Here is a 137,230-nt window from a genome sequence, read left to right on the forward strand (position 1 = left end):
TTGAACTCCTAAAGGAAATATGGGAATTAACTGGGGGAAATGAAGAGGGTAGTTACAGGAATAAAAAGAGTGAATGTGAGGAGAACAATTCAGAACTAATTACAGTAATTAAGAATTAGAAATAGCATGTCCAGTGTAGTAGCCATGGAGATTCAGAGAAATGGACAGATTCAAGAGATGATCAGGAAATAAAGGCAGTAAGACTTTGGTAATGTTCTCCAACACCTCCACCCCCCCAACACACACCGAAGGTGACACCATCCTGATTTCTGACAATATATCTTAGTTTTGCCTTGCACAGATATATTTAAGGAAATCAATTTCCAGCTCCTCAACTTCCACAGGTACCCTTTCCCAAAATTGATATGCTTAAGAATAGTCCATTTTATAAAAGAAAGGCTTACCTTTCACCCAAGTAAAACCTTACTACCATCCATTACCCAGGGGTAAACTTCTCCTGAGTACCAAAGAAGTAAATTGGATTATTGTTTGGGGTAAGTCCCCTATGGTGGTTAGTAAAGACACCTCAAATCCATCTTTCTTCATTTTATACTTATTTTTGCTAAGGCTGAAGTCCAGAGAAACAGGACATGTTGGCCTATGTTGGGATATTCTGAATTCCAAACAGAAGATGCCATATAAATTAGTGACCTTGATTCTTTTAAAAGCCACTTGAGTATTGGGGCACCTGGGTGCCTCAGTCAGTTAAGTGTCCGACTCTTGGTTTTGGCTCAGGTCTTGATCTCAGGGTCGAGAGATAGAGCTCTGCATTGTGCTCAGCATGGAGTTTGCTTTAGATTCTTTTCTCCTCCCTCTCCCAGCTCCTCGCCACACCCCCCCGCCCGAAGAGCCCCACTCTTGAGCGTGTGCACTCACTCTCTCTCTCAAATAAATAAATAAAATCTTTACAAAAGCAACTTGAGGGCGCCTGAGTGGCTAGTTGGTTAAGCATCTGCTTTCGGCTCAAGTCATGATCCCAGGGTCCTGGGATCGAGCCCTGCATTGGGCTCCCTGCTCAGCGGGGAGCCTGCTTCTCCCTCTCCCTCTGCCTGCCGCTCCCCCTGTTTGTGCTCTCTGTCAAATAAATAAGTAAAATCTTTAAAAATAAATAAAAAATTTAAAAAGTTAAAAAGCAACCTGAGTATTTTGCAGGACTACTAAAATTTTCAAGATATCGGATAAAACTGAAATGGAGAAAATTTACAAGATTTATTCAGTAAAATAGCTTAACTTAGTTATATCAAATCTTAAGAGATGTTTTTCACTTGTAGTCTTCATTTTATACAATGTTTAATACTTTTTGTTTTTTTTAAGAGTTTATTTATTTGACAGAGACACAGCGAGAGAGGGAACACAAGCAGGGGGGAGTGGGAGAGGGAGAAGCAGGCTTCCCGCTGAGCAGAGAACCGGATGTGGGGCTCGATTGCAGGACCCCAGGACCATGACCTGAGCCGAAGGCAGACGCCTAGTGACTGAATCACCCAGGCGCCCCTGTTTAATACTTTTTATTAACAAAATTAAACTCACTTATACCTAGGACCATATTAAATGTCAACTTAAAATGTGTGAGGCATTGACTGAAGTCAGAGCCACTCTCCAACATTTCCAAGCTGTTTAATCACATGGATTCTGGCACTCTGGACAGCAGCTGGGGTTGTGATTGTTTTAATGCTTTGGAGCTATCCAATTTTGTGTAATGTCTTGCAAATTCTCTTGTAGTTTCTGCATTGTGCGCTTGCTGTCACTAGGTGTCTTTACCCAAAAATTGTATTAAAACAAATGGAGGTAATTTTGAATGTGGAGTAGAGATTCCACTTGGTTTGCTCACTGATGGAGCCAAGTGAATTTAGGTGAAAAGATACAAATCAAGGCTTAGATCCCCTTCTGCCTCCTTGTATATTTTGGCCAAATAGAGTGAAAAGAATTAAATGACACCAACGGTATTGTTAGTTGCGCAAGTGACTGAAGTGGGAGGAATATATATGAACTTTTATTAGGGGAGAGTGTCAAGATTGCTTTGCATTGCACTTTTTTTTTTTTTTTTTGGAATTGTACATCTAAAAGGAAAAAAATGTGCAGGACCATACATAGTTTTTCACAATTCTTTTAGGAATATACAAGCAGCAAAGTTAGAAATTACAGGTCTAGAATATACCAGTGGGAGTGGGTGGCTGCAGTTGTGTGGAAAACAAGATGGCTGGAGGAGTGGTTAGGGGACTGAGTATTGAATTGTCTACTTGGATATTGATATCCCCAAGAGTCACAACAGGAAAAGCGCTGAAAAGGCAGGCAGAAAGTCCAGTGCTAAACTGAGGAGTGATCCAGGGGTCTATGACTTTGGAAGAGGGAATGCTTTGCCAGTAGGAGCTTTCAAAGAGTTGGAAAGTTTTAAGGAGAGAGGGATAGCCTGGCAGCCAAAATGAGAAGCTGGGAAGAAGCTCACTCTACCTCAACATTCTTTGGTTACAGGGTCTGGAAAAGACAACTGCTCCCATTTGAGAGGGCAATGGGAGAGACAGTGTGCATAAGGAGATGCCAAGTTTGGTGAAGGGTATGTTCAGAGAAAAAGGGTGAAGGTATGGGGCTTTTGCTGATGATGGCCTTTGAGTTTAGGATGTTTGAGGCATAAGGAAGGGTATAAGATTGAAGCAGCTACGGGGGATGGCTGAGTGATGACCTGGGAGTCTTGGACTTCTAGTGAACACCAATACAAACAGGGGATTGGATTAATCATGATAATCCTAAGGCCAATTATAGTGAGGCCATGAGTGTCGGGAGAGTATAGGAAGGCAGGGTTGAGGGAGCCTTGGCAAAAACATGTAGATCTCAATGGGTCTTCCTTTCAGACATGAGGATAGTGGTGCTGAGGCCAACAAAGAGGTGACACCATTGTGGGGAAGCATGTGGGCATCTTTTAACAAGTCTGTAGATAATCTTTTCTTCCATCTCAATAAAACAATAAGAACATCTCCCTCTCACCCCAGACTCAAAACCCACTCAAGTAACTGCCCCTTTACTCTGCCCCCATTCATTGTAAAACTCCTCCAAAGAACTGCTTGTACTTCTCACCCTCTGTACCCCCGGTTCTTTCCTTAACTGCTCCAGATGGGCTTTCACCCCCATCACTCCACCAAAACATCTTTTATCAAGTTCACCAGTGAATCCTTTCTGCTAAAATGTTCAATTCTCTGTCCCCATGATTTGACTTATCAGACATGGTTTTCTTTCACTGGATGCTCCTTCTCAGTGTGTTGGTTCCTCTTTCTAAACCAGAGCTCTAAATATTGCAGTACCCTACCCTGAGTCCCAGTCCTGGGATTTCTTCTTTTCTGTGCCTTACTGTCTCTTTAAGTAACTTTATCCAGTCCCAAAGATTATTCAAATATTATCTGTATTCTGTCGGCTTTTTTCTCTCTCTTCATGATGGAACCTTACTTAGCTCTATATGTCTCTATCCAACTACCTACTCAAGAGCTCCATTTCGATGTGTCGTATGCACCTTAAAATCATCATAGCCAACACATAAGTATTGTTTTTCCTCTGTGGCAGCGACTACCAGCTGACTCCAACAGCCACACTTCACTTATTTGGTAAAATTCCCGAATTTTAACTGGGCAGGTATTTTCCAGGATGAACACCGACTACATCTAGCCTCTTTCGGGTATGGTCATGTTACCAAGTTCTGGCTCATGGAACGTGAATGGAAGGGAGATGTACAACTTCCAGGACAAACCCTTAAATGAACAGGTAGCCCTCCATGTTTCCTTCCCCACCTCCCCAGCACTGACCCAGTATTGTGGTGAACTATCTTTGACAATGCAGAGAAGGACATCAGGTGGACAACAGCCATTTGAGAAACACTGCTCTAGGGGTCAGTGGAGCAACAAGATAGAGTTTGAGTTCTGAATACCTAAAGCAAGCTGTAGTCTATTATGTGAAGAATGAATATTTATCCTATTAACAATTGTGATCCGGGGCGCCTGGGTGGCTCAGTTGTTAAGCGTCTGCCTTCGGCTCAGGCCATGGTCCCAGGATCCTGGGATCGAATCCCATATCGGGCTCCCTGCTCGGCGGGAAGCCTGCTTCTCCCTCTCCCACTCCCCCTGTTTATGTTCCCTCTCTCGCTGTGTTTCTCTCTGTCAAATAAATAAATAAAATCTTTAAAACAAAAAACAAACAACAACAAAAAAAACAATTGTGATCCAAGCCCTTACAAAGTAATAATCCCACCTTTATTCCTTAACAGTGGTGTTTGTTTCCTTGGCATGTTTTGTTTTTCTTTCTCTCTTCCTTCCTTTCTCTTTTTCTTTCTTTCCCTCCTTTTCTTTCTTTCCTTCCTTCTTCCTTTTATTTATTTTTTTTTATTTTTTAAAGATTTTATTTATTTATTCATGAGAGACAGAGAGAGAGAGAGAGAGGCAGAGGGAGAAGCAGGCTCCCAAGGAGCAGGGAGCCCGATGTGGGACTCAATCCCAGGACCCTGAGATCATGACCTGATCCGAAGGCAGACGCTTAACCATCTGAGCCACCCAGGCGCCCCCCTTCTTTTTTTTTTTTTTTTTAAACATAGAGCCTTCTCATGAACTGAACAGGCTTCTTTTATGGCCATCCATGAAGAAGGATGACATCTCCCTTCCTCATCCCCACAAGAAAAAATTGAGAAAATAAAAAAGCATTATTTTTAAGCATCAGGAAAAACTGTGAAATACCATTATTAAAAGTAACTCTACTGCAGGAGAATTTAAGATTTCACTTAATTCCCTGCCCATATATAGAAATCACCTAATATAAAAGAAATTATTTTTGCTTTTGTTTTGTTTTTCATCTCTAGAACTAAACACAAGCTTTAGCATTCTTTTTTTAAAGATTTTTTTATTTTAGAAAGTGGGGGGCAAAGGGAGAGAGAGAATCTTGAGCAGACTCCCCACTGACCCCAGAGCCTGAGGGGGGGCTTGACGGGGCTCGCCAGGGGCTGGACCACGGGGCTCGATCTCACCACCCAGAGATCATGACCTGAGCAGAAATCAAGAGTCAGACGCTTAACCAACTGAGCCACCCAGGTGCCGCAAGGTTTAGCATTCTTAACGCCAGCAGTTCTTACCCTTAGCTGCTACTGGAGTCACCGGTAGATGCTTAAGCCAAACCCCATACCAGAATCTCTGAGGTGTGGGGCCAAAGCACCAGGTTTTTAAAGCTCTCAAAGTGCAGCCAAAATAGAGAACTATTACTCTAATTAGTTTGCTCTTTAGCTTTTATGACAATGGATTTAGTCACCTATTAGTCAAAATGTATTTGCTTTCCAGTTTACTTTTCAAGGATTTTAAAATCTTGACTGGAAACTGTGACAATTTAGTTAATTTTTCTTTTTTTAAGATTTTATTTATTTGATAGAGAGAGACACAGCAAGAGAGGGAACACAAGCAGAGGGAGTGGGAGAGGGAGAAGCAGGCTCCCCACTGAGCAGGGAGCCCAACGCGGGGCTCGATCCCAGGACCCCGGGATCATGACCTGAGCCGAAGGCAGACGCTTAACGACTGAGCCACTCAGGTGCCCACCCTCTATTTAATGTTTTAATCTTTAATGTTTTTCTTATGCCAGACTCTGACCTAAAAGTGCCATTGTCCATTCTTAGTAGAGTGAATTCTTTCCAATAGAAGTTCAATGGAAGTACCTCCCAAATAAATACCCAGTTTTTGTACAACTTAAGGTTTTGAAAAGGGAGAGTGTGTATGTGTATGTATGTGTGTATGTGTGTGTGTTGGGATGGTGAGGGCCTTTACATAACAGTATTTAGGACTTTACATTTTTACAAACATTTCATTTGCTTTTTACTTCAGCGTTCTGTAAAGTACCATATTTGATAAGTAAATGAGGAAACTAATGCTCCAAATTAAGTGGGCTGCCCAAGGGTCACATAACTTGTTTTCCTTAGTATAGGCTGCTCAAAATACCATTAGTCATTTAGTTACCAAACACCGGCATTCACACAATTTCACAAGAAGGGAACATGTTGTAACATATTGAATGCAGAAGTAGAAATATAACCCGGGTCGCCTGGGTGGCTCAGTCTGTTAAGTGTCTGGCTCTTGGTCATGATCTTGGGGTCTTGAGATCAAGCCCCGCATGGGACTCCCCACTCAGTGTGGGGTCGGCTGGAGATTTTCTCTCCCGCTGCCCCTCCCCACTCTCTCTCTCAAATAAATAAATAAAATCTTAAAAAAGATAACCCAGCCTTCTTTTAAGCCAGCTATTAAAGAGATTTGCAAAAATGTAAAACAGTGCCACGCTTCTCACTAAATTTTCATTTTGGAAAATGGCTATTTTTTCATAAAAACCTTTATATTAACATGTATTGGGTTTATTGTTATTTTAAAATACGTAATGCTTTTAAATGTTCTGTTTTAATTTTGGATACAGTATATATTGATAGATATAACAACACATATAAACAAAAATTCTTTGGAGTCTCCAAACCAGAAAGTTTGAGAATCACTATAAGCTATATGCTATAAACTATATGCTATCTTTTAGATCTAAGAAAAGCTAAAGATCTGAATGAATTCTTTACCTTAACATTAAGCCCAGCTCACACAAAGCTACTTGAGCACTTTTTCCCCAAGGTTAAACACTATTGGCAATACTACGTATTTTTATTACACATGAGACAATCACTACAATTAAGATAGTACCTTGAGAATTGGACAAAAATTACAGAATAAGTGATAAAGAACACCAATTGTCAACTATCTTTCTTACACAAAAACACCCTTTCAATATCACTGATACTTTTGTAGATTAGCACTGGAATTTATGACAAGATTATTTTTTAAATGTTAATAACCAATTCTTTTTTTTTTTTTTTTAAGATTTTATTTATTTGATAGACAGCGAGAGCGGGAACACAAGCAGGGGGAGTGAGAGAGGGAGAAGCAGGTTCCCTGCCGAGCAGGGAGCCTGACATGGGGCTCGATCCTAGAACCCTGGGATCATGACCTGAGCCGAAGGCAGACGCTTAATGACTGAGCCACCCAGGCGCCCCTGACAAGATTATTTTTATTACAAGACTATTGCTACAATTATTCAACCTTAACTGTTGCCAGTTTATACCTATTTATGTGATTTTCGAGTTCTTAAAATATTGTGACACAATGAAAAGAATTCCTTGGATGTTGTGGAGGGAGAAAATTACTCCCCATTCTTCAACGGAGAAATTATAATTTTTAATTATACTTTATTTAAGCTTTCTTTAAGGCTTGTATTTTCTGACTTAGCTTTGGCTAATGGAATCATGCTTGAAGCTTGAGAACACCAGGTTTCAGTAGGCTGCTGTTAGTGAAACCCTCTGGGAAAGAGGATGTTGATAGAGGTACGATGTGAGACAGGACAGAATAAAATGTAGTTTTTAAGAAAAGGTTGTTAGATTAAAATTGAAGGCTAAGCATATTTGCAAGGATATAAATCTTAATCCATTTGTTGGGAGTTCTGGTGTCAGATTTGTATCTGTTCTGTATGTTGTCACCACAAAATTCTACTTGCTGGATTAATTGCAAGGAATCCCCTTTAAGACACCCAGACTTCGAAAGTTTAATGTTTATATACTAATTAGTTATCAGGGAAAGCTGCATTCAGGCTTTCCCTGAATTACATTCAGACTGTAATGCCTTTTGTATATACAGTACTTCTTCCTTTGGCACTGAATTAATGACTGACTATAACAGATTATTTTTTTTAAAAAGGAAGATTATGTTTATTTATTTATTTAGTTCAAGAGAGAGCAGGGGGTGGGGTGCTGTATCTCACAATCCCAAGATCATGACCTCAGCCAGACACTCAACTGAGCCACCCAGGGATCCCAACAGATGCATTTCTTTAAAAACGACATAGGAAGGTTTCCTGGGTGGTTCAGTCGGTTAAGCATCTGCCTTTGGCTCAGATCATGATCTCAGGGTCCTGGGATCGAGTCCCGCATTAGGCTCTCTGCTCAGCGGGGAGTCTGCTTCTCCCTCTGTGCTCTCCCTCTCTCTCTCTCAAACACATAAAATCTTATAAAAAACAACACAGTAGACTTATTCCATAATGCTGAATCTGCTTTGTAGTACATGTGCTCTTTGATTCTGCTCAGTTCTTCAAAATGAATAAAAATAATGCAATTCAAATCCATTAATCATCAAAACATAGCCTGAGTGTCTGAGGTTATGAGCGGTACGGGAACCAAATATTTAAGAGGTAAGGCCTCTAGTGTTGCAGGGATTGTAAATATTTTTTTCTCATTCCTAAATTTCCTGGAAATAAGCAGAGTGTTATACAAGGGAATATGATTTTTTTTTTTAAGATTTACTTATTTTAGAGGGGGTGGGGCAGAGGGAGAGGGAGAGAGAGAATCCCAAGCAGACTCCCCACTGAGTGCAGAGCCCAAAGCATGGCTCTGTCCCACAACCCTGAGATCATGACCTGAACAGAAATCAAGAGCTAGATACTCAACAAACTGAGCCACCCAGGCGCCCCAGGAATATTCTTTTTTGATATGAAAGTTGCTTTATTCTTAAAACCACACATATTATTCTTCATCCCTATCTATTCCCTGCTTCCCAAACATCTCCTTCCACCTCCCTTTCAAAAGACATCTTAATTTGGCATCTGACGGTTTAAAATGTTTTCTGTAACATAATTCTGAATAACACCCATTTTAAAGCAGAAAGTTAATAAACAAATATAAACACTGTTGAAATGTTTATTGAACCAACATAGTCCATTTGTTTGAGAAAAGATAGTAAAAGTTAAGTTGCCCAGGGGAAAAGATCACTTTGATAACTCCAGTTTTTAAAAATGTGAGCATGATAATCGTAGTTGGTGTTTATGGAATTTCTGGGTGGGGAGAAAAATTGACTCTTATAAACTGAGATCTGGAACTGAGACAACTATCAGATGAAATGGCAAGAAGCAAAAAAACCTTATTTTATGAGAATTCTACTTTCTGGGAGGAAAACTGATATTGCAGAACCATTTAATGAAAACTTAGTTTTACAGGGGTTCAGGTATCTACTGACATATATGACAAACTTTAGATTGAAATCATTAACTATCTCCAGGAAATTATATATTTCACAAATTTTGCTATTTTAAAGAACACTTAAGTATCAGACAGACACCATGCCAGAGCAATTTTACCATTTTTACATGTATATGGGGATTAATGATCTTTCGTATCTGGGTGCATTCCAGGTCATAAGACAAAAGCAAATCTTTACTTTTGTGTGTGTTCAGTATAGTTACACGTCTAGCTCCTTTGGAGTAACACAGGTCTGCTCAAATATATAATTAACACTATTGCATATTATTCCCTCAAAGCAAATGTCTACTAACCCTGTATTCTAGGAAGAAATAAAAAAAAGAATAAGGAAAGGAATGTAATTGCAACCTAATTTCCTAGAGATTCTCAGAATCTCTACTTCTGAATATTGGCCCCGCTGCTATTACATCCATATTTTTCTTGTAACTTAAAGTTCTCTCTGTGGAAGGCCTTTAGTTAGGGGTAAAAAGTCTTACAAAGAAACTGTTTAATAAAGGATGTAAACATTTTACTAAGCAAAAGATGCTTGCTTCATTTCCCACAAATGCGAAACAGAAAACAATACATTACTAACGTTTTCTATTTATTCATTAATAAAAAGTGCATAGTACAAGCCCTTTATCCCAGTCCAAGTACTCAGTAAAAGATTACAATAAACCCTGGATGGCACAGACATGATTTGTTTGGCATGATTTAAACATTTAAAAACAGCAATTAATATTTAGTACAATCACATGACCACTTTCGCTTTTAACAAAGTAATCATCAGACATGGTAACAAATACATATGCTTTTTCATTTAGAAATATTATGTTAAGACTAAACCTACTATTGCAACAACAAAAATTTAACCCCTTATGTGTAAACTCTTCATTTCTCCTTCAAGTTGCTGTTTTGTGTCTTAAGCTGATGAGCTGGTCAAATTTTAGCACATTTATTTAGAGTGACAGGCTTTAATTCAGAGTGGTAAATTTCCAAGGTTCCTTTGAAAATAAAAGAATTCAGTAATTCTATAAACACTATCACATCACATACCACAATGACACTAAAAGTAACCATGGAATAGCTGAACCTAATATTTACTTCAGAAAATCTCTGCAAGTTATTTAAAATACGACTTGCTGGCCATGGGATAGTGCTTGGATAGATACATGATAAAATCTTTTACTATACACTGTTCCAATGTTAACTTTTTCCATATGGAAAGCAAGAAAACATTATTTTGCATAAGGGACATTACATGACTGTAAAACAAAATAAACTTAATGTTATTTGTGGAATATTTAAGAGCCAAAAGTGATTAAAATATGAAGCTTTATCTTTCTTTTTTCCAGATTATTTAAAAATGACTGTAGCCACAGTGCCGGTGAGTGTTTATAAGCCAAGTAATGAATAAGAGTGTGCTCAATAAAAAGGCCACATGTAGAAGCTTTAAGAATTAAATAGAATAATATAAATTACTAGTTAGGTTAACAGGAACACTTTATATGCAGTAGTATGTGGTCTTTCTCAGGAATGTAGAGAAATTTTACAAGCAAAAAAACCAAAACTAAATATTTCTCTAGAAACTTTTGTTGCTAATTAAATAGATGGTCCATATGGAAAAGGTTAATATACTAGATGTACTGTCAATTAAATGTATGTGACAGAAAGGAAGAACCAGGAATAAGAATCTAGATTTGTAAGTCTCTAACACTAGACATTCTGTTTCCATGTCAAGGCCAATTGGCTTCAACCAAAGCCAATTCTCAATTACTTGTGAGCCACAGATTCAGTGAATGCATCAGTATCTCTGCCAGAGGTTGGCTTTCTAGCAGCTTAGAGAACAGACTGGTAGGATGTATGTGCAAGCCTTCAAAGTCCAGGGACCAAGAGCAGGAAAAGGAATGCTTATAGAGATTTAACTCCATCCCCTGCCATCCCTGCCCTTTCTGCATTGAATACTCTAACAGCTATAAAGCTGGGAAGGCTTCCAGTAGGCCACAGCAAGAGGAAGAACCTTAAATCTATGGTGCTCACTTATCCAAGATTTGACTTACCTGTGTTATGATACCCCTCAATTAGCACAAGTAATTAAGAGTAGGTGATACTATGTCAAGAAGTTGAGTACAAAGCTAAGATGCACAGAAGGAATGCAAGCAGTCAATATTGCATTACATAATGAAATGAAGCCCTTAAAAAGTTTATGGCCTAAAATGTATATAATAATAAAGGGGAAAAGAATACCCTAGGAGCGTCACACAATTGTATCAGAGACTCTATTAACAGTACAATGATATAGAGAAGTTTATTAATTCATACAAGTAATTTCTCAGATCGATACAGTGAAAAGCTAGACTGATCTGGGGGGAAAATCCTTACATTGATAGCAAAATATCTTCTAGCCCCCATAAACCACCTGTAATCACTTGCTAAGAAAAAAATTCCATAACCACATAGGTGATGCAGACTTGTTTTTATCTCATTTGTATTCATTTTCTTTCAAACTGAGCAAAACAATGCAACCTTTTACTTTTTATACATTTCAAAATTTTACTTATATTAATGCTCCTCCCCACCCCAACCCATCTTATTACTAAACAAGAATGAGATAAGGGGTGAGAAAAAGATCCTTGATTGCTTTTTCATTTTCCTCCTTTTCCCTTGGAGTAAACCATCAAATATTTTCTGAAGTCAGAAGGATAACAAGAGACTCAATTTTTTCTTCACAGAAAAAAATAGACTAAATAAGTAAATAGCATTCAAATGTCAGTAACCCAATAGGCCCCCAATATAGCTTTAAGATAGTTCCATTTAACAGGGAAGTGTTAGAACAGAAAAGGTTCCTGAGAGGCACCCATTTAACAAATAAATTATAGCTTAAATTATTACTGTATAGAATATACCTGGCAAAGGCAGAAAGCATTAACTTTTTTCCTCCTTTCATGAACCTTATAAGGCTATAATGGACTATAAATCACCCACTATATTTAAATCATGTTTAAAGTTCTCCTAATATTAGACATTTTTGTGGGAATAAAAAACTTAGTAAACAACTATTTCATTTCTTCTCCCCTCTTTTTCTAGCCACACAAGCCAGTTGTAGTGGATGACACAGATTTGTAAAATATTCCAAAGGCTGCCACAGTCCCAAGAACTAGAAAAAACTGCCACCCACAAATAAACTATTACAGTGTGGTTCTAATTTTTTTTTCATACAATCTCAGACAACCCCAAGTAACTTTATAAATACCTTATGGAAAAAAAAGCAATTTTAAAACCTATCAAAACTATTTAAAATATTTAAAGGCAGAATCTCAAATTTCCTTCAATCAGGCTAGAAATCATCACAAAAAATTATGACCACAGTTACAAACAGAATGAGTGGAATGTTTAAGTTTAGGATAACCAAAAAAGCCCATGTAACTTTTTTAATATAATCACTTAATCAAATATACTGTAAAAAGGAATGGTGATAACACAGGAAGCAAAAATAAGCTTGCGAGTGAAATTTCTAGAAGCTCATGAAAACAATACCATCCCATATTGCAGATGCAAAAGGAAAAACAGTCTAATGGGGTTAAGAGTACTCTGGTCATCTTCGTTCATTTGGTCGTGCAAGGTGTTAACTATTTTCACTTCCCATATCACAAAGTTAGTCCACAGGAGGGGCTGGTGGATCTTGTCCCTGGCATTAGAAAGACAGAAATTATGGAACTGACTTCTTAAATCCCAGTGCAACCAATCTAACACATATACTAAGAACGGAGCAGCATGCCTCCCCCAACCCTCCAATCCCTAATCATATACTTATTTGAACTTTTCATAAGTTTTTGCACAAGGGAACACTAGCTTAACACTATAATTCACCAATGTTTGTCTTATTCCTCCCTGTGGCATGGAAGAAAGGAAAACTATGTAACACTAAAATGATATGGATGAAACTGCGCTCCCTGACAGCTCCAGAGATGACATTTAAACCAATAAAGGTAGTATCATCCCTCTTGCTTAAGGTGACTGGGCATATTACAAAGTGAAAGGAGGGACTTTTGCTTCTCACTACAGAATGTCAATGAGGAAGCATGTGGCTCCAGTTGCTACTGGCAGGCATCCTATGACCACAAAGGGAGCCCACTGTGGAAGGAAGCTCATGGAATGAAGAAAGAAAGTCCGTCTTCGATGATACTGTTAAACAATCTAAACACTGACCCTACCTCTCTGGATTTTCTAATGTGTAAACCAATACAGCCACTTGTTTAAACCAGGTGGAGCTGATCTTTGCTACTTGCAAGAGAAGGTATTTGAACTGGAAAGGAAAGATCAGAGCTTTTAGGAATCTTCAGGAAGATTCCATTTATTTACTCTGACACGTTATATGAGGCCCTGGTTGAGGGTGGTCAATTTTCTACTTGAAATTAGTATGTTTTCTTGCTTACTCCTAGGGCAATGGGCCTACTATCCAAGAACTGCTGGCCTACAATGAAGTAAGGTTTAGGGGCTGTCATCTTAAATTTCTGTCCCTTTTGATAGCTTCTAGGCCAGCTTATTAAGTTGGATTTCTTTAGCTGCAAATGTTGAGGAAGTTGCTCTTTGATATGAAAGCAATAAAACTGTACCTAGAAAGTAAGAAAAAACACTGAGGAGAAAGCATCTTATCAGGACAATATACAAGCTGTTTTATGGATAACTTCTTCTCCAAGAGAAAGAAAAAATAAATTTAAGGCAAATTTTTATATAGTGCTAATGATGCATTCTTTCTTAAAGTCAGCATGGCTACATATCTAAATGTTCTATTCCTAAACAAACCAAAGCACTGACCAATTATCATTCCACATTTGCTTTCTCCTACATAAGGAATTAGTTTAACTAAACTTCTAATACAAGACTGTGGAAAAAAAGAAATTATTTTAGGAATTCCACATGGTGAAGGTTGGAGAAGGGAATTAGTGGGATAATTTGGTGTTCAACAAGTGAATTCATCATGTAAATATCTTTAAAGAGGTAACACCCAAGTCAAATAGAAAAGAAAAAAATATAAATACCGGTTCTCAAAATAATTAAAAGGAATCCTTCAATGAAGTTTCTGTTAAAGACAGCACCAAAAACTCCCTGTTGGGTCACTTTATTTATCATATTTTTTATCTAGAAGGTTCTAAAAATGGTAGTAATCATGACTATCAAGATTTACCAACATGAATGAGCCTACCTCTCTTCTGTCAGTTCAGTTGACCTATTATGACACAGAACTGGAAGAGTTTAAGAGAAATTGGATGGGAAAACAAGAGGAAAATGGGATTTCACCAGATAGGCTCAGGGCCTCTATTGTATTTAATAGCTAGGACAGAAGGGGAGAAAATGAAGTAGAGGGAAAAACATTTGAACTGTAGCTAGTAAGAGAATTTAGGGAGCTGGAACCATGAGAAGCAAGGGATCAACTGTGAGGAACTGGGGAGTGGAAGACTGAGATTTGAGAAATACTGCTGTAGATTATTACGAACTGGATCATTTTTTTATTAAAGAAAGACTGAAATGTGAGTAAAGATTGGAATGTATTTTAAAATTCTTTTTGGGCTACTGGTCTGTGCTTTTCTCTCTATGTAACTCCATGAAGACTAAGCCATTTGGGGTTGCAAGATTTACAAGGACTGCACTGGAAGAACTTATTCCGTGAGCTGAATCTTCCTTTTGCTAATTCTATTATTTCAGTCCAAACAAACTCCTTCTATTCCCAGACCATACCCATCCCCTACCCAAATGAATTTCTAATCCACAACACTTACATTATGAGGACTGGTTGGCTTGCCAGTTAGGTTGGATCCTCTTAGATTAGGAGGTCTCAGTAGAAACAAGATCACCGCAATAACCATCCAGGCCATCAAGATCATGGTAATACTGATGCCATTATCACCAGAGGGCCCTGGTACTAAAGACAAACAAAAAATATATTTGCAACAAAAACCGTAGCATGGTTATAATATTGTTAGATAATGTAAAAAGAAATCCTAATGTTTAAATGCCAAATTCAAAAATTGTATCAATATTAAAACTGTATAAATGATTTTAAGAAGTGCAATTATGAAATATTACATCTTCAATTTCCCTTTCCTCTTGTGAGAAAATCTGAATAGTAAACAGTATAAAATAGTCATAGGACAAAACCTATTATATAAGGATTTTAATAGTATAGTGGTTCTTAATATTTTGGTGTGATAGAATTCTTTGAGAGTTTAAAAAAATTAAGGACTCTTTCTACTCTAAGAACCCATATGTACACACTCAGTTTTGCATATAATTTGGGAAGGTTCATGAACTCCCAAAACCACCAATCCTTTACACTGAGATCTACAAAACCCAGGTTAAGATCACCTGATGTACAGTAAAAACACTCTACTTCAGGAGGGGAAAATTCTGCATTTTAATTATAGAAGCAGCATGAAAAAATAACAGAGCATAAGGAAAAGGGACCATATGGGTTGTATAATACATAAATTAAAGATCCCTTTCATGATATTCTCAAACAAAGAGATAATAATTTGGCCTTCTTTTTTTGCAAAAAGAAGTTGGATTCAGATCTAGATATTCTGGAGTCTAGGCATTTATCAAGAGAAAAAAGTCAGGGCTGTGTGTGATGGTAGTAGTCTCTCCCAGCTCCTTAGGGCAGCCATATCTTATTTAATCCATTATAACAAGTACCTAGCATAGTGCCTGGCCCACAGTATGAGCTTAACAAATTTCTGATAAATAAAACAGACTTATAGTTGATGTACATTAGAGAACTCAGTTGTCAAAAATGAAAATTATAGATTAGATTTCTAAAGAAAAACATAGGTTACTAAAATAGTTCATCAGGACTGTAACTGTAGTTTTGGTCTCCCTCCCTGGAGAAAAAGTAAAAGAAATCCAGACAAGAAGTTGAAACTAAGCTGATGCACTGCATTGGGGTACGGGGGCCCAGGTCTCATTCCGAGGAAAGGGAAGGGATGGGTGGCCTTACGTGAGGCCAAAGGATTAGTGACCAAAGGGAACAAAAGTCAAGCACACTGCCGGGCTGGCCCAAGAGCAGGCTGGATAGGAATGTGGCCTCTTGTCCAAACCCCCATCACTTCCCCAGAAACAGGTAACATCGGACTCCAGGTCACCAAAACTGCATAATCACACAATGCATCAGTGTTTTTTTCCTCCATATCCATATCCACTCCTTTCTTTGTTCTCTCCTACTATACTAAACATGCCTGCCCTCATAACTAAGACAAATTTCTCCACTTAAGCTTTGGATCCCATCACTCTTGCAGAGATCTTATCCATTATCCTCTCTCTCATGTATTCAACACCCCACTCCGTTGCAGCCATCCTGCAAATCTCCTAAACACAATCAAGTTTCCACCCTCTTGGGGAAAAAAAAAATATCCCTCCCTCAAACCCTTTCCCTGTCCAGCTATCAAAGCTAACATCTTAAGAAATGACTATATTTCACTACCTCCCATTCACTCTTCAGGTAGGTACCCACCTCCATCCTGCAAACAGCTCTTCAAAAGGTCACCTATACACCTCCATGCTGGGAAGTCTCATGGATAATTATAGTGCTCATTTTCCATGACCACTTTCTCCTTTTAAAAACACTTTCTTCCTTTGTCTTCTTGCCTTACCACTGCGTAATTTTCTTTCTTACACTTCCCACTCCATACATGCTTGTTTTCCTCTTCCTGGCTTTTAAATTTTGGAATTCTCATGGTCAATTTTAGATTCCTTTCTCTTCTTGGCTCCACACACGGTCATCCTCACCTGTGGTTTCATTTACCTTCTATATGCAGACCACCTCTAAATTTATATATACCAACCCCAGCTCTTCTGAACTTCAGGCCAAATATCCAACTGTATGTCTACAACTATTTTTTTATCTTCATACCAACAGTTTTTTTAAAAAATTTTTATTTATTTATTTGACAGACAGAGAGAGCACAAGCAAGGTGAGCATCAGGCAGAGGCAGAGGGAGAAGCAGGCTCCCCGCTGAGCATGGAGCCTGATGTGGGGCTTGATTCCAGGACCCCAGGATCATGACCTGAACCGAAAGCAGACACCCAACCGAGTCACCCAGGCGCCCTTTCATACCAACAGTTCTTAGACTGTAGTATACGTTCCAGCCATTCAGCAGCTTCTTAAAAATGCAGATGGTTTAAATCTCACCTTGCACTTAAAATACTCAATATCCCAAACTAAAATCATGAAAATCTCTTCTAGCCCCATCCTCCATGCCCCACCAAGTTGGGTCTCCATTAGGCCAAAACTTAAGAAAACATCTATTGTTCTCCCTCAATGACCTTCTATTTACTCCATTATGAAGTTTTCTGTCAATTTTACTTCCTAAATATCACTCAAATCTGTCTTTTTCTTTTTTTGAGAGAGAGAGAGAGCATGTGTGCATGCACATATGAGCGGGGCAGGGGGAGGGGCAGAGGGAGAGGGAGAGAGAGAATCTTAAGCAGACTCCCCACTCAGTGCAAAGCCGATGCAGGACTCGATCTTATGACCCTGAGATCATGACCTGAGCTAAAATCAAGAGTTAGACGCTTAACCAACTGAGCCACCCAGGCACCCCCATCAAATTTACTTATAGTGGCATTCCATACCTGCTGAAGCTAGCATCACTTCTTGTCTGGTTTATTGTGACAGCCTCTTAACTGGTCTCCCCATACCTATTCTTGCCTTCTCTAATTCTATCCTCTGTGCTGCTCCAAGAGTGATGTTTTTAAAAAAGCAAATACTATTATTTTTATTACTAAATAATACCTAAATTTGAGTGGTTACTTTGAACCAGGCATCATCTCTGTTAATCCTTTAAAAAAAATTTTTAAGTAGGCTACACAAGGCTTGAACTCACAACCCTGAGATCAAGATCTGAGCTGAGATCAAGAGTCGGACGCTTAACCAACTGAGCCACCCAGGCACCCCAACTATTAATCCTAACAATCTTATTTTATGGTAATTACTATCATATTTTCATTTTATAGATGAGGAAACTGGGGAAAAAGGAGATTAAATCCCAATGTCATACAGTGGGTATGTGGCCAAACTGGGATTTTAATACAGCTGGTCTCATTCCAGAGCCTGTGTTCTTAATCTCTTTGCCACGTCAGAATCTCCGAAAATACCGCAGAGTGAGACAGAGCCCTGAAAGGTATTTGTCCTGTGAGTAGTAAAATTGGAAAATACAGATTTAAAAGGAATTTTTGATGAATAAATTTATAACTAGCAGTTAGGTAAAATTAGATTATTTAAAGTTAGTCAAAGAAAGATAACTGTGACTTCTACATATTATCACTTCTTATAGTGCCCCTCTCTCTCAGAAATAAAATGCTAGGTTAATTGTATAGAAGTACAACCCCAGGGGCACCCGGTGACTCAGTTGTTAAGCGTCTGCCTTCGGCTCAGGTCATGATCCCAGGGTCCTGGGATCGAGCCCCACATAGGGCTCCCTGCTCGGCGGGAAGCCTGCTTCTCCCTCTCCCACTCCCCCTGCTTGTGTTCCTGCTCTTGCTATCTCTCTCTCTGTCAAATAAATAAATAAAATCTTAAAAAAAAAAAAAGTACAATCCCAGTGTCAATTCTTATATATTATTCAATGTGGAAAGTGGGTCTCTTTTTTTGAAAGATTATTTTTTAAGTAATCTTTACACCCAACGTTGAGACTCAAACTCACAACCCCAAGGATCAAGAGTTGCATGCTCTACCAACTGAGCCAGCCAGGCACCCCAAGTCTCTTAATTTTTGATACTCTTTGCACATAAAATACTCTTTAGTTGAACCTCAGATTACAAATTTACTAATTCATGTCTTAGACAAAGCAGCCCTAGCAAAATGTCTACTCCTCTGTAAGACTCTCATAGTGAGGGGTGCCTGGGTGGCTCAGTCGTTAAGCTTAGGGTTTAAGTCTTTAGTTACAAGGAAATGTATTACAAACAGCTTGCCAAATGGAATATTAACAATAAAGCCATTAACTTAGCTGGACACCAGGAAGATGAAAGAGTAGAGAGGGATGCTCTAAGAGCTGGTAGATCCCAAAGGACTATTTCTTTAAACTGATACAGGTTTCCAGTGGAAAAGTAGAAACAGAACAACAGTGAACGTGATTCATTAGCACCAGGAGGCTTTAACTCCGCAATTCTGGGGTTGTAGAGAATAATTACATTATCTTCAGCACAGTTACTGGTTTTCAAGTTTATTTATTCCAGAATTAAGTTAGTGATAGAGCCGGTTTCCATACAACACTTTATCTGAAAGGCAGTCTTTCTGAAGAGTTAGCAGACTTACTCTACAGAGCAAAACTATGGGTGAACATGACAATGAAATGGAGGTTAGCTCAATATAAAGAATCATGCAGCAACTAAATCTGCTAATACATTGCAGCTAAATTCTGCTACCACACAAAGTAATAAGCTCCATATTCAATTAAATCATCTCAAATACATGCAACATGATACCATGGCAGGCACAATGGGTATTGTGATACAGTAAGAAATAAAGATTTGGTTTTCATTCCAGTTCCTGGCACAGAAATCCAAAAACCCTTGGAATTTCCCGAGAGATAGGAGAGAAATGTCATTTGTTGTTATCAGTAATAAACCCGAGTGTATGCTAATGAGGTCACCTGGGTAGGCCCCTAGAGAGCTTCAGAATGGGGTCTGGTTGCCAGAGTTGGACCATATAATTAGAGAGCTTGAACTTTCAGCTCCACTCCCTAACCTCCAGAAGGAGAGGGGCTGGAGATTTAGTTAATCACCAATGGCCAATGATTTAACCATTCATGTCTACAGAATGGAACCTCCATAAAAACTCTAAACAGTGGGGTTCAGCTTCCTAACTGGTGAATACCTCGAGGTGCTAGGAAAGTGGCACACCCAGAGAAAACGGAAACTCTGTACCCCTCCACCACATACCTTGCCCTGTGCAACCCTTCTATTTGACTGTTCTTGAGTTGTACCCTTTATGATACACTGGTAATGTATGTTTTCCTGAGTTCTGTGAGCCATTCTAGCAAATTACTGAACCTGAGGAGGGACTGTGGGAACTCCTGATTAATACATATTTTATGAAAACAGCATAAACTCACTGGAGAAAATTTGGAATACAAAGAAAATTCTATTGCCCACAGGAAACAACTGCATAAACCATTTAAAAACATGGCTTTCAAAAAGGATTTCCACCAAATGCTAAAAGAAGCAGGGAGAAAAACTGGCCAATATAACTAAATTAACATTTAAGCTCTAGAGTTTTGTCTTTATATTTAGATTAAGGAAATGAAATTTCACTCCAAGAAATAAAGAGCGTATTTGGTTTAAGGTGCGGCTGGCTCAAGCATCACAAATACCACAAATGTAATAAATACTTGTTTTTCCATAAGGAGTTCAATTAAGATTATTTTCAACTAGAAGAACAGGTTTTAGCTTTACCTGCTAGGGGAAAATTCTGAGCTGCTTATTAGGGGGCACACTGTAGATTAATGAATGCTACTGAAAAAGCAACATAAAGAAATCAGGAGTGGAGGAACCACCCATCATCCCAACAACTAACACAAAGTCGGCACATTACCATTACCTTCTTGTCCAGAGGCATATGATTACCACTCTGTTGCACCAATGGACAATGTTCTGACAAAATTTCTACTTTGGGCTAAGCACTGTACTAGCTCCTATTTCTCTAAGTTGTTATATTTAAAGAATTTAATGGGACATCCAGTTTACACAGTGGTAACAATAATTAATAGTGTAATAACAAGTCCCTTTATAATAGTACCTTACTGTGTTTTAGCTTCATATACAAAATAAAGTGGAGCTCAGCTTCAGGGATGATAAGTATAAGGAACTAGCCTATTAATAAATGCAATTTGGTAATATGCAAAAAGCCTAAAATGTACATAAAATGTAGCAGAGAGTTAAAATGTTGGGATTTAGAATGGGATCAAACTTGTTATCAACTTAAAATAGACTCTAATAAGTTGTTATATGTAAGCATAATGGTAACCATAAAACAAAAACCTACAGTAAATACACAAAAGATAAAGAAAAAGAAAAATAAGCATAACAATAAAGAACAGTCATCAAACCACAAAGGAAGAAAGCAAGAGAAGAAAGGAACAGAAAGGAACTACAAAAACAGCCAGAAAACAATGAACACAATGGCAATAAATATACACCTATCACTAATTACTTTAACTGTAAACAAACTAAATTCTAGAATCAAAAGACACAGAGTGGTTGGGTGCCTGGCTGGCTCAGTAGAGCTTGTGACTTTTGATCTCAGGGTCATGAGTTTGAGCCCCACGACGGGTGCAGAGCTTACATGAAAAAAAAAAAAAAAAGGCACAGAGTGCCTGAATGGATTAAAAAAAAAAACAGTGGCTCAGTCGTTAAGCGTCTGCCTTCAGCGCAGGTCCCAGGGTCCTGGGATCGAGCCCCGTATCGGGCTCCCTGCTTGGCGGGAAGCCTGCTTCTCCCTTTCCCATTCGCTCTGCTTGTGTTCCCTCTCTTGCTGTGTCTCTCTCTGTCAAATAAATAAAATCTTAAAAAAAAAAAAAAGACTCATTTTAAATGTAAATGACATACACAGACTGAAAGTGAAGGCACAGAAAAAGATGTTCCATGCAAATAGAAACCAAAAGAAAGCTGGAGTAGCTATACTTATATCAGATAAAATCAATTTTAACACAAAGACTATCAGAGACAAATAAGGGCATTACATAATGATGAAGGGCAAATCCAATAAGAGGATATAACATTTGTAAATATTTATAGGAGCACCTAATATATAAAACAAATATTACAGACCTAAATGAAGAAACAGACAGCAATACAGTAATACGGGACTTCAATACCTCACACCAATGGATAGATCATCCAGACAGAAAATCAACATGGAGGGGCACCTGGGTGGCTCAGTCATTAAGCCACTGCCTTTGGCTCAGGTCATGATCCCAGGGTCCTGGGATAGAGCCCCGCATCGGGCTCTCTACTTCTCCCTCTCCCAATCCCCCTGCTTGTGTTCCCTCTCTCACTGTGTCTGTCAAATAAATAAATAAAATCTTAAAAAAAAAAAGAAAATCAATATGGAAACACTGGCCTTAAATGACACGCCAGACCAGATGGACTTAACTGTACATACAGAACATTCCATCCAAAAGCAACAGAATACACATATTTCCCAAGTGCACATAGAACATTCTTTAGAACAGATCAGATGTTGACCACAAAACAAGTCTTAATAAATTTAAGTGGACTGAAATAATATCAAGCATCTTTTCTGACCACAGCAATATAAAACTAGAAATCAATTAGACAAAGAAAGCTGGAAAATTCACAAATATGTAGAGATTAAACATGCTACTGAACAACCAGTGGGTTAAAGAAAAACAAATTTTTTCAAAGACAGTATTCACCCACTTTTATTTTATGTATGTATTTATTTTTTATTTTTTTGATGTACTGTTCCATGATTCATTGTTTGCGTATAACACCCAGTGCTCCATTCAATATGTGCCCTCTTTAATACCCATCACCAGGCTAACCCATCCCCCCACTCCCCTCCTCTCTAGAACCCTCAGTTTGTTTCTCAAAAGTCCATAGTCTATCATGGTTCATCTACCCCTCTGATTTCCCCCCTTCATTTTTCCCCTTCCTACTTTTTTTTTTTTTAACATATAATGTATTATTTGTTTGAGAGGTACAGGTCTGTGGCTCATCAGTCTTACACAATTCACAGCACTCACCATAGCCTGTACCCTCCCCAATGTCTATCACCCAGCCACCCCATCCCTCCCACCCCCCACCATTCCAGCAACCTTCAGTTTCTGAGAATAAGAATTCCTCATATCAGTGAGATCATATGATACATGTCTTTCTCTGACTGACTTATTTCGCTTAGCATAATACCCTCTAGTTCCAACCATGTCATTGCAAATGGCAATATTTTTTTTTTTTATGACTGCATAACAGTCCATTGTATATATATACCACAACTTCTTTATCCATTCATCTGTTGATGGACATCCTGGCTCTTTCCATAATTTGGCTATTGTTGACATTGCTGCTATAAACATTTGACATTGCTGCTATGCACGTACCCCTTCCGATCACTGCATTTGTATCTTTGGGGTAAATACCCAGTAGTGCAATTGCTGGGTCGTAGGGTAGCTCTATTTTCAACTTTTTCAGGAACCACCAGACTGTTTTCCAGAGTGGCTGCACCAGCTTGCATTCCCACCAACACTTTAGGAGGGTTCCCCTTTCTCCGCATCCTTGCCAACATCTGTCGTTTCCTGACTTGTTAATTTTGTGAGGTAGTATCTCATTGAGGTTTTGATATGTATTTCCCTGATGCCGAGTGATGTTGAGCACTTTTTCATGTGTCTGTTGGCCGTTTGGATGTCTTCTTTGGAAAAATGTCTGTTCATGTCTTCTGCCCATTTCTTGATTGGATTAGTTGTTCTTTGGGTGTTGAGTTTGATAAGTTCATTACAGATTTTGGATACTAGCCCTTTATCTGATATGTCATTTGCAAATATCTTCTCCCATTCTGTCGGTTGTCTTTTGGTTTTGTTGACTGTTTCCTTTGCTGTGCAAAAGCTTTTTATCTTGATGAAGTCCCAATAGTTCATTTTTGCCCTTGCTTCCCTTGCCTTTGGCGATGTTTCTAGGAAGAAGTTGCTGCGGCTGAGGTCGAATAGGTTGCTGCCTGTGTTCTCCTCTAGGATTTTGATGGATTCCTGTCTCATATTTAGGTCTTTCATCCATTTTGAGTCTATTTTTGTGTCTGGTATAAGGAAATGGTCCAGTTTCATTCTTCTGCATGTGGCTGTCCAATTTTCCTGATACCATTTGTTGAAGAGACTGTCTTTTTTCCATTGGACATTCTTTCCTGTTTTGTCGAAGATTAGTTGACTATAGAGTTGAGGGTCCATTTCTGGGCTCTCTATTCTGTTCCACTGATGTATGTCTCTGTTTTTGTGCCAGTACCATACTGTCTTGATGATGACAGCTTTGTAATAGAGTTTGAAGTCCAGAATTGTGATGCCACTAGCTTTGCTTTTCTTTTTCAACATTCCTCTGGCTATTCAGGGTCTTTTCTGGTTCCATACAAATTTTAGGATTATTTGTCCCATTTCTTTGAAAAAAGTAGATGGTATTTTGATAGGCATTGCATTAAATGTGTAGATTGCTCTAGGTAGCATTGACATCTTCACAACGTTTGTTCTTCCAATCCATGAGCATGGAACGTTTTTCCATTTCTTTGTGTCTTCCTCAATTTCTTTCATGAGTATTTTATAGTTTTCTGAGTACAGATTCTTTGCCTCTTTGGTTAGATTTATTCCCAGGTATCTTATGGTTTTGGGTGCAATTGTAAATGGGATCAACTCCTTAATTTCTCTTTCTTCTGTCTTGCTGGTGTATAGAAATGCAACTGATTTCTGTGCATTGATTTTATAACCTGCCACTTTACTGAATTCCTGTATGAGTTCTAGCAGTTTTGGGGTGGAGTCTTTGGGGTTTTCCACATAAAGTATCATATCATCTGCAAAGAGTGAGAGTTTGACTTCTTCTTTGCCAATGCGGATGCCTTTTATTTCTTTTTGTTGTCTGACTGCTGTGGCTAGGACTTCTAGTACTATGTTGAATAGCAGTGGACATCCCTGCCGTGTTCCTGACCTTAGGGGGAAAGCCCTTAGTTTTTCCCCATTGAGAATGATATTCGCTGTGGGTTTTTCATAGATAGCTTTTATGATATTGAGGTATGTACCCTCTATCCCTACACTGTGAAGAGTTTTGATCAAGAAAGGATGCTGTACTTTGTCAAATGCTTTTTCTGCAACTACTGAGAGGATCATATGGTTCTTGTTCTTTCTTTTATTAATGTATTGTATCACATTGATTGATTTGCGGATGTTGAACCAATCTTGCAGCCCAGGAATAAATCCCACTTGGTCGTGGTGAATAATCCTTTTAATGTACTGTTGGATCCTATTGGCTAGTATTTTGGTGAGAATTTTTGCATCCATGTTCATCAGGGATATTGGTCTGTAATTCTCCCTTTTGATGGGGTCTTTGTCTGATTTTGGGATCAAGGTAATGCTGGCCTCATAAAATGAGTTTGGAAGTTTTCCTTCCATTTTTATTTTTTGGAACAGTTTCTGAAGAACAGGTATTAATTATTCTTTAAATGTCTGGTAGAATTCTCCTGGGAAGCCATCTGGCCCTGGGCTCTTGTTTGTTGGGAGATTTTTGATTACTGCTTCAATTTCCTTAGTGGTTATGGGTCTGTTCAGGTTTTCTATTTCTTCCTGGTTCAGTTTTGGTAGTTTATACATCTCTAGGAATGCATCCACTTCTTCCAGATTATCTAATTTGCTGGCATAGAGTTGCTCATAATATGCTCTTATAATTGTTTGTATTTCTTCGGTGTTGGTTGTGATCTCTCCTCTTTCATTCATGATTTTATTTATTTGGGTCATTTCTCTTTTCTTTTTGATAAGTCTGGCCAGGGGTTTATCAATCTTATTAATTCTTTCAAAGAATCAGCTCCTAGTTTCATTGATTTGTTCTACTGTTCTTTTGGTTTCTGTTTCATTGATTTCTGCTCTGATCTTTATTATTTCTCTTCCTCTGCTGGGTTTAGGCTTTATTTACTGTTCTTTCTCCAGCTCCTTTAGGACTAGGGTTAGGTTGTGTATTTGAGACCTTTCTTCTTTCTTGAGAAAGGCTTGTATTGCTATATACTTTCCTCTTAGGACCGCCTTTGCTGCATCCCAAAGGTTTTGAACAGTTGTGTTTTCATTTTCATTTGTTTCCATGAATTTTTTTAATTCTTCTTTAATTTCCTGGTTGACCCATTCATTCTTTAGTAGGATGCTCTTTAGCCTCCATGTATTTGAGTTCTTTCCCACTTTCCTCTTGTGATTGAGTTCTAGTTTCAAAGCATTGTGGTCCGAAAATATGCAGGGAATGATCCCAATCTTTTGGTACCAGTTGAGACCTGATTTGTGACCCAGTATGTGATCTATTCTGGAGAATGTTCCATGGGCACTTGAGAATAATGTGTATTCTGCTGCTTTGGGATGGAATGTTCTGAATATACCTGTGAAGTCCGTTTGGTCCAGTGTGTCATTTAAAGTCTATTTCCTTGTTGATCTTTTGCTTAGATGATTTGTCCATTTCAGTGAGGGAGGTGTTAAAGTCCCCTACTATTATTGTATTGTTGTCGATGTGTTTCTTTGATTTTGTTATTAATTGGCTTCTATAATTGGCTGCTCCCATGTTAGGGGCATAGATACTTACAATTGTTAGATCTTCTTGTTGGATAGACCCTTTAAGTATGATATAGTGTCCTTCCTCATCTCTTATTATAGTCTTTGGTTTAAAATCCAATTTGTCTGATATAAGGATTGCCACCCCAGCTTTCTTTTGATGTCCATTAGCATGGTAAATGGTTTTCCACCCCCTCACTTTCCATCTGGAGGGGTCTTTGCGTCTAAAATGAGTCTCTTGCAGACAGCATATCGATGGGTCTTATTTTTTTTATCCAATCTGATACCCTCTGTCTTTTGATTGGGGCATTTAGCCCATTTACATTCAGGGTAACTATTGAAAGATAGGAATTTAGTGCCATTGTATTGCCTGTAAGGTGACTGTTACTGTATATTGCCTGTGTTCCTTTCTGGTCTATATTACTTTTAGGCTCTCTCTTTGCTTCGAGGACCCCTTTCAATATTTCTTGTAGGGCTGGTTTCGTGTTTGCAAATTCTTTTAGTTTTTGTTTGTCCTCGAAGCTTTTTATCTCTCCTTTATTTTCAATGACAGCCTAGCTGGATATAGTATTCTTGGCTGCATATTCTTCTTGTTTAGTGCTCTAAATATATCATGCCAATCGTTTCTGGCCTGCCAGGTCTCTGTGGATAGGTCTGTTGCCAATCTAATGTTTATACCATTGTAGGTTACAGACGTCTTGTCCCGAGCTGCTTTCAGGATTTTCTCTTTGTCTCTGAGACTTGTGAGTTTTACTATTGATGTTGGGGTGTTGACCTATTTTTATTGATTTTGAGGGGGGTTCTCTGTGCCTCCTGGATTTTGATGCCTGTTTCCTTCCCCAAATTAGGGAAGTTCTCTGCTATAATTTGCTCCAATATACCTTCTGCCCCTCTCTCTCTTTCTTCTTCTTCCGGGATCCCAATTATTCTAATACTGTTTCATCTTATAGTATCACTTATCTCTCGAATTCTGCCCTCGTGATCCAGTAGTTATCTCTTCCTCGGCTTCTTCATTCTCCATCATTTGTCTTCTATATCACTAATTCTCTCTTCTGCCTCATTTATCCTAGCAGTTAGAGCCTCCATTTTTTATTGCACCTCATTAATAGCCTTTTTGATTTCGACTTGGTTAGATTTTTAGTTCTTTTATTTCTCCAGAAGGGGTTTCTCTAGTATCTTCCATGCTTTTTTCAAGCCAGCTAGTATCTTTATAATTGTCATTCTGAACTCTAGTTCCGACATCTTACTAATGTCTGTATTGATTAGGTCCCTGGCAGTCGGTACTGTTCTTTTTTTTGAAGTGAGTGTTTCCGTCTTGTCATTTTGTTCAGAGGAGAACAGCTGAATGAGAGAACAAAATGCTAACAGGATAACGACCCCAGAAAAATATACACTAAACAAATCAGAAGAGACCCAAAACCGGGGGAAAAGAAAGGGAAAGAAAGGAAAAGAAAAAGAAAAAAAGGATATGATCAAATATGATCAGGCTGGTGAATAGATCAGTGCCACACACTAGATTTTGGGCGTATTTTGGTCTGTTAGAAGAAAGTGCCTCCCAAAATTTTAAAGAAAGAAAAACTTATATATGTACAAAAATAAGGGTAAATATGATGAAGGGATGAAATATGACTGTAAAGATGAAAGTTATAAAAGATTTTATAAAAGAAATTGATAAGTTGGTTGAAAAAAGAAAGAAATTTTTTAAAAAAAGGGAGAGAATGTGATCAGGCAGGAGACTAGAACATAGCCATACACTAGAGATTTAGGGTATATTTTGTCTGTCAGAAGAAACTGTATCCCAAAATTTTAAAGAGATAACAACTTATATATATACCAAAAATAAGGTTCATTTAGGCATAGATGCCTTCATTCTATGCCTTCATTGTAGGCATAGAATATGACTCTTCCAGAAAGTGGTCACTTTTCTGTTCAGAGAGTTGCTGCTCTTCTTCGATCTCCTGTTGGGAGTTCATAGGTGTTCAAAATGGTTTGATAGCTATCTAGCTGAATTCCTGGGACCAGACGAAATTTAGGACTCCTACTCCTCTTCCATCTTGCTCATCCTCTCTATTTATTTTTATTTTTGAAAGTAGGCTCCATACCCAACATGGGGCTTGAACTCAGGACCCTGAGATCAAAAATTATATGCTCTACCAACTGAGCCAGCTAGGCACCCCAGAAAAAATTTTTATAAAATCAAAAAATATCCCCAAACAAACAAAAATGGAAATATAACATTTTATGGGATGCAGCAAAAGCAGTTCTAAGAGGGAAGTTCACAGTAATAAATGCCTACCTCAAGAAATAAGAGAAGTCTCAATCTAATTTTACACCTCAAAAGCTAGGAAAAAAAAGAACAAATGAAGCCCAGAGTCAGTAGATGTAAGGAAATAACAAAGACTAGAATAGAAATAAATGATACAGGGGTGCCTGGGTGGCTCAGTCGTTAAGCATCTGACTTCGGCTCAGGTCATGATCCCAGGTCCTGGGATCGAGCCCTGCATCAGGCTCCCTGCTCTGCAGGAAGCCTGCTTCTCCCTCTCCCACTCCCCTGCTTGTGTTCCCTCTCTCGCTGTGTCTCTCTCTGTCAAAAAATAAATAAAATCTTTAAAAAAATAATAATAATATCATTTATAATTGCATCAAAAAGAATAAAATACCTAGGAATACATTTAATCAAGGAAGTGAAAGACCTGTATGTTGAAACTGTAAGACACCCAGGGTTGCCTGGGTGGCTCAGTTGTTAAGTGTCTGCCTTCAGCTCAGGTCATGATCCCAGGGTTCTGGGATCGAGCCCCCTTCTGGCTCCCTGCTCAGTAGGGAGCCTTTTTCTCCCTTTACCCCCGACTCTTGCTCTCTCTCGCTCTCTATACACACACACACACACACACACACATATATATATATCTCAGTGGAATAGAATAGAGCCCAGAAATGAACATGCATATATGATCAATTAATTTACAACAAAGGAGTCAAAAATATACAATGGGGAAAGGACAATCTCTTCAATAAATGGTATTAGAAAACTGGACAGCCATATGCAAAAGAATGAAACTGGACCACTATCTTATACCTTACACAAAAATTATCTCAGAATGGTCAAAAGATTTGAAAGTAAGACCTGAAACCACAAAGCTCCTAGAAGAAAATACAGGCAAGTTATCTCCTTGACAAAGGTCCTGTCAATGACCTTATGAATCTGACACCAAAAGTGAAACCAACAAAAGCAAAAATAAACAAGTGGGACTAATAAAAATGAAAAAACTTTTTTTTTTTAAGATTTTATTTATTTATTTGACAGAGAGAGAGACACCACAAGCAGGGGGAGTGGCAGGCAGAGAGAGAGGGAGAGCGGGGAGCCCCATGTAGGGCTCGATCCCAGGACCCTGAGATTATGACCTGAGCCGAAGGCAGATGCTTCACTGACTGAGCCACCCAGGTGCCCCAAACTAAAAGACTTCTGCACAGCAAAGAAAACAATCAACAAAATAAAAAGGTAACCTACTGAATACAAGAAAATATTGCTCTTTAAAAAAAAGGGGGGGTGCCTGGGTGGTAGAGTCAGTTAAGCATGCAATTCTTGGTTTCAGCTCAGGTCGATCTCAGGGTCATGAGATTGAGCCCTGCGTCAGGTTCCATGCTCAGCACAGAGTCTGCTTAAGACTCTCTCTCCCTTTCTCTCTGCCCCTTCCCATTGAGCACATGCTCTCTCTAAAATAAATCTTTAAAAAAAAGAAAATATTTGCAAATCATATATAAGGTGTTAATATCCAAAATATATAAAGAACCCATACAACTCAATAGCAAAAACAAACCATCTGATTTAAAAATCATCAGAAGACTTGAATAGGCATTTTCCCAAAGAAGACACAGATGGCCAACAAGTCAAAATCACTAATCATCAGGAAATGCAAACAAAACCATAATGAGATATCATCTCATACCTGTTAGAAAGTCTATTACCCAAAAGAAATAAGTGTTGGTGAGGACACAGAGAAAAAGAACCCTTGTGCACTGTTGGTAGGAATGTAAATTGGTGCAGCCACTATGAAAGACAGTATGTACATTCCTCAAAAAATTTAAACAAGAACTACCATTATATGATCCAGCAATTCCACTTCTTGGTTTTTTCCAAAGAAAATGAAAACATTAATTCAAAAAGATATATGCACGCCCATGTTCATTGCAGCAGTATTTACAATAGCTAAGAAATGGAAACAATCTAAGTGTCCATCAATGAATGAATGGAAAAAGAACTTGCAGTATATATATATACACAATAGAATATTATTCAGCCATAAAAAACAATGAAATTTTGCCATTTGTGACAACTTGGATGGATGTGAAATAAGCAAGACAGAGAAAGACAAATACCACATTATCTCACTTACATGTGGAATCTAACAAAACAAAACAAGCTCATAGACAAAAAGAAACTACTGGTGGTTGCCAGAGGGAGGTGAAGGGTAGGAGAAGGGGAATTGGAAGGAAAAAGTAAAAAACAATTTAATTAATTCAAAAATGTGCATACAAAGGATGTTTGTTCAACTATTATTTGTAATAGCAAAAGATGTATCAGCAGCCTAAGATTCCAACAAAAGGAAATAATTTAAACACTGGTATATCCTGGGGCGCCTGGGTAGCTCAGTCGGCTAAGCATCCAACTCTTGATTTCAGTGTAGGTCATGATGTCACGGTCATGAGATCAAGCCCCAAGCCGGGCTCCACACTCAGCGGGGAGTCTGCTTGAGATTCTCTATCTGGCTCCCTATGCCCCACCCCCCGCTTGCTCGCAGGAGCTTGCACTCTAAAATAAATAAAATCAATCTTCTTTAAAAAAAATAAACAAACACTGGTATAGCCCCATAAAGTATTATTATTTAGTCATTTACTATTTTTTAAGATAAATATATACTGATATGTTTATAATACAGTAGTGAAAAACAACACATACAAAGTGATCCCATTTTCATAAGTGTATTTGAAATTAATTGTGCCAGGTTTCACCCGCCTATTAATGTCATATTTCTATTCTTAGTCAAATTATGGCCTAAGACAGAACTGGCTTAAATATTAGTTATTAATTCCCCCCAAGTCATTTGTATCCTAAAAAAAAGATGCCTCACCTAACAGCCACCAAATCTAGGGGCACCTGGGTGGCTCATTTGGTTGAGGCTTCAACTCTGGGTTTTGGCTCAGGTCATGATCCTATGGGTTGTGAGATCGAGCCCCAAATGGGCTCCATGCTCAGTGGGGAGTCTGCTTGAGATTCTCTCCCCTTTCCCTCTCCCCCTGCCCCTCCCCCTACTCATAGACATACATGCTCACTCGCTCCCTAAAATAAATCTTTAAAAAAAAAAATAGCCACCAAGTCTCTCAGCTATATTCACAATGCAGGATCCATCTTCCTGCTCTCATTCTCACTTTACCATCAACACTGCCCAAAAAGCCACATTAAGAAACCTCCCAATTGCCTATGCTCTCTAGAGAATGCCAATGTCAGAGCCAAAAGGCCCAAAGCTTCCAAACCATAGGAAAGAATGGCTTCCTTCCTTCATTCAGAAGTTCCCAAAGCTGCCAACAGATGCAAAGAGATGCTACAGAAAGGGTGAGGGGTTTGTGCTAGCAGCCTTGATGGTCCGGTTCAACCAGCCAAAAGTGCACTTTTACACATATGTTTGCAAAGAAAAAGGTCTGAAAGGTTTTGCACCAAGTTGTCAGTAACGGTTATCTTTTAATATTCTGGAAGTTTTTTCTTATCTATGATTTTAAAATTTTCTTCAGGGGTGCCTGGGTGGCTCAGTTGGTTAAGTGACTGCCTTCGGCTCAGGTCATGATCCCAGGGTCCTGGGATCGAGTCCCACATCGGGCTCCCGGCTCAGCGGGGAGCCTGCTTCTCCCTCTGACCCTCTCCTCTCTCATGCTGTTTCTCTCTCGCTCGCTCTCCAATAAATAAATAAATAAAATCTTTAAAAAAAAAAAAAAATTTTCTTCAATGACCACAGTTTGTTTTCGAGGCAAAAAAAAATTTTTTTAAGTTAAAAAATGAAATATTTAAGTAGGAAATACATTACTGAGAACCATTTCCTTAAACAGCAAACTGTAAGAAAAATTTCCAACAAATATTCACAGTCATCGGTCCTCTAATTCTGCCCCCAATGCCAAGGTTCCTCCTGTCTCACCATTACTTACATTCCTGAAGACATTCTGTGTCTGTGCAGTAGGACTGGGACTGCCTCAACTACAATGAATAAGAAGAAAGGAAAGTTAGCCATTGGACTTAACCAAAAATGGATAATCTTTATTAAAAAATCATGTTTTATTTTTTAATGAATGCTACCATAGTAGATATACCGTACCTTCAGAATCAAATACAAACACAGACTACACTGAAGAGCAGTCCAGCTTTGGGGGACTTTCTTCTACTCAAAATAATTTTCAAATATACTGTGATCTAGTGTAATTCACTCATCTAAATTAAGGAATTAAAAAAAAAAATCACCTGTGACAGAAAGTCCTGTTGCACGTTTTAGACTTCTCGAAGGAAAAGCACTAAACTGTAGAGAAAGACTACTAGAAAGAGAGTAAACTTTGTTAATGAGATTTTTTTTTCTCATTGACAATTAGAAGCAGATAGAGAAAAAACAGATTCTACTTGTAGAAAGTTCATCTTTGAAAGGGAGCAACATATTATTTCCCCTTTTTGCTTGTATCTGCGTAAACAGTAGCTGGATAAATAAGAAACTAATAAAAATGGATACCACAGGGGTTGAGAGAGAATGGAGGAGTAGACTCTGACAGAGATGAAAGCTAAAGTTTTCAATGTCTATCTTTTTACAAAATTTAATTTTGGAATGTGATTATCAATTTTAAAAAGAAAATTTAAAAAGAAAAAACCGATCGTAAACATACATCATCCTTTTATATTCACCCTATGCTGAGGTATTTTAGGATGTTTAGAAATGATAATATGATAAATCTTAAAATAGAGATGACTATACAGTAAAGAGAATGAGGAGCATGCAACTTTTCAAATCAGCCTTGTTACTATATAATAACACCCTCCCTCCATTACAGCAATAACTCATGACTTGCAGTTGCTTGGGAAAGCAACAACAGAGCCGTTGTGCCTAGCTGGTTAAGTATGAGCTCTGCAGAACGACCTCCACTTCAAGTCTAAATCTGCAACTTTCTAGAGTTTCAAGGCCTTGGGCAAGGTCTTTAACACTTCTAAGCTTTAGTTTCCTCACCTGGTAAATGGGGATAATGTTACCTATATTTGAGTATTAGGGAGGATTAAAATAGATAACGCATGTGAAATGTAATAACAACCCAAGGAATGTTAGCTATTATTACGACCCTGCCACACCAATTACAACCTTATCTAAACAATTACTGCAATTAACAACTACACAAATCATTTTGTAAATTGTTCTCTAAGATGACTGGACTTGCTTTGGTGTGTACCTCTAAAAGTCATCCTACTTGAATTAAAATGGGAAAACAGATCTTAATGTAAAAATATGCTGTATATCCTAGCCCTAAATATGAAAGGAATTAATCAAAAACCTCTTTAAAAATTATATATTCTATGGCCATTATCAAAAAGACAAAAAACAACAAGTGTTGGCGAGGATATGGAGAAAAGGGAGCCCTTGTGCACTGCTGGTGGGAGTGTAAATTGGTGCAGCCACTATGGAAAACAGTATGGAAGTTCCTCAAAAAATTAAAAATAGAATCACCATGATTCAGCAATTCCACTTCTGGGTATTTATCTGAAGAAAAGGAAAATACTAATTTGAAAATATATGCACCCCCCCACTTCACTGCAGCATTATTTATCAGAGTCAAGACATGGAAGCAATCTAAATGTCCATCAATGTACAAATGGATAAGGAAAATGTGGCAAATATATATACAATGGAATATTATTCAGCCATTTAAAAAAAATGAAATCTTGCCATTTGCAACAACATGGATGGACCTTGAAGACATCAGGCTAAGTGAAGGAAGTCACAAAGAAAAAGATAAATACTGTATGATCTCACTTATGTGTAGAATCTAAAAACAAAAAGCAAACAGAGCTTATGGATAAAGAGACCAGATTCAATTTACTTTGCCCAGATCCATCAGAGGAATCACTATGTGTGACAGCTCTAGCCTGATGAAATGTATTTCTTGAGTAATAAGCCTTGAATGTTAAAATGATTCCTTGATCCATGGGCTGCAGATTGGATGCTGTGTTAGCAGGCATGAAAACAACATTCATCTTGTTGTAGATCACCATCACAGCTCTTGAGTAACCAGGTGCACAGTCCATGAGCAGTAATGTTTTGAAAGGAATCTCTTTTTTCTGAGCAATAAGTCTCAGCAGTGGGTTTAAAATATTCAGTAAACCGTGTTGTGAACAGATGTGCTGTCATGCAGGCTTTGTTGTTCCATTTATAGAGCACCAGCAGAATAGAGTAATTCTTAAGAACCCTAGAATTTGGGGAACAGTAAATGAGCACTAGCTTCAACTTGAAGTCACCACCTACATTAGCCTCTAATAAGACAGTCAGCTTGTCCTTTGAAGCCAGGCGCTGACTTCTCCTCTCTGGCTAAGAAAAGCCCTAAATGGTGTCTTCTTCCAATAGAAGCTGTTTCATCTACATTGACAATCTACTGTTTAGTGTAGTTAACCTTCATTGACTATCTTAGCTAGATCTCCTGGGTAACTTGCTGCAGCTTCCAGGTCAACACTAGGGCCTTTACTTTACCTTGCACTTTTTGTTATAGAGATGACCTCTTTCCTTAAAACCCATGAACCAACCTCTGTTAGCTTCAAACTTTTCTTCTGTAGCTTCTCCACCTCTCTCAGGCTTCGTGGAATTGAACAGAGTTAGGATCTTGCTCTGGATTAGGCTTTTGCTTAAGGGAAGATCGTGGCTGGTCGGTCTTCTATCCAGACCACTCAAACTTTCCCCATTATCGGCAATAAGGCTGTTCTGCTTTTTTATCATTCATGTGGTCACTGGAATAGAACTTTTTAATTTTCTTTCAAGAACTTTTCTTTTGCATTCACAGCTTGGCTAACCAGCACAAGAGGCCTAGCCTTCAGTGTATCTTGGTTTTTGACATGCCTTTCTCACTAAGCTTAATCATTTTTAGTTTTTAAAGTGTGAGATGTGGGACTCTTCCTTTCACTTGAACACTTAGAGGTCATCACAGGGTTATTCACTGACCCAATGTCAATACAGCTGTGTCTCAGGGAATAATGAGGACTGAGGAGAGGGAGAGAGATGGGGGGGTTGGGTGGCGGATAGCTAGTTGGTGTAGCCGTCAGAACACACAACATTTATGTATTAAGTTTGCCATCTTATATGGGTGCAGTTCATGGTGCCCCCAAATCAATTATAATAGTAACATCAAAGACTACTGATCACAGATCATCATAATAAACATAACAATAATGAAATATCTTGAAATATTACAAGAATTACCCAAATGTGACATAGAGACACAAAGTGAGCAAATGCAGATAGAAAAATGGTACTGATAAGACCTGACTCAATGCAGGGTTGCTACAAACCTTCAATTTGTAAAAAATGCAGTTTGTGCAAAGTGCAATAAAGTGCAATAAAATGAGGTATGCCTGTAGTTTAACTAAAACGTAGCCACACTCATTCATTTACATATTGTCTATGGCTGCTTTCACTACAACAGCTGAGGTGAATATAGAGACATCAAGCCTAAAATATTTACTACCTTGCCCTTAAATCACTGAACCTAGAAAATAACACATGGGATAAGAGAAAAAAACAAATATTTCTGTGTAGCTATATAAAAATGTTCATTTAGAAATGTGAGATGCTCCTGAATTACATCTACATACTAATAATACCACAACAATCATTTGTTCACTTACTCATTCAAAATATTTATCGAATGCCTACTCTGTGCCAGGTATAGTTCTAGGTACTGAGGATATGGTATGAAAAAGACAAAGTTTCTATTGTTGCGGATCATACAGTCTTATGGGGGAAGTCAGACAATTAACAAATAAATACATCACAAAAATGTCAGAGAGCCTTGTAGAGAACAAAAACAGGATAGCATTATATCTAAATCAGGCAGCAGACAGAGGCAGTAACACTTAAGGGGCTATCTACATGATAGTGCAGCTCAAGGGGATGAGCATTCCGGGCATTCCAGGCAGAGTAAACAACTAGGAAAGGCGATGAGGAACCACAACGCTACTGCGGCTCGAGCAGAAGAGCCACATTACTTAGCTGTTGTATTGAACCCCAGAACGAAACGCTCTCTCTATATGCTCAAATCATCACAGTATGCTACTGATGTCATTTATCTGACTGCCTCCAACTCTTAGACATACCAATATGCAACAGATACCTATATGGTTCATCAATGTGGAACTGGAGTACTTTCTCATTATATAATATTTAAGATATATTTAAATAAAAATATTTTTAATATGTTAAAATTTACAAATTACTTTTAAAGTGATTTATTATAATTTAAATAACATTACATATATTACAATAAAAACATTATGAATACTTAGAAATTAATGTGGATTAACTCACTGCCCCAAGTATTCTTTTCTAGTCTTAAAATATGCACACTTTCACATAATTACACTTATGATAATAACAAATATTGAAAACTCGTATGTGGTAGGTACTATACTAAGAACTTTAACTTGTGTTCTTTAATCCTCAACCAAGGGCTGGAGGCAGTTTCTTTTTATTTATTTATGTATTTATTTATTTGAGAGTGTGCGTGCACAGGGGGAGGGGAGACAGAGAAAGAGAGAGAGAGAATAATTTGGGGGAGGAAGGGACAGAGGCAGGGGGAGAAGCAGGCTCCCTACTGGGAGCCCCATGTGGGGCTTGATCCCAGGACCCTGGAATCATGACCTGAGCCAAAGGCAGACCCTTAACTGACTGAGGCACCCAGGTGCCCCACGGGGGCAGGTTTTATTACTGCTATTTTACCAATGGATGAAACCTGAGTTTGGGGAAGGTCAGCTAGCTACCCAGTACAAACTCCAAATTATAAATTTTTTTTCTGAAGGCTAAATTCTTTTTTAAGATTTTATCTACCTATTTGAGAGAGCGAGTGAGCACTGGAGAGAGAGAGCAAGCATGAGTGGGTGGCAGAGGGAGAAGCAGGCTCCCCGCTCAGCAAGGAGCCTGATGTGGGGCTCAATTCCAGGACCCTGGGATCATGACCTGAGCTGAAGGCAGACGCTTAAATGAATGAGCCACCGAGACACCCTAAAGTCTAAATTCTTTTTTATTAACATATAATGTATTGTTTCAGGGGTACAGGTCTGTGATTCATCAGTCTTACACAATTCACAGTGCTCACCATAGTACATACTCTCCCCAATGTCCATCACCCAGCCACCGCAACCTCCCACACCCCTCCACTCCAGCAACCCTCAGTTTGTTTCCTGAGATTAAGAGTCTCTTATGGTTTGTCTCCCTCTCTGGTTTCGTCTTGTTTCATTTTTCCCTCCTTTCCCCTATGATCCTCTGTCTTGTTTCTCAAAATCCTCATATCAGTGAGATCATATGATACTTATCTTCCTCTGATTGACTTATTTTGCTTAGCATAATACCCTCTAGTTCCATCCACGTTGTTGCAAATGGCAAGATTTCATTTTTTTTTTGATGGCTACATAATATTCCATTGTATATATATATACCACATCTTCTTTATCCATTCATCTGTCGATGGACATCTTGGCTCTTTCCATATTTGGCTATTGTGGACATTGCTGCTATAAACATTGGGGTGTAGGTGCCCCTTAGGATCACTACATTTGTATCTTTGGGGTAAATTCCCAGTAGTGCAATTGCTGGGTCATAGAGTAGCTCTATTTTCAACTTTTTAAGGAACCTCCAGACCGTTTTCCAGAGTGGCTGCAACAGCTTGCATTCCCACCACTTTAGGAGGGTTCCCCTTTCTCCGCATCCTCGCCAACATCTGTCATTTCCTGACCTGTTAATTTTAGCCATTCTGACTGGTGTGAGGTGGTATCTCACTGAGGTTTTGATTTGTATTTCCCTGATGCCGAGTGATGTTGAGCACTTTTTCATGTGTCTGTTGGCCATTTGGATGTCTTCTTTGGAAAAATGTCTGTTCATGTCTTCTGCCCATTTCTTGATTGGATTAGTTTTCTTTGGGTGTTAAGTTTGATAAGTTCTTTATAGATTTTGGATACTAGCCCTTTATCTGATATGTCATTTGCAAATATCTTCTCCCATTCTGTCAGTTGTCTTTTGGTTTTGTTGACAGTTTCCTTTGCTGTGCAAAAGCTTTTTATCTCGATAAAGTCCCAACAGTTCATTTTTGCCCTTGCTTCCCTTGCCTTTATGTTTCTAGGAAGAAGCTGCTGTGGCTGAGGTCGAATAGGTTGCTGCCTGTGTTCTCCTCTAGGATTTTGATGGACTCCTGTCACAATTTAGGTCTTTCATCCATTTTGGGTCTATTTTTGTGTGTGGTATAAGGAAATGGTCCAGTTTCATTCTTCTGCATGTGGCTGTCCAATTTTCCCAACACTATTTGTTGAAGAGACTGTCTTTTTTCCATTGGACATTCTTTCCTGCTTTGTCAAAGATTAGTTGACCACAGAGTTGAGGGTCCATTTCTGGGCTCTCTATTCTGTCCCATTGATCTAGGTGTCTGTTTTTGTGCCAGTACCATACTGTCTTGAGTATTAGAGCTTTGTAATAGAGCTTGAAGTCCCGGAATGTGATGCCACCTAAAGTCTAAATTCTTTTTTTTTTAAGATTTTATTTGACAGAGAGAGACACAGCAAGAGAGGGAACACAAGCAGGGGGAGTGGGAGAGGGAGAAGCAGGCTTCCTGCGGAGCAGGGAGCCTGATGCGGGGCTCGATCCCAGGACTCTGGGACCTTGACCTGAGCTGAAGGCAGACGCTTAACAACTGAGCCACCCAGGCGCCCCAAGTCTAAATTCTTAACACAATTTCATTCTACTTTACAATGTACAAAATTCTATTATCATAACTTTAATTAACATATCATTACATTGTCTCAAGCATAATTCTGAATGGTTACTTGATGAACTGATGTACTGTATGATTGAACTGAAGCAAATTCAGACTAAAGTGAAAATAACCCTAGGTATAGTTATTAAATAGCCTCTAAGACCAACATAGCCAATGTTTTCCTTCTGCACTAAAAGAGAGGTCTCTTGAGGCGCCTGGCTGGCTCAGTCCATACAGCAAGTGATTCTTGATCACAGGATCGTGAGTTCGACTCCCACACTGGGTATAGAAATTACTCATAAAAAAAAAAAAAAAAAGAAAAAAGTGCCATGGGAAGAAAGAGTAGGCTTCCCTTTAGGACTATGATTAAAAATGGTAATGTACTATTTGTCCTGCTATATAAGTTTTTAGAAAATTAATTAATTCACATATAATTGTTAAAAAGAGAAATTATGTCAGTTTAATGTGGAAGCCGTGTCGGTTCATAATAAGTGATTTTTCCTAGGTAAAGGCAGCCAGAAGAGTGGAAGGGAAGTGATTTTCAGCAGGAAAGGATAAACCCTTTGGCTCATGCTGTGCAGGCAGGAGCGAGCTCCTTCAGCTTTAGGAAAATTAAAAATGAGTGCCTGCGGGCATGTCCATGTGCACTAGTGCGCGCGCACGCACACACACACACACACACACAACCAGGAATGAGAAGAATTTATTCATTGGGAGCCTGGCTGAGTGCAGCACTTCATCCCTAGTTCAAGCTGCAGCGCATCTTTGGGACATTCCACCAAGAGTTGTGGCTGGATCCTGCTTTTCTGGCTGGTCTTCTTTGAGTTCCTGGTGACACTCTTCATGTTCACAAGCAGGCAACGCTGCAGGCTCTGAATAATGAATGAGGTGCCAAAGTATCATGACCACGTTCCTAGTTCAACACTTAGTGTTTTTCCAAACCAGTGTTTTGGAATTCAGTGTTCAGATTCAAACAACTATGATGAATAAATTACAGTCTTTAAAAAATTAAAAAACCAAGGGCTCCTGGGTGGCTCAGTCGTTAAGCGTCTGCCTTCGGCTCAGGTCATGATCCCAGGGTTCTGAGATTGAGCCCTGCGTCGGGCTCCCTGCTCAGCGGGGAGCCTGCTTCTCCCTTTCCCTCTGCCTGCCGCTCCCCCTGCTCATGTTCTCTCTCTCTCTCTGTCAAATAAAAAATCTTTAAAAAATTCAAAAATCACATATTTATTACAAGAGAATTCCACTGTTTTGATGGAACACTTTAAACAAAGGCCCAATTTACAATACATCTCAGTTTTCTCTTGACTTATTTGGAGAATACAGTGGTACTATTGATGCTAATTTTGGCTACTCCAACAGGAAACTATTTGTGAAAACAAACAAAAGAAAACCAAGGATAATATGTGAAGGAAATAGAAATGTCAGTATCTATACGATGGTCATAGACTTCAAATATTTTCTGCATTACAATGGAGGGGACTATCTATGGCGAATAGTTGCTGTCCAGGTAAACTTTCATGTTAACACTGATACCAGGATCCCAGAAAAGAAATAAAAGTAGATTTAGATCTCTCCACCTAACTAGAATGGTCATGGGAAGTTCTTTTTTTTTTTTTTTTTTTAAAGATTTTATTTATTTATTTGACAGAGAGAGAGACAGCAAGAGAGGGAACACAAGCAGGGGGAGTGGGAGAGGGAGAAGCAGGCCTCCCGCCGAGCAGAGAGCCTGATACGGGGCTCAATCCCAGGACCCTGGGCTCATGACCTGGGCCGAAGGCAGACGCTTAACGACTGAGCCACCTTGGTGCCCCGGTCATGGAAAGTTCTTGAAGTGAGTTAGCTTCAAAATCACAGAGACAGCACAGTATGAGTAGAATAATTTCTTCATTGGGGAAAAAGGCAGAAAACAGCGATTAAAAGAGACTGAAAGAATAAAAGAGATCACCTGGCACAGAGATTTCGTGTTAGGGAACACTGAAGAATCTAAAATAGTTTGTTAGGATATCCCAGAAGCCTAAGAGAAAACCTTCGCTGTCAGAGGCCTGTGGGAAAAATGTACAACAAAGAGAAGATTCTAACGACAAAAAGAAGATAAATGGATCTTCTATGAGGACTCTTACTTTGGAAAAAATTATTGAAAAGAATTACAAATGTACCTGTTATGGAGACTGAACGTTTGTGCCCCAACTTCATATGCTGAAGCCCTAAATCCCCAGTGTGATGGTATTTCAAAACAGGGCCTTTGGGAAGTAATTAGGTTTAAAGGAGGTCATAAGGGTGAAGCCCCCATGATGGTACTAGTGCCCTAGAAGAAGAGACCAGAGCCCTCATTCTCTCTGTGCCATGTGAGGATACAGCAAGAAGGCAACTGTCTGCCAACCAAGTAGAGAGTTATCACCAGACACCAAATCTGCCTGCACTTGATCTTGGACTTTCAAGACTCCCAAATTGTGAGAAATAAATGTTTGCTGTTTAAGTCCCCTGTTTGTGGTATTTTGCTATAGTGGCCCGACCTAAGACAGTACGTAAACAAGAACTTATTTGCTATTTTTCTATGTCTGCTCAAGAACCTCACATATATTGGAAGTACCCTCCTTTTCCATGGACAGGAGCTGCCTATGCACTGGTAAATAGAACAGTGGTTAAAAGTGAAGCTTTAAAGTCAGAGGTATCTGGGTTCAAATTCTGTGTCTGTTACTTTCTATAAAGTTTCAAACTATAAAAGACATAAATATAACCTATTGATGTCACTGGGCTGCTTGGTTCCTGTCCCAGATACACGAAAGAATGAGAGACCCCAGACCAGAATGGGGAGATAGAGTTTACTGAGTAGATACCAAGTATATATAATACATTTTCAAGAGAGAAAGCAGGTCACTGCTGGAGCAAGAGTGGCAATGGCCCCAAGAAGCTCTAGCTGCATCCTTCTAAGCCTGCTTTTTGTATATGTAAATTTGGCTTTGATTGACATTTTTGATTGACAGCTGGTGGTTATAACATTTTGGCTTCTGCGTATCCGCATACCCATGATGCATTCTAACTGTATTTACTTATGTATTGTATATTTATGAGTTTCTAATGAGTTTTTGCCTGGACCTTAGGACAAGCTGCACCTTTTGTATGCCTGCTCAGCTCTTGGAAGTCCCCTTGTGGCTTCTGAGCCAGCTCTGTGGCTAGGCCTTTCCTGTTCTGTTAGCCCTTGGAGGTGGCTTTGAAGGTGTGGCTGTTAACCCTCAGGGATGGCTGCGAGGATGTGACCAGCATCTGCTTTATTCCTCCTTGTTCATGCCTAACTACCTACCTCACATCATGAACCTTAAGGCATTGTGAGGATTAAATGATATAATTAAACATATATAAAATTAAATATGTATATTAAAAACCCAGTTCATGGCCCACAGGATTTTCTTTTTTTTTTTTTTAAGATTTTATTTATTTGAGAGAGAGAATGAGAGAGAGAGAGAGAGCACAAGAGGGGGGAGGGTCAGAGGGAGAAGCAGACTCCCTGCTAAGCAGGGAGCCCGATGTGGGACTCAATCCCAGGACTCCAGGATCATGACCTGAGCCGAAGGCAGTCGCTTAACCAACTGAGCCAACCAGGCGCCCCAGGATGTTTTTAGATCATAGCATCATAGCAATAATATACAGACAAGAGAGAAAAAGTCCTTTTAATATTAAACAGGGCTGCCTGTGAAATAAGCACGATCAAATTTATCAGTACTTTTTTTTTAAAAATGAAATTCTAAAACCAACAACAAAAAAGTACTTTCAAAGCAATGACTAAACAGTTGGGTCAATGTCTTCTCTAGCCAGACCTCACACAGCTCACAGTTGTAAGGCTGGCTTGAAAATCTCTGAGCAGTGAGATTCCTGTGGCGTTCCTCAAAACATAAATACAGAACATTTCTTATATTCTAATGTGATTCAGTAATGTTCTAGTAGTTCTTAGGGATAGAGTAGTGACCAAAATGGACAAAATCCCACCACACAATAACTCTTTGTTAACATTCTGGTTAATATATTCCAGACATACATATTTGTAATACAGTTGATCTTTGAACAACACAGTGGTTAGGGATGTTGACCCCCTGTCAAAAATTCGTGTATAAGTTTTGACTCCCCCAAAACTTAACTTCTAATAGACGACTGCTGACTGAAAGCCTTACTGATAACAGTTGATTAACATATATTTTGTATGCTATATGTATCATATACTGTATTCTTATAATAAAGCAAGCCAGAGAAAAGAAAACGTTATTAAGATAATCATAAGAGAAAATACAGTACCGTACTGTTATCTATCCAAAAAAACCCTGTGTATATGTGGACCCACACAGTACAAACCCGTGTTGTTCAAGGGTCAACTACATAGATGTATGAATATATGTGTGTGTGTGCGTGTGTATATATATATATACATATATATATAATTTTACGAAACAGAACCCTCTCCATCTTATTTTGCTATCTTTTTGCCATACTCAACAACTAGTCACAAAATTTTTTTTTAAAAAGATTTTATTTATTTATTTGACACAGGGAGACACAGCAAGAGAGGGAACACAGCAGGGGGAGTGGGAGAGGGAGAAGCAGGCTTCCCGCCGAGCAGGGAGCCCAATGCAGGGCTTAATCCCAGAACCCTGGGATCATGACCTGAGCCGAAGGCAGACGCTTAACGACTGGGCCACCCAGGCACCCCACAAATCTTTTTTTTTTTTTTTAAGATTTATTTATTTATTTATTTGAGAGAGAGAGAGAGCACACGTGTGGGAGAGAGGGCGAGAGAGAGAGAAAAAGAGTAAGAGAGAGAAGCAGACTCCCTGCTGAGTGTGGGGATCCATCCCAGGATCCTGAGATCATGACCTGAGCTGAAACCAAGAGTTAGATACTTAACCAACTGAGCCACCAAGGCGCCCCTAGTCACAAATCTTTTAATGCCCAAAACCAGCTCTACATAACTTTAAATGTTGCATAGGAGTCCATTTAATTACATCATTTCCAAATTTGTACATGAAAAACAATGCTGCGGTGAACATTCCTATAAATACATTCTTACCCATTTAATTAATCTCTTTAGGATAAGGAGAGGAATTGTTAAAATAAAGGTATACACATTTTAAGTTTTCATACACATTGCCAAATTACAGGAGGGATATTTTAAGGAAATGACAAAATACAAACAAAGAACATTTAATTCAAATATTCCTACATAATCACACCACTGCAGAAGTCCACTGTTCCAACTGGAGATCAGCTAGAACCTAGTATTTGATCACACTTAGTTCTTTTTTTTTTTTTTTTAAGATTTTATTTATTTGAGAGAGCACAAGAAGAGGAAGGGGAAGGGTCAGAGGGAGAAGCAGACTCCCCACTGAGCAGGTAGCGCGATGCAGGGCTCGATCCCAGGACCCTGGTACCATGACCTGAGCCAAAGGCAGACGCTTAACCAACTGAGCCACCCAGGCGCTCCTGATCACAATTAGTTCTTAATGACTAAGTAGCATCTCTACATATTTTCCTATAACATTAACAAAAATAACTTGCAGCAACCACAATAATCCATGCACCTTTTAATCTCCAAGACTTCAAATAACTGGGTTAAAGGCAAGTCTGAATATTTTGAAAATATTTTTTAAACATCTAACACTAACAGGTTGGGTTACTTTGCCCAAATGATATACTTTCTCCAATCCTACAAAATATCTTCTGATTTTGAGTTTAATTAATTTATTGAACCAAAACTCAACACACAATTTAAGGCCACTGATAAGAGAACAGTATAATTCATATGCTACACCCTTATGGTACAAGCGATTTTGATTTTATACATATACAAGGATATATACATATATATACATAGATATATATATGTATATTTATCTGTAAAGATATATAAATGCATAGATATGTGACTGGAAGTCCACAAGCTAAATGCAACCTCTAGCCAAGCAAGCAATAGCGATCATGGGGTCAGAGAGGTGAGGGGTAGGCCACAGGAAGTTGCCAAAGTCAAAAGACTTTGACTTTTTGCTCTATTTTTCTACATTATTTCAAGTGTTCACAATTTAAATATTTACATCTTACTCGTGTTTCTAAAAGAGAAAATTCCAATACCATTACACTGTTAAAAATGCTGAAATCTTAATCCCTAATGTGCTAGTATTCGGAGGTGGGGACTTTCAGAGGTGATTAGGTCATAAGGATAGAGCCCTTATGAATAGGACAGATGCCGTTTTTTTTTTTTAATTTTTTAATTTTTTTAAATTTGGAAGTCTGCTTGAGATTTTCTCTCACTCTCTCTCTCTCTGCCCTTCCCGGCTGCACTCACACGTGCATGCGCTCTCTCTCTCAAATAAATAAATAAATCTTAAAAAAAAGATAGGGGCACCTGGTGGCTCAGTCAGTTAAGCATCTGACTTCCACTCAGGTCATGATCTCAGGGTCCTGGGATTGAGCCCTACTAAGGGCCCACTACTCAGGAGGGAGTCTTCTTGTCCCTCTCCCTCTGCCCCTCCCCCCACTCATGCTCTATCTCTCTCAAATAAATAAGTTCTTAAAAAAAAAAGTATATCAACAAAAAAATTTAATAAAGAGGGCATCTGCCTGGCTCAGTCAGTAGAGCATGTGACTCTTAATCTCAGGGTGGTGAATTTGAGCCCCACACTGGGCATGGAGCCTACTTAAAATAAAAATTTTAAGAAGGGGCGCCTGGGTGGCTCAGTTGGTTAGGTGTCTTCTCCCTCTCCCTCTGCCTGCTGCTGCACCTGCTTGTGCTCTCTGTCAAATAAATAAACAAAATCTTTAAAAAAAAATTAAAAACCAAAAAGAATAACAGAAGTGCTGTATGCAACTTTTTAGGCCAGGTCTTAAGAAGCATCCAGCTGGGGCGCCTGGCTGGCTCAGGCAGTAGAGCGTGCAACTCTTGATCCTAGGGTTGTGAATTCAAGCCCCATGTTGGGTGTAGGGATTACTTAAGGAAATTAAAAAAAAAAAAAAGTATCCACCTGTTGCCTGGTTCTCTCCCTCCCCCATCCTCCTCCCTTGGGATGGATACTCAACCTTGGAACCAAGCCACCATGCTGTGAGGAAGCCAAGCAGCCACATGAAAAAGCCATATGTAGGTGTTCTGACTGACAGCACGAGGTAGGGTTTCCGTCATCTACCAGTATCAACTGCCAGACAGTGAGGAAGTGAGCCTCCAGATGCTTCCTGCTCCCAGCCTCTGAGTCTTACAGCTAAGAACCCAGACATGAAGCAGCACACAAGCCATCTCCACGATGCCCTGTATAAACTTCAGACACACAGTTTGTCAGCTTAATAAAAGGTGGTTTTATGCCACCAAGTCCTGGACTAATTTGCTACGCTGATATACAGCTGGAATAATATAAAAGAAACAGTTAATAGTTCATATTCAGTAAAGAAGCAATGAGGGGTTGGAGAATATAGGGAGATTTTTACTTTCTCTTTTGACACTTAGTATACTGCTTGAATTATTGAATTAAATATACTGACATGCAATTACCATTTTATCTTTTAAATAAAGCATAACCTCACTTCCTAATTGGTAAAGTGAATTATACCTCTAATCACAGAAGGACTAACTAGTCTTCCAGTGCCTGGATGATACTGATAAAAAGTATTAAGATTTGAAAGAAAAAAAGTTGACAAAAATGTCCTTTACTGACTAAAATAAAACCCAAAAGTTAATCAGATGATTAAAAAGGCTTTGTAGCCACATGTAAAATGCTAAATATTATTATTACATTGGGGAAATATATATATAAAAATACACACACACCACAGTATCTAAATACGTATTTGTTAGAAAGATCTGGGAAGATGCATACCAAATTCATTTAGGGAAGTACAGAATAAGCCAGATACAGGGAAGTGAGTGACGAGAGTTTAGTCTTACTTTTAATGTACTGATTTTTTTTTTGAAAGAACATATTCATGTATTTCAATAACTAAATATTTTACAATTTAATTTTACAATTAAAATAAATAAGAAAAGATAATAGCAGTAGCTATATTTGCTAGGTGGAGAGGTTTCTCAAGAAATTTTTCAGGCACACATATTTTTCTTCCGGGAAAAAGGCCAATCTTAATGTGACTTATTTAAGTACAGTGAACATTAGCCACAATTTATAGGGCCTTTGGGCCTATAAAGAGGAATCTGACCAAGGATCTCCCAGATCACATGCTTATAGTACTTTAATATGAAAATAATTTAAGTAAATTAAAAATGTAGAAGTTTCAGTTCACTGTTTAGAGCTGAAATACAGAGCTCAACAAACCAAAAAAAAAGGGGGGGGGGATTATCTGCATTCCAAATCTTAGGTTACAACAGAGAACAGGAAAAACACAGAGTATAATCCAAGTTCACATTACTAAATCTATCTGTTCGTTCTTTCTGGAACTCCTATCATTAATAAAAGAAACTTTATGCCAAGAGACAGCCAGTCAAGGAGAACAGAAGAAGGAGGTGGCAAGAGAGCAAAAGAGAGTGAAGCCAGAATAATTCTGCAAATGGCTTCAATGGGAATGGAAAAAGTCCCTCTGCAGGCCATTTTTATTGTTTAAAGGAAATATTAGTCACTAAAAAAAAAACAAAAAAAAACTAAACCCCAAAACAACTAAATACAGTAGTTATAAGGAAGTGGTTTTTTTTTTTTTTTTTTAAATACTAACCTCACAAGGGACACACACACAAAATACCAAACTTAAAAAAATGATTTATAGGATACCTGAGTGGCTGAGCTGGTTAAGCATCCGACTCTTGATTCTGGCTCAGATCATCATCTCAGAATCATAAGATCGAGCCCTGCACTGGGCTCTGTGCTCAGCACAGAGTATGCTTGTCCCTCTCCCTCTGGTCCTCCTCCTACTCCTGCTTTTTCTGTCTCTCTCAAATCAATCAATCAATAGAATCTTTTTAAAAAATGATTTATAATTAGATTACAATTTTGTGTTGGCATCTTTCTACACATGTAGTAGTATTCTACTACTATGTCAAGAAAAATCCGTATTTATCCCCGGGCATATTCCCGTATTAAATCAAGTAATGAAACATAGAATAACTTGATAAAGATATCTGATTTTAATTGAAAGGAACTCACTGTATATTCTTATCCACTTCTTTGGGTCTTATCAGCCAGTATTTAATGAGTAAAGCACTAATTAGAATAGGATAGAAATAGACTATAGTGTCAGATAATGCCTCTATTTATTAATGTTTTTCTGAACATTCCTGAGACAAATAGAAACATACACGCACCTAGCAAAATACAACTGTGTTATGAACATGTGTGTAACTCTATGATGTAATTAAATCATTGGAAGGAGACATGCCAAATGAGTAAGCAAAGCTTTGTCATGAGCACCCCAAAATGGGCATTCTTTGTACTGCAGTCTTATCAACCTTACACTTAAATTCTGTTTATAATGTATCATCTAAAACACTCCTATAATGCAACCAGAAATACAGTCATTTGCTTTAAAGTCAATAGTGTAGACAGACAATAAAATGAATGAAAATCAGATTTATATTCCTTGTACTAGTAGAGCTTAGCAGTTAAAGAATCAAAACTTACATAAGCACTGATGAGGCAATAGTAAAGAATTTGAATTGCTGCTTGTGTCCATTTTGCCTTAGGAGACATACAAGTTTTTTCTATTTTTTTTTTAATTTTTTTTATTGTTATGTTAATCCCCATACATTACATCATTAGTTTTAGATATAGTGTTCCATGATTCATTGTTTGTGCATAACACCCAGTGCTCCATTCAGTATGTGCACTCTTTAATACCCATCACCAGGCTAACCCATCCTCCCACCCCCTCCCCTCTAGAACCCTCAGTTTGTTTTTCAGAGTCCATTGTCTCTCATGGTTCTTCTCCCCCTCCGATTTCCCCCCCTTCATTCTTCCCCTCCTGCTATCTTCTTCTTTTTTTCTTTCTTAACATATATTGCATTATTTGTTTCAGAGGTACAGATCTGAGATTCAACAGTCTTGCACAATTCACAGCGCTTACCAGAACACATACCCTCCCCTCTATTTTTTTTAAAAGGTTTTATTTATTTATTTGAGAGAGAAAGAGAGCAGTTGGGGGGGGCAGAGGAAGAGGGACAAGCAGACTCCCCGCTGAGCAGGGAGCCCAGTGCAGGGCTCAATCCCAGGACCTGGAGATCATGACCTGAGTGGAAGTCAGATGTTTAACTGACTGAGCCACCTGGTCGCTGCTAGCTTTTTCTATTTTAATATATATTTTTTAAATGCTGATGAGAAAAAATTCTACCAATTTAGAAATCAAAGAATGTAAGAACAGAAAAAAAGTCTTGTTAGAATTATTGGAAAGCTAAACATCATAGAATATATTTTCTTTTCAGATCATGTAACAGCGCATTCAAAAGTTTTATTCCTCAGTGAAAAAAAGTCTGTCCTAATTATTGTGTATTATTTTACTGCTTATAATGTCTTTGAAGTAGCTTACAAAGTTTTGTTTTTAGGGGCGCCCGGGTGGCTCAGTCAGTTAAGCCACTGACTCTTGATTCTGGCTCAAGTCATGATCTCAGTGTCATGGGCTCAAGCCCCACATCAGGCTCCGAGCTCAGCAGGGAGTCTGCTAAAGACTCTCTCTCCCTCACCCTCTGCCCCTCCCACAGCAGCAGCTCTCTCTCTCAAATAAATAAATCTTTAAAAAAAAAATTTATTTTTAAGGTTAATTATTTGACTAGGTAATGCATTCACATAGTTTTAAAATGTGAAAATACAATGAAGAATCTCCCTTACTCCTTTCTCCTACCCCCCTAAGGTCCCCTTGATCACAAATATGTTTAAAGGTGCTTGAAGGAGACCAACAGGCAGTAGAACTGAGCATGGCACTAAAGAAACAACCCAGTGCCTAGAGCTAAGCTGCCAGGGTTGAATATGCCTCTGCCACTCTCTGGTCAGCTCTGACACCTGGGAAAAGTGACTTAACCTCTCTGTGCCTCAGTTTCCTCATTTGTAAAAGGAAAATTTACATCAGAGACTTTCTATGGGCTTAAACTAGTACCTAGACTAGCTTCAAATTCTCCTCAATGTAACCATTATTATGAGCCTGAGGTAGATCCCTTGGAAACCATTTCTATGTATTTACAAACATATTATACTGACCTACACACATACCTCCCACACACACTCTCATACTCCAACCTGCAAAGGCATTTCTATGGCTTTCACTATCATTTCTCAGATACTTCTAAAATATGTTTCTTCTTTATATAGTTTGTGTGCTCTCTCCCAAAAAAAGCAGTTCCTATCCCTTCCTACCCATTTCCCCTCCCACAGAGGCAACCATTTTTAAATTTTAGATGAGTATTTTAGTATTTACCTCCATGTCTTTATATATAAATATGCATCATTGCTACTTCTTGATTTTTCAGTTTTAAGCAATATCCACTGATTCACCAGTATAAAATATGAAGACCTAGTTCTCTCTTTTCTGCACAAACCACACATGTGCACTCTTGCCATCTCCTAATAGTTATATCATAAATTTGTTTAGCTCAATAGTCAGTTTTAACATTATGACTATGCAAATGATCTTCACAGTTGAATCATGTAGTAAACTCTACTTATTTTTCTTTTCTGTACTATTTTCTGTACTTCCTTATTCTTTTTTTTCCCCACTTACTTGGTTTCCTATGACTTTTGACAACTTGTTTTCATTTTTCTAGATCACAAGATGCCTAGACTTACCAGGTATTCTATCAATTCATCTTTCTGAAAAAAATCTCTGCTAGAGCCTTGTGACACCCTCTCAATGAAACCAGCCGTCTTGTGGTCCTGGTGCGCAGCTATCACCTTGGGATCTCTGTTCACCATTATCCTGAAGTTACTTTTGCTTCTTGCATGTGCCGGATCTCCTGCTTTCTATACTCAAGTCTTATTCTTCTTCCTGGGTTTATGCCTTCTTTTTGGTGAAAAATAGTTCATCCTCTAGTAACTATCTAAGAAATGGTACATGAGGTGGCATTTTTGAAGACTCCCTCCGATTTGACCAATACTTTGGTTGAATACAGAATGCTGGAGTTGTAATAATTTCCCTTCAGAACTTAACATCTTTGTGCCAATCTGCTGCTGAAAAGTCTAAAGTCTTTATACTCTTGATCCTTTATACGTGACCTGTATTTTCCAAGAACAGCAAGACGGCCAGAATTGTTAGAACAAAGTGAGCAAAGGGAAAGAGTGGGCTAGAGGGGGGACAGATCATGTAGGGCTATGTAAATTGTGTTTGTTTTTTTTTTTTTTTTCACTCTAAGTGTTGTGCAGAGCTACTGTAGGATTTTGAGGAGAACATTATCTGATATATTGAAAATAGATCACTTCAGCTGCTGTAGTGAGAACTAAACTTGAAGAAAGTGGGGCATGACAGGAGGGTAGAAGCAAGGAGACTCATACGGAGGCTAATTTCAATAATCCATGCAAGAGCTGATGGTAGACTAGACCAGGATGTTACACTGGAATTGTAAGAAATGTCTGGATTCTGGATATATTTTCAAGGTTGAGCCAAAAGGATTTGTTTCTGCATTAGCTATGAGGTTGAAAGAGTAAAAACTGACACAAAAGGTATTGCCTAAGTAACCAGAATAATAGAGTGAATAGAGAAGACAAGGAAGTTTAAGCTTGACGGCAAGAAAAAAAGTTTGGTAATGCACACATTAAATGTAAGATGCCTACGATTTACCTAGATAGAGATGTTGCATCAACATCTGGACATATAAAATTCTGGAATTCGGAAGCAAGCAGCATCTTGGCTGCTCTTGTTCTACGGCATGACTTTGGCTCTTTCTTGTTTTGGCACTTACCCTTCCTTTGATCCTATCCATTTTCTGTGCCAGGTTCTCTCGTGTGAGCCACATAATATCCTTTTAATATGTCTTTTTCTACATAACTCAGTCAGAACTTCTCTAACCTATAATAAAGAACTTTAACTGATATTATTACTAAATTAGGGGAAAAAAGTTAATTTTAAATTGTGAATGAATAGGACTTTATTAAAACAGAAAGGAAATAATGGTGAAATCTTAACTGCTCCTAAGCTGAATATATCCTTTGGCAAAGCCCATCTATTTCCACAGAATAGGCAAAACGAATCTGCACCGCAGCATACAACTAATGAGCAAACCATAAATAATCATTAAAATCCTCAAGTTTCCCCAGGTTTTTACTTGCTATTAGCACTTTAAATCCTCAGGAATTGATAATACTCTAACCTACAAGAAAATCCTATTTGATTATATGAGGTAAAAAATAACAAAAATTCCAAATTAGTACCTAAAATTAATGAGATGCTACTCTATTGCAAGGATGAATTAAATGTCCATTTTTAGAAAGATGGGAATAAATTTCTGCTCCATCATCATACTGTAATACATTACTGTATCCATGAGTGTCCTGAACATGCAGACATCTAAATTCTGGTGGCTATAACTAATACACAAAAATTATACCCTCAGATAAACTGTTTTTAAAATATAGGCTGGGGAGTTAGACTTTCAAAGAGTAGTAAGATAAAGGTACTAAAAAGTATAAGAGCAGAAGATAATGAATGAGAGGTAGAAAAGCCTAACATATTATAAGCTGACAATATTTAAATGAAAAAAAGATAGTTTAAAATCTCTTTCTGATTATAAGATATATTATCACAGAAAATACAGAAAACTATAAAAAAAAGTCTCCCCTTGTATTCTACAATCCAGAGATAAACTGTTAACATTTTCACGTATTTTCTTCAAGTCTTTTTTTTCCTGTGTGCACATATATATGGTATGTGTGGGTACCGAAAAACATGACCGTACTAAATGCGATTTCTATATCTTGCTTTTTATTCATTTCATATATGAATTTCCCTTATTATATATTCTTTTTTTTAAAATTTTTATTTATTTATTTGACAGAGAGAGAGACAGCGAGAGAGGGAACACAAGCAGGGGGAGAGGGAGAGGGAGGATCAGGCTTCCCGCCGAACAGGGAGCCCAATGCGGGGCTCGATCCCAGGACTCTGGGATCATGACCTGAGCTGAAGGCAGACACTTAATGACAGAGCCACCCAGGCGCCCTATTATATATGCTTTAAAGACGTAATTATTTTAAACATCTGTATAAAATTCCATCATATGAACATACCATGATATAACCACTGCCCTACTGGTAGGCAATTAAGTTTGTTTATAACTATTCACTACTAGAAATACTACTACAATAAAGAATATTACACATTACTGAATTTAGAGAAATTAGACCTTACTTCTGAATTTCTGAAATCAGAGATCTTTTTTTTTTTTTTAAGGGTTTTATTTATTTGACAGAGAGAGACACAGAGAGAGAGGGAACGCAAGCAGGGGGAGTGGGAGAGGGAGAAGCAGGCTTCCCGCGGAGCAGGGAGCCCGATGCAGAGCTCGATCCCAGGACCCTGGGATCATGACCTGAGCCGAAGGCAGACGCTTAATGACTAAGGCACCCAGGTGCCCCTGAAATTAGAGATGTTATTTCAAAAGATACTCTTTCAGAAAAAAAAAAAAAAAAAAGTTTTGAGAAAGCACTTAAAAGCTACAAGGCAGATATGGCCCCAAAATGCTGCTTGATTTGCAGTTTAAATAAAAGAAGAAATAAAAATTATAAAGCACAATTCAAATCAAACAAATGTCTATCAAACCTAATCAGCAAGTTTCCTTACTGAATCAAATGAGTTTCTCCTCCCTTCTGGCATCTTCAATTCTGCTATCAGAAGATATCTTCAATATCTGCTATCTGTCCCTGTTGTACACCAGTAGATCACCCATCCAGGATCACCCATCAGTGATTTATAGCGTGTGAAAATATCCAGCACAGACTAAAAACTGTAGACTTTTAAAGGTTTGTAAAATCTAAAATCTATATTCACATAAAGTACTTTCCACTAGAACTGCTATAAACAATGTTCCATCGGGCATGAATGTATGCATTAAAGACAAAACAAAACAAAAGCTAAATATGGTTTTCCTGACAGTCTACTAAAGAGGACAGAAATGTACAGGAAATCATAAAAAGTAGGGCTTAGTTTTAGCCATCTCTAAAAAAAAAAGGCAGCAGAGCTAAGAGAAAAAAGCATGATACTATGTTAAAAATAAAAATACTATACTAAGAAAAAAAGAGGTAGTAATTCATATTAAAAAACTGATCTCCTGGGAAAATTTACCAGTTAAATTCAAGTCTATTTTTTTATTCCTAGTATCACAGTAATTTGAAAAAAAAATTGCCTTATGTTTAAATTTAGACATAAAAACTATCAGCCATTTAATGTCATAAATAGGAGAAAATATTTTAAATATTCTCTCCTCAGACTCATCTATTTTTACATCAAGTTACCAGAGATATGAAATTGCCATTTTATCTCTATAGCCACAAGTCTAATTTATAAGTTCTTATTTTATTGATTTCCCTCTAAGACATTCTTTAGGATTGTAAGTCCTAGCATATGCTGACTCAAAGAGGAATATCATTCACAAGAAACATACTTCTGGTCACTATACATAGACACTGAGTCAGCAGAAAACCTGCTTATTAACCACTAAAAATTCAAATATTTGAGCAAATGTTTATTCCTGGCTTTATTAACTGGTCTATGATAATATATCTCTGTACGAGAGTATTCTAGAACAATGAAATGTTGTCTAACATAATAATAATATATCTTATTGTTAATAAGAGTTAAATTTCTTCTTTTGCATATAAAAAGTATAAAGCATAATACATAAAAAGTCCTGTATTTAAGATTCTAGACACTTGGGAAAGTCTTAAAAACCTTACAAATTCAAATCTCATTAACAATCAATTCAATGAGACTATCTAAAGCCTGTTGTTCAGAAACCTGCCTCTGTAGAATAATTGATTTGGATTTGGAAATGCTTTATTGAGATTTTTATTGTCACGTCATTTGTTAGAGTAGGATCTGAACCATGTCACAACAGGAACTGTGACTTCACAGCAATTTATCAGGTAAACAAGCTCCATATGGCTAAAGACTATATTCCTTAATACAGAACAGAAAAGGCTATACCCACATTACTTACCTATGATGGTGATATCACCAACATAAATCTACCATAGATGACAATCTGTTTTTATCTCTAATAAAAGAATTGCTGGCAAGTACTTTGACCATTATGACTTGAATCACTGTAGAATTTCAATTATGAAATAATTTTAGTGACCATCAGATGAAAATAACCCATTCCCACAAATATAGGACAGAAGGGGTATAGTTCAATTCCAAATAGGACTGTCCCATTCATCTCACCAGATTGATCAGCCTTCTCATTGCATGTTCATGAGAGCAAACACATTCACAGGGATCGAATCCACCTTCTGCCATGACTGCCCAGCTTGATTTAACTCGACTGTTTAAATCTAGGAGCAAGAAAAAAAAATATTAGACAACTACTGAGCGTAGTACTCTTTCTGTTGAGCTATGAAAAATTCATATTATTGTACAGACTCATAATAATTCTCTTAAACTAAGGATAGCTCATATTGGTTAATGACCTATATTTATGAATTACTAATCATATAAATTATGAATCTATAGAAATGATTACCTACCCCTTCTACCATCAGACTAATTTCCTACAAATGTGAATGTCTTCAGATGCTCTATCCTGCCTCCCTGTGAAGCAGTTGATGCTAGAGTCCTACTGTGCTTAATTAATTCTTTAACTTTGTTAGTCATAGTACTGCTATAGACTGAATGCTTGTGTCCCCCACAAAATTCATATTGTTAAAAAGGAGACAGCAGGCCCCAAAATGGGAGTAACTCATGCTAAAGCCCATGTCAGCAAACCAAGACCTAATACCCATTCTAATTGCAGTTTCAACTTTAAGAACTGTAACCTTTAGCCAGTCAACATGGAATTACCCAGTCAGCACTAGTGAGATAATACATTCATAGACCCCTTCCATTCCCCTTAGGAAGGTGACCTTGCCTAAAACAATATATTCTTTGCTAATAATTTCCTTTTTCCACCCCCTTTCTGCCTTTAAAAACCTTTCCTTTTCTACAGCTCGGTGGAGCTCCTTTCTATTTACTAGATGGGATGCTGCCCAACTCATGAATTGTTGAATAAAGCTAATTTGATCTTTAAATTTACTATTTAGTTTTTGTTATTTAACAAATTTGGTGAAAGCGGCAGGATAAACGAGCCTTCTGATAGCTTTGGGGACAAGAAGAAACACAGGTGTGGTATCCCATGAACTGTTCCAAGTTCTCTTTTTTTTCTAGCCATTTCTGGGGGCCATTGGGAATTGGGAAGTTCCTGTCAGTTCTGAGCTCTGCTCTTTGTGTTGAACTTCTAAACTAACCAGCTGTGCAGTCCACGGCTTAGTGGGTCAGCTTGAGCTGACACACAGTTCCATCTGGAACCTGAGTCCCTACCCCTTGGTTCAGTCCACAATTCCCCAGTTGTCTGGAATACCCTGCCTCAGTTCCAGTCACAGTACCCACTTACTGGGATTTGGTGGTTTAGTCCTTTCCTCAGTTCCAACCAGTCCCCACTTACTGGAGTCTGCTGGTTTAATGCATGCTGAGAATGGTGATGGTATGCAGGCCTTCTCTTGGCCAGTCCACACGGTAACACCTTTTGGTTGCTGCTGGTATGTTAGGGTGCACATGTTTGTTTGTCTTATTTTGTGTAGATAAAGGGTTACAGCTAACAGAATCTCAGAAGTTAAAAAAAAAAAAAGCCACAAAAATTGGTGGGCACTGACAGAACACTTACTATTAGAGTACCCATCACCCAACTCAAAAACTCCTGCATTAAGTGGGTCATTGAACAGGTTAGGTTGACACTAGGTCACCTGCCAACCTCAAGAAAATTCCTGTACAAGGAGTTACACTGTAACACTGTACAATTCTCAACCCAGAGGCACATCCCTTTGAGGTACTAGCCCAGCTCCAAGAAACCCAAAGTTGGCTAATGGGATCCTTAAACTAGAGAGGCAAGCATGCTTCCTTCTGGCACCCCTGCTTATTTTATGCCTAAGAACTACGGTCCAAAAGATATATTGACAAAAGTGGCAAAATCTTACTAAGCTTATTTGTGTCCTGACAACCTGGCTTGGTAACCATCAGATTGGCAGCCCCAAAATGTGGCCAGACAGAAATGTGGATTACACCCCTTTTACCGCTAGATACAGCTGCACAGAAAAGGTGGGTTAAATTCTAATTGTGGCTAGGGTCCTACCAAACTGTCCTCAGAGGAATTACAACCTAGAATTACAATGGCCGTTACAAGAAATGTTCCAAATAAATAAGATCATTAAAGAAGTGCACTTAAAAGCGAGGCTTCCAAATCAAACAGAACGGGATGCCTATTTTAATTGGTATGCAAGAGACTCAAAAAGGCTTCAAAATTCCAAAATAGCTTCATTGAAAGATTTGTTGTAAAAGGCTAGTGAAAAACTAAAGATGTAAAAGGTACCTAAAAGCAAAAAGCTTTAATTCTTACCGCTTCCCTCTATCTTCCTTTATTTGAGAACTCATCCTAGTACTCCTCTATCTGAGCTGCCTTTATGGACTGCAAACAAAAGTCCACCAAGTTAATGACCTTACAGACACCCCTCCCCCATACCTGACCTCAAAGGAGGGCTCCTCCCAAATGGGAGATTTTCTGGTAAACTGCTACATTATTCTCTTAAATAGCCAAGGAAAAAGTAACATTAAAAATCTTGCCAAATTCTGGTTAAAAACAGAGTTACAGATGGGATCCCAGAAAAACTGGCAGAAGCTGGCTAAGGATGAAAATTCTTACCAGAGTCAGCTCTCCCGGAAGTCTGTAGGACCCGGTAAAGAAAGGGAAAGAAGTTATCTTTGGCACTCTCCTTGGGGATCCCTCTTACATTCATGGGGGGGGGCAGGTAATTCGATATGGCCAGAAATGTTTGGTGTTTGTCCCAGGTGAAAACGGACAAGATACCTAAAAGAATTTTTAAGTAGCTCTGTGACTGGCGATTGGCCAGACTGAAAGCTGATATACAGAGCCTGGTAATATTTTTTAGGCCTCCTCCCATAAGCTAAAATGAAACTAAGTACCCAGAAGGAAAGAAAAAAATCTTCTGAAACCTCTGTAAAAGTATTTACTAACAGGAAAAAAAAAAAAAAGTAATTAGATGGGTGGATCAACCTATGATATCATTGAAATTGCAACCCAATTCTTTGAGGAATTGAGAGCAATTGTCTACATTTTACAAATCTTGGCAAAATTAGAAATGCAACTCTAGAGGTAATTCAAAGTTCACCTATTCCTTTTATTACCAATTCCAAAACCTATTTATCTCAAAAGGCTTACTGACCTTAAGGAACCAAAGAAACCAAAGTCCTCGGAGGAACTTGCACTCTTCCCCAGTGCCTTGGAGATGTAAAATATTAACTCTAGACCATCCCAATTCCTAAGACTGAAAATAAAAGGGGTTGGGGGGGCTTTTTAAAATTCAAATTGCAAATAAGGCTCTCTTGTCCAAACTCTAGGCCACTGCCTCCTTAAGATTTCTTTTCTCTACAAATACAAATCCTTTTTTTTTCTTTAGTAATCTCTACACCCAATGTGGGGTTGGAGCTCATGACCTTAAGGATCAAGAGTCGTATGCTCTTCCTACTGAGCCAGTCAGGTGCCCCAACAAATACAAATCTTAAAAGTCTTCTCCATGGGGCACCTGGGTGGCTCAGTTGGTAGTACATGCAACTCTTGATCTCCAGTCGTGAGTTCAAACCCCATGTTGGGCACAGAGCCTACTTTAAAAAAGAACTCGGTTTAATTGGCTTAAAAAGAAGTGCTTATGAAGTATTTATAAATCTCAGAAATATAGTAGAAATGAACCCAAATGTTTTTCAAATTCACATGATCTAGGATAATTTTCAGTATAAAAGCTAGTTTAAGTATGTTGGTTTAACTAAAATAGACATGTCTTTCGGGTTATCAGATTAAATATAAAACTTTTATATACCAGTCAAATAAGTTCATTTTATCCCTCACAAAATCTGTCAGTCAAAAAAACAGCTTGGGGCAATGGCTGGTTCTGTCTAATGTCTAATGGCTTTTGTGTGTAATCTAAACATAATTGTTAAAAACAATTAAAAAGACTAAGTAAAAAGTTTTTAATTAAACTTTAGTTTCCTCCAAATCTTTCTGATAACCTGAAACCTTTAAGTTCTGTTAATTTAGACAGTGATTTGTTAAATTCATTAAATATCCATATCATTTCCAAATAAGATAAAATATTGAAACACTAATTACTAAACACAGGTTTATCGATTTTTTACTTCTTTTACAGGGGAACTAAAGATATTTGGGGAAAGGATGTTTCTAGAAGTTATAGAAAGTAAATAGTCTGCCAAGCCACAGGATGCTAATACAATGACAGCTCACAATTTTTTACTTCTTCACTTTCATTAGAAACTAAGATTTCGGGGCACCTGGGTGGCTTAGTCATTAAGTGTCTGCTTTCAGTTCGGGTCATGATCCTAGGGTTCTGGGATCAAGCCTCGAGCCCCATGTCCCCACGTCGGGCTCCCTGCTCAGCAGAAAGCCTGCTTCTCCCTTTCCTACTCCTCCTGCTTGTGTTCCCTCTCTCACTGTCTCTCTCTGTCAAATAAATAAAATCTAAAAAAAAGAAAAAGAAAAAGAAACTAAGGTTTCTAAAGGTTAAAAACTTTAATATATGTTATATAATAAGGGAAACATCTCCCTATGCAAGGAAAGTAGGATGTGTTTTTGGTAAAGAAGGCATGTAAATTGGGACTGGATCCTCAAGTATGGCTAAGACACGCCATGCTACTGTTCCCAGTTTTCTCCCACTCTTCTGATTTGGAATCACTAAGAACAAAGACTGCCCTGGAATCTCCTTGGAAGGGATTATACCAGGTCTTCCTCACTACCCAGATGATAGGGACTCAACCCTGGATACACATCCCACAGCTGACAAAAACTACACCTGACAACTGGTCCTATACAAACACCAGAGACCTCCAAATCAAACTGACTAGGAAGATTAGCTGACATCGAGGTGCTTCCTCCCAAGACACTGGATCAAGACTTCATTTTTTTTTTTTTTAAAGATTTTATTTATTTATTTGAGAGAGAGAATGAGATAGAGAGAGAGAGCATGAGACAGGGGAGGGTCAGAGGGAGAAGCAGACTCCCTGCCGAGCAGGGAGCCCGATGCGGGACTCGATCCTGGGACTCCAGGATCATGACCTGAGCTGGAGGCAGTCGCTTAACCAACTGAGCCACCCAGGCGCCCTAAGACTTCATATTTTAACTAAACATGAAATCCTTTCATCTTCCCTTTCTTTTCTTTACTGTGATACTGGCCTGGAAAGATGACGTTACCATCCATATCTCCCAGGCCACTGCTTGGCGGCGGGGGGGAACCCAATGGAATTTAGAACAATTTTTTAAGTGAAAGAGAAAACCTAACTGACCTGTGGCTTGAACGAGCAAACACAGTAATTCCTGTGAATTAATCTATTAACAGTACTACCTTAACGGGAATGGTTTGTGCCCAGACAGGGTTTGTCTTTGTTTATGGTGGTTATCATTCGATAAATGCCTAGACAGCTGGCAATGCCTCTCTGGTTATCAAAGTGTGCCCATTACACCTCATTGGTCAACTCCCCTGAATTTACACTGCCAAGTTAGAAAAGACCTACCAAGGCTTTCATGATCCAAGATTCACTTTCTTTTTTTTTTTAAGATTTTATTTATTCATTTGAGAGACAGAGAGAGCACAAGCAGGGGGAAAGGCAGAGGGAGAGGGAGAAGCAGACTCCCCATTGAGTTGGGAGCCCAACATGGGGCTCGATCCCAGGACCTGGAGATCATGACCTGAGCTGAAGGCAGATGCTTAACCATCTGAGCTACCCAGGCGCCCCTCAAGATTCACTTTCTCTGGCAGGGCCCTACTTCCAGTTAGAAGTAAATCTAAATGAGGCTCCAATTAGAAACCTCTCCTTAACTCTTAAAAGTATTACAAAATCCACAATAGCTGTCTAACAAAAATCCTTACACTATCTGGCCACAGCTGTTATTTTTGTTTTTTGTGGTTTTTTGTTTGTTTGTTTGTTTCAGTTTTTCTTCATAATAGGATAGCCCTTATTTATCTTTTAACTGAGCAAGGAGGTATCTGTGCTGTGACCCCCACTACCTCCCGCACCTGGATTAACATTTCTGGGAAAGTTGAAACTCAGTTACATAAGATCACTGAGCAAGCCACGTGGCTTAAAAAAAATGACTTCTGACCTCTTTCAGCAGGATTTTACTTTGACTTACTTGATTTTGATTGGTTTTGGTCTTGGGAACCATAGCTCTGAAGTGCATTCCAAACATTGGGAAATCATCCTGAATAGTAATCATAACAATCTCCCTGGCACATTGTATTCTCAAAAGCTGACATGCATGTTCCTAGCTGCTGACCACCATGCAAATGATCTCCCTAAGATGGGAACATCAGAAAAGGAACAAAGAGGGGTGCCTGGCTGGCTCAGTTGGTAGGGCATGTGACTCTTGATCTTGGGGTTGTGAATTCAAGCTCCACATTTGGTGTGGAGATTACATGAAAATAAAATCTTTTTTTAAGATTGTATTTATTTATGGGAGAGAAAAAGAGAGAAAGTACAAGCAGAGGGAGGGGCAAAGGCAGAGGGAGAAGCCGACTTCCCGCTGAGCAGGGAAGCCCAACTCGAGGCTTGACCTGAGAACCACAGGATCATGACCTGAGCCCAAGGCAGACACTTACCTGACTAAGCCACCCAGGTGCCCCAAAAATAAAATCTTAAAAAAAAAATTGTGAACTTCAAATTGTGGCCTATCACAGAGTAAGCAAAAAAGAAAAAAATGTCACAACCAGTGAATACCCCAAACAAAAAATGGACAGACACTGGGACCTGAGCCAAAGGCAGAAGCCTTAATCCCCAAAATGATGGTATTTGGAGGTAGGGCCTTTGAGAAGTAATTAGGTCATGAGAATGGATCCCTTATGAATGGAATTAATGTCCTTAAAGAGACATGAGAGAGATGATCTCTCTCTGTACCATGTGAAGATACAGCAAGAAGACATCCATCTACAAACCAGGAAGAGGGCTCTCACCAGACACTGAATCTGCCAGCACCTTGATCATGGACCTACCAGACTCCAGAACTATGACAAATCAATGTTTGCTGTCTAAGCCACCCAGTCTCTGGTATTTGGTTGTATCAGCCCAAACTAATGAAGAGAACTTTGCAGCCTTTATAAGAAGGCCCTCTGAAAGAAAAAAAGTTATCTAAAATGATACCAATGTTGAGTGGGGCAGGGGCACATTAAGTAACTTAATAGTAGCCAGGAAATAACTGGGAAGATTTTGAAAAGTAAGAGTAACAAGTGAGACACCAAGATGGACTACAAGTGATATTTAAGATGGAAGAGACAGATCAATGAAACAATTCATATATTAACTTAAAGGAACTTCATTCATTCAAAAATTAGCACCTGTATTAGGCATTAGAAATATAAAAATGAGCAAAAACTGATACAGTCCTTCCCCAACAGTGTTCACATTCTAATGGTCAAGACAGACATTAACCTAAATATTTTTTATCTTTTTAATTATTTTTTTAATTCTAAGATTTTATTTATTTATTTGGCAGAGAGAGCACATTCAGGGAGAGTGGCAGGCAGAGGGAAAGGGAGAAACAGGATTCCCACTGAGCAGAGAGCCTAATGTGGGGCTCAATCCCAGCCCCCTGGGATCATGACCTGAGCCAAAGGCAGACGCCTAACCAACTGAGCCACCCACGTGCCCCTAACCTAAATATTTTTTTAAATTACAAATACAAACTTGTAAATGCTATAAAAGATAAATGGACCAAAGGACTGAAAACACAAGCCACAAAATGAGAAAAAATATTTGCATATCATGTATCTGATAAGAGTTTAATATCCAGAATATATGAAGAAGCCCTCTAACAAGAAAAAAATAACCCAATTTTTAAATAGGTAAAGGACCTGAATAGACATTAAAGATACACAATGACCAATAAGCATATGAAAAAATGCTTAATGTCATTAATCATCAGGGAAATAAAAATCAAAACCATGAGATATCACTTCATACCTATTTGGATTACTATAATCAAAAAAATAAAAATAAGTGAAGTGAAGAAATCAGAAAACTTCTTGGGGTGCCTTGGTGGCTCAGCTGGTTAAGCGACTGCCTTCAGCTCAGGTCATGATCCTGGAGTCCCGGGATCAAGTCCCGCATCGGGCTCCCTGCTCAGCGGGGAGTCTGCTTCTCCTTCTGGCCCTCACCCCACTTGTGCGCTTGCTCTCTCCCATTCTCTCTCTCTCAAATAAATAAATAAAATCTTTAAAAAAAAAAAAAAGAAATCAGAACACTTCCATACTGCCAGTGGGAAGATAAAATGGTGTAGCCTCTCTAGAAAACAGTTTGGTGGTTCCTCAAAAAGTTAAAACACAGAGGGGTGCCTGGGTGGCTCAGATGGTTAAGCGCCTGCCTTCAGCTCGGGTCATGATCTTCAGGTCCTGGGATCAAGCCCCATGTCTGGCTCCCAGCTCAGTGGGGAGTCTGCTTCTCCCTCTCCCTCTGCCTCTCCCCCTGCTTGTGCTCTCTCTCTCAAATGAATAAAATCTTAAAAAAAAAAAATTATCAATGACCCAGCAATTCTACTTCTAGGTATATACCCCAAAGATTTGAAAATGGACTCCAACAGATACTTGTATGCTAAATATTCACAACAGCATTATTCATGATAGCCAAAAAGTAGAAACAACCCACATGGCCATCAATTGATAAATGGAGAAACAAAATGTGGTTTATACATGCAATGGAATACTATTCAGCCATAAAAAGGAATGAAGTTATGACACATGGATTACTGTGAGAACATTATGCTAAGTGAAATAAGTCAGACACAAAAGAACAAATATTGTATGATTCCACTTACATGAAATCTAGAACAAGAAAATTCATACAGACAGAAAGTAGAATGGTGGTTTCCAGGGGCTGGGGAAAAAGGGAATGGAGAGTCATTGCTTAACAAATAGAGAATTTGTTTGGAGTGATAAAGTTTTGGAAATACATAGTGGTGATAATTTTACAACACTGTGAAGGTAATTAGTGCAACTGAATTTTAAATTTGAAAGAATGGTTAAAATAGCAAATTTTGCTATTTAATATATATATTATATATTTTACCACAATTTAAAAAACAAAACAAAACATTCTGGTTGTCCAGAACTAGAGGGCTTGGGAAGAAAGGGGGACTGACTACTAACTGGTACCTGCTTTCTTTTGGGGTTAAGAAAATGTTCTAAAATTGATATGGTGATGGTCACGCAACTGCATGAATATACTAAAAACCACTGCATTTTAGACTTTAAATGATGCATCGTTATGGCATGTGAATCAGGTCTCAAAAAGGCTGTTATTTAAAAAAAAACAACAACAACAAAGAGGGGCACCTGGCTGGCTCAGTCAGAAGAGCGTGCAACTCTTGATCTCGGAGTCATGAGTTCGAGCCCCACGTTGGCCACAGAGATTAAATCTTTTTTTTTTAAAAGATAAATGGTGTTTAGAGAGCACATACAGGTTCTAAACTTACCTAGGGAGTCAGGGAAGATTTTATCAAGAAGTTAACTTTGAGTTGAAAGTGGAAGGATGCACTGGAATACAATACAGAAGTAGAAGGTGCGAGGATTAGGGTCTGGAGGGCATTCCAGACACAAAAGGAATAGGAGTGTAAAGGCCCTGAAGCAAGTAAGGAACTCAAAGAAAGCCACTATGTGTTGGAATCCGGACAGCAAGAAGAGTCATCTGAAACCAGACCAGCGAGGTCAAGGGATGGGCCACACAGGGTCTTCTAGGCCATGTTCAAGATTAGGTCTTCCTCCAAATAGCAATGTAAAGCTCATAAAGGGTATGTTTCGAAAAGATCACCTTGGCTGTATTATGGAAAACTGATAGGAGGAAAACTAGTCAATATAGGAAGCCTACTCAAAATGCTCTTTCAATAGGTCAGAGATAATGGTGTCCTTTCCAGAATTATCTAGGTTTAATGACAGCATATTAAATCACTGGGTGGGGGGGGAGACAAATTATTCCATAAATGATATAGGGCACAGCTGACTCCCCACCCTCATTCCTTACACCAAAACAAATTCTAGATGTGTTAGTGATTTAACTTTTTTTTTAAATATTTTATTTATTTATTTGTCAGAGAGAGAGGGAACACAAGCAGGGGAAGTGGCAGGCAGAGGGAGAGGGAGAAGCAGGCTCCCCACTGAGCAAGAAGCCTGATGCAGGGACTCAATCCCAGGATCCTGGGATCACGACCTGAGCAGAAGGCAGCCGCTTAACCACTGAGCCACCCAGGTGTCCCAGTGATTTAACTTTTTAAAATAAGGCCACACAAAGAACAGTCAACTAAAGCAACTAGAACAATGGATTAGAATAGAATATCCACAAACTGACCCATGATTTTTAAGGGGAATTTAGAATATGATAAAGGTGCCACTTTCAACCACCAACTATTTAATAAATGGTATGATAACTTTTTTTTTTAATTGAAGTATGATGCATACATAGAAGACTGGAAAAATATACATCCAACTTAGTAAGTGGTTAGCTCTAGGGAAAAGAATATTAATTTTAAGACAGACTTTCACTTTGTCAATTTTTAAATGAATTATAATGAATGTGTATTCATATATTAAGACTTTCAAAATACAGAAGTTTAATTTTTAAAAGTCACAAATGTATAACTATAAGAAGACTACTGGAATACTTGCAAAGCAACATAAATCCAAGAAACTATACAGGACCAATAAATTTGACAGTCAAAAATTATAAGTCTCTATAAACCAAAAATATACTGTAAAATAAAAAGACAAAGAACTTGGAAAAACACTTGGAACACATATCTGATTAATTTCCTTAATTTACAGTGAACTCTGAAAAATCAATATAGAAACAGCAACCTTACAAAAAATGAGCAAAGATCGTGTTCACAGGAAAATACAGAGCCAATAAACAAAAAATAAAAGAGGTGCCAAATCCAGTTATCACTTTCATCTATCCAAAGATTGGTAAAAATTAATATATCTAGTTAACTTGGATATCCATATCCAAATAATCATTCAACGTTGTTGTATAAGGATGTTCACTGTTTATGAAAGCAAAAAAATGATAAAGCAAAGTGTATATCCTTCATCCCTGTGGTTCTGATTAAATAAATGATAGTATGAGTACATGAAATCCTACACAGCTGTTGAAAACAATGAGGCATGGGGCACCTGGGTGGCTTAGTCAGTTAAGCATCTGACTTTGGCTCAGGTCATGGTCTTAGGGTCCTGGGATGGAGCCCTGCAGCTGGCTCAGAGCTCAGTGGGGAGTCATCTTGTCCTTCTCCTTCTGCCTGTCCCCCTGCTCGTGCTCGCTCTCTCTCAAATAAATAAAATCTTAAAAAAAAAAAAGAATGAGGCAAATTTCTTCGTAATGATTTGAGGAGATATCCAAGATAGACTGAGGTGAAATCAAGTTTCAGAACAGTCAGGGCAAACCTACTTCCCATCTAGTATCTTCGGAGATCTGTATGCCTGAGCTAAGGGGAGGTGGGAATTGGAAGGGGAAGAGGAGTCGCAGGCCATCTAAGCTGGACAGCCTAATTCTTCCAGAAGGTAGGAAATACCAAATACAAACTCTGACTACTTCACAGTTTCGTCTGAGCCCAATTTTTTATAAAATGATTAGCCTTCATGTTAGAGAACTTACTGTACATATCCAATACAGAATACCCTGAAAGTAAATATCCCACTCATAGGCAGATAAAATTCACCCTTGAAAGCCTGTTTCTCACCTGTCTTTTCAAATCCATAAACAAATCTCCACTTACAAATACTGGTCCTTCCTTCCTTCCTATCTGTGCCTCCCCAGGCCAGTAAAACGTCAGCTGAGATTAAAAGATACAAGATTTTTTAAAATGAAATTCAAATACTAAAATGCCTGATATCTACCCAGTTCTGTAGCCTCTGAACACAGAAATGCTAACAAATTGCCTTTTATAAAGAAAGGGAGACTTGTTTCTATCAGCCATAAAAATTGCAAAACACAGCTATTTTTAAGTCTTTTTTTAATCCATCTGATTAATAAAACTAGATTCCACCAATACCACCATCACCCTCCACCTCCAAAAAGCCCACAGCTTCTTGAGGGGAGGAACCTACCTTAGTCATCACTCCGTCTCCAAACACCTCCTTCACTGCTTAAGCCACAGCAATGAATAAATATTTGCTGAACCTCTGACGTTTATTTTCTCTGTATCTATATATGCCAGAAGCATGTAAATCAACTAGAATTTTATTTTTTTTAAAGATTTTATTTATTTATTTGACAGAGAGAGAGACAGCGAGAGAGGGAACACAAGCAGGGGGAGTGGGAGAGGGAGAAGCAGGCTTCCCGCGGAGCAGGTAGCCCGATGCGGGGCTCAATCCCAGGACCCTGGGATCATGACCTGAGCCGAAGGCAGACGCTTAACGACTGAGCCACACAGGCGCCCCTTATTTTATTTTTTTTAAAGATTTTACTTGTCAGAGAGAGAGAGAGCACAAGCAGGGGAAGTGGCAGGCAGAGGGAGAAACAGGCTCCCCACTGAGCAAGGAGCCCGATGTGGGATTTGATCCCAGAACCATGGGATCATGACCTGAGCTGAAGGCAGATGCCTCACTGACTGAGCCACCCAGGCGTCCCAAATCAACTATAATTTTACTTTATTTTATTTTTAAAGATTTTATTTATTTATTTGACAGAGAGAGAGAGAGATAGCGAGAGCGGGAACAAAAGCAGGGGGAGTGGGAGAGAGGGAAAAGCAGGCTTCCTGCTGAGCAGGGAGCCCGATGCGGGGCTTGATCCCAGAACCCTGGGATCGTGACCTGAGCCGAACGCAGATGCTTCACTGACTGAGCCACCCAGGTGCCCCTCAACTAGAATTTTAAAGTATATGCCAGTATTAATTAGCCTCCAGTAAAATGAGAAAATGTATTTATACATAGGACATTCTCCAATAGTGCTATGCTTCTGTGGAATTTTCTTCACATTAACTTGAGCTATTTTAAGTACTATGCAGTTTTCAGTTAGTAGTTTCCACTTTAAAATTATTTGGTTTTTTTGAAAACAGAATGGAACAGTTCTTTTTTGGCCAGGACCTCAGAACAAGCATCAGTGCATACCAGCAGCTAAGCAGTAGAGCAAAAAATTTAACCAATCCCACCTCACATTTAAATCTGTGTCCAGAGACATTAAGAAGCTGCTCTATCGTGGGCAAAACAGAACTCTATCATTACTGAATCAGAATTCTGGTATTTCAGAATTTATTTGGGGTGTTTTACAAATACCTAGAATTTATTTCAGAGTACAGCAAGGTATTTTACAAACACCTAAGGGTATTAAAACAATGGTTTTGATGTCCTCGTTGCAGAGTTGTTGTTCACCTCCTCAATATATGTCCCTACTACAAGAACAATGCTAAATAATACCAGTCATGGACTTGACTCTTAAGACAAGCAGCTTTACTGCAATTGGTCATAAAATGCCTAAGTCATGAAAATACAAACAATACACTGAAAAAAATCAAGATCCAAAATAATCCAGGGGAGGAAGAAAGGAATTAAATGTGGGCATAGGTAAAATAGATGGAATAAAATAGGCCATACGTTGATAATTACTGAAGTTGGGTGACAGCTACTAGAGAGTTCCTATACAATTCTTTTCCATATTTTAAAATTTTTGATAAACATTTAATTTATACATCTGTATTTTCCTGTTATAATTAATACAATTAATACAATTCCTAATACAATTAATACAATTAATTAATACAATTAATACAATTGTGACAGCAATCTGTGGGCATAAATTAACCAACAGTTTTATAGGCTGGTTAATTTAAAGAAAAGGTTGGTGCACACAACTAAAGCTCTCAAACCATCCTCTCCTAACCAACTCCTATCATAGAAAAGAAGTCAAAGGATACACTCTGAATATTGGGAGAGCAAAAGCAATTCCCCATATCCCTCAGATCCAGGTCATTTCCTCCTTCTGCTGCAACTAGCAGACCTTTCCTGGTAGGGTTCAGCTGTAATAAGTCAGTTGAGTCATCCTGTTTCTATAAGCTGATGGAACTTTCCAGTGCTGTTAACCAGTTTATGATCTGCTGTTAGAACCTTAAACGCTCCAGCTCATGCTGGGTGGGTTTAATTTACCTTATCTCACCTTCAGGAAGTCAAATTTAATTGCCTACTTATAACTTTGGAAAAGGTGAAAAAGTAGATATTGTAGTTTCACTATCCTATTTTCTAGAATTATGCCCTGGAATTACATGCTTATATACAGGACTGATTCCTTGGGAAATAAATTTCTTAAAAGTGGTTCTTTTAAAAAAAAAAAAAAGATTTTATTTTTTTATTTGAGAAAGAGAGCATGAGCTGGGTGAGGACAGAGGGAGAAGCAGACTCCCTTGCTAATCGGGGAGCCCAATGCGGGGCTCGTTCCCGGAACTCCGGGATCATGACCTGAGCCAAAGACAGATGCTTAATTGACTGAGCCACTCAGGCACCCCTTAAAAGTGGTTCTTAATGAAGCTAAACATTCTTAATAGCAAATCATAAAACAGCAAAGTTATCAGTGTTACATATTTTTATCAGATCACTTGATATCAGTGGTATCCCCAGAAGTATACAGAGTAAAATGGAAAATGTCAACTTTCCTATTCCTCCCTCCCCAAGGCTACTCCCTTTCCCCAGAGTTACCACCACTGATAGTCTGGTATGAATACTTGCATGTCTTTTCATATGTATGTACACCCTTATAAATACATATATACATATATCATTTTGGTGGATCTTACAGATCATATTATACATATTCTGCAACTTGCCTTTTTGTAGCATAAAAAACCTTCAGACGAGGGCACCTGGGTGGCTCAGTTGGTTAAGCGGTTAAGCTCCCTGCTCAGCGGGGAGTGTGCTTCTCCCTCTGCCCCTTCCCCTCCCTGTGCTCTCTCTCTTTCACATAAATAAATAAAATCTCAAAAACAAAAACAAAAACCTTCAGACATTTCAAAACATAAAACTCTACTTCATTCTTTTTAATGGCTACATAATACTCCAAAAACATGAACACACAATTTTAGCATTCCTTTAGTAGAGATTACTTACGGACTTGCCAATGTTTCTTAAGTAAACTCTACCCCCAACAGGGTGCTCAAATGACCCTGAGATCAAGAGTTGCATACTCTACTGACTGAGCCAGCCAGGCCCCCATGGACTTTCCAACTTTTTATTAGTATAATACTGAAACAACCATCTTTGTGCCCGTATTTTTGTGGGGCTAAATACAAAAAAAAAAAAAAAAATTAAATATCTAGGCCTACGGTCATTCACAAAAAGCCTTTGCCAATTGTAATTCTATCAACAGCACACAGTACATGTTACTGTGTAACACAGTAATTACATACAGTATTATTTTCACTGATAGTACAATAACATATGGATATACTCAAAAATATCTGTGCCAGAAAGTCAGGTCCCAAAAATATATCTCATTGTTTTTATTTCCTAATTCCAATAAGGCTGCATATCTTTTCAAGTTTATTGGCATTTATATTTCTTCTTTTTCAAACTTGTCTTACTGATTTTAGCAGCTCTTTATACCTGCTTTTTATTATATTTATTTATTATAGCTTTTTTAGTATTAATCCATTGTTATACCATAGTAAGAACGTTTTATAGGTTATTTGCTTCCCTTCTAGGTGGTTCCAAAGCCAGATTCATAAGTCTATTTTTACATTTTTTTCTATTTAAATATTTATATATCTTAGACTATTAGCTAAAGAGTTAATAAAATTACAAATGATAAAAAAGATCTAGGGGTGCCTGGGTGGCTCAGTCGGTTAAGCGTCTGCCTTCAGCTCAGGTCATGATCCCAGAGTCCTGGGATGGAGCCCTCCGTCAGGCTCCCTGCTCAGTGGGGGAATCTGCTTCTCCCTCTCCCTCTGCCCCTCCTCGCCGCTTGTGCTCTCTATTTCTCTCTCTCTCTCACTTGCTCTCTAATAGATAAAACCTTAAAGAAAAATAGATCTAAAATCCTAAGACAGTAATTGAAAATAACATCCAATGACAATACGAAATAATATTTGGAAAGTATTTTAATTTTCTTTAATGTTTTAACTAACACACTGATTTCCTCCAAAGACATGCTGACAGAACTAAAGGATAACAATAAACCCTAGATTTTCTTTTGATAATTTTACTTAAGCTCTTTCATTTTGGAGCTATTTTTTTGTTGCCATAGAGGTTAAGGACTCACATGAAAGAAAAAAATGTCTTCCAAGCCATTAAAGATTTAGACATTTCTATGTTAGTATGTGTATATGAGTGTTCATTTTGGTTCCTCTTACAGAAGAAAACATTTGGTTTGGTTAGATCCTTTTAAGAAACTATTATATTCTAAATTCCTTTAAAAGAGATAATTTTATAAATACCTAGGAGTAACAAGAATTTCCAAAACAGAATAAATGTTAACACAGGTTTCAAGGTCATAAAAGTCATTTTCAAATGAGTTAGCAATTTTTTTTTCTTTTTTTTCTTTTTTTTTTTAAGATTGTATTTATTTGCGAGAGAGAGAATGAGAGACAGAGAGCATGAGAGGGAGGAGCGGACTCCCCGCTGAGCAGGGAGCCCGATGCGGGACTCGATCCCGGGACTCCAGGATCATGACCTGAGCCGAAGGCAGTCGCTTAACCAACTGAGCCACCCAGGCGCCCCAAATGAGTTAGCAATTTTTGTAACACACTGCAAAACAGTAAATATTTCAAAAGTGCTTTTAACACAAAATGGTTGGGAGACTCAGTCATGAATTTTTAAAGGAAATAATCTAGTCATATGCTAAATAATCTAGTCATATGCTAAATTAACCTACAATAGTTCTTATTATATCTTCAGACAAAACCCTGAAGATCATTAAAAATTAGGGGCTAGTAAGCAAAATGGTAGATAAATCTCTTAAGTTTCTAAGAGACAAAAGAGCTAAAATAGCCAAGAGAGTCTCTAGAAAAATTTTGGAAAGGTAGAGCTCAAAAGAAAAGATAATTCCCAAAAGAGTCACTACAGCTAATTAACAAACATAAAAAAGTCACCCTTGGGCACCGGGCTAGCTCAGTTGGTAGAGCATGGACTCTTGATCTTTAGTTCAAGCCCCAACCAAACTGGGGGATAGAGTTTACTTTAAAAAAAAAAAAAGGTCACCTTAACTAAGTCATCAAATACATGCAAATTAATGTGAACTTTCACTTAAAAAACAAAACACAAAAAGTACAAGAGTACACTGAAAGTTTACTCATACACTGCTGGTCCTGCAGTTAACTGCTACAACACTTCTGAAGAGTAATTTGACAATCTGTATCAAGAACTATAGGGGTGCCTGGCTGGCTCCTTTGTAGAACATGCAGCTCTTGAACTCTTGATCTAGGGACTGTGAGTTTGGGCCCCACACTAGATGCTGAGTTACTAAAAAATAAACTTAAAAAAAAAAAAAGGGACTATAAAAATGTTCGTATCAATGGGGTGCCTGGGTGGCTCAGTTGTTGGGCGTCTGCCTTGGGCTCAGGTCGTGATCCCGGGGTCCTGGGATAGAGCCCCACATCGGGCTCCCTGCTTCTCCCTCTCCCACTCCCCCTGCTTGTGTTCCCTCTCTTGCTGTGTCTCTCTGTCAAAAAAAAAATTCATATCAATGACATGTGTGTTATTTGTGGTTTATTTTCAAATACTCCAATGGGGGGGGAGCAGAAGGATAGAAAGGACTAAATCTTCCATATAGAATTCCAAATAATTTAAGTAGATTGAACCCCTCTAAGAGGTAAAGCTTAATTCTCCTCTGACCTTGAATGTGGACTGGACTTAGTGACTTACTTCTAAAGGGTAGAATACAGAAAGAGAAGGTGACTTTATAGTGGAGAAACCTAGCAAATACTACCTTAACCAAAAGATCAAGGTATACAACATTAGTGATAAATCACATTGCTATCATGTACCCTTTAATAAGATGTGATGAGAAAGGCAGTTCATCTCTGTGGTATTCTTCCCCCAAAACATCACACTAAGTCTAATCATGAGAAAAATCATCAAACCCAAATTGAGAGAAATTCTACAAAATACCTAAACAATACTCCTCAAAACTGTCAAAGACAGGAAATTCCTCAAAACTGTCAAACAAGGAAAGCACACAAAACTATCACAGACCAGAGAAGACAAAGCAGACTAACACTACTTTCAGGTGATCCTAGGAGAGTCCTTACAAATGATAAAAAGAAATAGATTATTACTGACATTCTATTTATCTTAAATTAGCAATATTGGGCAATGTACTTTTAATTCCACAATTTTCCATCATTCTCCAGAAACTTTTTGGGGTGCCCTCCCTGTAATTCTACCAAAGGCTAATAATTTTTACTTGATGTAGAATACTATGTATTAGGCATTTCTGACCTTCCAAGCAAACATTCAACCCCTCTACATTTTATGACTTGAAGTCTTTGGTCTCTGCTGCCCCTGCTCCACTGAGGTCCCAACATAAACTGCATGCATGACTTGGAAAAGGTCTTTTCCCTTCTTTTAAATAAATCCTCCTGGCACCTACAGCAAAACATAACAAAATGGCAACTTCTCCTCTATACATCTCATATTTAGTCCTTAAAAAAAGGTGGGGGAGGGGGCGGGCAGGCGCCTGGCTGGCTCAGTCAGTAGAGCATGTGACTCTTATTCTTGGGGTTATGAGTTCAAGCCCCACACTGGGTGTGGGTGGGGGAGAGGAGGAGCAGAGAAGGTGAAGGGTAGGGAGAAGGGGAGCAGGGGAAGGGGGAAGGAGGGGGAGAGGAGGAGAAAAGAAAAGGAAAAAGAAAAGGAGAGGAGAGAAAACAAAGCAAAGCAAAGCAAAGCAAATCAGGTCTAAGAACCCAGAATTACTGCAACTTGATTTTTATTTTTCCCAAGGCTGCATCATGAAAATATGTACCCTTATTTAACCTCCCTACTTTGTTGCCAATCGCTAGTTTTCTCTCTTCTTCAATAAAGGTTAGTTCCTTGCCCTGCTTCCAAGAGCAATATTACTAAAAATTCATTTCCCTCATAAGAAATGAGTCAGAAATCCAGGATGCTTGATGTGATACTCTTACCATTAAGGGGGAAAAAGTATGTAGAATTACTATATGCCCAGAATTTAAACATAGGGAAGAATTATGCTACATTACAATGATTGTACTGGTTCTGTTAAGATGATCAGATGACGGGGCGCCTGGGTGGCTCAGTTGGTTAAGCGACTGCCTTCGGCTCAGGTCATGATCCTGGAGTCCCGGGATCGAGTCCCGCATCGGGCTCCCTGCTCGGCAGGGAGTCTGCTTCTCCCTCCGACCCTCCCCCCTCTCATGTGCTCTCTCTCATTCTCTCTCTCTCAAATAAATAAATAAAATCTTTAAAAAAAAAAAAAAAAAAGATGATCAGATGACATTTTCTCATTTTCGTAAGTTTCTATACTACATTTTACTGCTTCAATCAATTATGTATTTACATAAGGGTATGTAAATTTGTATATACTCATACATTCATAAACATTCATATATAAACAAATGATTCTACCCAAAATACTAAAGACTGATGCCAAAACTCCCACACATTACTAACTTAAATATAAATTTTCATCTATACAGAGATGTTTGCAAATGATCTAAAACCTGAAGAATTTAGTATTTGAAAATAATTATATAATTGGTTGCCTCTGGAAAGGGGGCCTAAGTGGCCAGGGGGCAGAAGTAGTAAGGACACTTCACTGTACACCATTTTGCAGCTTCTGAAACTATTCAAAAAATATTTTTTTACAAGAACAACCATACAGGTAAGCTTCTTGTTCTTCCCCCTACCAGAACCATTAGCTCTAGGAACAAATAACTGCATCTCAATTTTCTCTTGGACTGAATATGCTAAATTTTCTTAACCCTCTATCTGACCCTTTGTCATCACTGAATTTGTTGGCTAGAGTTAATATATAATAAAAGGGTGGGACACCTGCGTGGCTCAGTTGGTTAAGCGTCTGACTCTTGACTTTGGCTCAGGTCACAATCTCAGGGTTGTAAGATTGAGCCCCATGTTGGGTTCCATGCTGGGAAAGAAGACTGCTTAAGATTCTCTCTCTCCCTCTCCCTCTGCCCCTTCCCCACCTCCCTCTCTCAAAAAGAAAATTTTGTGTATGTGTGTGTATATATACATATATACACATACATACATATATATAATATAAAAGGGTTTCTAAACTTTTTAAGTAAATGTATTACAAAATGAACCAAATCCCATCAACAAGAAAGGACTAAGTATATAATGGACCACACAATGGGTACTTCTAAAATCAGCCTCTGCCCTAAATCTGGGGTAATCATTCTTTGCAAACTCAGTTTGGAAAAGTTTACCTTTCCCTAAAGAGTACACTTACCATGATGAGCACTGAGTAATGTACAGCACTGCTGAATCACTATATTGTACACTCGAAACTAACATAATGCTGTATATTTACTATACTGGAATTAAAATTAAAAACTCAAAAAAAAAAAGCTTACCATTCCTTTCTCCTACTCACTCTCCGGTGGAAGCTTTAACAAGAAAACCAAATCCTGAAACTGTAAATACCACAAACTACTATGTTGATATGATGTTTTGTCAAATTGAGTTTAAAATAAAGGTAAATGGGAATGCACTTTTAAATTCATTTTAAAAACACACATAAAAAAAGAACAAAAGGAAAAAGACAAGGACTAGACTAGTTTTGTTACAGGCATTTTCCCAAGGCACATCCAGAATCAAAGACATCTGGATGCACACTATAGCTGGGATGGCAAGGAGAAAAAAAGAAGGTGGAGGAAGCAGAAGGGTAAGAGATAATACTACGACCAGTAAATAAGAAATAAATTCTTTCTTATAGAATTTTCTAAACATACCAACCATGAAATGTATTTATTTATACATCAAATGATAGGATTAATAAATGGTCCTAGGAAAACCTCCTAGCAATTAAGAAGGGAAAAAACCCATCAGTAATTCTAGAAGACAATTTAGTTGACTATTTGACCATTGTGGAAGAACTACCACATACAATGGAAAATACCAACAAATTTAAAACATAATACTGTGTGCATTAAAAAAAAAAAAATCCCAAATAAAATAAAAAGAGCAAAAGAATTAGGAAAAAAACCACATTTGACTAATATGGCTGGCAAAGGCATCTTAGTAACAGAGCATATGCAAACAGATTTTTTTTTTTTAAGATTTTATTTATTTGACAGAGAGAGACACAGCGAGAGAGGGAACACAAGCAGGGGGAGTGGGAGAGGGAGAAGCAGGCCTCCCGCCGAGCAGGGAGCCCAATGCGGGGCTCGATCCCAGGACCCTGGGACCATGAACTGAGCTGAAGGCAGACGCTTAACGACTGAGCCACCCAGGTGCCCCTGCAAACAGATTCTTAAGTAAGCTATAGACTGCATTTGAGATTACAAACTATAATAACTTTTATGGCAATATGAATCCAGAAGTTAAAAAATGTTTATGCCCTCTGAATTAATTCTGCTTCTATCAAAAAAAAAAAAAAAGAAAAATCTGAAATACAAAGATTTATGTACAAAGATGGTTCTCATAATTTTTATAAGAGTGGAAAACTGGAACAATCTAAATGTCTGGGTAAAAGGGAATGTTTAAATTATGATACATACTGTAAAGTAATATGCAGCCAACTTTTTCATTTTCTTTCATAATGACATGGGGAAATGATCACAACATAATAAAGTATATCAAATAGGATATAAAAATAAGCATAGTACATGCACATGGTTAAAAAGCACAGGAAAACACATGCTCAAAAAAGTTGAAAGAATGCGTACCAAAAATTCAACATTGGGTATCTCTGGGTGACAGGATTTTACTTTCCGCTTTATACATTTTAAGTATCATATAATGATCATATATTAACTCTTACAATAAGGAAAAAAACTTTGGATGCAGCACCTAAATCCAGGAAAACTAACTCAGATTTATCAGTAAATGGCAAAAAGTAAATAAAGATATGGCAGGGATATGGTGAAGAGATTTAGGAGACATCAATCAATTGCAAAGTACAGATTTCGTTTGAATACTGATTCACACAAACATTGTAAAAGAACATTTATGCAAGAACCAGAAACTCTGAACACCGACTGGATTAAACGACATTTAGGAATTACTAATTTTTTTTTTTTTTTAGCATAACTACAATGTCAATTATCACATCTAAGAAGAGTCCTTATCTCTGAGAGATCCCACTAGGTATTTTCAGTTAAAGAGAGATAATGCCTGGGATCTAGTTGAAAATAATCCTGCAAAGGGAGAAGTATAGACAAAATAAAACAGCTGTGAGTTAAATAATTGTTGAAGCCAAATGATGAGTATACAAGGAATCATTATACTATTTTATCTTTTAGCATCAAAAATTTCAAACATCTTAAGGTCTTTTTAAAATAGTTTTTACTTAAGGTCTTTTTAAAATAGTTTTACAGGGTGCCTGGGTGGCTCAGTCCGTTAAACGTCTGCCTTCGGCTCAGGTCATGATCTTGGGTCCTGGGACTGAGTCCCACATCGGGCTCGCTGCTCAGCGGGGAGTCTGCTTCTCCCTCTGCCCCCTCCCCTACCCCACTCGTGCTCGCATGCTCTCTCTGTTGCCTAACAACTGAGCCACCCAGGCACCCCTCATCCATCCATTTGACAGAGAGAGCGAGAGAATACAAGCAAGGGGAGCAGTAGAAGGAGAGGGAGAAGGAGGCTCCCTTCCAAGCCCCAATGTGGGGCTCAATCCCAGGACCCTGGGACCAGGACCCGAGCCGAAGGCAGATGCCCAACCATCTGAGGCACCCAGGTACCCCTTGGGTTTTTATTTTTTAAATAGAAAGAATTTTGATACCATTCTTGATCACTGTAAAAATTTGGTTGGCTAGGGATGCCTGGGTGGCTCAGGCAGTTAAGCGTCTGCCTTCAGCTCAGGTCATGATCCCAGGGGCCTGGGATTGAGTCCCGCATCGGGCTCCCTGCTCAGCAGGGAGTCTGCTTCTCCCTCTGCCCCCTCCCCTACCCCGCTCGTGCTCGCATGCTCTCTCTCTCACAAAAATAGATGGGTAATAAATGAATAAATAAATAAAGATACAAATACAGTTTTACAGAAAAACACTCTTCTGCTTCCCCCCAGGCAAACATAGGGGGCTCTTCTTGAGAAAGCATGGGTTAACCAAGGCTGATTCAAGGTCAGAGTATGAAAATTATCTTCTACAGTGATTTTAAAAAGTGATTTATGATGAAATCATCTTTTCAACTAGCCAACAAACCTTTTTTTTTTTTTAAAGATTTTATTTATTTGACAGAGAGAGACACAGCGAGAAAGGGAACACAAGCAGGGGGAGTGGGAGAGGGAGAAGCAGGCTCCCCGCTGAGCAGGGAGCCTGATGCGGGACTCGATCCCAGGACCCTGGGATCATACCTGAGCCAAAGGCAGACGCTTAACCGACTGAGCCACCCAGGCATCCCTAGCCAACCAAATCTTTACAGTGATCAGAATTGTATCAAAATTCTTTCTATTTAAAAAATAAAAACCCATGGAGGACCTGGGTGCCTCAGATGGTTGGGCATCTGCCTTTGGCTCGGGTCCTGGTCCCAGGGTCCTGGGATTGAGCCCCACATTGGGGCTTGGAAGGGAGCCTGCTTCTCCCTCTCCTTCTACTGCTCCCCTTGCTTGTACTCTCTCGCTCTCTCTGTCAAATGGATGGATGAGGGGCACCTGGGTGGCTCAGTCATTAGGCGTCTGCCTTCAGCTCAGGTCATAGTCCCAGGGTCCTGGGATCCAGCCCCACATCGGGCTCTCTGCTCAGTGGGAAGCCTGCTTCTCCCTCTCCCACTCCTCCTGCTTGTGTTCCCTCTCTCGCTATGTCTCTGTCAAATAAATAAATAAAATCTTTTTTAAAAAATGCATGGATGAAAACTTCTAAAAAATCAAAACCCACAGCAAAAGCAAAAGGCAAAGTAACAATTTTTAGAATGCATACAATTTGTTTTTTAAGACAGAAAATAGAGATGATGGTCAATGAAATGGGGAACTCAAAATAAGTATTCTCTGCGTTTTTTCTAAAAAGCATCAATTCTACTGATGAAAGCTCCAAAGTTATAAAACCAAGAAAGTGAAATATGCCAGAAACTGCTAGAACTGCCTCCAGGCCATTCAGGGAGCCTACACCTGAGTTTGCTTTGTACTCTATTTTTAACCTTATTCCCAATTGTATCACAGAGGTAACTGCTCACCTCTAAAAATAATTTTCTTTTAGAAACAGCTTTCTGACCCCAAGTTTTTATGCAGAAGTTTTTATCCAGTAATAAATTAGACAACTGACCAAATGAAAGACTTTGGCTACCTTTCATATTAAACATGGAGAACAAAATATTTGTCTATCACTTTTAGTAATACTATCATTATGATGCTATAGACTAATATACTACAACTGAGTAGTTGGGATTACCTTCATCAGATGACCCAGCATCTCAATGTAATAAGGTGTTCAAATTCACTCATATACAACCCTTTTTTTGTAACATACTCACTTGCTCTATTCTTTCATCGGAAATGGATCTCAATCAAACATAGCCATACCTATAGTTTATATTTGCCTGTATATTTGCTTGGCTAACTACTTTCACATGCTAACAACAGTCCTTCTGACAAAGTCAAAGCAGGAGAATTATCCCTGTTTTTAAATGAGGAAAACAGGTTCAGGGAAGCTAGCAATTTGACCATGGTCACACATCTAATATGAGATAGACTCTGGACAGGAAGTCACAATGTAAATTCCTGACCAGGACTCATTCCACATCTGTCTGATATGACCAATCCTGCTAGTGACATTTGTTTCACTCCTACAAAGATCACTTCAGAGCAACTATCAACTGACTTCCTATTACTTCTTACTAACAACATACTTTTAAACACATTTGCACCTCTGATGGGAAGTAGGCAAGGAAAGGATGCATACACAAGTTCAAATTAGTCAATCATTTGCTAAAATTGTGCTAAAGCTATGCCTGAGAGAAGTTAAAGACATTTTAAAAATTTAAATGTTGAAATAAACCCCATTATATACCCTAAATATCACAATTCTTTGTTCGTAGGAGTTAAGACTCCCTGGATTCTATCATGACAAGTTTTAAAACTCAAATTAATAGCCAAGCAATTATAGTTACAAATTCCTTATAATATTTCCTGTACTGATCCAATAGGATAACCCTATATTGTTCCACTTAGAATGCGCCACTTACTAGAGAAAATACAATTAAGAACCATATATATCTGAAATTCTTACAAACTATTTTTACAGGATAACAAAAAGCTTTAAGATACTCTTTCAGAGAGAGCATACTATTCAAAAGGAAGAGTCTAAAGCAGGCTAGAAAGGATAACAACAAAATACTTTCCACAGAGTGGAATGCTAATGTATACAAGAAACAAGGTTGAGTGTGACCAATAGGCTTGTGCAAGATATCACTGTATAGATAAGATATACATTAGAGGATGACAAGTCTCCACTTACTCATAATTCAACAAATCACAACTTGACAACTGGTACTATTAAAACTGGGGATGTAGCAGTTCTCACCTACTCATTTAAAGAGAAAAGAACTGAGGCCCAGGCTTACCCAATGTCACAAAGCAGACATGGGATTCAAACCCATGTCTTCTCTCGCTTCTCCTTTCCTCAGAAGGATAGATCTAACAAGTCTTCAGGGGACTAAGTAACTGGAAGAGGAGTTTAGAGGAGGATATAAAAGAAATAAAAGGCATCCCCTACCTCTAAGAGCCGGCAATCAAGTTAATTATTAATTATAATTAACTCAGAATAATAATTACATACCAGTAGATAATTAACAGCCAAAATAAATGTCACAGACAAATGACTTCTCAGGAGAAAGCTCAAAATCGAAGAAAAGAACTACTCTCAACTAACCTTCTATCCCATTGCTTCTAAATGCTTAACTCTTCAAGGTCATCAAGCTCTTTAATTCTTCTGTATCTCTGCATCACAGGACTCTATTATAGGTCCATCCCCAGGGCTGCCACCACTTTTCTAGAAACTCAGTTAATGTGACCCTATTTCCCTATGTCTGAGACACTACCTTCTCTTTCCTCAGTGACCTTTTTCTCCCTTACCTATTTGACTGTATTCTAGGAATCACCTTAGGCTAAAACATCATGGGAGAGCAGAAAGAATAATGATTCAAGTTATGGCACTACTGAGAAAAGGATAAATTAGCTTCCCTGTGACTTCAGTTTCACTATAAAACAGGAGTGATAACTGAAACTATTCTTTTTAAAGGGTTGTTTCGAGGATCAAATAAGAATGTGTAAGAGTGCTTTATAAGCTATAAAATGCTCTGGGCCAATTCAACTCTAAGCCCTTAGATTTGAAATTTATCTTCTACTCTCAGCCCAAGATCTCTGTATACTGCTTTGGCATGTTTGTATTCCCCTGAGGCTCAGCTATCACTCTTCTGCATAAAAGAGAAAGAATAGAAAGAAGTCTTCTGTTCTGAATCTTGGTCCCTCACCTATGAATTTCCTTTTCTGGCTGTTCCTTACTTTTGTACAATCCCAAGACTCTCTCGAGGTCTGGGGTAAAATTTATCATGAATGGTCAAACAAAGACAACTTTTCAAATGAATGATCTTTGTTTATACTCAATATCATAACCAAAATTTTCATATTCTGAAAAATGTTTTCTAAAATTTCTACTCAAGAGTACATATTAGTCATATTCTGAATAAAAAATTCTTAAACTAAGGAAAAAAGGCTGTTTTTCCTAAGTTGGAAACAAAAATTCAATATAGGATGACATAAAAATTCCATACTATGTGATCCCAAATCGTAGTGGATAGAAGTTACTTAGTTAAGAAAGTGGTTTTCAATAGCTGTATTACAAAATATTAGTGTGTTCTGAAATTGTGAAGTATATCACAAGTAATAAGTTTGTGAATGATTTACAAATAAATCATTCAAATAAACTGAGTGGAATCAAGACTTTTTCTCTCATTCATCTGCTTGCCTATATGATTTCCTGAACAGAAAGGAGTTACGGTTTCTGCTCTCCCACCTCATGTAACTCCTCTCATCCATGCTATGGCTAGATAACATATCTGTACACAGATGCACATAAATGCCATTCATGAGGACAGGAAAAATGTTCAGAACCACTGTGATAAAGAAACTAGTATTATCAAAAAATGAAATCTGAATAAACACCACAATTTTTTCTAAAGTCTTCAAAATTTTAAGCAAGTCAGTTTCTTGTACATTACCTTTGCTAAGAGTAACAAAGAAACAAAATACATATTATGCAAAACAAAAAAAAAATTAACTTGTATTTTTAAAAGTATATTATAAGAGGGGCGCCTGGGTGGCTCAGATGGTTAAGCATCTGCCTTCGGCTCGGGTCCTGGTCCTGATCCTGATCCTGGGGTCCTGGGATCGAGCCCCACATCGGGCTCCTGGCTCAGCGGGGAGCCTGCTTCTTCCTCTCCCTCTGTCTCACCCCCTGCTCATGCTCTCTCTCTCTCTGTGTCTGTGTCTCAAATGAATAAATAAAATCTTTAAAAAAAAAAAGTATATTATAAGATAAAACAAGATAGCAGCCAGAACACTGACCTCTAAGTCTGGTGCATATACCATGAGGATGCTTACTGCACTCCTTTCCTGATTTGAAACATCTTTATTAGCTGTTAAATTCTGAGAACACTGTACATGTAGTACTTGTCAATAAGTGCAGTCAAGCAAAAACCAGTTTCATTTTGTATTTTTACAAAGCTGAGATTCACATCTGTGCTTTGATCTAAATTTAAAAAAGGAAATGAAAAGTCAATATGAAAATAAGCAATGAGAAGGTAACTCTCTCCAAAACAAAAGCACTGAAGTTTAAAATGTTATAAATAAAATATAAACCCTATTACATATCTAAAAATTGGGTATTAGTTTAGAACCAGGATTTTAATTTTTCAAAGAAATTGAATTTTTTAAAAAGCAATACACATTTATAGTTTTAAAATTCAAATACAAAAAGGTTAAAACAAATGCAAAGTAAAAGATACTCTCCTCCCCTCTGAGGCAGGCAGTCTCTATTAAAAACTCATGTAAATTTTCTAGGAAGTACAAGTATATGTATGTGGTATACACTCGTCAAATAATGATTAAAGTCACTACATTTCAAATCACTAAAATGTCTTAAACATAACTTTTTAAAAAATAATTAGACCAGTTGCTCTAATTATTCAGAGCTTAGGTTAACTTTTAAAGCCAATGTTCATTACAATATCATTTATAATGGTGAAAAGTGGAAACTACATTCACGTTCAACATTAAATGAAAACCTCCAATAACCAGTTTATTCAAAATATCTTCTAAAATGTAGCCAGTTAAGGGGTGCCTGGCTGGCTCAGCCCGAAGAGCATGTGACTCTTGATCTTGGGACCATGAGTTCGAGCCCCACGTTGGGTGTAGAGGTTACTAAAAAAATAAAGAAACCTTTCAAAAATAAAAATAAAATGTAGCCAGTAAAAATCAAGTTTAGAAAGTTTCTAAGGCCATGGTAAAAAAAGCTCATTAAGTTAAACAAACAACAAAAAAAAAACTAAAACAAAACAAAACGAAGATATAAGCTTATGTGGGTATTACATCTCATTCACACCAAAGATGCATTTTAAATAAATAAATAAAACACTGGAAGAACATACACGTACAGAGATAACTTCTGAATAAGAAGATTATAGATTTTGTTGTTTTGGGATTCATATAGTATATCTCTTGAAGCTTTTCAGTAACAAGCATATCGTGTGTTAAGAGGGGCTATTAGAAATCCATATCCAGTTCAGGTTTAAATAGAACAAAACAATTCATGAAAGTAGTTCTATTAGCATATTCTGACAGCTGTAACAAGTAGGTTTACTTTTTCTAACTTCTAGAATTCTTTAAGACAAAAGACTAGTCAATACTGTTATAACAAAGTCCAAGGTCAAGGGAAAACGGTTTGAATCCCAACAGTACCAGTGCCTTTACCCTGGGCAACTTACCTAACTAGCCAGAGCCTGTTTCCTCCAGTGTAAATTAGGGATAACAATGTCTGATTTAGAGGACTGATGTGACAGATAAACATAAAGTGTGCAAAGGAACTCAAGGGATTGGCAAATATAGCCATAAATAGTAAATGCCATTATTATTGATATTCAAGCAGATAACTGTATTTTAAGTTCAGACTCAAATAATTTTCAGACCCTTTTCAAAATGGCTTTCAAAGTGCCCAAACTGCTCTTACACAAATGCAAGATCTACTCATATGTGCCCAACTATAGAAACAATCATTCATATGGTCAGTACTTATTATGTGGGCCAAAGCATGAATATACACATAAATACAAACCAAAAGAATACCTCTACTTATAAGCCTGTAGCAGTTAATTGTCTAAGAAGTTTAACAATCTTTTTCTTTAAAGATTTTTATTTATTTGAATCTTTTTTTTTAAGATTTTATTTATTTGACACAGAGAGAGAGAGAGCGAGAGAGCGAGAGAGCGCGAGAGCGCACAAGCAGGGCGAGTGGCAGGCAGAGGGAGAAGCAGGCTCTCCGCCGAGCAAGGAGCCCGACACGGGGCTCGATCCCAGGACCCCGGGACCATGACCCGAGCCGAAGGCAGACGCTCAACCAACCGAGCCACCCAGGCACCCCATTATTTATTTATTTGAGAGAGCGAGCGAGAGCGAGCAGCAGGGAGGGACAGGGAGAGGGAGAAGCAGACTCCCCACTGAGTAGAGAGCCCAACAGGAGGCTCCATCCCAGGACTCCAGCATCATGACCTGAGCCGAAGGCAGACGCTTAACTGAGCCACCCAGGTGCCCCAGAAGTTTTACAATTTTAAAAAATCCTAATATAAGCCAAAATATAACAAAGAACAGTTGGGAGTGCTAAACTTTTTGCAAAATCTTTACACTCCATATACTAATATATCACTATTTATCATTACCAACTTAGACAACTTAGTGTCTCGTATTGAGGTTTTGTTATGTCCTATTAAGTTATATGGAAAACGATCACAAATAATTCCTTTTAGCAATGTACCATCTTTTACAAGCATAGATTAATGTTGTGATTTTTCTTCATTTATTTATTCCATCAACAAGCCTACTGATTATCTAATTGGTCCTCCTTGACCTCATTGCCCTCCCAATCAAACAGGCCAGATAGCCACAGACAATTAAATACAGAAGATGAAGTGATGGAAGCAGACACATGGCTATTTACAGAAGCCTGAAGTGGGCAAGGACAGAGCTCTGGTAAAGGTCATGTGCGACCTGAGCCTCCACAGATAAACAGCCAGGCTTAAAGACCAGGAAGAGACTAAAAACAGCCAGTATTTCTAGAGGTTAAGTTCCCCCACCTCAAAAAAACCAACATACCAATCAAATTTAACTTTTTTCTGGAAAGGGGTCTTGCAGTGAGAAATCTATTCAGTTTATGATGATCCAATAATAGTCCAAGTAGTAAATCACCCAAATCAATGGAGAAAATGTAGAATTCAAATGACTATACAAACAGATAGAAAGTGATAGATAAAGGGGCGCCTGAGTGGCTCAGTCATTAAGCGTCTGCCTTCAGCTTGGCTCAGGTCATGATCTCAGGGTCCTGGGACTGAGCCCCGCATCAGGCTCCCTGCTCTGCGGGAAGCCTGCTTCTCCCTCCCCCACTCCCCCTGCTTGTGTTCCCTCTCTCGCTGTGTCTCTCTCTCTGTCAAATAAATAAAATCTGCTAGGCTCTCAATACAACAAAGCAAGAAGAACTAGGAGTGTTTACAGAGGTCATCTCCTGCAACTTTGCCTGTGCAACTTCAGGCAAAAAGACCAACAAAACAATGGACTTCATTAAGGACCGGATTGGAAATGGGATAGCATACACTACCTTGCCCTTAACAAAAACATGGCCTTTCAAACCAAGTACTGTGTACAGTTCTAAACTCTAGTTCAGAGGCAGTCGGGTACAGTGATTAACAGATATGTTCAAATCCAACTTTCTGCCACTTACCATGTCACAGTTCCTTCACTTGTAAAATGGGAGGAGGAATACCTACCTAAGTTGTTCCACAATTAAATGAAAAACATGTAATATTTTTAGCATAGTACGTAACACATAAGACTGTTCCCCAAAACGGTGGTTATCATTACTACTATAAAGCAAGAAGTAATCTCCCAGAGAAAAGCCATTACAATATCAAGAGACATTCTTAAACTTTGATATGCATTAAAATCACCTCAAGGGCTTGTTGAAAATGCAGATTCCTAGGACCCATTCCTCCCAGGGATTAACTCTACAAGTCTAAAGTAGAATGTGGGGGGAGAAAAAATTAAACATAAAAATAAAACATAAAATAGAATGTGGCCATTCTCTTGCCCAAACATCAAGAATTACTGAAGTAAGAGAATCAAGGCACTGTCCTATTTAAAAAAAAAAAAAAAAAGGCTAAAAACCAGGATTCTTCCATACAAAGAACTGATCTAAAACAGTATGTTCAGCAATTAACAGTATGTTCAGCACCTGTTCAACAAGTTCATTCATTCAACTAACATTGAGTTCCTACTATGCAGTGAAAAGAACAGACAAGGTCCCCATTTTCTGAGTTTAATTTCTAGTGTAGGAAACAAGAATATAAAAAATAAGGAAATTCCAGATAGCACAAAATGTTATGAAGAAAATAAAGGAATGGAGAGATAATTAGGGAGCAATCTCCTCAAAGATACAACATCTGAACTGAGACCTGAATGACGTGATGGAATCAGCCACAGCAAGATCTGACAGAATATTGAAGCCACAAGGTACGGCAATCGTAAATGCCCTAAGGCAGGAACAAGCCTGACAAGTTCCAGGGACAGTGCCAGCAGGGCTGGAAAACAGGAAGAAACTGACGTGGCCAGGCTCCGGGGTACTAATCTAGGCAGAGGGATATATGGTGAGTTAAGGGAAGGAGGCAGGGCCAAAACATGTAGTTTGGATTTTATTCTGAACATGATGGAAGGCTTTCCAAAAAAAGGGTAACATAATCTGATTTACACTTTAAAGGATCTTTTACCATGTTGTGATTTGGTAAGGGGAATGCACCATAAAAAGCCAAAGGGAAGGCCAGGAGACCAGGATGTTACTACAGTAGGCCAGGTAAGAGATAGTGAAGAGTTGGCAAAGGTAGAATCAGTAGCAATGGGAAGTAGTGGCCAAATTTAGAATACACATTTAAACACTATAATTAAAGGCAAATCAGAGAAAAAGTACTAAGTCACAAAATAAGTAGTAAGCATCTGGAACTAATTACCCAAGAGATAGGGAATAAAAATTGAGATTTAAAGGTTTTACGTACGTTTATGACTAAGGGATGTGAACGGGTTATTAGCATATTTAGGATACTTCCTAATAAGTATTTATCCTCTGAAGCTGAGGTGAAGGGGACATTTCCTTCTCTATTGGCACCACCAAGAAGGCAATGGGCTAAACGGGCATACATCCAATACTCTTAAGTGTGATTCATAAAGTAAAATCTTTGGGGACCTCACTGACAAGAGGCCTGGCCAGGTGGTCAGCATTCGGAGCATAGTGTAGCTATCGAATAGAACTAAAGCTCTACCTGAATCAAATCACTAAATTAGCAAAACCCTTTTAAACTTTCTATCATCAACTTAGGCTATTCTGTCCCTGCTCTCCCAAGAGTTAAACAAGAAAACCTTATAGTGACACACAATGCATATTAACTTCTTAATATTATCATAGAAGTCTGGGAGGAAATCTTTTAAAACCACGATTTTAGAGACCCCTGGGTGGCTCAGTCGGTTAAGCATCTGCCTTCGGCTCTGATCATGATCCCAGGGATCAGTCCTGCATCAGGCTCCTTGCTCCGCGGGGAGTCTGCTTCTCCTTCTGCCTCTGCCTCTCCCCTCTGCTCGTTCTCTCTCTCTCAAATAAATGAATAAAATCTTAAAAAAAATAAAACCACAATTTTAATCATTATGGTTTGGCAAACATACAGTGAATATACCCTAATTTAAGGTCCAAAAGTCCCTCTCCACGAAAATATAAATTTTGTTACTCCAAAGTACTACCACGTAGAAGAGCAGGTTACAGAAAAAGCATATGCAGTATGATACCATTTTTGTGTAAAATGTATAACTGCAAAAAAGAAGTCTGGAAGGATATAAATCACTACCAACATTTTGATCATTTCTGGATGGCAGGATTATCGATGACTTATTTTCTTCTTTTTTCCTTATTAATTGTAATAATTCTCCAATTATAAATTATTTCATATAAGCCAGAATATTCCGTTCAGGTTACATAAAAGGTAAAAAAAAAATTCAAGGAAACATAATTTCATTTATCTAAATCAGCAGGATTCCAACTGTGGTATTAAGAAAAAAGATCTCAATTGCACATACAGGAGAAAGAAATTTGTTAAGAAGAGGTTCATGATCTACCACACAAGGAAACACCCTTCAAGGAAGTGGTCTAAATGCCTAAGTACTCTTCCTGAATTTCATAAGGGGCAATCAATTAGCACATACTTTTGCTGTTCTTTCTTGCCATTTACCAAAGAAACACCTCAATCAGTTCTCTAGGGACAAAAAAAAGGGGGGATTTTTTTAAACACCAAGTTAGGGCAAAAAGGAGGTTTGGTCCTCTGGTCTCCTTTGTGCTGTCCAGGGGCGCGGAGGGTAGCAGGGAAGCTACACTAGAGGAATCTGCATGGCCGATCACCTGAAGTGGAAGGGAACGCAAGCTTTCTGCAACCTCCACCGAACTGGGCCGTGAGACCGCCTCCTAAGGGTCTCAAGGCTAAACCACCATCCAAGTTATTGTGTATGTAGAGCTGCCAACGATTTCTGACAATAACACACAAAAACTGGAAGGTCTCTTCAACAAACACAGGTATTACTTGCATGAGGCTCATCCGACTCTCGATGCAAAACCAAGACACCTTCTCTTATTAAGGCCGTTATCTTCGATTCTGCAAACTAGGAAAACTCAAAACATCCTATTGACTTTCTACAGCTAACAAATACCATCTTGGCTAAAATCCGAACACACAGAGAAGCAGCCACTTTGGAAAACTTTGGCTTTAAACAGCAACATTGGACTTTAAGTGCTCCGGTAACCAGTTTATCGCACATTATGTCTTTATAAAGGGTGCTACCTCTTTACTGTCAGCTCTGGTTCCACTTACTGAACAAACAGAAAAAGGGAATACTTTCAATTCGCACCACAATAAGAAAGCTCCCGCTTTCTGGATGGCAGCTTTCCTGTCTCATCAATCACAACAAAGGACGCATCCTAATGACTTCATCAAACCTAGAGAAACGGAGGTAAATGATACAGTGTGGATTTCAGGGTTTGTGGGGTTTTCCTTCCCGCTACGACTCTCTTCTTTTTACTCCATTATACGCCTCCACCCGAGCTGACTGCCTTGCCCTAAAAATAAAACCACCCGTGGCTACCGTCCACTTTCCTGCTAAGCCCCGACCCTGGTTTCCTGCAGAGAAAGCCAAATTGCAGGCTCTCTGCCTCGCTCTTCGCCGGGGGACGCGGGCTCGGCAGCAGCCGGCTTCTCCCGGTGCAGAGTCACCAGCCCGGCCGGAGAACCACCGAGCCCGAGAAGCCAGCCCCGCTCTGCCGCAGCCGCCGCAGTCCCCCAGAGCCTGAGCCCCCAGGAAAAACAGGGTGAGGGGAGGGTGGGCCGGCAAACGGCGGTGGTAGAGGGGAAGACACTCACCCGCCCAGACAACAACCGACGGGGCGGGGAGGATGGGGGCCGGGACCAAGGCTCGGCAGAAAGACCGCCTGAAGCTTCCGGAACGCTGCGGCTGCTCGGGACGCCGCGGCCGCTGCTGCTCCTGGCCGCTGACTTCCTCCCCTCCTCTGTTTTGATTCGATTGACCACGTCACTCAAAGCCACGAGACCCGGATCTGCCGGCTCCCGCGGGCGGCCGCGCAACAGATTGCAGCGACTCGAGACCCCAGCCGCCCGCCTGCAGAGCATGCGCGCGCTCTGCGCCTGCCCAGTGCGTCGGGGGAGGCGGGGCGGGCGCGAGCGACACGCGATTCGTGGGGGCGCAGAGCGCGGGGGTTGCAGTTCCGGTTGGGAGAGGTGGGGCCGAGCGCTGTGAAGTGAAGAGGGCGGGGCCCGGCGTTTGTTGAACTGCCCCGTGTAACCTGTTTCGTTTCTCATGAACAATGTCCTTTGCTGTGCGTCTCCTTTTGCCTGATTTGGTGGCTTCCTCTGACCCGAGTCCTTAGAATAGCGAGGGGAGAAATAGAGGTGGGCGCAAGTTCGTGTCTGCTGAGAAAGTACCCCTGTAGAGTTGTGGGGGTTTTGTTTTTTGTGTGTTTTGTTTGTTTTGGGGTTGGGGTTTTTTTTGCTCACTTAGGCCCGGCTGAAAATTGGAGATGAGAATTTAGTCCGATGCACAAAAGTATGTCAAATGTAGCAGTTATTGAACCACTTTACCCTCCCTAACGTTTTTGCACCCGGAAAGCTGTCTAAAATTAAGCTCAAGAGAAATAGTAAAGGGAATAGGTCACCAACCATGGCTTGCTGGTCCGGAGATAAGAATGGGCAGGGGGGAAGCTTTGTTGGGCGGCACCCCTAAGCCTTTGTTGCTGGAATAAGGATACTATTTGGGAAGTAAGAACCTCACATCTTTTGGACCTTTGGTGCTTACTACGCTCCCATTCTGGCATTCTTAGTTTCCCAGCTAAACCTTTGGGGCCCTGGAAATTTCCCAATTTGGCAAAACTTAGGGCTACTCTTTTTTTTTTCCCCCCTTGAGAGAGAGACTATAGAGGGAGAGGGAGAAGCAGGCTCCCTGCTGATGCGGGAATCGATTCCAGGACCCTGAGATCATGACCTGAGCCCAAGGCAGACGCTTCACGACTGAGCCACCCAGGTGCCCCAGGGCTACTCTGTTTTAGGTCCATGAATTAACAAACTAATTAGAACAGGGCCAGTGGCAAAATAAAAGTGTAAGTTCCAAACAAAGATTTCACAAAGGCATATCCTCTGCCTGTCTTGCAGGAGAGGTGAAAGTTAGCTGTTAAAAACGGTCTTCCTTACTCCCACTTGGATGACCTTTTCACCTCTCTGAATTTCTACCCAGCCACTGTAAATCCTCTCACCTGAGTCACCTTCAGCAAATTAGTAATATAATCTACAAGATCTTTTTAATATACATGGAATATTGCACAAAGATAAAGATTTCTAGAAAATTAAAGGTTTCTGGTAAAACTCAAAGTGTTTCCTTGTTAATTAACAGATTATAAGTAAATAGAAGTCAAACTTCTTGGCTGTTCATCTGCCATCTTGAACTCTATTTACTCAAATTTAGAGAACTTGAGGTAGAATCTAATGCCCTAATGAAGTTCATGTGCTGACACTATAGCAGAGGGTTTTTAATTTGTGGAACTTTAATTGTGGAACAGAAAGTCTTACATGCTTGGGTGCACTCACGTGCACAGATGTGTTTGAGAACACTTTAAAACAACAGTATGTCACAAAACTAGAATTGTACGGGTTGTGGCAAAATTATCAATACTTGTTTTATAAAGTATATTACAGGAAAATTAAGATGTTAGGATCCTTGGTAGGCAGCTGCCAAGGTAACCTCCAATGATTCTCACCTCTGGAAATGTAGTCCCCTCCAGCCTTTTGAATCAAGTCTAGTCCCATCCATAGAATACAGCTGAAGGTGTGTGACTTCTGAGACTAGGTCATAAAGGCACTGATTGCAGCTTTCCACCTCATTCTTTTGGATTGCTTGCATTGGGTAAGCTAGTATACAGACCACTCCACTCGAGCAGCTCTATAAGGGGACCATGTGGAGAGGAACAAGAGCCTCCACTAACGGCCGCACCACCTTGCCAGCCATGTGAGCGAACTACTTTGGGCTGATCTTGGTTGACTGTATTCCTGCCCAGCATCTATTTGCAATCTCATGAGAGAGAGAAAGGGCCAGCTTTACCCGCAGACAGTGATATGGGATCTTACATGGTTTATGCCCAATCGTAAAGTTCAACATTTCTAACCTTTAAACAATAGAAAAACAAAAAGCATGTGTGTGATTCTATACTTAAAGCAATTTGAAGAATAACATAGAATTCCTACCACAGTACGTGGAACATAGTAGATACTGAATAAATACTTTTTAAATTATTTTTTATTTATTTGGGGAAGGGCAGCAAAAGCAAGGTTTATTGAGTGATAGTAAATCAAAGTTTATTGAGAGTGCGAAGCTCCCAAAGAGGGAGGGGACCCAAGAGGGTTGCCCAATAGATACTTTTTAAAATATTTATCCATTTTAGAGAGAGAGAGTGGGTACAACTGCACGAGTCAGGAGGGGCAGAGGGAGGAAATCTTCAAGCAGACTCCCCGCTGAGTTCAGTGCCCAAAGCAGGGCTCAATTCCATGACCCATGAGATCATGACCTGAGCAGAAACCAAGAGTCGGATGGATGCTCAACCAATTGAGCCACCCAGACGCCCCTGAATAAATATTTGTTGAATGGACACACAAAATTAAAGACACACCATTTAGAAAATACTGGGAATAAATATTGATAAAGAAGTAACACCATAATATATGAAGGACTCATACACATCAATAAGGAAGATATTAATGCCTCTAATACTTGTGTAGGTATAGAGTATGAACTGAAGGTTTACACACAAAAAGGAGATACAAATAACTAATATTTGAAAATCTTCAGAGTTGGGCACATGGGTGGCTCAGTTGGTTAAGCATCTGCCTTTGGCTCAGGTCATGATCCCAGAGTCCTGGGATCAAGCCCCGCATCAGGTTCCTTGTGAGGTGGGGAGCCTTCTTCTCCCTCTGCCTGCCGCTCCCCCTGCTTGTGCTCTCTCTCTTTCTCTGTCAAATAAATAAATAAAATCTTAAAAAAATAAAAGTCTTCAATCTCATCAAAATGCAAATTAAGGGGTGCCTGGGTGGCTCAGTCAGTTAAGCATCCAACTCTTAATCTCAGTTCAGGTCTTGATCTCAGGGTCATGAGTTCAAGCCCCATATTGGGCTCCATGCTGGGTGTGGACCCTACTTTAAATAAATAAATAAATACAGAAATACAGAAATAAATGCAAATTAAAGTAAAATTTCCTTTTAAAACTATTACTTTATGGAGATTTTAAAGATTTTTTATTTTTAAGTAATCTCTACACCCAACATGGGGCTCAAACTCACAACCCTGAGATCAAGAGTCTCATGCTCCACTGACCAAGCCAGCCAGACACTCCTGGAGATATCTTTAAATAGGAGCATTTAATATTGGTACTGTTAGCTCTACTGGTAGAATTTTTAAGTTGGCAGTCAGCTTTTTGGAAATCAGTTTGGCAATATATATGAAGTTCTATAAAAATCACATCCATTAGCTCAATTTCACTGTTAGGAACTTAAGTAATTTAAAAGTTAATAACATTATAAAGATATTAATTGCATTTATATGATGGAATAAAAATATGGAAATAACCTATGTGAACAATGGTAATGGAATAGATAACTTTGTTGCATTGTATGTTAGGATCTAAGAAACTTGAGTATAGAAGTAATTTAAAATAGATTTTAAGAAAGTTAATCACATTTTATATGATGGAGAAAATATCTAGAAATCATCTAAACATGTAATGGTAATGGAATGGATGAATATGTTAAATTATGTGTTAGGGACTAACAAACTTGAAAATTTCTCCTTTCTGAACCAACCCTACTTTGATTCTTGATCTAGAAGAAGAAAGTGTTCGTAAGTAATATATGCTTTATATGTTCATAAAAGCATTCTGGAAGATATTCCTAAAACTACTGACATTGGTTACTGGGGGAAGGGGGTGCAGGTGGAGAGAAGTAAGTGATGAGAGACTTCTTTATGACTTTTTACCCTTCTGTATGGTTTGAATTTTTACATATCCAATACATAAGTTTTGCAATGAAAACAATATATTTTTTTTTTTTTACCTTTTTTTGTGGTTGTATTAGGCTGTCTGTCTGTATACAGGCTACATAACAAAATACCACAGACTGGATGGCTCAAACAACAGAAATTTATTTTCTCAAACTTCCAGTGGTACGAAATCCAAGATCAAGGTGCCCACAGGGTTGGTTTCTGGTGAGATCTCTCTTCCTGGCTTACAAATGGCCACCATCTGGCTGTGTCCTCACATGGCCTTTCTTCTGTGCACAGGCCTTCCTAATGTCTCTTTTTATAAGGATGCCAATGCTGTTGAATTAGGGCTTACCCTTATGAACTCATTTAACTTTAAATTACTTCCTTATAGGCCCTATCTCCAAATATAGTCACATTGGGTGTTGGGGCTTCAATATATGAATCTGAGGAGACATAATTTAATCCATAGGAGTGGTTATATATATATAACATGAAATTTACCATTCTAACCATTTTTGAGAATCCAGTTCTATGGCATTAAATATATTCACATTGTGTAAAAATCACCAACATCTATTTCAGAAACTTTTTCGTCTTTCCAATTAAAACTCTGTGCCTGTTAAACACTAATTTCCCATTCCCCCTTCTCCCCAGTCCCTGGCAACCACTATTCTACTTTCTGTCTCTGTAAATTTGACTACTCGTGGAACTTCATATAAATAAATCACAGAAGGGTGCTTGGCTGGCTCAGTCAGAAGAACATGTGACTTTTGATCTTGGGGTCGTGAGTTCGATCCCCATGTCAGGTGTAGCGATTACTTAAATAAATAAGACTTAAAAAAATAAATGAATCATACAATATTTGTCCTCTTGTGACTGACTTATTTCACTTAGCACAATTTATTTTTTTTAAAGATTTAGTTTTTTGAGAGAGAGAGAGAGGGGGAGGGGGAGGGAGAGAAGAAGAGAGAGTCTTAAGCAGACTCCACAGGACGTGGGGCTCAATCTCACAACTCTGAGATCATGACCTGAGCCAACACCAAGAGTCAGATGCTTAAACTGATTGCACCACCCAGGCACCCCTCACTGAGCATAATTTAAAGTCATCCATGTAGCTTGTAGCAGAATATCCTTCCTTTTCAAGGCTGAATAATCTTCCATTGCATGTATACACCACGTTTTGTTTATTTGTTCATCTATTGATAAAAACTTGGGTTGCTTCCACCTTTTGGCTTATTGTAAAACTTCTATGAATATGGGAGTACAAATATCTATTCAAGTCAGTGCTTTTCATTCTTTTAAACATATACGCAGAAGTGAAATTGCTGGATCATATGGTTATTCTACATTTAATTTTTTGAGGACCCATCATACTGTTTTCCACAGTAGCTGCACTATTTTACATTCCTACCAGCAGTGCACGAGGGTTCCAGTTCCCCACATCCTCACCAATACTTGTTACTTTCTTTTTTTTTCATATTATTCATCCTAATAGGTGTGAGGTGGTATATCATTATAGCTTTGATTTGCATTGTCCTGATAATTAGTGATGAAAATCTTTACATGTGCTTACTGGCAATTTGTATGTATCTTCTTTAGAGAACTGTTCAAGTACTTTGCCCATTTTTTAATTGAGTGGCTCGTTTTTTTGTTGTTGAGTTGTAGAAGTTCTCTATATATTCTGGATATTAATCCCTTATCGGGTATATAATTTGCAAACATTTTCTTTCATTGCATGGGTTGCCTTTTCACTCTGTTGACAGTGTCCTTTGCACAAAAGTTTTAAATTTTGATAAAGTCCAGTTTATCTATTTTTTCTTTTATTGCCTATGGTTTTGGTGTCATATCCAAGAAATCATTACCAACTCCAATGAAGCTTTTCCTCTGTTTTCTTCTTCTTCTTTTTTTTAAGATTTTATTTATTTGAGAGAGAGAGCGTGCACACACAGAGACAGAGGGAGAAGCAGACTCCCTGCTGAGCAGGGAGCCTGATGAGGGGCTCAATCCCAAGACCCTAAGACCATGACTGGAGCCAAAGGCAGACACTTAACCAACTGAGCCACCCGGGAGCCCCCATCTGTTTTCTTCTAAGAGTTTTATAGTTTTAGCTATTAAGTTTAAATCTTTGATCAATTTTCAGCTATTTTTTTTTTTATATATAGTGTAAGGTAAGGGTCTAACTTCATTCCTTTGCATTTGGATATTCATTTTTCTGAGCACCATTTGTTGAAAAGACTGTTCTTTCCCTATTGAATAATCTTGATACTCTTGTCAAAAATCATCTGACCATATATGTGAGTGTTTACTTCTGGGTTCTCTATTCTATCATATTTGTGTGTGTGTGTGTGTGTGTGTCCATTTTTATGTCAGTACCACACTGTTTTGATTATGATTACTGTGGCTCTATAGTAAGTTTTGAAATCCAGAAATGTGAGACCTCCAACTTTTTTCTTCTTATTTTAAGATTGTTTTGACTATTCAGGGTCCTTTGAGAGTCCATATGAATTTTAGGAATGATTTTTCTATTTCTGCAAAAAATGTCATTGGGATTTTGATAGGGAGTGTGTTGATCTGTAGATCACTTTGGGTAGTATAGATGTCAAAATAATATAAAGTCTTCCAATCCATGAACACAGGATGGATGTCTTCATTTATTTGTATCTTTAATTTGTTTCAGCAATGTTTTCTAGTTTTCAGTGTAGTAGTTTTTCACTTCCTTGTTTAAGTTTATTCCTAAATATTTTATTCTTTTTGATGCTATTATAAATTGAATTGTTTTCTTAATTTTTCTTTTGGATTATTCATTGTATATAGAAATGCAACTGATTTCTGAGTGTTGATTTTGTATCCTGCAACTTTGCTGAATTTGTTTATTAGTTCTTTTGTTTGTTTTTTGTTCTGAATTTGTTTATTAGTATATCATCTGCAAACAGAGATAATTTTACTTCCTTTCCAATGTGGATGTCTTTATTTATTTTTCTTGCCTAATGGCTCTAGCTAGGACTTCCAGTACAATGTTGAATAGAAGTCATCAGTGAATGAATTATGACTACCATACAACATATGGAAAAATGCTTATGGACCTACTGTTAAGGGGAAAAATGACACAACATGCACACTATAATTACATCTGGGTAAAGAATATTACACAGATGAATAAACACTAAAAAAAGGAATATTAAAAGTGTTAGGAAGTGAGATAATTCCTGATTTTACCATGTTTGAAAAAAAATTTTTTAAAGATTTTATTTATTTATTTGATAGAGAGAGAGAGAGAGAGAGAACACAAGCAGGGGAGTGAGAGAGGGAGAAGCGGGGCTCGATCCCGGGACCCAGGGATTATGACCTGAGCCGAAAGCAGACACCTAATGACTGAGCCACCCAGGCACCCCTGAAAAATTTTTTTAAAGATTTTATTTATTTTTTTAGAGAGAGAGTGTGTGTGCACAAGTGAGGGGAAGGGCAGAGGGAGAGGGAGAGAGAGAATCTCAAGCAGACTCCATGCTGAGTGCAGAGCCCAACACAGGCTCAATCCTGGGTCCCTGAGATTATAACCTGAGCTGAAATCAACAGTCAGATGCTCAACCAACTGAGCCACTCAGGCACTATTCATGTTCGAAATTTTAAAAATATTTCAGCAGCTGAACTATAGTCTGAACTGAGCATATTAAGAATTACTGTGTTTTTTTAATATTAATATTCTAAGGATATTGGGCTTTGTTCTTAAAACTAATCCATTCATTCCAAACAGTAGTTGAGATTGATGTTTTATCTCAGACCTGAAAGGTTTGCATCTATTAAAAACAGTTTACCAACTGTTAAAATGCCTGAGATAACTTGAAGTTCAGAGAGGTCTATGTTTTTATGTTTTATCTTTTTAATAAAGATCTCTACTCTTGGGTGTCTGGGTGGCTCAGTCGGTTAAGCAGCTGCCTTTGGCTCAGGTCATGATCCTGGGGTCCTGGGATTAAGTCCCGCATAGGCTCCCCGCTTGGTGGGGAGTCTGCTTCTCCCTCTCCCTCTGCCCCTCCCCCCTGCTCGTGCTCTCTCTCTCTCTCTCTCTCTCTCCCTCTCTCTCAAAGATATAAATAAAATCTTTAAAAAAAAAATCTCTACTCTTTATCATATTTACTTCCAAGTTTCATGAGTAGAAATTTGAATAAGAAAGACATTTCTTTGGGTTAGGAAAATAAAAGGCAAATTATTTGTCCGCTGACGCCGGGGATAATGTTTAATAAGTGTGAGAAGCAGTGTGATAGCTTCAGTATGGTTGCAGTTTGCCTTTCCACATTTCTTCCTTTTAGAAGAGATTATTTATGGGCGCATGGCTGGCTCAGTGGGTAAAGCATGCAACTTCTTGATCTCAGAGTTGTGGGTTCAAGTCACACGTTGGTTGTAGAGATCACTTAAAAATAAAATCTTAAAAAAAAATAGAAGCTATTATTTCATTCTCTGGAACACGTTAAACACACACACACAAATATTTGTGTTATTAAGGGACCCCCAAAGCATTACTGGAGGATTTTAAGTACTCATTTCCTGGCTATTATATTACCTCTTTATCTGACTAAATCCACAGACTTCTAGCTTCAGCCACATTCCAAAATGCCACCTATTTAACTTTCCCTTGCTACTGGAAATCAACTTTAAATTGTTAAAAAGAATCTAAATGCCAAATTAATGGGAGATTAAAATAGATGAAAGGATGTTCTTTCCTGAACTAGGCTTTAATCTAGGATCAACTATGACTAGAAATCCTTTGGCTCTGGGAAATCTACCGCGCTTACACTTCTAATTATATGAAACAGTTTGAAAGGAGTCCAGCTCAAATCATTGTATCAGGGACTGTTTCATTTTAAGTGAAAGGGGGTCCTGTTTTTGAGCCCACAGCTAAGAATACATGATACTAAAGACTACCCTCCCCTGGGAACCTGGCTGGTTCAGTCAGTGGATAGTGGGACTCTTGATCGCAAGGTCATGAGTTCAAACCCCACATTGGGTGTAGAGATTACTTTATAAAAAAAAAAAAGACCTACCCTCCCCTAACCCATTCTGTGTTTGAAGAAGCATCAGCTTTTGGAGTCTATCCCTTCCTCATTGGGTCTAGTGAGAGGTACCAGTTAAGAAAACACAAACCCCCACTATTATCCCCTCCCTCCTGTAAGGGAAGACAGGAACAATGAAAGTTGCATTTTAGAGGGAATACAGTGTTCTAAAGAGAGGACATTCTCTTTCCTTACATTGTGAGGGAGAGTAGAGAATATCCCCCTTCCCTAAGACCAGGAAGGGAGTTACCAAAGGAATCGTTCATAAAGTAGAGGTCCTTGAACCCTCTGACCCATTACCTGCCTCAGTAAGTTGAGAATCCATGATTGCCTCTGGTCTAAAAATTGCTGAGCCATTCTCCTGATGCTGCTAGGGAATAGAAAAAAGAGACATGAGAGGGGTGCCCGGTTGGCTCAGTCAGTAGGCTTAGTCAGTAGACACTTGATCTTAGGGTCATGAGTTCAAGCCCTACATAGGGCAGAGAGCTTACTTAAATACATAAATAAAATTTTATTTTATTTTTTTTAAAGATTTTATTTATTTATCTGAGGATGAGAGAGAGAACACGAGAGGAGAGAGGGTCAGAAGCAGAAGCAGATTCCCCGCTGAGCAGGGAGCCCGATGCGGGACTCGATCCTGGGACTCCAGGATCATGACCTGAGCCGAAGGCAGTCGCTTAACCAACTGAGCCACCCAGGCGCCCCCATAAATAAAATTTTAAATATTTTTTAAAAAGACATGAGAAAGTGGGTAAAGCTGAGAGGGGGGGTGTCAGCCGAGTAGGGGGGCAGTCTGCATACCTACTGTTTGGAATGGCAAGTTTCCCAAGACTCAAGTTGTACTACATGGTATAGCAAGGCCCTAGAACTGCCCCATCACCACACAAGCACAAAAGCACGTGCAATGCATACCCATACCAGCCATGTATTATCTCCAGCTCAAGCAGGCAAAAAAATTCCAACTCCGAATTCTGAGAGAAAAACCAATTCGCCCAGCTTAGTGCACTCCTGGTCCAACTGGCTAGGGACTGAAGAGCATACTATGTGTGAGCAAACTCAGAGAAGGAGGCATTGGCAGGCTCGTTTAAAGAAGGGGATGGAAAGTAAATGAGAGACATTACAGCACAGTTTATCTGCAACCGATATTTTGATGATAACAATTTGGGAAACTGGCCCATTGTAAGAGAAGATATGTTCCTTTTCCTAACTAAATCTTCCATTTTGAGGTAATATCAAATAATAGACCTGTAATATCAAATAATGTTTATTTTTTTTAAATGTCTATTTTTAAAAAAAAATTTTTATTTGTTTTTTGACAAAGAGACAGCGAGAGAGGGAACACAAGCCGGGGGAGTGGGAGAGGGAGAAGCAGGCTTCCAGCCGAGCAGGGAGCCCGATGTGAGGCTCGATCCCAGGACCCTGGGATCATGACCTGAGCTGAAGGCAGATGCTTAATGACTGAGCCACCCAGGTGCCCCTCAAATAATGTTTGATGTAAAACTTAATTGCCGTTATTACATGACTGTAATTGGCAAAAGTGGTTACATATTTTATCTCTCCAATAAATTATTTATGGAAGACACCCACCCCCCCAAAAAAACAAACCTCAAGAACAAAAAAAGAAAGTACTCATTTGGAGTAACTGTCATTTTGGTTAATTATTATGTGCCCGACTTCTAGGCAAAATGTTTTTGGACCATAAGAAGGTTCACGGTATACAAGTAGTCATCATTATCAGCAACAATAACAAACACCTATAAAGCACTTATAGAAGGTCAAGTCTTTCTGCTGCTGCGGTCATGGTTAAGTTCAAATAAACTGAGTGCCTTCTAAAAGGAAATCATTGTGTGGAGTGCTGGTGCTGGAACAACTGGGAATCCGTATTAAAAATCTTAAGTATAGGGGTAACTGGGTAGCTCGGTCGGTTGAGCGTACGACTCGATTTCGGCTTAGGATCCTGAGTCAAGCCCTAGGTCAGGATCCATGCTGGGTGTGGAGCTGCTTAGGACTCTTTCTTTACCTCGCCCTCTGCCCCTCCCCCACCCCCCTTCCCACACAAAAAAGACTACTACTCAGTAATAAACGGGCATGGATTGTTGATGTACACAACATGGATAAATCTCAAATGCGTTATGCTGAGTGAAAGAACCCCATATCAAAGGATAGGTACTGTAGTATTTCATCTGTGACATTCTGATAAAAGTAAAAATATAGGGAGGCGCCTGGGTGGCTCAGTTGGTTGAGTGTCTGACTTCAGCTCAGGACATGATCTCAGGGTCCTGGGGTCAGCTCTGTGTTGGCCGGCGTTCAGCGGGGAGTCTGCCTCTCCCTCTCCCTCTGCCCCTCACCCACTCATGCTCACACGTTCTCTCTCTGTCTCTCAAATAAATAAAATCTTTAAAAAATGTAAAACTAGGGGCGCCTGCGTGGCTCAGTCGGTTAAGTGTGTGCCTTCGGCTCAGGTCATGATCCCAGGATCCTGGGTTCAACCCCACGTCAGGCTCCCTGCTCGGCGGGAAGCCTGCTTCTCCCTCTCCCATGCCCCCTGCGTGTGTTCCCTCTCTCGCTGTGTCTCTCTCTGCCAAATAAATAAATAAAATCTTTTAAAAAAATAAATAAAGTAAAACTATAGGAACAAATATAATGCATACAGATCAGTGGTTGCCAAGATTAGGAGTGGAAAAGGGCCATAGGGGCAGCAGGAGGGAATTATTTCAGGTGTTGAATTGTTTTGTAGCCTGTCTGTGGTGGTGGTTACAAGAATCTACACATGCAAAAAAAAAAAAATCTATACATGCATAAAATATCATAGATATGTACATTACACTGAAAACATGAATTTTTATGTATTTATTTGCCAGAAAAAATAATTATCTGCATAAAGAGCTTCCTTGATGCTTTAAAAAACATTACCTTATATTAACATATGTATAATCATAAGTATTAACATATGTATACATCCATGAAGCTAGCACCACAACCACAACCAAGAAAACTAATTTATCACACCCACGTGTTGCTTTTGTAATCCCTCCTTCCTCTTCATTCTAGACCCTCTTCCCCAAGCAATCACTTCCTAGATTTTGCATTTTATAGACTTTTATATAAATGTATTCACACAACATGTACTCCTTTTTTGTCTAACTTCTTTCACTCAGCATGCTTATTTTGAGATTTATCCCTGTTGTTTCATGTATGAATAGTTCATTCTTTTTTATCGCTGTGTAACATTCCATTGTACAGTATACCATAATTTGTTTATCCATGAACTTCTCTGGGTTTTCAGTTTGGGCTATTAAAAATAAAGCTACTAGGGACATTTATGCTTTCATGTTTCTTATATAAATACCTAGGAGTGGAATGGTTGTGTCGTATAGAAGGCACATATTTAACTTTTAAGAAACTGCCAAACTGCCAAAGTACCATTTTACATTCCCATCAGCAACGTGTAAGAGTTAATTCCTTCTTATCCTTACCAATAATTGGTATGGTCAGTCTTTTCAGTTTTAGGCATAGGTGTGGAGTGTTACCTAATTGTGGTATTAATTTGTATTTCCCTAATATCTAATAGTGTTAAGCATCTTTTCATGTATTTATTTGCTGTTATATACCCTCTTTGGTCAAGTAAGTCTAAAGATTTTAGTGAAGCAGCTTTCAAGAGGTATAAACATAAAATTTAAACCTCCAAGTATTTACTATTTCCTCTAAGAGCTCCTTTTAAATATTTGTTTAAATAATAGCTTTATTGGGGTGTCTGGGTGGCTCAGTCGTTAAGCATCTGCCTTTGGTTCAGGTCATGATGCCAGGGTCCTGGGATAGAGCCCTGAGTAGGGCTCCCTGCTCAGCGGGGAGCCTGCTTCTCCCTCTCCCTCTGCCTGCCGCTCCTCCTGCTTGTGCTCTCTCTCTCTTACTCTCTCTCTCTGTGTCAAATAAATAAATAAAATGTTTAAAAAAATAAATAATAGCTTTATTGAGATATGATTCATACACCAAAAAATTCACCCTTTTAAAGTGTACAATTCATAGTTTTTAGTATATTCATAGATTCGTGCAACCACTACTACTGTCTACTCTCAGAACATTTTCATCACTGCAACAAGAAACCACATAATCAGTAAGAATCACTTTCCATGCACCTCCTTCTTTCGACCGCTGGAAACCACTACTATACTTTCTGTTTCTGTGGATTTGCCTATTCTGGCCCAGCAGTGGAATTGCTTGGGCATATGGTAACTCTAAGTTCAGCATTTTGAATAATTATTAAACTATCTTCCAAAGTGGTTATGCCATTTTACAATCATAATAACAATGTATGAGAGTTCCATGCACTCCACATATATTCTACATTCTCACCAACTTGTTATTGCCTTTTGTTTTTTAGCCATCTTACTGGGTATGAAGTGGTATGTCACTGTGATTTTGATTTGCATTTCCCTAATGACTAATTACGTGGGGCATCTTTGCATGTACTTATTGGCCATTTGTATGTTTTCCTTGGAGAAATGTCTATTCATATCTTTCACCCATTTTTTAATCAAATTGTCTTTTTATTGTTGATTTTTAAGAGTCATTTGTATATTTTGGATTCAACTCCCTTATCAGTTATATCTTGTAAGTATTTTTTTATTCAGTGGATTATCCTTTTACTTTCTTGATAGTGTCCTTTGAAGCAACACTTCTTTGTCCTTTGAAGTGAAAGGCTTCAAAGTTTTTAGTTTTGATAAAATTCAGTTTATGTATTTTTTTCTTTTGTCACTTGTGTTTTGGTATCATACCTAAGAAACTATTGCCTAATCTGAGGTCATAAAAATTTACCCCTATGTTTTCTTCTATGTGTTTTATTGCTTTAGCTCTTAGGACTATGACCCATTTTGAATTAATTTTTATATATTATGACCTAGGGGTCCAACTTCATTCATTTGCATGTGGAGACCCAGTTGTCCCAGTACTACTTGTCGAAAAGACTATTTTCCCCCGTCTTTTTAATAGTTTAAATCTCTGATTGGGAAATATGTCTATGCAAAACTCATGCATTACTTAATTTCCGAGCGTAGTATCATCATACTTACTTAATGTCTACCAGAGTTATCTGTCATCTTATGACCTGAATATGAATAGTCATGGTTTTAGTTTGCTTTGACATCCAAGAGATGTCCAGGAAGTAAGCTATATTTGCTTTTTTAAAAAAAATGTTTCAGGGCACCTGGGTGGCTCAGTCATTAAGCGTCTGCCTTCAGCTCAGGTCATGATCCCAGCCTGGCGTCGAGCCCCACATCGGGCTCCCTGCTTGGCTGGAAGCCTGCTTCTCCCGCCCTCACTCCCCCTGCTTGTGTTCCCTCTCTCGCTGTGTCTCTCTCTGTCAAATAAATAAATAAAATCTTAAAAAAAAAAAATGTTTCTTAGTACAGTAATAGTTCATATTATTCCTTAGAGACAAGAAAACGTAACTCTTTACAATGTTATTTAGTTCTATAGTTTCTTGCATAAACCTATCATTTTTTATTTTTATTTTTTTTTAAAGATTTTATTTATTTATTTGTCAGAGTGAGAGAGAGTGCACAAGCAGGAGGAGAGGCAGAGTGAGAGGGAGAAGCAGGCTCCCCGATGAGTGAGGAGCCCGATGCGGGGCTCGATCCCAGGCCCCTGGGATCACGACCTGAGCCGAAGGCAGATGCCCAACGAACTGAACCACCCAGGCGTCCCAATATATCATTTTTTAAACTGCAAAGATATTGGTAGAACCTTTACTTATATCCAGTGATGACTTCATTAGAGCTAGAACGTGGGTTCTCCACCCAGCTTCAAAGTTTACTTTTTAAACAAAATTTACATAAGTTAACAGACAATATTTGCAGTGGTTTTGTAGTGTATTAACTTAGTTAAACAAGAACTGAGTCCCAGAAATTTTCTTCCTTACATAGGTACAGGGTAGCCTGGGCCACAAGAGACATTTTGGGTGAGGGTGAGATCTGGAAGGCAGAGGTGAAAAGGAGCCATCTTAAAAAAAAAAAAAAAGTTTTATTTCGACATAATTCACTCTCCATCTAGCCATGTAACTCACCCATTATCATCTTCTTTGTACACTCGAAGGGTCAATGCAGCACACCACCTACTGTTGCAGTTCACACACATTGTCAGTGATTTGTTGGCTCACTTTGGAGGTGTGCGGCAGCAGCGGGGTCCAAAGCAACTCTGTCTCCTGCTGGATCTCCTCCCTTAGCTTCTCCAACTCTGACTCCTGAGTCAGCTGCACATTTAGCTTCATAATGAAGGATACTAGCTTCTCTTGCAAGTTACCTGCATCGCTGACGTTAAAGGCTTAGAGGTGGTAAGGGACCAACGCAGGTTCTAGCTTGTCCTCCTGGGTTCCAGTTTATCTTCGCTCTCCCCTACTTCACGTCCATTTTTCCCTCTGGACTGCCTGCCATGCTGGCGGCTTCAGGCCCAGCACCAGACACAGAAGCAAAAGCCAGACATAAACTATTTAACCAGTTCCCACAATTGCCTAAGGTCAAATGTTACATCATTACACACTTACAATCTTTGCAAACCCTCCCTGTCAATAAGCCATCTAAGTGTATAATTAATGAAGAGTCGACCGGCTATACAACCTTCACCCCTAATTCCCAAAATGCTTGTCTAGAGTGTTTTATCCAATTGTTTTTTTGTGAGCTCTTGTTTCTTACGATATTCAGCTCAAGATTATCACTTGGATTTTCCCCCAGGGTCTGCCTTAGTATATCAGATGAACACCAAGACAGGATGAAATGGCCTGGGGGTAAAAAATAAACTTTTAGGTCTATTGAATACGGGAGTACAATGTACAAGACTGGTTAAGCTTGCTAATCAGCCCCTTAGGGTGATGGAATTAATTTAAGGGATATGGAATGCCTCTATAAAAGGGTAAAAATTAAAATGTAGTTAAAATTTAGAATGTATGATTTTAAAAATGTATGTCTTGAGGTATCTTTTTTACTTTAATATGTAATTAGTACAGATAAGGTTTTTAATAGAAATTTCTCACCCTACTGGGTAAAATTGAAAAGAGAATAATACATTAATTGACTCTTTGACCAGCACTAGTTGGAGATGTGAAATGAGAACTTTTAGAGTTACTAAGCCAGGCCTTCCCTGCTGCTATTGCAGAATTGGGTCCCTCATTTCAACCGATTGTTCAAGGATATCAGGCAACCAACCTGGTTCACTGATAGCAGTTCCAAAACACAGGGTCATGGAAAGCAGTGGCCCACCCAGGGTCCAGTAGATGGCAAAATTCCTGTGAAAGAAAAGAAGTTGGTCCAGGGGGCTAACTTAGAGGCAGTATTCCTGGCAGTGATAGAATTAGATACAAATAGAAGTCCTATTCTCTGAGTGTCTACTGGCTCTTGGACTGTTACCAAGGGATTTGCAATCTGGCCTAGCAAGTGGGCCAAAAATCAGTGGATGTTAAAAGGGGTACTGCTCTTTGGAAATCTTTATGTAAATTCCAAAGCAAACAAGAGTGAAACACATGTTGCTGCTCACCAAAGAAACCTGATGCAAGGGATCAACAAGTTTGATCTCTCTTTTTTTTTTTTTTTTTTTAAGATTTTTTAAATTTATTTGACAGAGAGAGACACAGCAAGACAAGCAGGGGGAGTGGGAGAGGGAGAAGCAGGCTTCCCACTGAGCGGGGAACCCGATGCAGGGCTCCATCCCAGGACCCTGGGATCATGACCTGAGCCAAAGGCAGACACTTAACGACTGAGCCCCTTGATCTCTTGAAGTGGCAACCTGGGTCCATGAAATGAGTTGACATTAGGGAATTCAAGCCGCGCAGCAATGGACCGCATGACAAAAGTACCAGTGGTCTTCACTGAAACTCAAACTGTTAATAACATTTCTGTTTACAATTAGCCTTTGGTAGTATTCCCAGGGCAGAAGGTCCAGCGCATAGCTGGCCAGTAGATAATATTGACTCTTTATCTATTGCTCCAGGGGAACTTAGATGGATATTGAAAGAACTTGATACATAGTCTGGGTTGGGTTTTGCACACCTAGGGACTGAAGCCGCTGTCTTTAAAACTACTGAAAAGCTGGAACAAGAATATTGTGACCATTTGGCCCTGTTAGTTACATTTCCTCAGATCAAAGCACTCACTTCTCTGCCCACACGGTACAACAATGGGCAAAGAAACATCACAGTCACTGGACTGGGCTAATCATATTCCTTATCACCCTCAAAGGAGTCGATTAGTAGACAATTAGAATTGAATTAAACACAACAACTACTTAAAAAGATGCAGGGGTGAGATGGATTGAAGGATTGGTCTACAAACCTCTAGCTTGTGTTTTGCAATTTAACATGAGGGAGACTGAAGTTGGGTCTCAGTTAAACAAATTGTTAGGCTTTTATAGTTGACCCAGGGAAAAGAGAGTGGGGGATAATAGAGGAACATAAAGAAAGGTCTTTCGTAGTTTTGACAATTTTCTTTTTTTTTAAAGATTTTATTTATTTCAGAGAGAGAGCACGAGCAGGGGGAAGGGCAGAGGGAGAAGCAGACTCCCCACTAAGCAGGGAGCCTGACTCTCGGGGCTTGATCCCTGGACCCTGAAACCATGACCTGAGCCAAAGGCAGATGCTTAACCAACTGAGCCACCCAGGCGTCCCAGACAATTTTTCTTTTTTAATGCTGTCTTAGTCCATTTGGGCTGTTAAAAGAAAGTACCACAGATTGGGTGGCTTATGTACAACAGAAATTTATTTCTCTCGGGGCGCCTGGGAAAAAAGAAATTTATTTATCTCACAGTTCTGGAGGCTGAAAGTCAGAGATTACAGTGCCAGCATGATTGAGTTCTAATGAGGGCCCTCTTTCAGTTTGCAAACCACTGATTTCTCATTGAATCCTCACAAGGCACAGAGCAGAGAGCAACAGTAGGCCTCATGACTTTTATAGGGGCACTAATCCCATTTATGAGGGAACAATCCTCATCTAATCCTAATCACCTCCCAAAGGCTCCACCTCCTAGTACCATCACATTGCAGGGAGGGTTTTGAGATAAATTTGGGGGGGTGGGGATGGACACAAACTTATCAGTCCATAACAAACGCACTGGACTGGTAGTCCCTGGCCTGGATATATAATTAAGGGCTCCCGAGGCTGATAACGTAAAACAAGATAGTATCTACTAATTTGAACCTAAAGCAAGAATTTCAAAGAGTTTGATGGGATAGACTATCCCTTCCCCCACTTTACCAAGTTGGGGCTAACTGTACAAATGTTTTGTTGCCTAGTGGACAGGATAGCCCCATTTTCTCTACGTATTCAATCTGATCCCCTAAATTTGGAATGGACTGAAAGCTAAGTCCAAACACACTTCATCTCATTACCAGCTACATGGACTAGCCCAGGGGCTAAAGCAGAAGGACCTTATTCAGGAAGAAAGGTTTGAATTAAAATTGATGATTAATGAAAGAAAAGTAAAATTATTGCTGAGGGGAAAGGAGCCAATAAATGGTTTTTACAGAAGGGAAAATCTAACAATGCTAGTGAGGCTTAGACAGAGACTTAGAATAAAAGAATAATATTCTGTCTTAATTTAGACTCAGGTGCCTGTTCCAGGGGAAGGAGCCTGCCAAAACCTCTTCCTCTTTTGAGGGGCGCCTGGGTGGCTCAGTCGGTTAAGCGTCTGCCTTTGGCTCAGGTCATGATCTCAGGGTCCTGGGATTGAGCCTGCATCCCCTGCATGGGGCTCCCTGCTCAGAGGGGAGTCTGCTTCTCCCTCTGCCTCTCCCCCTGGATTTTGATCTCTCTCTCTTTGCTCACTCTCTCTCTCTCAAAGAAATAAATAAAATCTTAAAAACAAAACAAAACAGGGCGCCTGGGTGGCTCAGATGGTTAAGCGTCTGCCTTCGGCTCAGGTCATGATCCCAGAGTCCTGGGATCGAGTCCCGCATCGGGCTCCCTGCTCCTTGGGAGCCTGCTTCTCCCTCTGCCTCTCTCTCTCTCTCTCTCTGTCTCTCATGAATAAATAAATAAAATCTTTAAAAAAACAAAACAAAACAAAACAAAACGTCTTCCTCTTTTGAAGAGCCAGGAAGTAAGCTGAAGAAAAACAAACAAACTTCCAGGAATGGTCTACATTCTCAAAATGAATGATAAAAGTGGGAAGTTCTAACTGTGACTATATAGTAAAATACTAATGTGGCTATGTCTTTTGGTTTTTGTTTCATAGGACATTATACCTACAGAAGAGAATTGGCCTTTCCAAGGAAGAGGTAGAGTTGATTAATGATAGATTGATCACGGTTCTTAATCATACAGCAGATGTATACCTTATAGTTCAGATAGCTCTAGATTAAGGAGGCAGAAGAATCATAAAGTCAGTATAAAAATATGAGAAAATTTATGCTGATATTATTTAGTGGTTTAGTTTCTGCTTGAATTCATACTACCTCCTCACTGGTTATTGCAAATGTTTATTCAGAATCTGTGCATGCATTTCAATTGTAAGGCAAGTCAATTTCTGTCAAAACAGGGATAATTGTTTTGCTGTAAAAAGATCTTGACTGCAGATTAGAATGGTGGACTGAACTGTGACAGTTGATTCGCACAGGCCAGAAATGAGCCTGCACTGTTTTGCTAAAGTTCCTGCATGGCCCTGACCCCTGGTCAAGTCAAGAAACATATTGATGGATAGTGTTGTTTCATAACCGTGGGTCTGAGGAGTTTTGAGGTAGTTGCAATTTGTACCACTTTGTCAAGATTGATTATTAATATCAATGAGACCAGTGCTCTATCGCTGGGCTCAGCTCAGCTGTTGAGACTGGCTATTTAGCAGGAATATACCTACATGACCAGTAAAATGTAACAAACTCCACCCAAGACTCCATTTTGGGCTTTTTGCTTCCACGATATTCTGTGCACACACCAGTGGTTCCTGACCTGAGAGAGAAACTGCATCTGGCTTCAAGCCTTATGCAAGCGAAGCAGCCCACCCTGGCCTCTCCGGACCCCTGACAGTGAGGCAGCCTTTACTGTGATGCAATTTTTACTTCAATGCCATTGATATATTCTTCTTTTTTTTTTTTAACAGACTGTAAATTTGTAAGCACCGTCATTTTGAGTGTTGTGAGTCTTCTTGAGCAATAAAACCCTGTGTAACTATTACTGTCAGTGCATGTGTAGATATTACACATTAACTAAAAATATTCTAAGAAAATAAAGGCATGCAGTTTAGGTTATCATCAGGGACTCTGTTGAAAAGATAAGAAAGGAAATAAAGGATGACAAGAGGATGTAATATTACTTAATTTAGGAGGAACATAATAAGCAGAATATTTTGACTCCAGAACCCCACTACTTAAGGGGAGAGGGTCAAAACTGGCTGTTCCAGTTCCAATTAGAACCATCCTCAACACATAGCAGTTTATTTGAAATTAAAATACTTGACTAAACCTTCAGCTGTTATGATATCATACTGAGGTTGGCCAAGAGCACGGTGAGATTCCGGAGAATGATTTTATGATATTTGAACTGATAATCCTAGAGTCTCCCCGAACTCCAAGCTAAGGGCACCATGTTTCATGTCTAAAATGAGACAGTGGGGAAATTTAAGGAGAGGTATTGATGAATAAATTGCTATGGTTGGTGAAATACTTTGTAGCATCCCACATGAGTTGAAGTGGGAATAATTTGGAAACCCAACCATAGAAATATTTTCAGTTCTTAAATATAAGTTATCTAGGACTAGAGCAAAAGTTTTGAGAGAGCATAAGATTAGTTAGATCCAGCGGATAAGAATGAAAAAGAGATGGTATTTGACAATATTTTGAAAGCACAGTGTGAAAGCAAAGAAATCATTTTTACCCTAAAATTATAGAAACCGAGGTACTTGTAGCTGAACCAGGGACAAAATCTAGGACAAAGTTTTCCCTAACAGAACGATCTACATGGGTGGAGGCCTGCTTTTCCTACTGGAACACTGACCCTACTTTCAAACATAATTTAGGACCTGATATCATTTTCAACAATTAAATAATAGGACTACTGAGTAATATAAGACAGACACTGTGGTTATTTGATGACTGAATAAGCATGACACAGGAAAAGAACACACAGTCCTTGGCTTTGATAAATAGTTCTCCACCCAAATACTGGAAATCACATAAGGAGAAGCTGCCATTAAATTATGGATGACTCTGTCCACCAATTACTTGTAAGCAGAGTAAATAGATCATCAGGGACAGTCTAAAATAAAACGTGATAGGCATTAGCCAGTGGCAGTTGAGCATTTTTGAGGTGCTAGTTCTCGTGCTGTGTGTTAGGTATAGTATGTAACTCACAGTAATGCAAGAGATAACATTATTATTACCTTTTCACAGATGAGGAAACTGAAGACCATAAAGTCACTCCAGTTTTCGGACATCAGGCCATTGTTTAATGACCTATGCAGTGGCTAGTGGTAACAATGGAGAAAGAATATCTGAAAGGAAAAAACCAGCTCACTAGATTTGAATCACCAAAAGTGATTACTTCAAATGAGGAATTCATATGAATTTATTCTAGGGGCGCCTGGGTGGCTCAGTCGTTAAGCGTCTGCCTTCGGCTCAGGTCATGATCCCGGGGTCCTGGGATCGAGTCCCACATTGGGCTCCCTGCTCGGCGGGAAGCCTGCTTCTCCCTCTCCCTCTGCCCCTGCTTGTGTTCCCTCTCTCGTTCTGTCTCTCTGTGTCAAATAAATAAATAAAATCTTTAAAAAAAAAGAATTTATTCTAGCTCTTCTTCTATACAACATGCATATTTTATACGAATCATAGCACTAATTAAATTTCCACTTTTATAAAGTATGTTCTTTTATTTCTCATTCATTCATTCCTTTCATCATCATCATCATCCAGTGTTAACTGTAAACTGTGCATTGCCCTAATACTTAAATCTTAATCAAAGAATCAACCAATAAAAAAAATCCTTACCTTCTGCTTCCTGGTATGCTGAGGATTTTAACAGTTGCCCACTCCCCTTCAATAAAGCAAAACAATCTCTGCCTCCAGAAATTTTGAGAAGATGCTGCACAATACAAAATAATGCAAAATAAAAATAAGTAGGGGTGACTGGGTGGCTCAGTCAGTTAAGCGTCTTTCTTTGGCTCAGGTCATGATCCCAGGGTCCTGGGGTCCTGGGATGGAGCCCCACATCGGGCTCCCTGCTCAGCGGGGAGCCTGTTTCTCCCTCTCCCTTTGCCTGACACTCTCCCTGCTTATGCTCTCTCTCTCTAATAAAAAAATAAAATCTTTAAAAAATAATAAATAAAAATAAAAATATGTGAAACAGAGACTGAGCTGTCTGATAAAGAGGTGATTCTTTGATGTTCTCTTTCTTATATCCAAAATGTGCACATTTAAACTCCTATTCTGCAAGGAAAAGAGTAACAAGAGAACCACTAAATTGACATAATGTAAGGTAGACTTTCTCAAATGCAACAGACAGGCGTCTAATACTTTTAATTGAAATTTTACATTTTGACCACTTTTGTTATATTAATAGTAAATATGCTTCAAACAATATTTCTAAAGTCACCAGCATACTCAGGAGATGTTTCCAGTGGTTTTACTAGCACAAAATTAACTTCTAGTTTAAAATTTTTTTTGTTAAATATGACACCAACACTTGAATTTAAGTAAGATCACAGTTCTTCAAGTGTTCTTGCTTTTGGTTACACTTTTCCATATACATTCATACAATGTGCTTTATTAGTCAAATTTCCCACCATAATCAAGCAACAGATAATTACTGAGCATTTGCCATTTATAAGACCTTGATGGACATTGTGAGAGAGAAAAGAAATAGATGACAGGGCATTTGCCTATGAAGAACTACACTGAGTGGGAGAGAAAAACAAATGAAAAGTGAATTCCTTTTAAAACATTCATCCCATGACTACAGAGAAGCTGTTACTACCCTGGTTCCACAAATACCTGCCTCTCTGGCCTCCCATCACTTTCTTTGGCTGGCTCCCATCACTCGGCATTGACCCTTTAACGTAACTCTTCCTCAATGTTCTCTTGTTCTTCTCACTATACACGGTCACCCTAAATGACCTCAATTCTTCCAAGTCTTCAAATTAACGTCAATGCAAATGACTTCCAAATCTGTATCTCTTTGTGCTGTGGAATCACATTTCCAACTGCCTGCTGGATTCATTCCAGTGGACTTTGTGGTTATCTCCTCTATGTGCATCACACCCCAGGTCCAGAGGTAGGCTTCCCTGGGCTAAGAATCCTGTCCAACCTCCTTGCTAGTTATTGGTTTAAATGAGCACAAAGCACTCTTTTTGGTCTCAGGGATTGAGTTAGTCCTGGACATGAGATTCAATCTAGGCATTGACAAGTGAATAAACAGAGAGCACCACATGGAGAGATGGCCTCTTTTTTCCTCAATATAGTGTAAGGGAGGAAAACCTTTTTTTTTTTTTTCTTCCTTTATAGGTTATTTGGCTGGTCTAATACTGAAAATGACATGAGACAGATTAGCAGGAGAAAATTTTAATTTCATAATTATGGGAGCTCATAAAAATATGAGACTCAGAGAAGTGACCAAAGCAGGGAGTTTTTTATACCTTTTAGACAAAGACACAATAAATTTGTGAAGAACTGACAAGACAAAGAAGTTTGGACTTGGGGTAGCAAGTTCATGAAGAAGTAACTAGGTTTGTTTATATAGCTTTCTTGACGCTGAATTTCTTATCTCTGGCAATAAAGATGCCTTCTGCCCTCCAGGTACAAGGAGGGCAAGCTTCACAGGGGGGATTTATTTTCTGTCTTCAGGCGGACAAGGATGAGAGTGTCTTTCTTGCACTGACTGTTCATTAAGTAACTTTAATTCAAAAGAATCAAGATGCCAAAGAAGCATATTTGGGGGGCAGCCTGCCCCGAACCCTATCAAATATCTTGTCCAGGTATGAGGCCAGAAAAGTTGCAGGAATCTTAAAAACCAGCCTAAGGAAAAGGCTGACACAAGGAAGAGAACAGAGCAAGAGAAGGGAAATGGACCTGGAGGTACTTTAGGTTAGCCCTAAAAGCCCGTCCCACCTCTGGATTTCTGATTTGTGAACATTACTTTCCTTATTATCCCAGCCCATTTGAATAAGGGTTTATATCCCTTGTAGCCAAAAGCATTCTAATTGACATACTCACTATTGGTTAATGGACTCATCATGGACACAATCACTTACACTAGAAATCAGAGCGATTGAGGATGCCTCCCTCTTTCACAATCACATTGTTCTGTGGTTTCTGCATCCACAATCTATCTCACCTTAGCTCCTTCTTTTCATTCCCTATTGTCATCCCCCATGGCCGTAACACTTCCTAACTGGAGTCTCTCTACTTTTAATCTTTCCTCTTCTTTCTATTCATTTGACATGTTTCTTTCTGCTAGTAGCTTTTTAGATAGAGTGAAAAAAAATTTTTTTTAATAAAACATAGACTGATGCCATAACTTTGCAGAAATTCCAATGGATTTCCATTACCTATAACACCATTTCCTAAATGTGTTCCATAGAACACATATTGTCCCAGGAAAATATCAAAGAAAGGGTTTTGTGATCAAATACACTTAGGAATTTCATCTGTGGTAGCCAAATTCTGAGATAGCTCCCAATGATCCTTCCTGTCTCTGGGTACTTACTCCCTTCTGTGGTGCCTTCCCATATTGTATCAAGATTGGTTTATGTGAGCATCAGAATAAGGAATAAGTGATGGTATGTCATTCCAAGTTTAGGTCATAAAGGTTAGCTTCTGTGTTGGTCTTTCTTGGATGACTCATGGTGGGGAAGCCAGTTGACATTTCACGAGAAGAGGTTCATGTGGCAAAGAACCAAGGCCTTCAGGGGCACCTGGGTGGCTCAGATGGTTGAGCGTCTGCCTTCGGCTCAGGTCATGATCCCAGGGTCCTGGGATCGAGTCCCACATCGGGCTCCCTGCTAGCGGGGGAGCCTGCTTCTCCCTCTTCCTCTGCCTCTGCCTCTTTCTCTCTCTCTCTCTGACTCTCATGAATTAAAAAAAAAAAAAAAAGAACCAAGGCCTTCAGCCAACAGCCAGAGTTCACCTGATGGGCTTATACTCTTTCTCTACTGGAGTGCTTAAAAGAGCAATGGTGGAAGAGCCCTTTCCTCCTTATCACCCTGTCCCTTGAGCCTCCACAGATTAACACAACAGACTGTGCTGGAATAGAAAAATAATTATTTACAAAGCAGAACTATAATATACAAGAGACAAGAGGTAACATATCAACAACTTGAGCTTTCCTTTGCATTCCAGAAGGGAAAGCACCCAAAGACTTCATTGGGACGGAGCCCTCACAGGGCCCTTCCCTCCATTCCTAACAGGACAGTCCAGGCTCTTGCCCCTGCCTCTGCTCCAAACATCTCCTCTTCAAGATAGTCCTACAACCCCACACTATCCTTGGAAAAAAAACCTGGTCCTGCTCCTTCTATAGGAAAAGATTTCTTCCCCCGGAACTTTCTCCCACCATCTGCCCGAGTCTAGGTCTTATTGTTTGAAAAAGGGACTATAAGAGAAGAAAGAAGTCAGCACAAATCACTATAAGAAGGCTAACTATCGTGCATATTAATACTAATCTGCTTCTGCTGGGCAGGAATTTTTCATCAGTGAGTGGGGGACCCACTCTTAATGGCTCTGGTCTCAAGTAATTTTCTGAACTTCAACTAGGTGAGCAGCAACACTGCCAGTCTTTTGGTCTTTTGTAAGGTAAGTATATCTCCCAACGACTTGCATTAATGATTTATCTTGAAGATATCAAAGTCTAAATTCATACTTAAGAAAGAATGTGTCCTCTGTCATCAAGATTCCCCATTGTGTTAATAAGTTCCCAGTGGTTTCTTTCCTACTCCTCCAAGGAGCTTGAGGCCATTACAAAATTACTTACTGGCTTTTAAAGTCTCCCTTCTCTCTAACTCAGAGATTGGCACCAGCCTCAGTTGTGTTCTTTACACTCAGACATTCCTAATAACAGGTGAGAAGGAAATTGTTGATACTTTCCATCATTAGGGCATGGTCCAATGAAAGCAAAAATCAGGGAAAGGGTGCCTGGTTGGCTCGGTTGGAGGAACATGTGACTCTTGATCTTGGGGTCATGAGTTCTAGATCCACGTTGGGTATAGAGATTACATAAATAAACTTTAAAAAATCAGAGAAAAACAAAGAAGTTGATAGCTTGAATGCATAACTCCAAGAGAATATTTTCAAGTTTATTCATTCAACTACTATTTATTGAGTGCCTGCTATATGTCAGGCATTCTGGGTACAAAGACAAGTAAGATGTAAAACATATAAAACATGATTCCCTGAGAACTCATAGCTTGATAGAGGATTGATGACTGAGAAATGATTTGGCCAGATGTTTTAACTTCCAGTCTAATCCTCAGTTTGCTAAATGAACCACTTTGATTTCCTTGTCCTCAAAGTGCAATTAATAAAATTTCTTCAGAGTCTTGAAACATGATTGCCTAGGCTCTTAAGTATACAATATTTGATTTGGACAAATATGTGATCTTTCATTCCTGTTTCCTTTCCTAAGTTGATTTCAAAGATAGACTAATAGAAGTCAACCTCAAGATCCCTCTTTAAAACTAGATCAAATCCTAAGCAGCCAGCTCTATGTTGCCTTCTCCTGGTTGCCTTTAGTTGCCAAGAATTAAAAGGTTCAGAAGGCATTGTCTCAGAGAAAGAGAGAGAAAAAGAAAACAAAATCAACAACAGAACAAATGAATCTCAGCTATTGTGGAATCTAAATTCCCAAAAGTTTAAGAAAGAAAGACCTCTAGGGGGCGCCTGGCTGGCTCAGTCAGTAGAGCATGCAACCCAAGTTGTGAGTTGGGGCACCATGTTGGGTGTAGAGCTTACTTAAAAAAAAAATACAAAAAAAAAAAGAGCCTCTAACCAAATAGTCCAGGCCAGTCTAGTTCTCAATCATCTAGACTCCCTTCAATTCCTTTGTAAGTCTCACCCAAGTGTTCAGACACAATCATTTAGGGAGGGATAAGTTTGACATTTTTCTACTCCCCTTCCTACCAGCTAGTGCTATCAAACCGTATTTGCATTTCCATGGTAACTCAAAACCGCTCCCCCTTGTCCTCCTTCATTATGGATTCTGATGCATTTCCAGTTTCTTTCCTGTAAGGTACAGTTAAGAGAAACAGGATGGCTGAGATTGGAAAAAGGAGCCAGTGCAGTCCTACAGAGCCACTGATTAATTATAAATTAGCATTTTCCAACATAACATAGTGGAGAGCTATGACATGGAAAACGGTTCCTGTTATATATATAAAAAGAAAAACCTTGCTTTGACCTCATTTTCTTCTCATTATCCCTTTTCTCCTTTATCGCTTTTTGCAGGTTTTTGTTTCTGTCTTCTTTCTATTGGATTTACATTTTTCATTGTGTCCTTTATCTCACCAGTTCTCCTTTCCCCACCCCACCCCCTTTTTTTTTACACTGCTTAGGACATTGTAGAAATGTGTATTTCTAAATTTGTTATGCTGTACTTTTTGTTCTTGAGTAGATACTGGGCAAAAGGAGGAGTTCAGGATATAAGAAATTTGTGTTATATTCATTTTCTGCCTCAGTAGAGAAATAGTGCCTTCTAGTGTTTGCAATAACATTTTGTATTTGCACTATTTCCACTCTGAAAAGTAAAATGATACTTTTAGGGGCACCTGGGTGGCTCAGTCGTTAAGCATCTGCCTTTGGCTCAGGTATGATCCCAGGGTCCTGGGATCGAGCCCCGCATCGGGCTCCCTGCTCAGTGGGAAGCCTGCTTCTCCCTCTCCCACTCCCCCTGCTTGTGTTCCCTCTCTCGCTGTGTCTCTCTCGGTCAAATAAATAAACAAAATCTTTAAAAAAAAAAAAATTATACTTTTATTTTTTGTAGTTCTACCTATTTATTAAATATATTGATAATATTTTTATTTTAGGGACTTAAAAGTCAGGATCATAAAACATTTATTTAATGAGCTGATGATAGCACTTAGTCCAAATATGTGAAAGGATTAGAAAAATGTATGCTACTTAATGCATTCCCCATTTAGCTGCCATCGGTCACCAACTGGTGAGGAAACAAATCACAAAAATATGATTCATGATATTCCCAAGACTGCTAAAAAGATGCCATAAGCAAAGAATTGCAAAAACTGGTTCCTCGAAGGCACCATGAACAGGAAATGTTACAGGCTTAAAATTTCTATCCCTCAAGGTATCCCTTTTGGGATTTGACATGGGTTTTTTTGGGTTTTTTTCTGTTTAAATTTTTTTTATTTTAAAGATTTCATTTATTTATTTATTTGAGAGAGAGAGAGAGAAACAGCATGAGAGGGGAGAGGGTCAGAGGGAGAAGCAGGCTCCCCGCTGAGCTGGGAGCCTGATGTGGGACGCGATCCCAGGACTCTGGGATCATGACCTGAGCCGAAGGCAGTTGCTTAACCAACCGAGCTACCCAGGCGCCCTTGACATGGGTTTTGAAGGGATTTGATTGACATGTCTTCTTTGGTTCTGCTGCTCCTAAGTCACCTCTATTTCTCCTAGAACCGGCCATGTTCTTTGGAAGAAGAGCTGTTCTCTCAGAGAGGCAGCTATACTCCTTACGCAATTTATCGTTGTGAGAAGTTAGCTGTTGTCCAGTATTTCCCAACTTCCTGTGGCTGGATAAGCATTCCCTAAAATGGATTCTCACTTGTTGACTATTATGAAAACGGGAGGAATAACTTTGTGCATGTGTATATCTATGTATTGTGTTAGGGTTCTCTAGATATTCAGACACAGATATATAGATATAGACATATATATAATTATATAGGTGTTTGTGTTTTTATGTATCTATATATACACATATCCTAATGGTTCTGTTTCTATATATTTATTTTTATAAAGAGATTTATTATGAGCAATTTGCTCATGCAGTTACAGAGGCTGGTAAGTCCCCAGATTTGCAGGATGAGTTGGCAATCTGGAGACCAAGGAGAGCTGATGGTACAATTCCAGTCCAAGTTCAAAGACCTGAGAACTAGGAGAGACAATTTTCAGTTCCACTTCAAAGGCTGGCAGGCTTGAGACCCAGGAAGAGTTGATGTTTCAGTTTGAGTCTGAAGGCAGAAAAAAATTCTCCTTTACTTGAGGGAAGGTTAGCCTTTTGTTTTATTCAAGCCCTTCAACTGATTGGATGAGGCCCACCCCCATTTGCTGGGGGAATTTGCTTTACTTAGTCTATTGATTCAAATGTTAATCTCATCAGAAACAAAATAATGTTTGACCGACTATCTGGGCACCCCATGGCACGGTCAAGTAGATACATAAAATCACAGGTATTATCAACATGTACAAATTAAAATATGTTTATTTCTTTAAAATGTTTATAGTGTCATTGTTCTATAAAAAACATATTGTTTCAGTATTCGTTATTTGAGTCTTATGAATTTCTTTCTTCAAAGCAGTAGACTGTACAATCTCTAGAGTTATTGTAGACAGTGTCTTTACTCCACAAATAACTGGAAAGAATATGGAGATAATATTTATTGAACACCAACCATTTATTTGGGATTAGCTATTAGTACATTTAATTTCCACAGTAATCAACTGAAGTAGATAAGATTACTATCATTTTTAGAGATGAGGAAGCTGAGACTCAGAGAGGTTAAATAACTTGCCCCAAAGTGGCAGAATATGACTCTAGAAATAGAAACAAATCTTAAAAGCTCATATTCTTTCTACTCCAATATATTATCACTAACAAGCTATATTACTGAGGCAAACTAACTTCTTCAGGCCTTGCAAAATGACTATGAACTAGATGATTTCTTTTTTTTAATATTTTATTTTTTAAATAATCTCTACACTCAACATGGGGCTCAGACTCACAACCCTGAGATTAAGAATTACAGAATGAGCCAGCCAGGCACCCTTGAACTAGATGATTTCTTAGATGAACTAGATGCTAAACTCATTTAGCATACCTCCTTTCACCTTTCATCTTTACCCTTATTCCTACCTGAATACAGACATGATGCTAAAAGAGAAACATCATGTCCCAATTTCTTGGTGCAATGTTTGTTTTCTACTCTTCTAGCTAACGATCTTTCAACTTCATTCCAGGATCTAATGTTGGCCTTCAAAGTACAGTGTGTTCACCCCAGGGTAGAAGCAAAATGATTATAGGTATGCCAAAGTAAATACACATATATTTAAAACCATAGGTTTTTCCTAAATACAGGGAAAACTTTGTCATTGAAGTAATTTGGAAAATACAGAAAAATTGGAAATAAAAAAATAGGAAGCCTGTTATTCCTTATTTAAGAGAAAGAGAAAACCATTTTTGAAATTTTGCTGTGTTTGAATTTCACTCCTGGTCATAGTGGAATGATCAACTGTAAAACTGCATTAAACATATTCAGCAACTATTTTCAATGTACAATTAACAGCATAGATTGCAGTTTCTGAGAGAAAGAAAACCCATGAGGTGAGTCTCATGATTGATCAGCTCTCTGCCTAAGGAAAATTTCCTAACTGTAGTGCAGAGGGCTTGAATTTGGGCAGAGCATAGAGATCCTGCTGAACTGAGGAGGCAGGCATGAGAGTCTGCGGTCTCTGAGTTGGCTAAAATCTCGGGGGCAAGGCACTGGAGAGGAATAAGCTGTATAGAAGTGGGGGGTTCCAGATACATCTATATCTACATATCTAGGTCTATATACCTATCTATATTTTTTCCACTGATCTATATAGCACTACACACACACACACATACGCACACACACATATACATATATGTGTGTATATATATTGAGAGAGAGGGAGGGAGAGGTCTAGATATAGATATATAAATATATACAGTTATATATCTCTGGTCTAGCAACACATAAAAAGCATTTGATAAAATAAAATAACCATTTATGACATAAATTCTCATCAAATTAAGAATAGAAATTTTCAGGGTGCCTGGGTGGCTCAGATGGTTAAGCGTCTGCCTTCGGCTCAGGTCATGATCCCAGGGTCCTGGGATCGAGCCCCACATCGGACTCCTGGCTCAGCAGGGAGCCTGCTTCTCCCTCTCCCTCTGCCTCTCTCCCTGCTCATGCTTTCTCTCTCTCTCTTTGTATCTCTGTGTCTCAAATGAATAAATAAAATCTTTAAAAAAAAAAAAGAATAGAAATTTTCTTAGTCTGTAAAGAAACATGTACAAAAACTGCAGCTAGTATCACTTACGGATGGACAAAGGAATGCTTTCCCTCTAAGATTGGGCATAAAGCTAGGATATCCACATTCAACACACTTAGTATTATTGTATTGGAGGTCTTAGCTAATGCAATAAGGCAAGAAAAAAAGATATAGAGATTCAAAAGGAAGAGGTAAAACTGTTTCTATTCACAGATCACATGATTGATTGCTTATAAAGAAAATCCTAGAGAATATACTAAAAAAGTGCTATAATTAAGAAATGAATTTAACAGGGAAGTGTGGTTAAAGAATCACTTGTATGTCAATACACTAGCAACAAAACTACTGGAAAATATAAAATTTTAAATGCTATTAATATATTTATAGCATTTAAAAATAGCATAATTAGGAATAAATTTAACAAAAGATGTCCAAGACTTCTTCGCTGAAAAGAGGTGAAGCGTGACTGAGAGAAATTAAGAATCTAAGTAACAGAAAAATATATCATATTTGTGGATTGAAAGATCCAAAATTGTTAAGATATCAGTTGTGCCCAAATTGATCTTATAGAATCAATGCAATCTTAATCAAAGTCTCTGAAGACTTTGAAGAAATAGACGAGCTGATTTTTAAATTTATTTGGAAATGTAAGAAACCAAAATAGCGAAACCAATTTTGGATATCTTGTTATTTCAACACCCTTTGTTGAAAGACTTTCCTTTCCCCATTGCATTGCTTTGATGCTTTTGTCAAAAATAAACTGATCTTAAGAAGAACCATGAGAGACAATGGACTCTGAAAAACAAACTGAGGGTTCTAGAGGGGAGGGGGTTGGGAGGATGGGTTAGCCTGGTGATGGGTATTGAGGAGGGCACGTTCTGCATGGAGCACTGGGTGTTATGCACAATGAATCATGGAACACTATATCTAAAACTAATGATGTAATGTATGGGGATTAACATAACAATAAAAAATTAAAAAAAAAAATAAAAAATAAAAAAAATAAACTGATCTTATAAGTGTGGATCTATTTTGGGGCCATTTTGTTCCATTGATCTATTTATTGATTTTATGCCAGTCCTACACTATCTTGATTGATCCATATGACTGTTGTTTCTATGACTGGTTCTAGAGCCTGTAGTCCACAGGGCAAGTACTCAGGAAAGGAAGATGGATGTGACGTGGAGGAGGCAAGAACAAACTGAAATTTGTGAGGTTGAGCTGGACATCCATGGAATGGACTAGAACTCAGGTAGGTCTTTCATCGCCTCCAAGCTCCCAACTTGAATGATGGGGGTGTAATGCAAGGAATCCAGCTGATACTTTTCATCTAAGAGCTATTCAGACACCCTCCCCAGGAGGTGAAGAAGCTGCAGGAGATCTGGCAGGAGCTAGAGTTGCAGTACTGTCCACACCAGCAGGCGAGCCAGCAGATAAGAGACAGCTGTAACACTTGCTGGTGCCCTGCACTGACATTACAAGTATAAGAAGAAGATGGCTGCTACTTCACTTCTGACTTCTAAATCTCATGCAGAGAAATCCCTCATGGCCCTGGAACTATGTGCTGGGCGGCTATTCTCCATAGTTCTCTCACTTTTCTGCACACTTCAGAGCAAAGGCAGTGTCAGACTTTATTTTGGAACATCTTTTTTTTTTTTTAAAGATTTTACTTATTTATTTGAGAGAGAGAGAGAGAGCAGGGTGGGGGAGGAGGGCAGAGGGAGAGGGAGAAGTGGACACCCCCCTCCGAGCAGGGAGACCGCCGTGGGGCTAGATCCCGGGACCCTGAGATCGTGACCTGAGCCGGAGGCAAGATGCTCAACCAACTGAGCCACCCAGGCGCTCCTATTTTGAAATATCTTTTAAAAGATATTTGTACAGTGAACAGCCTTGAAAGAAAGAGATAGTGTCTTCCTCTGGGATAGAGGGTACATTTATTTGCTCTCCGATATAATAAGACAATAATGGAATAATGACACCTTCCAAGGCAAAGGTTGGAGAGGTTTGCTTGCAGCCTATTATAAAAGATTGGGAGTTTTCCTAAGCTCAAAGTCCCTCAGCTGTGACACAAAGTCATTACATGTGTAGCACCAACCTGAGTCTACCTCCATGTTGCCCCGGTGGGACTTGGTGGGGGGTGAGTGTGAGGGCAAAAGAGGCTGTATGAACATGAGGCTCATGCTGACTGCTTATGCCGTGAAAAATAAAGTCCTCTACCTCTAACCTGGGTATCTCATGTCTTCTGTCAGATCCACTAACGGTGCCAGGCTTTTAAGAGGGTAAAATCTGGAAAACGTGGTTCCAGTTTAGCTAAATTGACCCAACACAAATCCACTGTAGAGAGACAAAGGGAGAGAGGACTGAGGGGCAAGGGAGGGAGAGGGTATATGGTAAAATGTTAGCAATTGGTAGATCCAGATGAAAGCTATGCGAGTGTTCATTACACTAATCTTTTTTTTTTTTTTTTTTTTTCTTGAGAGAGAGAAAGAGCTCAGGGGAGGGTCAGAGGGAGAGGGAAAGAGAGAATCCCAAGCAGTCTCCACGCTCAGCACAGAGCCAGATTTGGGGCTCAATCTCACGACACTGAGATCATGACCTGAGCTGAAATCAAGAGTCAGACATTTAAGCAACTGAGCCACCCAAGCACCCCTACACTATTCTTTCAATTGAAATTTTACAAAGTAGAAAGCCAAAAGGGAAAAATCACCCAGACTGCTATGTGAGACGGTAGAGTGGGAAGAGCTGAAGCAGGGATATTAGTTTGGAAGTCTTAAGCAGCTAGCCAACCCACAAACCAGAAATCTAGGAGCCATTTTGCCATATTTTCCCACATCCAAACTGTCACCAGGTTAATATAACCTCCTAGTCAGCTTAAATTTTGGCATAATCTCTTTTTCAGTACCAACACCTGGATTAGAGCAAGACTAATAAAATCATCTCCTAATTAGTGGTCTTACCACCAGTACAGCCGTCTCTAAGTCATCCTCCAAATTGCTGCCAGGATAATCTTCAAAGATCTTTTCTGACCATGTCATTTCCCCCCACTCAAAACCCTCTGCAGCCAGGACGAAGTTCAAATTCCTGTACACCGCCTCCGTGGCATCATGATCTGGACCCCACACTTGACTTACACATGCACCAGAACAATGGTCACATCTTTGTTTTCCCACACACATCACGCTCTTTTCGACATGGTATTTCTGCTGCCTAGAATGTCCTTTTCACCTTGACTTCTCTCTGCGTACCTATTCATCCTTTCATATCTGGTGACTGCAACACTCACAGGTGCTGAGACACTTTCCTGAGCCTCGCCCGCAGTGAGCATTTCCTCCTCCGTGCGATTTCACAGCCTTGCTCATGCTTCGGTGGTTTCACACATCACACCCTGTTATATTATTTATTGACATGGCTGTCTTCCCAACGAGGCCATGAGTGTCTTACGGGCAGGGACTGACTCGTAGTTGTAATCCAATGCAAAGGAAAGAGACTACGTGTGGCAGGTGTTCTAGAACAGCTCATTGAAGTGAACTGAAAATCCTGTCACAGTAAGAGAATTTAGGAAGGGCAGAGAAGAGATGAAATACTGAAAATGCCAAGCATAAACTTTGCATGGCTGAATTCTAAGATGCCCACCCAACGAGTCAGCTCTGAGTCACCGCTTTGAGGTTTGAAAACACATAAATGAAGCAACTGAATATAGAATTGTAACCACCTTCTTTGAAGAGGGTTTCTTGCTAGCTGTTTGGGGAAGTACAAAATGATGGCAAATATCTTTTTTTTAAAATAGGAAATCTAGGGGTGCCTGGGTGGCTCAGTCGTTAAGCGTCTGCCTTTGGCTCAGGCCATGATCCTAGGGTTCTGGGATCAAGCCCCACATCGGGCTCCCTGCTCCACGGGAGGCCTGCTTCTCCCTCTCCCACTCCCCCTGCTTGTGTTCCCTCTCTCGCTGTGTCTCTCTCTGTCAAATAAATAAAATCTTTAATAATAATAATAATAATAATAAAATAAAATAGGAAATCTAGGGAAATTCAAATCGAGTATTAAAACATAAGGCTAGTTCATGAACAGAGAGAATGAGTAACTTGGAAGAGGGAAAATGGTATAAACAAAATTTCTATTATATAGTATCCCCCCTGCATCATCATTTTGTACTTTCTGAGAATGAGAACTCAATTTCTATTCTTACCGTTTGAAAGGTCCTCCATTTTAATCTAAAAAAGCTGAACTCAGAGAAACAAAGAATAGAGTGGTGGTTGCTAGGGGCTGGGGCTGGGGGGTGGAGGCAATGGGGGGATATTGGTCAAAGGGTACAAACTTCCAAACTTTGGTGATTATAGCTAATAATACTATATTATATACTTGAAAGTTGCTAGGAGAGTAGATCTTAAATGTTCTCACCACAAAAAAGAAATGGTAATTATGTGACAGGACGGAGGTGTTAGCTAATTCTTTGGTGGTAATCATTTTGCAATATTGAAGTGTACACCTTAAACTTATGCAATGTTGTATGTCAATTACATCTCAATGAAGCTGGAAAAAAAGGTCTTCGTTTTAACAATAAAGTTGTTGAATCCCTGCCTGAAACTCTACATTTTAGAAGAAACATTGTAAATAGGATACTTTATAGTTATTATTTTTGATGTGGCAAAACAGCTCTAAAATGCTTTGAAATAGGCAAAATAATTTTAAAAGCAAGGTTTTGTACTAAACTGTCTATGATATATTTTAATAAATTAATCCAAAAAATACTACCTTGTAATACCAGTGTTTAATAGTACCAATACATAAAGGCAGTGTCAGGAAAAGTGATGTCCTCAGCAAGAAGAACAAGGAACAGAAGGTGGAATGATAACGGATGACAGAGGAAAAAGCAGAATCCATCTGCTCCTACTTTGCTTTCATTTTCCATCACAAAGAATTATCCTCAAATTCGAAAAGGTAAGAGCTACACATGAAAGAGGGAATTTTAGTCCAAGGCAGGTGAGGATGTAAGAAAGCACCCAGCCCTTTAGTGCTAACTGCACTTCTCTGGTTTTACTGTGAGAATTTGAAATGTGGTGGTAACTTTGTTGGGAACCGGAGAGGTGCCAGAAGACTGGAGATGGACAAATGTCCTCATTTTCTAAAAGAAGAAACTATAAGCCTGTGAACACATTTTTTTCCTTGGCAAAATTCTGGAATGGAAAATTAGACAAATGGTTTGTGAATCTTTTAAAAAGTGGTGAAAATAAGACACAGCATGAATTCACTAAAAAAATAAGTGGCTCTAAATGAGGTGTTCTTCCTTTCTAATAGGGTTCCGACTCCACCTGGTCTGACCCCTACAGGGTGACACAAGGGAAGAAGGTGGGCCTGGGAGTGGGATGAGGCTGAATTCCCTTCCCAGCTTCCTCACTTACCAAAAGGGAGACTTGGACACTCAAATTCTCGGAGCCTGACTTGTAACCCAAATGTGATGGAGCTTCTTTGGGCTAGCTCTGCTCTCACCCAAGGACTTACTTGAGACCAATCTCACACATGTGGTCTTATTACAAAACGACAACAACGATTCAAACTTTGAAGGCATTGATAAATAATGGGGATTATGTTATACATGACGCAATAAAACTTTTTAAAAATATCCTTGTCTAATCTCTTTCCTTAAAATTCTTTCCCTTGGGAATCTACATCATCTCCTTCACTTCTAACTCCCTCAAAACAAACACACAAACAAACACACTCTCCACAGCTTCTCCAGGTATACCTCTGCTTTCAGTAAAATGCCAATATTCAGAAAATGAATGTGTGGTTAGCTAAAACTGAACCATACTCACGTGAATTCTTCCGTCACATCAAAAAATAAAATAATAGTACCTATGTCAGAAACTTTTTGAGAGGCCTAGCTTAAAAATTCTATATGAAAAAGTTTTGGTCTCATCACTCAGTAAGTAGTAGCCATTATTATTCATCACTACTCTCACTACTGTGATAGAGCAAGAAAACGGTATGGACCCTCTATATTCTTAATTTTTCAAGGCATTTCACAAATCTTCATGGGCAAGGAGGGTTGGAGATAGTATAGTTCATTGGAAGTTCAAACAGTTTATACTAAGGTGAGACAGAAGTTTCTAGTAGTTTGTCAGAGGCCTCTATGGCCCTATCCTGTTAAACATTTTCATGAATCAGTTAACATTAAGGAGCAGATTGGACATGCTAATCAAATTTGTAGTTAATACAAAATGGGGGGTGATTAATAGATGACAAGCTTAATGACAAAACAAAGATTCCAGAAGATCTGAAAAGGCTGATACAAAAAAGTAATTCAATATGGCTTAATGTAAAATCGAGTTTCCCCCAATGGTTACCTCTTACATAAGTATAGTAGTACAGTAACAAAGCCAGAAATTTGACATTAGTACAATGTGTGTGTATAATTCTGTGTCATTTTCTCACATGTGTAGATTTGTGTAACCACTGCTATAATCAAATCTGTTGGTGTTGACATTTTACCTTATCTCCATTTATGTTCCTTTACCGTCCCACATTTATAAGATAATTGTCTTACATATTTACTCTATATACATTGAGAACCACATTAGACAGTGTTATAATTTTTGTTTCAATGGCCAAACGGAAAACTCAAGATAAGAAAAGTCTATTGTATTTAGCTATATTTTTGCTTTTTCTGTGTTCTTTCTTCCTTCCTGATGTTACAAGATTCTTTCTCTCATCATTTCCTTCTGTTTAAAAGAGAACTTCCTTTAGCCACTCTTTTAGGGTAGGTCTAATTTGGTGAATTTTATGTCATATTCTCTTAGTTTTCCTTCATCTGAGGATGTCTTTTTTTTTTTTTAATTTTATTCATCTATTTGAGAGACAGAGAGAGCACGAGCAGGGGGAGGGTCAGGGGGAGAGGGAGAAGCAGGCTCCCCACTGAGCAGGGAGTCCAATGTAGGGCTCAACAGAACTCTGGGATTCTGACCTGAGCCGAAGGCAGTCGCCCAACCGACCGAGCCACCCAGGCGCCCCACATCTGAGAATGTCTTGATTGATCCTTCACTTCTGAAAGACATTGTCTCTGGATAGAGAATTCTGGTTTGACAGTTCTTCCCTTTCACAACTTCAAAAATGTTGTGCCATTTTCTTCTGGCCTCTTTGACTTCTGACGAGAAATCTGCTATTATTCCAAGTGCTCTCTCTCTATAGTAATATTTCATTTCTCTCTGAGTGCTTTCAAAAATTTTCCCATGTCTTCAGTTTTCAAAAGTTTGATTCTGATGTGCCTTGACATGGATTTCTTTAAGTTTATCCTGTCTGGAGTTCAGTCCGTTTCTGGCAACTGCTTATGGGTTTTTTGGGTGGTTGTTTGGTTTTGACAAATTTGGGAAATTTTCAGTTATTATTTCTTCAAATACTTTTTCAGTCCTGTTCTCTTCTTCCTCTGTCCAGGACTCTGAAAATATGACTATTAGACTTTTTTGTTGTAGCCCCACAAGTCCTCAAGATTTTGTTAATTTTTCCAAAAATCCATTTTCTCTTATTGTTCAGACTGTGTAATTTCTACTCTTCTATCTTCAAGTTCACTGATTCAACTGTCCTCTCCATTCTTCTGTTGAGCCCATCCATTAAGATTTTAATTTTGGTTATTGAATTTTTTAGCTCTAAATTTCCATTTGGTTCTCCTTTATATATCCTATTTCTCTTCTAAGACTTTCTGTCTCTTTGCAAAACTTTCTGTTTTGTTCTTTTTCTTTAAACATGCTCATAATTGCTTGTTGAAACATATTTATGATATCTGCTTTGAAATCCTTGTAAAATAATTCTAACATCTGTGTCATTTTGGTGTTGGCATCTGTTAATTGTCTTTTTTTCATTCATTTTGAGATCATCCTGGTTTTTGGTATGAGCAATTTTTTATTGAAACCTGGACATTTGGGGTATTAGAAGACTCCAGATCTTATTTGTTTGTTTGTTTTTAAAGATTTTATTTATTTGTTTGACAGAGAGAGAGAGTGAGAGAGGGAACACAAGCAGGGGGAGTGGGAGAGGGAGAAGCAGGGTTCCCGCTGAGCAGGGAGCCTGATGCGGGGCTCGATCCCAGGACTCCAGGATCATGACCTGAGCCGAAGGCAGATGCTTAACGACTGAGCCACCCAGGCACCCCTCCAGATCTTATTTAAATCTTGTGTTTTAGGAGGCCTCTCTGCTCTGGTGGGTAAGGGGGGGGGGCGCTACTTCATTACTGCCAGGTGAGGGTGAAGTGTTGGTTCTCTTCTATTATACCCTGGGTGGAAGAAGGGGCATTTGATTACTACTGAGTAAGAGTGGAGTTCTGGCTTCCTACGTGGCCTCTGCTGATACCGTGGAGGTGTGTATGCATTGTTACCACTCATAGGTGGTGAAAGTCCTGACTCTATTAGGCCTCTTCTGACAGCACTCAGCAAGGAGGAGGAGAGATGTCTTGGGTACAGATGGAAGTCCAGGCTCCCCATATGGTCTCCACGGACAACACCGGGAATCCTATGCTCTTAACCACCAAGCTCTTCACTTGGCTTTCTCTGACACTTACCCAGGCAGGGAGATTGGGATGATTCATTACAGCCTGGAAAAAGTGGGAGTCTAGGTTCCCCACTGGGCCTTTGCTGGTGATTGTGTGGGTGGAATCACAGTTTTTTCTTTTTTTTTTCCTGTGATGTTTGCATAAAGTAGAGCAGTTATTGTTTAAAGTTTTTTTGTCTAGCAAACTATCCCCTTCCTGGTCCTTTGGCTAGAGAGAAAAGGCTTTTCTTGGGAACACAATTTTTTTAAATCTGTGTCCATTCGTAGTTCCAAGTTGCTGGCTTTTCCAGTATCCAGTCTGGAATATACACAGTGAAAAGATAACCCAGGAACTCACCACCATGTTATCCTTGGGCCTTAATATCATTAGCTGGTCCACTTTCTCTTCTCCATATATCCAGGGATTTTAGTTGCACTTAGTGGAAGAAATAGGGAAAAGGATATCTATCCCATTTCTTCCTGGATGTAGAAGTCTATGCTAACTTTTAAAATCCTCATGTCAATCCTATGAGGTAACTACTATTACAGTCATTTCAGATGGGGAAACTGAGTACAGAGAGGTTAAGTCATTTGCCCAAGATCACACAACTAGTAAGTGGGGATATGAATTCAAATCTGAGGCAGTCTGGGGTCAGACCTCATGCTCATGACCACCACATGGGCTTATGACAATCATTTATTTATTCATCATTACATTTCAGTCAAAGTATCATCACACTTAATTTCATTCATTAATTCAAAAAATATTTATTGAGCGCCCATTATGAAGCACCTTGTACTAGATATAAAGAGACAACATTAAAAAGACATGGTCTCGGGGTGCCTGGGTGGCTCAGTCGTTGGGCGTCTGCCTTCGGCTCGGGTCGTGGTCCCGGTGTCCTGGGATCCAGCTCCGCGTCAGGCTCCCTGCTCAGCAGGAAGCCTGCTTCTCCCTCTCCCACTCCCCCTGCTTGTGTTCCCTCTCTCGCTGTGTCTCTCCCTGTCAAATAAATAAAAACTTGAAAAAATAAAATAAAATATAAAAATAAAAAGACATGGTCTCTGCCATAAGATGATTACAGTCTAGTAAAGGGTATAGAAATATAAATAAATAATCATAATAGAACATTATGAGTGCAATAGTAGATATATGTGGTAGATACAGTGACTGCACAAAAGAGATTGTTAAGTTTGGAGAAGGAAGGAAAGTTTCACAGATGTTTAATTTGGATCTTGAAAGATTAGGATGTCAGTAAATGGATGAGGTAAAGAAGGAATTCCAAGCAAAGAGAACAGCATACACAAAGGCACATAAGCATGAAAATAGATAGCATCACGTGTCTGGGAAGCAGTAAATAGAATGACATAGCTGTTGTACACGGTGCCCGTTGTGGGATGGAGGGTAGCATTGTTTTTCCCAAATTATCTTGACGCTGCTTATTAAACAATTCATTATTTCTCTAACAATTTGAAAAGCCACATGTATCACATAGTAAATCTTTTTTTTAAAAGATTTTATTTATTTGAGAGAGAGAGCATGAGTGGGGGGTGGGGAGAGGAAGAAGCAGGCTCCCCACTGAGCAGGGAGCCGGATGCGGGACTTGATCCAGGACCCTGGGATGCTTAACCAACTGAGCCACCCAGGTGCCCATCACGTACTAAATCTTTATAAACTGTTGGATCAGTCCATTCTCGCTATACCATCTACTCAGAAAATGATTTGATTCTCAACAGCTTTAAAGTATTTATTTTCATATCTAATAGTGTCTTTCTCTTTCAAAGATTCTTAGATTTAGAATGAAATGGTTCAGATGAGGGGGGAAAAAGCTCCTTGGAATTTTAGTTGGAATAGCATTAAATTGATAAATTATTTTGAGCAGATGGGAAAATCATTAAAATTTTGAGAGAGAAATGTGTCTTTTTGAGTCTTATCAATAAAGTTTCATGTTTTTTATGTGCTATATAACTATATTTATTGCTAGATAATTATTTTAGTTTTATTTTGTGAAAACAATTCTGAAATTGATTTTTTAAATTATTATACAAATACATAGTGAATTCATGTCAAAGTTTTATTTAATTCATTAATGAGACTATCAGTAAAATTCTGAGCTCCTTCAGAAAAATAGAACTAGGGGTACCTGGCTGGCTCAGTTGGAAGAGTATGCAATATTTTTTTTTATTTTTATTTTTTGAGAAAGAGAGAGAAGGTGCATGAGAGAGAGCAGATGGGGGCAGAGGGAGAGGGAGAGAGAGAATCTTAATCAGGTTCCACGGTATCTCACGACCCTGAGATCGTGACCTGAGCAGAAATCAAGAGTTGGATGCTTAACCAACTGAACCACCCAGGTGCCCCAGAGCATGTGACTCTTGATCTTGGGGCTGTGAGTTCGAGCTCAATGTTGGGTATAGAGTTTACTGAAAATAAACAAAATCTTTAAAAAAGAAAAAGAAAAGAAGTAGAAGCATATAGTTAATGGGAAAAAGAATGTTGAAATAAGATTGCTAAATTAGATGCAAAACAGGTCAGTATCCTAAGGGACAATAAAATACAATCTTACTACCAACAGAAAAAAAACACTCTACATCCTATTTATTTCTATAAATTAAGCTCAACTATTACAGGAAAACATCTGGTCCCTAATCAGTTATTGGTCAGAGTTACAATTTCTGAGTCAGAGATGATCCTTGGGCAGCTTATTTTAAAATGCTCTAAAAAAATACTGAAGCACAGAATAGCCAACACAATACTGGAAAAGAAGGACAAAGTTGGAGGATTGACGCTAGCTGACTTCAAGATTTACTATAAAGCTGCAATGATCAAGACAGTGGTACTAGTGAAAGAATGGATAAAGAGATCAGTGAACAGAACAGAGTACCCAGAAATAGACACATACAAATATGTGCAAAAAATATATATATTTGTATGTATAGTGAATATAGTGAACTGATCTTTGACAAAGAGCAAAGGCAATCCAGTGGAATAAAGATAGTCTTTTCACACATGGTGCCGGATACTAGGTATACACATGCAAATAAATGAATCTAGGCACTAACCTTACTTAAACCTATCAGAAAAATTAGCTCAAAATGGACTTCACCAAAAAAAAGTCACAAAACTATAAAACTTCTAGAAGATAATATAGGAGAAAATCTAGAATTTTTAGATACAACACCAAAAGCATGATCTTTGAAAGAAGATATTAATAAGTTGGACTTAATTAAAATTTAAAACTTTCTGCAAAAGATGCTGTCAAGAGAATGAAAAGATAAACCAGAAACTTGGAGAAAATATTTGCAAAATACATATCTGATATAGCACTTGTATCCAAAACATAGAAAAAACTTCTAAAATTCAACAATAAAAAATATATGTCATTAAGGAATTATGAATTAAAACAGTAAGATATATTATTAGAATGGCTAAATTCCCAAATGCTGACAATACCAAATGCTGATGAGGATGTAGAGCAACCGAACTCTCATTGCTGGTGGTGATGCAAAATGGTATAGCAACTTCAGAAGACAGTTTGGTTGTTTCTTTTCGTCTTTTCCTTTAAATATTTTTGTTTATATATTTATTTGACACACAGAGAGAGCACAAGCAGGGGGAGCAGCAGAGGGAGAGGGAGAAGCAGGCTTCCTGCTGAGCAGGGAACCCAATGTGGGGCTCATCCCAGGACCCCGGGATCATGACCTGAGCTGAAGGCAGACACTTAACTGACTGAGCCACACAGACACTTTTTTTTTTAATAAAGATTTTATTTTTAAGTAATCTCTACACCCAATGTGGGGCTTGAACTCACAACCCTGAGATCAAGAGTCACATACTCCACCGACTGAGCCAGCCAGGCGCCCCTAAGTGGCACTTATTTTTAAATTAGCATATGCTATGTTATTTATATGTATTTTAATGAGATATTCTATTTCCTCCAATAAATTGGTAGTTTCATGAGCAGAGTCCATCTTATTTCTCTATGTATCCCTAGCATCTAACATAGTTACTTGTATACTCATAAATGTTGATAATAGTGCCTTTTCTTCAAATGTAAAGCTTTGCCTGGGAAGAAAGATAAGAATAACCTGTGTTTAAAGGCTTGAGATGATCCCTTGCATACATGGTCAAAGAATTTTCTTTTTTTTTTTTTAGATTTTATTTATTTATTTGAGAGAGAGAGAATGAGAGAGAGAGCACGAGAGGGAAGAGGGTCAGAGAGAGAAGCAGACTCCCTGCTCAGCAGGGAGCCTGATGTGGGACTCGATCCCGGGACTACAGGATCATGACCTGAGCCGAAGGCAGTTGCTTAACCAACTGAGCCACCCAGGCGCCCGGTCAAAGTATTTTCAACAAGGACCAAGACTATTCATTGGGGAAAGGATAATCTTTTCAACAAATCATGCTGGGAAAACTGGACATCCACATGCACAATAATGTGGGACCCGTATCTTACACCATATTCAAAAATTAACTCAAAATGGATCAAAGACCTAAAAGTAACAGCTAAAGGGGCACCTGGGTGGCTCAGTCCTTAAGTGTCTGTCTTTGGCTCAGGTTATGATCTGGAGGTCCTGGGATTAAGCCCCATGTAGGCCTTCCTGCTCAGTGGGGAGCTGTTTCTCTCTCTCCTTCTGCCTCCTCCCCCCTGCTCATGCTCTGTCTCTCTCTCAAATAAATAAATAAAATCTTCAAAAACAAAGTAAAAATAACCTTCTGGGGAGGAGGGAAAAAAAGAAAAATACACAGAACGGTCTTTCCTAATGTTAACTTAACAATATACTAATAGGTTAAAGATGTGTAAGAATTCACAAAATTGTTAATATATCTAATTCATAAAAAGGAAGATAAAATGTAGTTGCATCAAATTCTGAGCACAGTGCTTTTGCTGAGATGTTTATATGATAAGTCTGTCTCCTGCTACTTTGGATTATGCTTTTCATTACAGCTCTGCTATGCAGAGAAGCCTGGCCTCTGTAGGGTCTCCTGAGAGTGCCTGTTATGCTGCTTGCTAGCTTCAGAGGGCACAGGGAGAATTCTTTGCACATGCTTCCCTAAACCTCTGGAAAGAGACACTTCAATCTGGATCGTTCACCGTAGAAAGGAGCTATTCCCTAGAATAGTACAGTTGAATGTTCAGCTACAGTGATCTGCAAGTGGCGATGAATCTCTACGAAGGAGCATCAAGAAAGGGAAAGATATTTTTCTATTATTCATAGGGCAATACCTATAGTGGTCATTCTCACTTGGTCCTTCTGAGTTAGGTCATCACCCTAGTGGGGAAAGTTGTTACACTGGGCTCACTAATCCTAATGCAGAGCCTACAGAACAGTAGAGAGAGAGTGGTAACTTTCCTCAATGACAGCAATATCCAGGAAAGTAAGAAATTATTGTTGTACCTTGGTTTATCAGACAGAGTCCTGGCAGAAAGCAGGTGGTTAATCAGAAGAATTTGTTAAAGAGACTATAAAAGTTACAGGAAGCTGACAAAGGTTAACAATAGCAGGGAGTGCTTGGCACGTCCAGGCTTGAAAGGGTAGAGGGAGCAAGATTACCAGAATCCTAAAAGAGCTCTAGCAGTAGCTGTAGCTATAGCTGGAGGCGAGAGCTATTGGACAGAAACTGCAGCCTTTGGTAGCGAAATACAGCATTGCTGATCCTTAGTCTCATTTCCTGCCAGAGCCTCCCATTCATTGGCCACACTCAACTGAAATCCAGAAGGTAACGAAGCCTTATTGATGTCAGGACAACGTTGCAGATCATAGTTCCAGGATCTAGGGGCACAGAGTAGAGACTTTTGGAGAGTGGATTTGCAGGAACAAACGAAGACTATCTGACCAACTTAATGAGGCTTATATGATTTATGAAATTCTGTATTCTAAATGAATGATAAACAATTGACATGATTGAGGGGTCGAATAGGTAGAAGCTAGTTGTGGATTTTATTTAGTGGGAAGTTCTTGGCCTTTGAGATGACCAAAGGAAGGGGATTTTGGAGAGTGGCTTCTAACAGATTGGGATCTTTGCATTGGGGCCCCAATGGTTCTAGGGTCTAAAATAGAGGACTATGGTTTAGAGGACAAAAAGGAATCAACTAACTCAGCAAAAACAACTGAGATGGTCAGCAGAGGGCGGCCTACCGGAAAGTTGGCTCGTGTCGTAAAAGTGAAGTGTGAAGGCCATATAGCCATGTCCCAGTTGTAGCTGTGTATTCCTTGGAAAGAGTGAAATTAGAAAGTCCTTCCCTCAAAAAGTTCCCACCTAAAGAACCTCTGTGCCTAACAGGAACCAAATCAGTAACTTAAGACAAGGAAACCTATTCTGTGCTATTAAAATCAGCTAAAACCATACTGCACATATTCTGAAAGCCACAATGGGGGGAGTTCTGCTCTGTTCTCTAAATTTGGAATAATATAATGTGCATTACAATCAATACTGTGGTGCCCACTGGCCTGGAGCTAAGTTTAGAAGTTCGACTGTGGATCTAAATGCTGTTTTCCACTCTTGCCGCTAGAGCTCCTTACCTCAGCTGGGGTGGGTTGGGGAGAGAAGATAAGATGGGAAGGGCAGAATTCAGTGAAAGAAAAAAAGGCAAAATGACCTCAGAGTTATGACTGGGTATTAAAAAAAAAAAAAAGTTAAATGAGAGGCTTGGGTAGAACAGGCAGTGATGAGAGAAAGAAAGGAAAAAAGTTTCAAAAAAGCTGGTAAAAACAAGGCCAGAAAAGGGCACTAGGGGAAAAAAATTGCTCTGCCTTGGGAAGAACAAGAAATTTGAATCTGAAGAGCAGTAACAGTAACTAGCAAGAACTACAAAAAGGAAGACTTGCACATTTCAGATTTTGGCGATTATTATCAGGGGTCAGCAAAGCACTATTATGCCTTGCTGCATTTTTTTTTTATGTGAATCAACAGATC

The 137,230-nt window shown here is 38.9% G+C and overlaps 1 protein-coding gene and 1 long non-coding RNA gene across 3 annotated transcripts; both read right to left on the reverse strand.

The window, feature by feature from the left end:
* Positions 1–9,634: 9,634 nt before the first annotated feature.
* On the reverse strand, positions 9,635–90,657 carry SMIM14 (small integral membrane protein 14). Its single transcript, XM_036112062.2, has 5 exons — positions 90,378–90,657; positions 55,690–55,799; positions 32,536–32,584; positions 14,830–14,972; positions 9,635–12,737 (listed from the first exon to the last, which is right to left on the reverse strand). The coding sequence occupies exons 2-5, from the start codon at positions 55,762–55,764 to the stop codon at positions 12,705–12,707; spliced, it is 300 nt and encodes a 99-aa protein (XP_035967955.1). The 5' UTR covers positions 55,765–55,799; positions 90,378–90,657; the 3' UTR covers positions 9,635–12,704.
* Positions 90,658–94,690: 4,033 nt separating this feature from the next.
* Positions 94,691–106,075, reverse strand: LOC118548245 (uncharacterized). 2 transcript variants are annotated; one of them, XR_013446132.1, is made up of 3 exons: positions 105,658–106,075; positions 99,901–99,966; positions 94,691–94,994 (listed from the first exon to the last, which is right to left on the reverse strand). It is a non-coding gene; the product is annotated as an uncharacterized LOC118548245 (long non-coding RNA). The 2 variants fall into 2 exon arrangements; XR_004923521.2 differs by having other exon boundaries at positions 99,897–99,966.
* Positions 106,076–137,230: the final 31,155 nt, after the last annotated feature.

The sequence above is a fragment of the Halichoerus grypus genome, chromosome 3, assembly GCF_964656455.1.
Source record: "Halichoerus grypus chromosome 3, mHalGry1.hap1.1, whole genome shotgun sequence".
NCBI classification, from domain to species: Eukaryota; Metazoa; Chordata; class Mammalia; order Carnivora; family Phocidae; genus Halichoerus; species Halichoerus grypus.

Coding starts and splice junctions, on each gene's coding strand:
- SMIM14 (XM_036112062.2), bottom strand. CDS start 55,764: ATGGCAGAAGGTGGATTCGATCCCTGTGAATGTGTTTGCTCTCATGAA. Junction 14,973..32,535: donor CACAGAATGTCTTCAGGAAT/GTAAGTAATGGT, acceptor GTTTGTCTTTAG/TACCAGGGCCCTCTGGTGAT. Junction 12,738..14,829: donor AGCCAACCAGTCCTCATAAT/GTAAGTGTTGTG, acceptor TTCTAATGCCAG/GGACAAGATCCACCAGCCCC.